The sequence below is a fragment of the Uranotaenia lowii genome, chromosome 2, assembly GCF_029784155.1.
Source record: "Uranotaenia lowii strain MFRU-FL chromosome 2, ASM2978415v1, whole genome shotgun sequence".
Classification (NCBI taxonomy): domain Eukaryota; kingdom Metazoa; phylum Arthropoda; class Insecta; order Diptera; family Culicidae; genus Uranotaenia; species Uranotaenia lowii.
In genome coordinates, this window is record NC_073692.1 from 305949627 (window position 1) to 306093805 (window position 144179).

Genomic DNA, 144179 nt, shown 5'->3' on the forward strand with positions numbered 1-144179 from the left:
GGTGCAGTGCACCACTGCAGTGGCTTTACATAATTTTTGGCCAGGAAGCTGCCCAAAATCCATCTTCGCGTACGTTTCGTCATCCATGAGGATGCATCCGTCGTACTTCGTTGGAATCTTGTTGTATAACTTCCGGGCACGTCCTTTGGCTACTAAATTCTGCTTCAATGACCGGTTTGGTTGCTTACTGGCCCGATAGGATCGTATTCCTTCGTGGAGACTAATCCTTCTGACGGTGCACTGGTCGGCGTTGAATTTCTTGGCAATGTCATAGTCCGACTACCCTGTGTTTTCCTTGATCGTTCTCAACACCTTCAAATGCAGTTTCTGATTCTTTGGTCCACTATAATGCTTGGTATGAACCTGCCGATCGATAGTATGCATCTCACGGAAACGTTTGAGAACGCTGCACACGGTTGATTTGAGCATTTTTAACGATTTCGCGATTTTTCAACCCGACCGGTTTTTAACGTGAGTGTCCAAAATTTATTTTCGTCTCGCGGCTTCCATCACGTGTAACTTTTTTGAAACGAAACGAATCGTAATGAAATTTTCAGCACTGATAGAGGAAATATTTCCGAACAAAGTACTGTCAAAACATTCCAGATCTAACAACTAGTAGCGCAATGGTAGAATAAACAGTGCGTCCGGATTCATGGTGATCCATGCTTTAAGGCTATGATCATTTAGTATCCGGGCACTTTATTTCGGTGATAGCTACGTTATTGCCAGATTTTTAAGTTAATAGGTGGTATGAATAAAAAAATAGCAATTGCTTCGATAGCTTTTACTCTGCTCGAACTTTTGAATGGCAACATTTGAAAGCATTTGCTCAGCTAGATATGAAAAAGCTGAGTAAAACATTTACTTTCAACCTGCTCCGGATTAAAAATATGCATGCCATTCTAAGATATTGACTAACAAAACTGCTCGAAAATAGCAAAAGCAATTACTAGAGCTTTATTCATATCAGCCAATGTGTGTTTGAGATATTTACGATGCAAAAAGACATGGTTAAAATAATTTTGCACAAATTTGCGCATTTCGCGCCTCGAAAATTCTTCATTGTCGACTTGAAAACTCATAAACTGATGATTTTTTTCTGATTTTTTTTTGAACCGAATGGTTAAGAAGTTAAAGGAGCCACTCTAGAATCCACACGAAGCTCAAATCAAGCATCAGAATGGAACCCTTGATCTTAAATATGGTAAAAAGTCTATGGTAATTTGGGATAACTGAATGCAGACCCCTTAAATAAAGCAATTAATCCATTTTCGTCAGTCAAAAAGTGTTGTCTGACTAGTAGACACCAAGTAAATAACTAAAAGTGAATACCTAGTTCCCTAGATTGCAATTAGTGGTATGAATAAGGTTTAGCAATTGCTTCGGTAGCTTTTACTTAGCTCGAAATCAATCAAAGCAAAAGTCCAAAGCATTTGCTTAGTTTGGTATGAATGCGGATGTGTTCTAAAGTCTTAGAACATAGCTTTTGCTTCGAAAATTAGAGCTATCCAACCAGCAGAATCTGAAGTTTTCTAAAGTAAAATGAAAGAAGACGATCAGAAAATTGAAAAGTACGGCAAAAGTAGCCTTGAAGTCGACGAAGCGGGTGGTGGGTGTAAGAACGACCGGATTTTTTTGTTAATGCGTGCTAGTATGTTGATGTTTAAAGAAAAATGAATACATATTCGAATATTGACAAACAAAAAATGGCCTAATTTTAAAATTTATCATATGCTCTCCCACATGTATTCGGATCGGGATAATCCGATGTATAAAAAAAATAGGCAAAAGGCGCGCATTTTAATTTAGATCTTAAGATTATAAAAAATTATATAAAAATGAGAGATCTGTATAATGTTTTAAATTATTACAATTTATTTCTTACTTTGAGCCAATTGGGACTTCTTCCACTATAGCCGGATTTTTTTTTAATTTGAAATATTTACTAATTGATTTGTTTATTGTCATCTTAGATGAATGACGAAAGACGAAGACGAATTTGTACAACGACAGGAATATGAAAAAAGTTGGGTTATCACTTCGACTTTTCTTTATCCATGTTGAAAATACCTTTTTGAATTGTTTTGAAGTGAAATATTGCTAATTTGATAAGTTCATGACGTTATTAAAGAATTTTTTATTGGAAAAGTCTGCTACCGAGCATGCTTAGAAAATAGAGCAATTGCTATGAGATTTGTCGAGCAATTGCTTCAGATTTGAGCTTTATTCATACCATACTAGCTTGTTCTAAAAGTAAAAGCTCCTGACTGAGAAAACAGCTGTCAAAAAAACTTTATTCATAACAACCGAAGCAATTGCTTTAAGCGACTGCTCGACTGCTCGATTCAGTTTAGCAAAAGCAATTACTAAGTTTTTTTCATACCACCCAATATGTGCAACCGATTTTTACGCAATGTGACAGATGTGTCCTGATGGACGAAGAAATTTATGTTAAAACCGGATTTAAGAGATCAAATTTTTCGAGATGCCTATTCCGACGTAGCAAGGGATCAGTAGCCCACAGCGCCGGTTCCGATTTTGCGAGGGTGAGTACACCGACTTATTTATTGTTAGTAACTAATTTTTCTAAATATGAATAATTTTATTTCAGGCGCAGGTAGACGGGTGTCTCGCAGGCCTGCCTTCTTAGGCAAAATCGATGAAACGTTGCTGACTGGAAGGCAGCGGTCAAAGGCGTCTCTAAAATCATGGAGCAGACAAAAAAATGGAGCTGGAGGACAAAACCTGGCAGAAGCACTCGGCTGCTCCAAACCTGAAATTTCGGTTGTGAAAGTTATATGTGTCAGTTACAGTGAGGGGCAAAATAAAGTGTCCAAATTTTTTTTTCTATTTCTTTTATTTTTCTGGTTGAAATTCAACGAAAACACATCGTAATCATTTTTTAAATATTGTTTATTATGTTCTTTTCAATTTTTTTTAATGTTGCGCCGGTAAAAAAAAAGTTTTTCTGATAGAAAAAAAACAGTTAATATTCCAAAAAAAAACAGGGGCAAAATAAAGTGTCCAGATCGGTACAGCTTCAAATTTATTCAAACTGAAGGCAAACAAGAACGATTTAATAATGGGTATGACCTCCTTCGGCCTTCAACACTTCCTGCAAGTGCTTTGGTATACTTTCAACAAGGTTGTGCAAGTGTTGTGGGTCGAGTTCCTCCCACGGATGCTCCATGGTATCAAAATAAGTATTTTTAATTTGTCACACCATTCTTATCAATCAGAGCATCGAGGATAGCCCACAGATTTTCGATGGGGTTCAGATCAGGACTTTGTGGGGCCATTCAAGGGGTTTGATGCGGCAGGAACGGGAAAATGACTTCATCAGTTTGGCCGTATGCTTCGGATCGTTTTTCTGCTGTAAAACGAAGCGCTCTTCGAGGCCCGTCTTGATGAGGCATACCTCGAGGTTTTCCCGCAGGATATTGCAATATGACTCAGCTGTCATGATTCCGTCAATATTTACCAAATTGCCCACCCCACCCCAAGAAAAGCACCACCACACCATCACGTTACCTCCTCCGTGCTTGACTGTTCCTTGGATATGGCGATCTTGGAGCTTCTCACCCGACTTGCGCCACATATGATCCCGCTTCTTCCGGTTGAATAGCTCGAATTTGGATTCGTCGGCCCACAACAATGTTTTCCAGTACTCGAGCCATATATCGACGTGTTCCTTGACGAACTTGAGCCGCCTAGCCTTGTTCACTTGGCTGATGAAAAGCCTTCTAACTGCGATCTTTCTATGGTACTCCTTTGCATGGATGCGGCGACGGACAGTTCAACGCAATACCGAAAATTGCAGCTCTTCCTGTATCTGCCGGATCGTTATTATTGCGTTTTTCTTCACTTCAAGAATGATTTTCCTGTCCGTTCTGGCATCTGTCTTGGGCTTCAGTCCTCTTCCTGGGCGATCCATCTCCGATCCGAACATTTTCATCTTCTTCATGATTTTTGATACCGCTCTCTTGCTGATTTCGTAGTGCTTGGCCACTTCCCGGTGCCTTGACCGTTATTCACATCACGAACAACCAGTTTCCGGATGGTCAACGGAATGGAACCAGAAATTTATGCGTTCTCCATATTTTACAACTTATTCGGCTGTAGACACCTGTTTGAATACTCCAGAGGCAAGCCAGTTGTTTATGAAACGTCAAAATACACAAAACAAACAAATTCGAGGGGCCTCGCGATGGAAACTTATCGAAATTATATTGATTTTTGAGTTGGACACTTTATTTTGCCCATTTTTTTTTTGGAATATTGATTGTTTTTTTTTTCTATCAGAAAAACTTTCTTTTTTTACCAGCGCAACACTAACAAAAATTGAAAAGAACATAATAAACAATATTTTAAAAATGATTACGATGTGTTTTCGGTGAATTTTAATCAGAAAAATAAAAGAAATGATAAAAAAATAATTTGGACACTTTATTTTGCCCCTCACTGTATATGTGAACAACAAAATTGTGTGAAAAATGTTTAATAAACAGTTGTGAAAAAATCCTGATGTTTTGAATTTATTCGGAATATTAATAATCGAAGATAGAAGGTACCTTTTATAATTTTGAATTGTTAAAAGATCTTTAGAGGATCAGCTGTAGCGTCAGCAAAACGTGAAATTGAAGATTAAATAACGATAACATCTATCGTTTAGTTACAATTTTGATAAAGAAAAAAGCAAAAAAAATGAATGGTTACTCTACTTAACGACCCGTTCGCTGTATCGTAAAGTGCGCCCAAACGATTCCATCTCATGGAAAAAAGACTACCTTAATCGTACATTAATAATCCAAAACTATAAAGCTAATCTTTCGTGTGTCTTAGGAAGAAGATAATGGCAATCGTTATTTTATAATACTGATTTATGCGGGCGGGTACTCATGAAAAGGTTCCAACCAGATTCCAATTGCCTTTTCCAGATGAGTTTGTGTAAAATGTCATGATTTTGCAAAGGTTTTACTTCAGTGGTAAAAATATTAGATCAATACATGACTGACACAAGTGTGCAAAGATAAAAAAGAGATTTTATGAAAAAGTAAGATTATTTCTTGAAATCATTGATAAATAATTTTTTTTATATTTTTATATTAAATGTCATATTAACACCTTCATTTCCTCCATGGAAAGTTTTTCAATCAAATGTATAGTTTTTAAAATACAATCGGTTGTAACTGCCCGGATACTAAATGATCATAGCCTTAGAGCAGGGCTGCCTTGGCACAAGTTTCTTTAAATATTTCTTGTGTTCGACGCCGTTTTTCAATCCAAGATGACGGCTTCCGCTTTAATTTAAAATCGGTGAATATTTGTATTGGATAAAGGAGTACAATAAGAAGTAGAAGTCAAAAATTGTAAAACAATATAAAAACGAATACAACCAGACAAAACAATTCTGAACAAGATAAAAAAAGATTCAAAAAGACAAAACAAGATAAAACCAAATAATACATGATAGAAACAAAAAAATGTATTGCAGTGAAAAACTAGTTAATACTAAATCAAGCACCATATAACAAAGAAAAACTATAGAAAAAGATCAAATGAGACAAGACTAGAAATAAATAAACAACATTATTAAAACAATATAAATCATTATAAAACAACAGAACACACGACAAAACAAGAAAACAAACCTCGATAAAAGGAATTTAACTCATTTTACATTGATTTGACATTATTTTATTCTGTTTTTTTTTTTTGTATTATTTCATTTTATATTTTATTCTATTCAGTCTTGCCTTGTTTTAACTCGTTTTATCGTGTATTATTTTGTGTCTTTCTCAAAAATTTTATAACATTACACCGATATAGTCGATAAAATAACTCATAAAATAAATGCTCGGTGATTCGCTGTCGTTTCGCTAGAATAAATGATGTTTTAATCCCTTACAAACTGGAGCGTCGACCCCTTGAAGTCAACAATATGAGCTGAAACATGGCATGGGACCAAAAACGATTTCAGCCGCCAAGATTTTGATTCCGGAACATACCCCTTTTTGGAAAATCCTTGAAAATATTCAGCTCTTAGCAAAATAAACTGAAATTTCCAAACTGTTCGAATAAAATGAAACAAGAATTTATTGTTTCCTTACCTTTTGTCATCATCTGACGCAGATCTTTGGAAAGAACTTAGCTTGTAGGAACATAGAAGCCCGAAATATGTAAGGTAACCCGGTAGTTTGCTTTTCGCTTCGAAGCCACCATGCCCATAATCGTGAAGAAGTTCACCTGTTCGATAAATTAGAAAAAGATCGAATAACCGATTTACGTATCTAAGAAGGTGAATGAAAGGATGCCAAACTGTGAATTTATCAAGGTAGTCCCTCTGTGGGAAATAAAAACTGTTCCGTAGTACGTTGTATGCGAACGAACTCGACTGTAAATACATTTATTATTAAATGGTGATAATGTAAACAATCTTTTATGAACTTACAAATAAGTTTCGCCGTTTACCCTAAGCTCTAGCTCTGGCAACCCTAAACCGTCGGATATCACCGGCTATTTGAAGCTAATGGACGAAAATCATATTTATCTTCGGGTAAATAAAAAGTACACTTGCGTACTTACGCTTTTTCTTTCCTACCGCTCTAATTGAGCTCAACCCGGTACACCTAACCGGAACAACCGAACGGTCACTCAAACTATCAAAGGAAATACAATATTTTAGTGGCAAATTGCGCAGTAAGGAATTTCTATCACCTAACCTCTTCCGACTCACTAAACCGCGAGCACAAAAATCACGCGCAACTGGCCAAATAGCTTCCACCTACTATAAAAAATACATTAAAAGATGATCAAATAACTAATGATCAAATACATACTGTTTTCGCTAAAAACAATTCACTACAAACTAACTAACTGCCAGGTCAAGAAAAAACGTGTCGCAGTTTCGATCAATTTTCTAACAATGACAATTCTTTTTCGGTCATTTCGTCTCGTATCGCTCATAGTGAACAGTCGCGTTTCGAGATTTCGTCCAATATATCCGGGTGTTTCGTTCCGTTCGGGCGTTTAATACGGTGTTTTGTACCGCGCTATACGTTTTTCTGCCAAAGGCAGACCCCAGCTCGCCAAAGTGGTGCTATTATAGTGTTGGTCGACAAAAAAAAGGTTTTTTTTTTCTGGCTAGCTGACTGCCCTCAACTGGTCACCACGAGGGCCGCCGCCATTGTTTGACTCATCATCATCATCAATCTGGTCGTTCTTGCTCGAGCCGAGACTTGACGTGGCAGCCATCTTCGAAGAAGGACCACGTGGTTGGGATCACCACTGAAGGAGCCAATCAAAACAAAAATCAAGTTTGTTATACTTTTCTTACTTTTCTCTATTTCTAATTCTATTTTTTCTCTATTATATATTTCGATCAAATTGAGCTTCGCTTTTATTTTCATGAAATATGAGCGAAGGCGGGGGGTCGGACCCGCCAGAGGTGGATGGTGAGCAAATCATCTATGAGGATGAGGAGCATCTGGAGGATTCAGCTGTAGCTGGTTCTTCGAATGCTCATCCTTCTCCGCCAGTTGATACTGCTACTCCATCTGCAGCTGCGGGAAAAACAACCCGACTCCGAGTTTATCCTGATAATTCATCCTCTTCTGGGCCGGGGGTGGTTTTCATCCGGCCCAAAACTAACGGAAAACCATTAAATTTAGTGCAGATCACGAAAGATCTGGCTAGGTGGCCCTCCGTTACCAGTGTTTCCAAAGTACGTCCGAACAAATTGCGCGTTGTTGTGGCCGACCGGAAGGCCGCAAACGGAATTCTTGCCAGTAATTTTTTTAATTTAGAGTATCAGCTCTATATTCCATCTCGAGACGTAGAGATCGAGGGTGTGATCACCGAATCGAGTTTGGAGGCTGAATACGTTAAGTCTCACGGCGTAGGTAAGTTCAAGAGCCTTGATTCGACTTCGGTCGGAATCTTGGATTGTCGCCAACTCATGACTGCCTCCGTCGTTGATGGCGTTACCAAGTATTCGCCTTCAGCCTCGATTCGGGTTACATTTGCAGGAACAGCCCTCCCTCATTACGTCTTGATTGACGGAATTTTAAGGCTTCCAGTACGCCTTTATGTGCCTCGCCCAATGCAATGCAAGAATTGCATCAAGTTGGGGCATACTGCTTCGCATTGCTGCAACAAGAAGCGATGCTTGCATTGTGGGGAGAATCATGGGGAAGGAGCATGCTCAGCAGTTGAGCAAAAATGCGTCTATTGCGGGGGCTCACCCCATGATATCTCCTCCTGCGAGGCATTTCAGGCAAGCTGGGATAAACAGAGGCGCTCTTTAAAAGAACGCTCCAAGCGTTCTTATGCCGCCATATTAAAGAGCGCCTCTCCACCGGTCCAACCTCAGACCAGTAACATTTTTTCTGTGCTGTCAGTTGACAATGAAGACACAGATACGGCTGATGAAGTTCAGCCAGTCTTCGTTGCAGGAGGCTCTCGGAAGCGAACAAAGGCGCCTTCTCCGAAAATACCAGCTAAAATAGCTACGGTTGTCTCTTCCAATAGAAACGAGAAAAAGTCGACTGCTGCTGAAAAGGAAAAACAAGTTCCTCCAGGTTTCCGCGGAAATGCACCACTGCAGAATAAACCAACAGCTGCGGGAGCTTCGCAAACCCAAACCCCAAACGTGATGCCAGAATCAACGACTCAGTCTGGGCTCTTTAAGTTGACTGACATTTTGAACGGATTTTTTTCGTGTTTTAATGTATCAGAACCCGTGAAAGACATTGTATTTGCAATGCTTCCTGTATTAAAGACATTTTTAAAGCAATTGATGCAAACTTGGCCCCTCCTTTCAGTGTTTGTATCTCTCGATGGCTAATTTACGCCGAGAGGTCGGAGATATCACTGTACTACAGTGGAATTGTCGTAGTCTTATTCCAAAATTGGATTCATTGAATTATTTACTTCATAAAACAAACTGTGATATCTTTGCATTGTCCGAAACTTGGCTATCTTCTCAATCTAACATCTCATTCCACAATTTTAATATTATCCGTCTGGATCGTGACGATTCTTATGGAGGGGTGCTTTTGGGGATCAATAAGTGCCACTCTTTTTATAGAATTCACCTTCCTTTATCAGGCGGAATTGAAGCTGTTGCATGTCATACAACAATAAGAGGTAAGGACTTATGTGTTGTCAGTTTGTACTGGCCTCAGAGAGTTGCAGTGGATCGAAATCACCTAGAGGACCTGTGCTCAGTGCTCCCTGAGCCAAGGTTGATCCTGGGTGACTTCAATTCACATGGAACTGTCTGGGGAGAACAAATTGACGATAGTCGTTCTACTCTTATCTATGACATTTGCGACAGTTTCAATTTAACAGTATTGAACATGGGTGAAAAAACACGGGTACCTAAACCTCCTGCAAGACAAAGTGCAATTGACCTCTCACTCTGCTCAAATTCACTATCATTTGATTGCCAGTGGAAGGTAGTCCATGATCCGAATGGTAGTGATCACTTACCTATCGAAATTACTATCACCAATGGGGTCAGCTCTTCGAACATAATAAATATGACATATGACCTTACAAGACACATCGACTGGAAAAAGTACTCGGACACAATTAAAACCGCCATCGACTCTATGCACGTTTTACCTCCTTTGGAGGAGTACCACTTTCTTTCTTGTCTGATACACGATAGTGCAGTTGACGCTCAAACAAAACCCATCCCAGAATCATCTATTCATCGAAGGCCTCCTAATCCATGGTGGGACCCTCAGTGTTCTAAGCTTTATAAGGACAAATCAACAGCATTTAAAGAATTTCGAAAACATGGAACTCTTGTCCATTTTGAAGCTTACGTTTCCCTTGAAAATCAGTTTAAAAAATTAACCAAGGGGAAGAAAAAGGCGTATTGGAGGAATTTTGTTAGTGGGTTATCGCGTGAAACATCCTTAAGTACTTTGTGGAAAGTGGCACGAAGCATGCGTAATCGATCATCTACAAATGAAAGTGAGGAATATTCACATAGGTGGATATTTAAATTCGCACGGAAAGTCTGTCCAGATTCTACACCTGTGCAAAAAATAATCCGGAACGTGCCTCCTGATAGGTCTGATAGTGGTCTAGACTCAAGCTTTTCGATGGTCGAATTCTCACTTGCCCTCCTCTCTTGCAACAATTCAGCTCCGGGAATCGATGAAATCAAATTTAACTTGTTGAAAAACCTTCCGGATGCTGCAAAATTTCGCTTGTTAAATTTATTTAACCAATTCTTGGAGCATAACATTGTTCCCCAAGATTGGAGACAAGTGAGAGTCATTGCTATCCAAAAGCCCGGAAAACCAGCGTCTGATCCCAACTCTTACCGTCCAATAGCGATGTTGTCTTGTATACGCAAATTGATGGAGAAAATGATATTGTTTCGTTTGGACAAATGGGTAGAAACAAATGGTCTCCTTTCAGATACTCAATTTGGGTTTCGAAGGGGCAAAGGGACAAACGATTGCCTTGCTTTGCTGTCTTCAGAGATACAAATGGCGTACGCAAAACGTGAGCAAATGGCTTCAGTGTTTCTAGACATAAAGGGAGCTTTTGATGCAGTCTCAATAGAGGTTTTGTCAGACAAGTTGCACTCCCGGGGTCTGCCTCCTCTATTGAACAACATCTTATACAGCTTACTTTGTGAGAAACATTTGAACTTTGCTCACGGAGATTTTGCAGTTAGAAGAACATCTTACATGGGCCTCCCACAGGGTTCATGTTTGAGTCCACTTTTGTACAACTTTTATGTGAGTGACATCGACAGCTGTCTCTCTGAAGGCTGCACTCTAAGACAACTTGCAGATGACGGAGTAGTGTCTGTCACAGGATCTACTGAGTCTCATCTGCACAGGCCTTTACAAGATACTTTAGACAGATTGTCTTCCTGGGCTTTGGGGCTTGGGATTGAGTTTTCCCCTCAGAAAACGGAAATGGTTGTTTTCTCTAAGAAACGTAGACCTGCTCAACCTAAGCTTCAACTCCTAGGCAGAACGATCACTCAATCGAGGAGTTTCAAGTATCTTGGGGTTTGGTTTGATTCCAAGTGTACCTGGAGAGCCCACATTGAGTATCTGAAAGGAAAATGCCAACAAAGAATCAATTTTCTCCGATCAATTACTGGCACCTGGTGGGGAGCCCATCCAGAAGATCTTATCAAATTGTATCGAACAACTATTCTATCCGTTATGGAATATGGTAGCTTCTGTTTCCAGTCAGCTGCCAAAACTCACCTCATCAAACTAGAGCGTATCCAATACCGTTGTCTCCGTATCGCTTTGGGCTGTATGCCCTCAACACACAACATGAGTCTTGAAGTTTTGGCAGGAATACTCCCTTTGAAAGATCGATTCAATTTACTATCACTTCGGTTCCTCATCAGGTGTGAGGTCATGAACCCATTGGTGATTGTAAATTTCGAAAGGTTACTTGAGCAAAATGTTCAAACCAGATTTATGTCTATATACCATATCCTCATGTCAATGCAGGTAAACCCTTCTTCGTATTCTCCAACTCGTGTTTGTAGCCCAGACTACGATCATTCTTCTGTCCAGTTTGATTTGTCTATGCAGCAGGAAATTCGTGGAATCCCGGATCCGCATCGTCCTCTTCTGATTCCAAGAATTTTCGAAGCTAAATATAGACACGTCGATGCTGATAAAATGTACTTTACCGATGGATCACTTATAGAGGAAACAACAGGATTTGGAGTGTTCAACGAAATATCCAGCGCATCTCACAGTCTCCAGTCACCATGCTCTGTATATGTTGCAGAGTTAGCAGCTATTCACTGGGCTTTGAATAGTATCGCCACACGACCTATTGAACACTACTATATTATAACTGATAGTCTCAGCTCTGTTGAAGCAATCCGCTCTATAAAACCAGGAAAATTCACGCCGTACTTCCTCGAAATGATACGAGATATATTGACCACTTTATCAAGACGTTGCTTTTCTATCACCTTTATCTGGGTCCCCTCACATTGCTCAATAGCAGGCAATGAGAGGGCAGATTCCCTTGCAAAAGTGGGTGCGATGGAAGGCAACATTTACCAGCGTGAAATCGTATTCAACGAATTTTACTTCTTGGCTCGAAGAAACTCTCTTGTCAACTGGCAGCGTAGATGGGACGAGGATGAGTTGGGTCGGTGGTTCCACTCGATTATCCCAAAGGTAAGCCTTAAACCCTGGTTTAATAGATTGAACCTGACTCGGGATTTTATTCGTATATTTTCCCGTCTCATGTCCAATCATTATTCCATGAATGCGGTACTCTATCGTTTAAATATTGCTGGCAGCAATTTATGCGGATGTGGTCTAGGTTACCATGACATCGAGCATATTGTTTGGTCGTGTGAGGACCACCTATTCGCCAGAGCGAACTTTATAGATTCCCTTCGGGCCCGAGGAAAACCACCCGACGTTCCAGTGAGGGATGTATTAGGTATGATGGACTTGGACTATATGTTCGAGATATACCTTTTCCTAAAAGCTATCGATCTTCGACTATAATTCTCTTTATTTTCATATTTCCCTTTCTATCTTTCTTTTTCTTCAAAAAAAAAAAAAAAAGTGAACTAGATCTAAGTACACAATTGTAATCAAACAAAACGAATTTGGCTCCTTAAAGCCTAAAGGTATGAGCCGTTTCAAATAAATAATTTACAAAAAAAAAAAAAAAAAAATTCTTTTTCGGCGCCAACGCGTTGACGTTTGTCCGATCCCGTACCAAGGTTGCCAGTTCTACTAACACCCCAACCCGTAACGTCGTAGTCAATCGACTTTACTATCCTCCTGCACGTCCAACAGAGCAACCTTTACCGCTGGTCTTTGAAGAGTAGATCCGTCGCAAGTCTCCACGTCGACCTTGTGAACTTGTCCGTCTCGTCCTGGATAAGTCTTCACCACTTTACCTCGAAGCCATCCGTTGCGCACGGACTCGTCTACGATGACCACTAGATCGCCGAGCTTCAGCGGCCGCGTTTCCGCGAACCATTTCGTCCTGCAGGCTATAGTAGGTAGATAAGCTTGCACCCAGCGCTTCCAAGACTGGTTTGTTAAGTGTTGAATAACCTTCCAGTTTGGTCGAAGAGGTGTAGCATCGTCGATTGGTACCCTTGGTGGTTTGCTGTCCTCGCCGGAACTTAGCCAAAGGAAATGATTTGGAGTCAGCACTTCTTTCTTGGGATCCTCCAGCGGCACGAACGTCAGCAGATGGGAGTTGATTATCAATTCTGCTTCCGAGAGCAATGTTCGCAGTCCTTCATCGTCTAGCCTTTGATGGTGCGAGAGAGTCTTGAATGCCTTCTCCGAACTGGCTCTCATCCGGGGAATGTAGTAACGTAGCTTGATCTCGTTCAGTACCGTCTGGGAAGTGGCATGACCGTACCTTTGGTAAAATCGCAGCATCAAAGAAGTGGTTACATCATGATTTTTTGGTACTATCTCAGGATTTCGAACTTCGAACGAATAATGAGCCGCTAGGTGGTCGATTCTGCTCGCCTTCCGGAGAACACCGGACTCATCGATCATCGATGATAGCTTCGCTAGGACACTTCCCTTGCCGATACGCTTCCACCGCTTCGGTGAAGACTCAGAACTGCTTCTAAACGCTTGAATTTCTCCTGCAAACACCTGTCGCTGTACAGCCCGCCAAATGGCTGTTTCCGCCGACACACAATCATCACGATTCAGACCACCACAGGACTCACTAGATTCCACAGGATCCCGTTCGAAGCGCTTAAAGCGGTGCACAAGATGATGCAGGTTAGCAATTCTGTTGGGTAGACCACCACACCGCGAGCAATTTTCCATGTTGACTACAAAATTATCTCCAGTAGTCACCCCAACCCGTTTCAGAACGTGTTTGGAGTGCGACTGCCAACGAGGTATCTCAAAACCAGCTGATCGGTTGACCAGACTCAGTTCCAAAGCCAGTTTCGTTGCCTCTTCAATGGCACAGCTCGCAAAGAAAACGTCAACATTTGTGTTGTCAACAATTGTTTCAGCAGCTTCCGGATAACGATCTTTATGTTCCTGGGCGTTTCCATTCTTAGCAAACTGTGCTGAACACGGGGAGCACGTTGCCCCGAACGTTGCGACGTCCATGTACACGTCGAGCGCAGCTTCTGAATTCTCCTGATACAAATATCGTTGTGCGTTTCTATCTGCCGAACGAATAATCAACTGGAACAAAAGCTGGGAGCTCAGAAAGATTCCTCCATACGTAGCCGCAGCATCCCAGAATACACGCACCTTTGTTAACTTGCTCGGATGTCGCACTGCGCTGATTGGCAGGTGCCAAATCTTTCCGTCGTCACTGTTGCGGAGCTCGTCTGACGTTGCTTTGTGAACGTACCCCTTGTGTAGATAATCGTTGATTTGTTTGTCAATATTAGTTTTCAGTTCGGGATCTTTCAGCAAGCGCCTTTCAAAACAACCGTGTCGACGTACTGCCTTGGTAAAGTTGTTCGGAAAAACCGGCTCATCGCTTTTCCAAAACAATCCATTTTGGAACTTTCCGGATGGTATACGAACTGTCGTCTTTTCGAGTAATCTTCTGGCCCGTCGATCTTCGTCGGATTCGGGTGGATTCAATCCGGATATCGCCAGGTTTTCGAATTCAAGATACTGCTGGACCGGTTCATGGAGCTCGCGGTTATTGGATCTCTCGCAGACATGAACGAAAGCACTACCTATCGTCTCAGGTGCTCGTCTTCCACCGAATATTGCCCATCCGAGGCGAAATTTAGCAGCAATAGGTTCTCCTCCGGATCTTTCTCTCTTCTTCAAAGCTAAGTTGAGCTGGGCATTGTCGACACCGATAAGAATTCGTGGCACGGCCGTCCGGTAGCTGCTGATGGGGAGTCTACTCAGATGAGGGAACTGCTTCGAGAGACTCTCATAATCCAGGCTCTGCTTCGGTAATTCCAAGCTCTCAACGGTTCTTACGTTCGCCAGCTGATGGATGCGATTGTTCGATGCACCTGAGATACCTATCTCGACCTTACGAGAGTTACTCTCACTTCTCGTGACGTTACTAGTCCACTGCAAGCAAAGCGGAATTCTTTCGCCCACCAAGCCCAGTTCGTCGATAAGTTCGTCTTCGACCAGCGTCAGGTCGGATCCGTCATCCAGAAAAGCAAATGTGGACACCGACTTCCCGTTCGCGTGAAGAGTCACGGGAAGTATTTTGAAGAAAGTGGTGCCTTGCTGGTGTTGATGATGGGCAGTTACCGATACCGAAGATTCCGATCCTTGACTCTTGAGAGTCGAACAACTTCCTGGATGTAGCAGTTTATGGTGGGGCTCAGGGCATCCATTGATCCCGCAAGGCTGCTTGTTTCGGCAAGGCCACCTTCCATGCGGCGCCAGGCAACGCCTACACATTCCAATTTCACTGATGAAACTCAGCTTCTCTTCGAGCGGCAACGTTTCGAACTGCTTACAAGTTCGGACTCTGTGCGTTGTACTTTTGCACATCAGGCACGGCTTTTGCTCCGGATTAACTTTCGAAGCTGGTGGTCCAGGCGCTGAGGACACGGAGGCGGAATGTGCGTTCAAATAAACTGGCTTCTCCTTTCTCACAACACCTTTTGTGGCTTTATCATTCAGACAAACATCCGACGTCAATTTCACCTTGCATGCCGCTGTTCGATAAGCCGACACAAACGCACAGAAATCACCAAGCAATGGTTCTGGAAGAGCTGCTAAATTCATACCCCATTGTAGCTGCAAGTCGGGTGGAAGCTTAGCGACCAGCTCTGCCAGCAAGAGTGGATTGTCCAAATGGGTGTTGAGTTTAGCTGACTGCATGTACGTCACCATGTTGCGTACCTCCCTGCCGAACGCCACAAGCGTCTCCAATTTCGCCACAGACGGCTGAACGGTTTTCCGGATCTTGGATAGCAGACAATATACAATTTGATCTGGCCTTCCACACTCGGCTCGTAGGATGTCAATAATTTCCGGAATTGCATCCGGCAGCATTAAAATATTCTGGACCTTTTCGCGAGCGCTACCAACAAGACTTTTCTGTAGCCTAGCAAGGTTCTCGTCTGGTTGTATGCCACACATGGCCGTTGTCGATTCAAATGCACTCAAGAACATGGGCCACTCGAGTGGGTCCCCGGAAAACTTGGGGAGGTCTCTAGAGACAACTTGACGCGCCGCCAGTTGCTGTGGCGTAATCATGCGACCTGTAGCATGAGGAAATCCTTTACCCAAATCTGCTGACACTGTTGGTGGGACTGTAGGCGGGTGCTGCTCGGATGCTTGCCAAGCACACGGCTGTACATTCAAACCAAAGTTCGGATGCCTGACTTGGTTGTTGATAAAGACTCCTCCCTGAGGGTGCGCAAACTGATAATCAGCACCAGATGACGGCATGTCAGGAATATTCGGAAAATACATCGCCCCGTAAGGGTTATTCATCACTGGAAATCCAGGGAACTGCGACGAGCTCGGCGGTGGCAATATTAGCGGATTCACTGGTACAGGTGGAACTGGATTCCGAGCCACTGGCGGAAAACATGGATTCGAATCAAGATAATTGCTCCTTGGGCCCGGTACTATAGCTGGGGGAGGATTTCTCACTGGAATCTCTGCTTGTTTTGGCACAGTGCTTGGTTGAATCTGTTGACCTGATTGAATAACTGCTTGCATTCTTTGCCGCTCCTCTCGCTGTTGGATGACGGGATGTGGGTTCGTACTTGGAGCCACTGTCTCGGGTTTCTGCTGGACTGGGGTAGAAGTATGCACGAATCCGCATTGCTGTTCCACCCAACCGGCGATACTTCGATGACTTTTTCCTCCTACGCTACGATCACATCCTTCATTGAGCTCTTCCAAAGCTATTTCTGCTTCCAGCTGCTGTTTTCTAGCAAGAAACTCGCGATCCCGTTCCGCTTTTTGATCCTCCAAATCCTTTTGCTCTTTCAGGTGCCTCAAACGAAGATGAGCAATAGCATTGACTGAGACGACTGATCCGGCATTCGAATTAGACGAGGATTGAAGTCTTCCGAAATTTCGATCGTCCTGTCTCCCACTAATTGGACCGGTGGTATTATCATCACGTTCAGCGGCGCGAGCTGAAGCAAATGTTGTGTGTGCTTCGGGCGGGTTTACGTTGCCGGTTTGAGTCGAATTAGCTGCGTTGTGACTAGCTACGCATCTGCAGCAGAGCCAGCTGCGATCGGCTATGGTAGCCGTAACACCGGCGCATCCATAATGTTGCCATTGCGAACACTCGTCACAAGCGACCATGCTCTGCGCTGAATCCGGGCGGCGACATGTCACGCAGCTGTACAGCTCTCCGGTAGGGCCTTCCATCATCGGTTCCAGGTTTAGGTTGCTCGTTGCAGCTTTATTTTCGAGATTTGTGGGAAATAAAAACTGTTCCGTAGTACGTTGTATGCGAACGAACTCGACTGTAAATACATTTATTATTAAATGGTGATAATGTAAACAATCTTTTATGAACTTACAAATAAGTTTCGCCGTTTACCCTAAGCTCTAGCTCTGGCAACCCTAAACCGTCGGATATCACCGGCTATTTGAAGCTAATGGACGAAAATCATATTTATCTTCGGGTAAATAAAAAGTACACTTGCGTACTTACGCTTTTTCTTTCCTACCGCTCTAATTGAGCTCAACCCGGTACACCTAACCGGAACAACCGAACGGTCACTCAAACTATCAAAGGAAATACAATATTTTAGTGGCAAATTGCGCAGTAAGGAATTTCTATCACCTAACCTCTTCCGACTCACTAAACCGCGAGCACAAAAATCACGCGCAACTGGCCAAATAGCTTCCACCTACTATAAAAAATACATTAAAAGATGATCAAATAACTAATGATCAAATACATACTGTTTTCGCTAAAAACAATTCACTACAAACTAACTAACTGCCAGGTCAAGAAAAAACGTGTCGCAGTTTCGATCAATTTTCTAACAATGACAATTCTTTTTCGGCGCCAACGCGTTGACGTTTGTCCGATCCCGTACCAAGGTTGCCAGTTCTACTAACACCCTCTTTTCCAAAACCGGAAGTGCTTTGAACAAAAAAACACAAAACATGTTTTTTTTCTTATTGTTTTAACAATGAATTTTTAAGAGGGTGTTCCCAGCGAGCATGATGTTCTTTTAAAGCTGATGTCATCACTGAAATTTCTTTATCGTAATTAAAAGGACGGGTTACTAAATTGAGTAATTTTCTGTTTATTCTCATACGAATAATTCTAGGCTATTTTCAATTAATAATTAAATGATGCTGGATAAAACGTTTTTTTTTGCATAAGTTTGTCTCCCGCGGAAATACAAAACGACAAACCGTTTCGGAAAAGAAAGAACAATTAATATAATATACGACACTGTCTATAGGTGTAGAGGAAAATTTACCAAATAATTTAAACTTGCCCCTGCCTCACAATCTATTTTGCTTGTGCCACGGATGCTGATTGCTGCTGGTGGTCAACCTATTCCTCCTTTTTCTCGTCCCCTTCCTCGTCGCTGCCGTTTTTGTCCTCATCTTCACCGTCCTCGCCTTCCTGGTTGTAGCTTATGCCCTCCTCGTCCTCATCCTCCCCATCGTCTCCGTCGACTTCCGCATTTTCGGCCTCGGCTCGTTCCATTTTCCTGGCCAGTTCAGCTTCATCCGTTGCCGTCACCACCTTAGGAGCCATCTGCACCTTGAATACACCACCGAGATTCTCGATTGTCTCCTGGATTTTTACGATGGCCGATTCCAGTGCCTTCAGCCCATCGGCTTTCTCCGGGGTTGAAGTTGTCATGACTGGAAACGAATAATTTAGTTAGTTCAAATTTTAAAAAGGGAATAATTACCAATTATCATACCATATAGTGGGGGTGCAATAAGATTAATCTTGATGGGCAACTCCTCGGTTGACATATCGAGACCAGCCCGAAGTGCCGTCTTGACCGCGTCGATACCCTCGTACCCGTAGCAAGCGCACTCAATGTCAGCACGGATTTTGACCGCCTGCGAGGTCAGCTTGCGTTTGATGTTGCTCAGCAGCAATTCCTTTACTTCCGGTTCCAGGCCGCATTCGTCCAGCATGGCTGGATCGCTGGAATTAAAGAAAGTTAAACATGATAAAATCTCAATTAATATTACAAATTTATTATAAAAAATTACCTAACGCATTGCTTGAACACATCGTAGGCTGCCGCCTTGGTCTTGAGTTTCTCCTCAAAATGCCAAGCAGTCTTTTCGTATAGTTCCTCCAGCTGTTCGTCGTTGAACTTCATCATATCGGCCACATGGCGCAGGATACTGTTCACGGCTTTGGCCTTGGCGAATCGCTCCGTGCACTTCTCGACATCTTCCGGGGAAACGCGCCGCTTGGACAAATCGATGTAGCCCTTATTTTTATCGACTCGGATCACCACCACTGGTTCGGTTTTGCCAACCCGGATCAGTTTGTTGATGGAACGGATACGCCGACGGGACAATTCCGACAGTAAGATCATGCCCTCGATGTTGTTGTACTCCAGCAGGTGGACGTACGCGCCCATTTCGGCGATAGACAGAACGTTCACCATGACCACATCCTCCACCTCCGGGTACTTCTGCTTGTAGAATCTACACGTTAACACCATCTTGATTGATTATTGATCGCTGAAAACATATTGAAAGGAAACATTGAAACCACTATCATTAAAATTACAAAAAAAAGCGATGGCACCCCCATATCCCCTAAATGGATGCATTCACAAACTTCACGAAGCTGGTGTTAGTTGACAGGGTGCTATATACGAAATTTTAAGATCCTTTTTCATGCACTAAAAATAGATTTCCTGAGCGTAAATTAACGCTTTCTGATAGCTAGCGTTTCCGGCTACATTCTCGAACACAACTTACCCGTTTTGAAACTGATTCAAGCAAGAAAAACGGATTTTTTTAATCTGATGTAATATACATGTGGCAAAATGCCGAGCCGACGATGACAGAAAGAAATTTCGGCGAGGAAAACAACCGAAGATTCGACAGCATTTGGTGGTAGTAGAATAAAGTGACAGCGATTTACCCATGATGGCTCTAGATATGGTGATCTCAGATGCCATATCGCCATTCCGCCATATTGAAAAAAGTTTTGACAGCCGGCTGTAGTGTTTACGAAAAAAGGGGTCAAGGGATGCCAGGTGTTAGTGATAAAAAATCAGATGGGAAAAAAGTGTGTATATGTGCAGAAGCCAATCGTAAAGGAAAGTTAAAAAGATTTAAAACCGTACTGGGGTTTAGTTTATTTTATTATATTTAAATTGAGTTTTCGGAAAAAAGCAATGATATGAGTATATTCAATGAATTAATTTGTATTCTAAACACTTTTTTTCAATGAAATTACAATACAGTTCGGTCTATCCGTATGTCCCGAAAAAGAAAAACTTTTTTTGACCGTTATGATAGAAAGGATCTTAAAGGGTGGAACAAACAACTAAAACCCTAAACCGGATGTTGTTTGCTCCTTATATTCTTTTTACCTTATCCAAAGAGCTATTTTGTTTCCCTTTTATCGAAAAGTGTTGGATGAAAATAAACGTAAATCGGTTCTGCTAAAGGAATGCTCTAAATTCTGCTATTGATCATTTTCATGTAAATGATAAACGATTTTATGATTCGAAATGCTACCCATCAGATCCGGATTACTCGATTGGATCTTCTGGAGCAGCGATGGCAACAGACGGGGGTCCTCCTGAAGCAGCTTTTTCATCTCGATGAAGATCGGATGTTCCTGCAGGAGGGCCAGCCGCTTCTCGGACGATGGAATGTAACGCCTCGCTATGTTACCATCCCGCATGGAGCAGTATTATACAATGACTATTCCCATAATCTTCTTTCCTAGACACTCAAAAGATTACTTCTATAGTTTTGGATTATTAATGTAAGATAAAGCTTATCATTTTTTCATGAAATGGAATCGTTTGGACGCACTTTACGATACAGTGAAAGGGTCGTTAAGTAGAGTAACCATTCATATTTTTTGCTTTTTTCTAGACTTTCTCTGGATTGAAAATCATACATGTAATCTTCAATTAATCATTATTTCGAATCATTTCGACGATACGGTATTTCTTCGAGCTAAGATAATACGATATCAAATCAAACGCAATAGAAGATTCTATGGATAGTTGTTTCATGATATTTAAAATAAAAAACAGGCGTTTCGGTAATAGGTGGCGTTTTATTGATATTTATTTAAAAAAAAATCTCAATTTACCAGAAATCCAATCAATCAAAACCCAACATAAGCAATTTATTTGATGCGCAGGAGGTCATCCGTAATTATGGTCGGTGAGTTCCACATCTTGTCCACTTGTTTTCAGCACCTGACGAATGATATCTGGAAAGAAAACAGAAAGACTGTTTTATTGATATTATCAATCATAATACAATCTCAGGTTAAATTAATCATGAAACTTTTAGTTGTGTAAAGTTTTTAACGTTATTTTAATTACTCCTAAAGTTTCTTATCCTTTTTTATTTGAAACTTAATATCATTCCAAGAAGAATTAAAATGAACGAAGTTACCAATAGAACGAAATTTGTCGTTTCATTCGAAAAACATAAATATTTCAATAAACTTAAATTTCAAGCTTGTCTTCATATAAACAGATCTATACTTCATCAATGAACAGAAAATATTTTGAGGATTCTCAAACAGTAACCACTTTCAATGGTTTTAAGAGAAAATCAGAAAACAGATTGCTCACCTGCGCTTATCAATGACGCTTGCCATGTTTCATAGTGGATGCTGATCTGATTTGGCATAAGGAATCTATAATCATCATAAACCCGAGTCCTTCTCTCTTCTAGCTGATCATATTCGGGAATCCTGATCCAAGACTGGTGAACGAATGAACTCGAAGTCATTTTCTTCCTTGTGTTCCGTTTGAAGTTCAAGTCGTCCAAAATCGGTAACACAAAAATAATGTTTTAGGGATCTGAAAACATATGGTCAAAAATAAAAAATTAATTAGAAAACACGTTATTCTGGAATCGATATGAATCGATAGTAAGAAATTAATATTTTAAATTCGATTGATTCGATCTCAGGTCGATAAATTTAAAATTTCTAACTTAAAATTTTGTTAATAAAATTGAATTATTTTTTACCTTTCTGTGTCTCGAAATATCGATCGAAATCAGTTAGATATTGGCTTCGATAAATTCCGTAGTAGCAAATAATTCTCGGCTAATTCCGGATCAACAAGATTCGTGACTGCTTAATCGTGTTGCGTTGTAAAATTCTTGGGATATGTTCAAAACACCAGTTTAAGCACCAAATTACTGAAGAGGTGAACTGCTCCGTCACGCGAATCTGCCAGGTTGGATTCTTCATATCGATTTGGAGCTTATTTATCGCCAATTGCCAAATCTATTTTTCTCTCCTGCAGATTGAAGGAAGATTCTTTAATTCGTGACAGAATTATTCTTGATCGGATGGTACGACTCAATGTGGTGATCTGGTGATTGGTAAGCGTGGTGTGATGGTATCCGGCCACTGGGAGGGTGTTAAAAGAAACGGGTGATCCTTTACCACCTCTCATGTGCTCAGCTAAAGCATGAGAACAGTCATTCTGTCAATTCCTGCCTAATACAAATTTGTTTTATTCATAGAAATTTGTCATGTAGTACAATCAAAAGATACCCACCTCTATAATGTCACCGATCCTCTCGAATGATTTTATTGTCATGATTAAAATGCCCAGATACATACACCTTAATCAGGTTCCTGACAAATTCGGGCTTCGATGCTTAACTAGAGGCCTGAGTAATGAAAAAAAAACATTTTTATTAGAATAATAATGCTTCAAATTATTGATTGAAACTTACGGCATGTACATTGTTGGTGGAAGCGCCGTTAACTGTCCTAGAAAACTTTGGAGTAGTTTTCCACGTAGTCGTCCTGCCTTCTGGGAAACAGAACATTGCTGCGGGCTATTTACATCGTATTCTCGAAAGCCACCATGGCTACAGTCTCATTTGGTAGTAGCGGGTTTAAGTAATTTCATTCCGCAGTGTTTTCGCTAGTCTTTGGTGACGACGAGTGGCATGCTGATCGTGTTGCGGAAGTAACGAACTAGAAGCAGCTTTCAGTTGTCAAATTTTCTGTTACGGGTTCCGGCGCTGTTCTAAAGAAAAAAAAAATGACGAAATGAGATGGAAAATTATACTAAACACTGGATACTTACTACAGGCGCACCGAGCATCAGGTTTTTTGTTGTTTCTCAAATGCTGTTTCCTTGTTGGGTTCCGGAGCGGAGCGAAATTAGCTTCATAACCTCAAACTTCCTGTTTCCGCCTCAGCTTCGGCTGTTGGAGCTTTGGTCAACATAATGTTGAACGTACTGGCCTGCACCCTTCCCTGGCCCTGGGGAGAAATGGCCCTAGTTTCACTTCCGGTAGATCTTGCAGAAGCGAAATAAACCAAACAAATGACGATTACTGAGTTTCCCGTCGTTTCGTTAGCTTGCGGTGCACCTATGAGATATTGCAGATGTATTAGCACAGGAAAATAAATTGAATTATAAAAAAGCTAATATATAAAAAAATTACTTAAAACTTACGTTTAATTTAATAATTTAGAAGAAAACGGGAATTTTCGCACACTTTAAATTCTTTTTGTTTGTGTTCTTTCTCGTTTGCTTTGTTTGTTGACAGTGAAGACACATAACACACTCAGGTGCATCCTGAGTTTTATTTCAAGGATTATTACTGGTATCTTTCTAAAATATTTTTTTATCGTTTCAAGCGAAGACACATAAAAATGAAAAAGTTTGTCAAAAATAAGAAGATTTCAGAACGATTATTCTAATAGTCACTATTCATGTAATCAGAACAGAATAGTATTGATGATAAGGTGTATGATATAAGACTATGCGGGATCCGATTCGATGACTTTCTGCTGCTTCTAGATAGCTCTTGAAAGAAAAAAGTGTTGAATAAGCATAAATTTATCATAAGTAATGCAAAATTAATGTTACTAACCGCTACCGACAAAGCTGGCACCGTCGTTTATAGGTCCAACTTCTTCCAGCTTTGCTTACCAGCCCGGAGCTCAGCCGGAAGATTTTGTTTCGATTCTATGAATTATATTTGCAAAAATCAAGGCGAAATCTTTGTCTAAGCAATATCTTGATGATTGGCAAAACTTCGTGTTTTACAAAAAATCAGAGCACCTGGCATCCCAGCCAGCCAGCAGCCAGCCGAACAGCCAGCTGTCAAATTTCGGCTCCTCCTCCGCCTCCAACCCTCGTCTACTTTTTGCCAAAGAGAGACCACCATATCTAGAGCCATCATGGATTTACCTACGAAGCAGGGCTGCCAGGTGTTTAGATTCAAAAAAATTGAAGCATTAAGTACTAAAACAAATATTATGGAGAGCAGTGCTCAAAAACATATCCCGAATAGAAAAACATTGTGAAAAAACCATGAATTTCATTTTCACATTACCATGGATTTTATGATTGACACTATAAATATCATGGTACAAGAAACGATGAATGCACTGTCAAATTCATCGTTTCTGACAGTGAAATTGATTGTTTAGACCAAAATTACCATGAAAAAAGGGGGTTGTTAAGCAACTTAACCATGAAAAAATCAACTTTTTTCCATACATTTAAAAACTCAAAACTATCAAGTTCATGGTTATTACAGCTTCCAGTTTTCCTCAAGGAAACTGTGAAATTCATTGTTTTTCAATGAATTTTCATGGTTTCAAGGAAGATTAAATTCAATGTTATTTTGTGATCTTATAATAAAATTATCGTGTTTAATTCTCGTTTATATAATATTTATTTTTGTATTAAACATATTTATATTTTTTAATAATATAATTACACTTTATAACACCTCGAAAATGCTGGTCGTCTTTCCGTTAACCACCGGCTGGAATGTTCGGAAACTCGCATTACGGGATAGCTTGATGATTTCTTTCCACTTCTTCACAGTCCGGGGGAAGGGATTATATCGCTGAAATTGATAGTAAAATAGATTTTAAAATTATATTGTTTTTCCAAGCGTCGATAAAACTAACCATTTTGATCACACCCAAACACTTGACGGTTATTTTTGCCGAAAAACCATCGAGTAATGTTGATAGATACCGACCGAATTTTTTCAAGCAAAACAAAATCGCCGCAGCTGTCAAAACCCTACACGAAAAATCAGAGATGTGTAAATTTTTGTACTAAAGGCTAGGATGTACATTTTACCATGAAATACATCATCACCTTCGAATTCATTAGAAAATAAATGTGATACCATGGTTCCTGCTATTCGGGATATGTTTAAATGATGAAATTGGCCTTCTCTCACTATATCTGATTGTCTTTCAAACAGAAGCAAGACGATGAACTAAAGTTTGGCATGTGATAGAAAGTTTCTAAACCTCAAGAACAATCTTCGTGTTTGAATCCGTTGAATTCTAAAAATTTAGTCAGCCATACAACATGAATAAAATTTATAATACATATTTATTTGCATTCACTCTCGAGAAATATTAAGTTGGGTAAACCTTTTGCTCGATTTAAATATCTCTGACATAATTTGCAAAATTTGTTTATTTAAGGAAAGTCAGATTCTGTCTGCACATGTCAAAGCCAATAGAGCATTGATCAATCCCCTGGTGAATCCGCGAAGAGTCCCAAGTTTTGTTAATAAATGAAGCATCATTTATCAATGTAACGAAGATAATATTGCTTTTAGAATAATAATTATTGAACAAAATGAATATATTATAAACCGTATTAACCGCGGTTCCAGAATTTATAACAAGCATTCAAAAATGGACAACTGGCATCCCATCCTTTGGAAGGCCGGATGATTTACACTGAAAAAAGTGCTGTACATCAATTTGATACATCTTTCAGGCAATTTTTGCAACGGTCATCTTATGTATATTCATATGGATAAGAATGTGATAAAAACTTTAAACAAAATTAATGTTCAATTAGAGCTATAAACTACTTTAACAGCCAAGACCATTAAGACTGCATATTTGTTTGATCTGATCGTTTACGGCCGGCGCAGTCGTTGATTTCATGACAGCCAAGTCATTGTGAATTTTTGTTTATATTATAATGACGTTACGCGAACTTTGAAATAACCGTTGAAGAACTTTTTTTTTACTTTGTAACATAAATTAGACTCATAGTTTTTAATTGAAACGATTTTGATTTAAACAAACATTAACTTTTGCACGCTTTATATGAATTCGGCTATTTTTCTGATTCCATCGGGGTCTCTTTTTTTAATTTCTGGGACTTCTATTTTTTTCATAAAGTTTACGTTAATCCCGTAGACGTGAAATATGTGGCAGTCCTAAAGAATGCGTGAAAGGTTTTCCATGGTATAACAGGTGTCGCATTTATCGTCTAGGTTCCATTTTTTTTAATCTGTCTTTGGTCGCTGCATGACACACAGAACAGCAGTATTTTTTTTCAATTCTAAGCTCACCACAAAGCGGAGAAAAAGAAGGAACTGAAAGTTTTGAAAAGTTTCCACGATACTACAAAGCTAATTGATTTGAATATTTCTCGCAAACCGATAATTTCGTGAACCGTTTTTGACAGCCTCTCTCTCATGTATAGGAAATATGAAATATTGCAATGAAACATTGCATAAACACATTCAACAATCCGAAACAACCGTAAAATCGTAAAAGGTTGATAAAAACCCTCCTTTAACGTTTGAAATAAACAGTTTCGTTCAAAATGTTTAATTGGGCATCAATTTATCAGTTTAATGCCATGTTTTATCCTATTTTTATTTAATGATTCATCTCAGTGCTTTCTTATCTTGAAAAAAGTACGCCGACAATCATTTTCTTTCTGTACTAAAACCCTACAAATGCTGTTAGTAAACATCAGCGCCGATCAATTTGCGTTGGTGTGCGTGCAAACTAAACAGCAACTGATGTCATTCGTACAGCAGGAAAAAAGCTGATTATTTTCCTCCACACAGTCGCGATCGTCCATCAGCCACCAGCAAAAGTGAAACGTCTCGGGTTCCGTAGGCCAAATCCGTGTTCCCAAAAAGTGGCCCCAAACGGGTACCGAAATGTAGCTGCCACTAGTGAAAACGGTTCTTCGCGTGACCGGCTCGCGTTTGGTGATATTTTGGTGCGGTTTGCGTTCCGATTTGGCCCCGAAATCGACCAGTGAAAAATCGAGAAAATTTCAGATCTCAACAATGGCGGCCGCTGCTGGTAGCGCTTCTTGTTCTTTTTCGGACTGCCGTCGTCGTCGTCGTGGTTGTTGTTGTTGGTTTCGATCCGATGATGGTGCTTGGTGGTGTTACTCGATGGACAACGATAATTACAGTGCTAGTGCCCGGATTTCACGACAGTGCCCACAGGCGGAACACGATCCGGTGATAGTTCTGTTTGCCGGAGGGTCGCTTCCGGTGCAAGAGAAGCTGTGAGCCGAGCAAAGCGATGATGGCCAGATTGTGCTCGAGTGATTTTTTTTTTACTTTCGATTGCGTGAGTAGTGTTTACAAATTATAGCCAAGAAGAGAGGAAAGTTATTATTTTCCCGATTGCATTCTTGGTGGGGTGTTTCCGGAAGTGAATGGAAAGGGACCGATAAGCTTCCGTGATAGTGATAAGAGAGCAAAGTTTGGTAAGAAATAGTAAAACAAGGAAAAAGTAAAACAATTTTGTTGTGAATCCGTACAAAGCTGCTGCTTGTTAAGATTATTTTTTGTCACGAATTGTGCCGAAAGAAGGATAGCAGAAAAACTGATTGAACAAACTAAATCGAAGTAGTAAAAGGAATTATGGATCCGGAACAAATAATACTGGACGACGATTTTGATGATGGTTCCACGGAAGGCGCGGATTATGATTTTCTGCAGGAATCGGAACATGACGTCCTATCGGTTAACAATCCGCTAGGTAAGTTCGAAACACAGCTCATTATTCTATAAAAAGTATCGTAGAATTTTGATTAGTAGATTATTGAAAATGGTTTTTTTAACCGAGCTGGGATTAGCATTAATCTGTTAAAAGGCTTACAGCTAATATTTCTCTAATATTGGTCGCCAAATAAAAATAAGTAGAAAAAATCTAGAATTTATGAGCACGTCAGGTTCAAGGTCGGCTAATTTATGCTCTATTCGTTTGGTGTTGGTCGAATACTTTGGTCGTTTTTTTCCTCCCTCTCTCCACGTTTTATTACTCTATGCTCTAGCTTCTGCTGATCACAAACTAACAGCCGGGGATGGCGTGAATGGGTAACGTACCAAGTAGGTTCAATTCACTTCTCCTGAGGGAATGGCAGATTTGGTGGTCGGGTGGCCTCGTATCTGGCCTTTAGTGACCTTGTTGAGAACCTTGGAGGGTTCCTGTACGGATTCGATTTATCAATGGGACGGTAATTAACACTAGAAAGACCGCACCAGTCAAAATGACTGGTTGAACACTTTGTTTGTTGAATATCTTTTAAATATTTCGCTTTAAAAATTCGCAAAAATATGCGATTTTTCATAAATTTTGAATCTCTACAAAACTCTGTATTTTTTATATCATTAGCTCTTTTAATAAGCGAGAAAAATTTTGCCATGGACACTCGGACCGTGACCAGTCAAAATGACTGGTAATTCGGTAAAAAAAAATTCGCTTGCTTTTGGTTTCCTTTGCAATCTATATTCAAGACAGTGAGCCCTAGTTGATTAATGGTGGGCTGAAGTGTGTCATTCATTATGAAATTATTGATTTTCGCTGCGAAGTCATGAAGATTTGTAAAAAAAGTTCTCGGATTGACCGCTCTGTGGCGCTTCAAGCACTTGACTCCCAATTTTTTTGGTCTGTTTTATAGCTCAACTTTAATCAAACTTTCTGTTAAGTTCGAGGAAGGTTCGGTCACCAATTCTAGACAGCAGACGCAAAATTTAAGGATCAGCTTCAAACTGCAAATTATGCACATATTTGTCAGTTCAGAACAGGGTAATTCAATTTAAAAATGCTTACAATTTTTGGTGCGAACTTTAAGTTGAATGGAAGTGAGTCGGCTAATGTCTACCACGCGTTTTCCTTTGCAATGTATATCCCGAATGGGTGAATAAACGGTAAGGAATATATGCAAAGTTTTGATGTACTGCCGTAGCCGATATAGGTACAATTTTTTGAGAATAAAGACACAATCGAAAATCTACGTCTTACGTAGGAATGATTTTACACTATTTCCCCCTGACGTTTCTTTACTGGAGACAGTTCTTCCTGCCGTCTGTCAATTTCATCAGTCAGTGCAGCGTCGCGTTGAGCAGTGTTGCGGCGACGAGGGACCCCGTCATCACATTCCCCCGCCCGTGAACCTTGGTGCAAGTCTGGAACCATTGCGTCAGGTTCACACCTTTCGACGACGTCCAAAACAGCCAATTTCGATGCAGCCTTCCTGAGGGTACCTGAAGTCGTTCGAACAATGACCTCTCTAACTCTGCCGTCACGTCCAGGAAATACTTGCTGCACTCTACCTCGAGTCCACCGGTTCCTTACCGCCCCGTCGGGAATCATGACCAGATCACCGACTTCCAGATCTTTAGTTTCTTCAAACCATTTTGTTCTACGAGATATCATGGGCAAATATTCCTTAAGCCATCTCGTCCAGAATTGGTCTGTTATGTATTCGCTAGTTTCCAGCTGCTGCGGAGTGTTGTTCGGTAGTCTATAGGTTCCGTCGGTAGAATCTTCGCTCCAGTTGAACTGCCCAATATAAAGTGGTTTGGGGTCAACGCCTCTTGGTGGGCCGACTCCAACGGAATAGGTGAGCGGTCGACTGTTGATCATTGCTTCGACTTCGTACAGAATGGTTTCGAACGTTTCGTCGTCCGGTTTACGAGATGTTTCCAAGATAGCACCGCTCGCCACCTTGACTGAGCGGACCAACCTTTCCCACGCCCCGTCCATGTGCGGAGTGGCAGGTGGGATAAACTTCCAGCTAGTTTCGGCGCTGGTAAACGTGAGAGCAAGGGCGTTCGTCTTAGCGGCAATTTCCCCTTTCAATATATTGCTGGCACCTTGGAAGCAAGTAGCGTTGTCCGTCCAGAACTCCTACGGCGGACCACGACGCGCAACGAAACGGCGAACTGCCATTATACAGGATTCCGTGCTTAGCGAATGAACTACCTCTAAATGTACAGCACGGATGGTCAGGCACGTGAAAAGGGCCACCCAGCGTTTTTCATTGCGTCTGCCCACCTTCACGAGAACTGGCCCAAAATAGTCTAAGCCTACCGATGTGAAAGGGCGCACGAATGCTGTCAGCCGAAATTTTGGAAGTGGTGCCATGGCCGGTGGTCTTGGCCTGACCTTCATCATCTGACACCAGGAACACTTCTGCGCCACCTTGTAGACGAGGGACCTCAGCTTGGGAATTTCGAAACGTTGCCGGATCTCGTTGACGATGGTTTCCCGATTTGCGTGTCGGAAACGACGATGATACCTGTCGACGATCAAAAATGTAATATAGTTCTTTCTGGGGAGAATCGTGGGAAACTTAGCTTCTGTCTGTGCGAATGGTGCAGCACCGATACGGCCGCGCATTCGCAAAACACCATCCTCGCCCAGGAACGGCCAATACTTGTAGATTGTGCTGAACTTCTTGACGACACTGTGACGACTTTCAGGGGGACCTTGTGTTTCAGAAAGAAACGCAATCTCCTCGGGATATGATTCTGCTTGAGCGATCCTCCAAAGCAGGCGTTCAGCACGTTCGAGTTCTTTCTGGGTGAGCAATCCAATAGTTCGCCGACTAGGTCCCGTTTGAAGTTGTCAATATAACGAAACGTGAAGGTCGTGGTTCGAAGCAGTGTTCTGAATATCACTCATTTTCAATGAATGTTTCTGATTGCCCTTCGCACCTGAACGTACAGCGGTCGGGTTTCGTTATTGATTGCTACTCGACCTACCCGATCATCGATCGTTCAATTCATCGCTAAAATACAGATCACCTCGCACGATGCTTGCTGTCAAAACAGTGCAGCACCATCATCAAATTGGAATCTCACCAATGCGCAATGCATATGGCGAATCTTGTTGGTCTTCGATCAGGAGTGAATGGATCAGGCAGTGAGTGAGTGATACATGAAGCCGATCAGTAGCGTATTTTGTTTGATTTGATATACAGCAAATTAATAAATTTATCTGTTGTTATAACGTTTTTTAACATCAGTATGATTAAAATCAAATTGTAGTTGTGTTTGTGAGGGAAAGATGTTCAATTTCGCCGTGTTTTTCAATTTTTACAAGTTCTTTTATTAAACTGGCGTCCGTCACGTTAAAATTACTGAGAATTCATGGTGTTCCTCACAATTGTTTGATTTTTCTCGTCCTGCAAAAAATAATTTTGATTTTCATATAATTCAGGCAGATACTGAGTGAGCTACATTCAGAATGGATCAGTTTGTATCTCAATCATCTCCGATATGCGATGTTTGCTAAACCGATTATTCTGAATGATGCGACTCGGTTTGCATAGCTGATAGGAGCGCTGATCGAGATTGCATACCAGCCAGGCGAAGCAGTTGCGAGAGGCGCTATCCCATTATACAATCAGAATGTTTCCAACAGGAAACGCATCCTGAGTGTTTGTTTTGATTGATATTCAGAACACTGGTTCGAAGCAATTTAGTCCAGCAATCGAAGCGAGTTGTGTCGATGATTACAGGATTTGGAGAGAAGTGCCCAAGGTTTAAATGTACTGTTCGAAGGTCTTCACATGTCGTCTGGACAGTGCGCTCTTTCGGCCATCGTTTCTCGGGTTCGTAGAGGAATTGTGGTGCCCGGAACCACGGATTCTGCATCGATAGTTGTGGTTCTTCTTTCCACTTGGTTGCTTGATCGGCCACATTCATTATTGACGGAACCCATCTCCAATCTCTGGGATCGGTTGACATTAGAATTTCACCGACCCGTACTGAAACAAATTGGTGGTATTTTCGGTGATCCTTGGAACGAATCCACGCTAGGCAGACTCCTGCGTCGCGTCGCTCCACATGTATCGGTGGCCTATGCGAAAGGTGTGTTGGCTTGATATTGTATTCGGGAAACGTGTTCCTAGCACGGCTGAATTCAGTTCGAGTCGAGGAATTGAGACCGTCTTGAGCGGAGCCACCTTAGTTTTGGATCCGATGAAAGCAACTTGAACCAATCCATCCATCTTCAAGCGAAAATAGGCCACGCTGGAGGAAGCGGCCTCACTCGCGTCTACGAAGACATGTATATGCAGGTTCTCGAGATTCTTTGGGAATGGAGATGGGAAGTAACATCGAGGTATTCGTACTTGTTCTAAGTCTGGGAACAGATTCGTCCATTCTCGCCATCGCACGTAGAGATCTTGCGGAATATTTTCGTCCCACTGCGTTCCTCGGGCCCAGATATCCTGCATGAGGATTTTCCCATGCACTAAAAAGAACGAGATGAAACCGAGGGGGTCAAATAAGCTCATTACTACTTTGAGGACCTCGCGTTTAGTAGGAATGTGCTGCTCGTTCAGAATTTGTTTGATGTCATCTCGAAGTGCAAATGAATAGATGAAAACGTCGTCTTTCGGCAGCCACTTGATCCCAGCACCGATTCCGATTTCTCCCCTCTCTCCAGGGTGAGAACCTTGTCTTTGACCTCAGCGAATTCTGCGATCCCTCGCAAAACTTCTGCTTCGTTGGACAAGAAGCGTCGTAGCGTGAAACCGCCCTTGGAATGCACCAGCTTTATCTCATTTACGACTTCCACCGCTTCGTCAATCGACATGAAACTGCCCAAGTAGTCATCTACGTAGGTGTTGTTTGCAATGGCTACTGCTGCGCGAGGATACTCTGAAGCGAGCTCTTGGGCGTTGAGATTTTTGATGAATTGGGCTGAAGACGGGGAACAGGTAGACCCAAATGTGGCCACATCCATGATGTAGACCTTTGGCTCCGCCGTTGGATGTTCACGGAAGAGGAACCGTTGAGATTGGCAGTCGGGAAATCGAATCTTGATTTGATGGAACATTTCCATCAGATCGCCGCACACTGCTACTGGGAACTGGCGGAACTGGTAGAGAACTTGTAGAAGTGGGGTTAAGAGGTCTGGCCCCTTTAGAAGGTTCGAGTTAAAAGATGTTCCACCAACCTTGGCTGCCGCATCCCAGATTAATCTGATCTTTCCTGGCTTCTTGGCATTGGTCACGACGCCCAGAGGGAGATACCACACACGTTCCGGTGGAACAGACGTCAGCTCTTCTAATGTGGCTTGATGCGCATATCCTTTACGCACGTAGTCGGCTATCTGCTCACGAACCTTTGCCTCCAGTTGTGGGTCCCGTGCAAATCTTCTTTCCAAGCACTATTCCCTACGAGAAGCCATGGGGTAGCTGTCAGGAAAGTTCAGGTCGTCAGTTTTCCAAAGAAGCCCAGTCTCGAATCCGATACCTGATTCCAATCGTTGTGTCGTTTCTTGCAGTTGCCTCGCCCGTTTGTCATCTTCGCTGTCAAGAATACTGTTCGGAATCTTCACACCCGAACTCTCCAGTTCGAAGTAATCACGCAGTTGTTCGTTCATCTCCCTATCTGGATCGGATATCGCCCCGAGGTGTAGATTTATGACGGCTGGCGTGGTCGGATTTCCAGAAACACATCCGTAGATACTCCAACCCAATCTGCATTTTGCCCCGATCGGATCCTTTGGGCCGCCTTCCCGTAGCTTCAATGGTACACTAAGTCGTAGATTGTCCAGACCTATCAGCAATTGTGGCTGAACGAGTTCAAAATCTTCTACCGGAAGACCACGTAGGTGAGGGAAGCGGCGTGACAGCTCACGATATTTTAAAGTTTGCGAGGGGATCATTAGGCGACGAACAGTGTGAACATGGTTCAGTTGGTACTGGTGAGTAGATTTTTTTGCGGAAATATTCAGTTCCACTAGCTGCGACTGCTGTTCCTCTCGTGTTACATTTCCAGTCCACTGCAGAGTGAGCGGCTGCGTAGGGCCATCCACGTCGAGTTGATTGGCGACGGATTCTTCTAGAAGGGTGTAAGACGAGCCCTCATCGATGAAGGCGAAATTCAGTTGAGAGCGATTCTTTCCGTAGAGGACAACCGGAACCACTCTGAAAAGTGTCCAAGTCAAATCTTCCGAGGACACGTGACTGGCGGAAAAACTGACATTCTGGTTGTTGTTGGCTGATGGATGAAGAAGTGTGTGGTGTTTATGGAGACAGCCTTCAACTCCGCATCCTGTCCAGGACCGGCAAGGCCACTTTCCGTGACTATTCAGGCAAGTTCTGCATAGTTTCTTCAGCTGGACCAATTTATAACGATCGTCCACACTGGCTGCTCTAAATTGTGGGCACTCAGCTACTCGGTGTCCCTCTCGTCCGCAACAGAAGCAAGGCTTACTTGGTTGATGGCGAACTTGCAAGCATCATCTGTCACATTCGGTGGATCCGATTCGGGTGCGTGGGTGTACAATAATCCCGTTTCTCTCGGCTTCCGCTTATTCGAGTCCGATCGAGTAATGTTTCCAAAGTGCGGACTTTTGAAAGAGACTCTACTGGCCATGGTCATCAACACGGACATGAATTCGCCAAACGTTTCCAACGTAACGGACTGGTGTTGAATTTCGAAAGCCTCCCACTCCATTTGCCATGGGCCAGGAAGCTTTTCGACTAGCTCCTGCACGAGAATCGGGTCTGCCAGATACTCTCTCTGTTCACCAGCAATCAGCGAGCCGACGAAATTTTGCACTGCCAGTGCGAAATGCATCAAAGTGTCTAGGCGGTCCAGTTTTGGCGGTGGTACCTGATGTATTTTATTCAGCAGCGATTTGATGACAAGAACAGGTCAACCGAAAAATGTTCGTACGGTCGATTTCACGAGCGGTACGTCTGAAGGAAGATAAAAACGGCTTCTCACGGCCTCATACGCTGGACCACGCAAACATTTTTGTAACCGAAGCATGTTCTCCGTATCAGTAAAGCCGCAATCAGATGTCGACTGCTCAAAATGGCTGATAAAAATTGGCCACTCTTCCGGATTCCCGTCGAAGATGAGATGTTCTTTTCCTAAAACTTGACGCGCGGCTATTTGCTCTTTAGTGAGTCTGGTGCGCCGAGCTGCCGGCCGATTAAGCGCAACTGGAGTTTGGGATTTCGAGTTGAGTACATGGGACCTGCCGATCTCTAAATTTTGTGGGCAGTACCCACGTGCTCTCCAACGAATTGAAGAGCCGCAAATTCGACATCGTAGCGCTGCAGGAGGTATGCTGGAAGGGCTCCACGGTACGAACGTATCCAGATGGTCGTGCCATCTACCAGAGCTGCGGCAACACACACGAGCTTGGAACAGCTTTTATAGTGATGGGAAAGATGCAAAAGCGCGTGATCGGGTGGTGGCCGATCAACTCACGAATGTGCCGGTTGAGAATCAAGGGCCGGTTCTTCAACATCAGCATCATCAACGTGCACAGCCCTCACCTCGGAAGTACCGGTGACGACAAAGACGAATTCTACGCGCAGCTGGAGCGTGAATACGACCGTTGCCCAAAACATGATATCAAGATCGTCATCGGGGATTTCAATGCTCAGGTCGGCCAGGAGGAGGAATTTAAACCGACAATTGGAAGGTTCAGCGCGCACCAGCTGACCAACGAAAACGGCCTCAGACTTATTGATTTCGCCGCCTCCAAACGAATGGCCGTACGTAGTACCTTTTTTCAGCACCGCCTCCCACACAAGTACACCTGGAGATCACCGTACCAAACGCAATCACAGATCGACCACGTTTTGATCGACAGCCGGCACTTTTCGGACATCATCGACGTCAGATCCTGTCGGGGCGCCAACATCGAGTCGGACCATTATCTGGTGATGGTGAAGATGCGCCCAAAACTCTCCGTAGTGAACAACAAGCGAAACCGGCGCCCGCCTCGGTTAAACATCGCGCGACTGAAGCAACCTGAGGTCGCGGCAGACTACGCGCAATCGGTCGAAGCAGCGCTGCCGGCAGAGGGCGAGCTTGACGAAGCCCCTCTCGAGGACTGTTGGGATACCATCAAAACAGCCATCAACAGTGCGGCGGAGAACGTCATCGGTTATGTGGAGCGATCTCGACGGAACGACTGGTTCGACGAGGAGTGTAGGAGGGTGATAGACGAAGAGAATGCCGCGCGGGCGGCAGTAGTGCAAAGAGGCACCCGTCGAAATGTGGAAAATCACCGACAGCGGAAGAGGCAGCGAGTCCGACTTTTCCAGGAGAAAAAGCGCCGCCTGGAGGAGGAGGAGCTCCAGGAGCTGGAGCAGCTGCATCGTTCCCAAGAAACACGAAAGTTCTATCAGAAACTCAACGCATCCCGCAAAGGCTTCGTGCCGCAAGCCGAAATGTGCCGGGATAAGGACGGGGGTATCCTGACGGACAATCGTGAGGTGATCAAAAGGTGGAAGCAGCACTTCGATGAACACCTAAACGGCGCACATGCAGGAGATCAAGACGGTGGGGGAAGGTACATCGCCGGCGTAGCCAACGACGAAGAGGAGCCACTCCCAACGATGAGTGAAGTTAAGGAAGCCATTCGCCAGCTGAATAGAAACAAGTCGGCTGGGAAGGATGGCATCGCAGCTGAACTCATCAAAATGGGCCCGGACAGGTTGGCCGATTGCCTACATCGGTTGATAATCCGGATCTGGGACATAGAACAGCTACCGGAGGAGTGGAAGGAGGGGGTAATATGCCCCATCTACAAGAAGGGCGACAAATTGGACTGTGAGAACTACCGAGCGATCACTGTCCTCAATGCCGCCTACAAAGTGTTGTCCCGAATCCTACTCCGCCGCCTAACGCCACAAGCAAACAGATTCGTGGGAAGTCATCAGGCCGGCTTCATGGAGGGACGGTCTACGACGGACCAGATATTCACATTGCGGCAAATCCTCCAAAAATGCCGTGAACACCAAGTCCCTACGCATCATCTATTCATCGACTTCAAAGCCGCATACGACACGATCGACCGTAACGAGCTATGGAAAATCATGGACGAGAACGGCTTTTCCGGGAAGCTGATCAGACTGATCAAGGCGACGATGGATGGAACGCAGTGCTGTGTGCGGATTTCGGGTGAATTGTCGAGTTCATTCGAATCGCGCAGGGGGCTTCGACAAGGTGATGGTCTATCCTGCATGATGTTCAACGTGGCGCTAGAAGGTGTTATTCGACGAGCGGTGGGCGAAATGCGGGGCACGATTTTCAACAGATCCAGTCAACTTATCTGCTTTGCCGATGACATTGATATAGTCGGCAGATCATCTGCGGCGGTGGAGGAGATCTACCGCAAACTGAAACGCGAAGCAGGAAGGATTGGGTTGATGATTAATACGTCCAAGACGAAGTACATGCTGGCCTGCGGTTCCGAGACCGACCGAACCCGCTTGTCCAGTAATAACAAGGTCACGATCGACGGCAACGAGCTGGAGATAGTCGAAGACTTTGTCTATCTCGGCTCACTGGTGACCGCAGACAATGACACCAGCCGTGAGATCCGGAGGCGAATTATCAGCGGAAGTCGTGCCTACTATGGACTCCACAAGCAACTGCGGTCGAGAAGACTTAGCCCTCGCACGAAGTGTAACCTGTATATGACGCTCATTAGACCGGTTGTTCTCTACGGGCACGAGACATGGATATTGCTCGAGGAGGACCTGCGTACACTCGGAGTATTCGAGCGACGAGTGTTAAGAACCATCTTTGGCGGCGTACAGGAGAACGGAGTGTGGAGGCGAAGGATGAACCACGAGCTCGCGCGCCTCTACGGCGAACCCAGTATCCAGAAGGTGGTGAAGGCTGGCCGGATACGCTGGGCGGGACATGTTGCGAGAATACCGGACGACTGTCCTGCAAAACAGGTGTTCGCTACGAATCCGGTAGGAACAAGACGAGCGGGGGCGCAACGAGCGAGGTGGTTAGACCAAGTGGAGCGTGATCTGGCGAACGTGGGGTGCCCGAGAAATTGGAGAACGGTTGCTATGAACCGAGCGAATTTTAGAAATTATGTTCGTCAAGTTATGTCGTGAGACGGAATACTATGTAAATAAAATAAAATACATGGGACCTTACGAAGAAATGGTTCGTTGGAACCGGAATTTTGGAGCAGTTCGATATTGCTGAACGATGGGCTACGGATATGGGGGAAACCTGGAGGCCCATATCCGTGGGAAATTCTTCTTCTTTTCCGGATTCTGATTTGTTCAACCAACTCTGGACTTTCGAACGTGAATCGCGACTCGAACTAGCAACCGATCCCAAGATTGAGCCACCATGGCTGCTGGCAGCGAGCGCCTTGACGATCTGGTTCCGTTTGTCAAGCGATTCTCTTCTCAGTCTCTGCTCCAATGTTTTCATCTCCGCTTCTTCCTGCAGCTGCTTGACCCGAAGAGCCTTCTCTTCTTCCACTAGCTTCTTTTTTTCTTGCAACTGGCGCTCGGATTCCTCCCGCTCACGCCTTATTTGCTCCTTTTTTCCGCTAATTCCTGTGCCTGAAGTTATTGTTCCTCCTCGACCATTTTTAGTTGCTGTGCCATTATTGCCGCACGAGTACTGGACGAAACGCTTTCTGCAATGTCCGGTAGTGGTTTCTTTCGACGGGATCCAAGAGCACACTTACCGGACTTCGATTTGGACTTATTTTTCCCAGCGGGTTTGTCGGAAGTGTTCTGGCTAGCCGCGCACCCCTTGCACACATACTTCACATTCGAATCCTTAACCCTCACACAATTTGCATATGCAACATTCAACCATTTCATCTTCGGCCGAGTAGAGTCGTTCACACGACTGGCAGTCGTGGGATGTGGTATTAGTACGATCGTTCATTCCACATTCCACAAAAATTCTTGAAGATTTGTTAAGTTCGAGGAAGGTTCGGTTACCAATTCTAGACAGCAGACGCAATATTTAAGGATCAGCTTCAAGCTGCAAATTATGTATTTGTCAGTTCAGAACAGGGTAATTTAATTGAAAAATGCTTACAATTTTTGGTGCGAACTTTAAGTTGAATGGAAGTGAATCGGCTAATGTCTACCACGCGTTTTCCTTTGCAATGTATATCCCGAATGGGTGAATAAACGGTAAGGAATATAAGCAAAGTTTTGATGTACTGCCGTAGCCGATATAGATAGAAATTTTTCTATGATGCTTTGAGACCCCTTTTCCTTCCACTGGGGAGATAAATATCAAATTCTTCTATTATCTCGAGCAAATAATTTTGGATAAAAAATAAACCGGCTTTTCGATGTTTTGAAATATTGATAGCATGCAATTTTATGGCATGCAATCATTTATTAAATTCATTTCTTTTTTTTTTTTTCAAACGAACACAAACGTACTGAAAAGGGGAGTCTAATTTAGAATGGGAGTATTTTTGAACAGGAGAAATATTTTGCTCAGACCACTCCTACTTTCCAATGGATAAATTTAAAACTAATCATACAAATTGAACCAAATTGTGATACATTGAACCAGATTTAGATACAAGAAATATTTCTATGGTGATTTGGTTCCACTGGAGGTATAGAAAGGGGGAAGGAGGTTCCCATAATTTTTTTTACCGCATAACTAGAGATAATGGATATGAATGGAACCAAAATTTACAAGGGAAAGTTTTTGGTTACGAGAAATGATTCTATTGACATTTGAGCTACCCTCGTTTCGTCAACTAAGGCACTTCCTAAAGTTCGGGAATGCAAAATTTTTGCAGCGCAGATTTTTAAGTTAACGTGGGTTTAAGATATTGAACAGAAATAAACACATAAGTCCTTAATCAGTCATAATTTTTCGATTTTGAAATCGAAAATTTCGTAAGGACAAGCGGGAAAAATGTGTGGAATTAAAAGTTGAAATTCAGAGGCCACCCTGAAATTATCTATTTTGATCCGTTTCGCTCATGAAACATATAGAAAACCTCAACAAATATGTCCCTGAAAATAACCATCGTAAAAAATCAATGTCTTTTTTAATACCAACCCGATTTCACTTTCCGTACGTCGTGTTGTTCCTCCATCAAAATTATTCATGTGACCTATCCAGAGCAGAGGGGACACTCGAAACTTCATTTCATATGCACTCGCCCTCCCGATTAACTATGCAGCTGGGTTCAGTTTGGGACTTCTACTGTCAATATTCCGTAGTGTTGCGTAGCCGAAAAGCTCAGTATAGTATGTACTCATATGCTAATCCCAGCGGTTCTTACTAATGGTTTTGATTTAGGTGCGGGTATATTATTTATATATTATTTCCTTCATTTTCTTGCGTTGCTTTTAATAATTTTGCACTTGCTTCTTTGCTATGATTTTACAGAATTTGAATCAGAAAGGGTTTCTTCAGTTTCTACAGCCGATCGCTAATTCTTCTAAAGCAACCAACCAACAACTTTACCGACAAAAATTTCTAGATCTTTGTAAGCACACCTTTTATTTTGTTTTGCTTTGCGTTTTACGCGTTTTGGCGCATCGGGTTTTTCTAATCGTGTTTTCCCCCGTGGTTAGATACACTTATAGATCCCATCACAGGGCCAGTTGACGATTCATTGGAGTCTAAAACTGGTTCCGTGACGCAGCGTCCTTCCGGAGGACCACCCACAGTTCGACCGGTAACGATACGTTTCGGTGTTGGTGGTGGAAAACCGTCTGCTGCCGCCCTTCGTCGAGGGCCAGGTCGTCCGAAAAAGGATTTCCTACAGCAGGGAAAAATGTCGTCGGGATCGAGTGGAACGCCTCCTACCGGTGCTGGGCCCACGCTGAAATTCAGTGGTGGAGTCCTCACCGGAACTGGTCTCGTTCCATCGGCGAGTGTCAGCAGTTTGGAACCCAAAATAATCAAAAGGTAAATGTTCCCCCCTTGTTCGTTAAGTTTTCCCCTTTAATTAGTGCCACCCCCGAATTCTTCTAGATTTAAGAATACTAATGTAGTTCGTGGTAGTATTCCTAAAAGGAAAACGGATAATTTATCCGGAATAACCAGCTTGGGCAGCAACAGTGAACTGAGCGGTAGTTTGACTTCACTTGTGTTGCCATCTCCAAGCGATGAGACACCTGGCAGTTCGGTGGCTTCGACGCCTACGGCCGAAATGGAAACAGATCCGGCCCTGCTGATGCCGGCACCGGAAGAGTTTCCCTACTTCCCGGAAAAGTATCAGGGTAAATTTTGCGCTCTTTGCAATCTGGGCGAACGCAGCCAGCTAGGTCAAGGAGAAATGCTCAGGATAGAGATCAAAGATGACGCTCAGAAGGCCGTTGCAGCCGCCCTACAATCTTCGTCCCAGGATGAGAAAGGTCCCGCGGATGCGCTCGGAGATAAAAGTCCTAGAACTGCGGCAGCTGCGGCGGTTGTTGCTCTCGGAATACCACCCGTTTCTAGCAGCAACAAAAGACAAAAAGGATTAAACAAATGCAAGTAAGTATTGGAGGGATAATGGTAAACTTTTCACCAAATTCCTCATATGAAAATAATTTACAGAAATCCAGTCGTTACGGCGGAGTACGTCGATGAGCTGGAAAAAATTGGCCATGCGGATCCGATCGAGTTTACCTCGATAATCGATGGAGGATTTTTCTACATTCACCGATCGTGTGCTATCTGGTCCTTCGGAGTTGGACGAGACACCGTCAGTGGAGTGCTGAGCAATTTGGAGGTGGTGGTTGCTCAGGCGTTGAGTAAAAAGTGTTACTTCTGTTCCCGTCACGGAGCCAGCTTGTCCTGCAAGGTAGTATTTCGTTTTGCTGCAGGCGTTACATTTTATTTCGACCCATAAAATCACTTATGAAAAAAATATTTGATTTTAACATACCAACCTTTTTTACATCGTCATTCCAACAACGAAAAGATTATTTGGTGGTAATTTTCTAAAACAATTAACAGGAGAGTTTTGAAATTACCAATTTTTCCTGAGATTGCAATTACCAAATCACGTCAAAAAAAATAATGAAGATAAAATCTGAAGGCTTACAACATCCACCTTATCTATTTTAATTAATTTAATATGTTCATTGACACGTGCGTGACAATGAACATATTAAATTATGACATTATCTATTTTAAGCATTACTTCTATAACATTTTGATACCCATGTCTGTCACTTTGATTTTTTTTTTATCAAACTAGCTGACCCGGTAAACTTCGTTTTACCTTTAAATAAATAAATCGTAATAAATGTTTTGATTCATCCACACGTCCTTAACTTCATCGTGCTCGCGAATCGAATTTTTTGAAAATCGTACTAAATTGTATGGCTTTCCCATTTAAAGTTGATTTAGTATGGGGACCCCCCTTCAATAAAAAGTGAGATTCTTGAAACTATTATACAAACCATCTCTGACCCAAAAAACCCGCGGATACCAAATTTTACTTCATTCCGACCAACCGTTTATACGTGATGTTATTACAAAGAAAACGCTTCCATTTTTATATATAAGAGAGATTTGACAGAAACTCATGATGTCCCCTGGATTCAAAGAAAGCTGTAATGAAAATCTCAGCATTATCAAAACTAGTCCCTCATGTAGGACTGAGAATAAGAGCAAAATGATCAATAAAACGTGCACGCAGAAAGATCTGTTGCTACGTACCTACGCGTCTATTCAGCAATAAATACAGTTGTCTAAAGCTTAGTTGATTTAGAAATGGGACACTTTGTTTTGGTAATAGCTAAGTTTCTAGTGATCGGACATGCAAATTTTTTTAAAACCCTTGGATAACTGGAAAAGAACTATTCTGTCTATTTTTTCTAAAAGATTTTGCATAGTTTTCCGTCTCACGGCATAACTTGATGCACATAATTCCTCAAATTCATTTGGTCCATCAGAACCGTTCTACAATTTCTCGGACATTTCACATTTACCAGATTACACTCCATTTGGTCTAACCACCTCGCTTGTTGCGCCCCTGCATTAACGAGGTATTTAAGATGCAAGAGATGAAGACAACAATAATTGTGCACAGTTTTCTTCAAAATCCATCATTATGAAATCGAAAGCTGTCAAAATCGGTGTTTATAACGCAAATATTATGCCTGAGTGGTGAAAAATTATAAGAGCACTGTCAAAAATGTCCACATAGTTCAAACCAAGTGTTGGAGTGAAACACATGATTGGAAACAAAGAGAAATCAAGGCCTCTACCAGCATTTTAAATTATGAATTAGCGGAAAACTAAATGTAGACTCAAGCCATTATATCATATTTTGCTTCCATGCCTTGAAAGTAAAATTTGGTATCATTTTGTCCGAATAAAGCTGGTACAAGGTCAAAATTTGGGTCTCAAGCGAATACCAGAGGTATGCCAACTGTAGATTTCACGGAAAGCTTAATGATATCTCGTTTAGCAAGCGATTTAAAATGAGTTTTGAGGTCCAAAACACAATCTAAATTAGGCATCGTCGAGCATTCAATAATTCCTATAATTACCTATAGGTAAGGGCTGTTGAACGAGGACTTTTAATACCTCCATAATTTGGCATAACTGAGCTATCCGTATCAGAAGATTGACAGTAAATTTTATTTATTGTACTATCTTTTTCGGGTATAATAATACCAGAATTGGTGAAGATTTAGCTAAATTTGTGTTATCTTTTATTAAAGGTTTTCTCAGGAAGGAAAATTTTGCCTCGAAAACACTTTATTGTGCTTCCAGACTTAATTCAACATTAATCAGAGAAACATTCCAGCATGTTATTAGAACCTAGTTTTTTTTTATATAACCAACGCGGCTCGCGGGCCGCATGTGGCCCGCGAGACCCTTTTGTGCGGCCCGCGAAGCTTTTTCCTAATTTTTATACCTTAAATTTTTTGTCTACTATGGATTGTTAAGAAAATTTATATGACTTGATCAAAATATGCACTTATCTGCATTTGCCCCACAATCATTGACATTGTTAACTTTCCTGGCTTTTTAAGCATTTATTATGTTCTGTTCAAGGCATAAATTCAATATTGTTTATTGGCATAACTTCAGGGTGGCCACAGAACCGGGAAAACCGGGAATTGAAAATCGAACCGGGAAAATTGACAAAAGGAAACCGAAATTCACTTTGGGTTCCCAGATCAAGGGTTCAACCCAAAATTCAGAATTATAATTTAAATTTCCAAGACAGAATTGAACAGTTCAAAAAATGTGTAAGAGGAATATCATAAGTTTTTAAATTTATTAACTACTCTAATTTCTCTTCAATTACCCCCCTAAAAAAAACAACCGAAACCCACAGTTTAAAACTGCCTCGAAGAACGATTTTTTTTTCACATGTCGCACACCATGAACACCATGAAAACTTTCAACCATTTAAGGGACCGTTCACTAATTACGTAAGCACGATTTTGGAAATTTTTAACCCTCCCTCCCCCCCTGGTAAGATAAAGTAAGATTTTTCAAAACCCTCCCTCCCCCCCTAGTAAGATCTTACGTTTTTTATTCTTGGAGAAATTTACATATTTTTTTAATTGCCTGAGAATATTAAAAATGTGACACTAATGCTTCTGAGCAGAGCACCTTTTAAGTAAAACTTGCATTTGAAAAGCACAATTTATACAAAACAACAGATGAAATGTCATAAAAGATTATTTAAGACATAGGTAGCAGCATGTTCGTGGTAACAATAACCTTCAACAAATTTCCACAATCAAATAGGCAATATAAAATCTAAATTCCGATTAAAAAAAGAGTAAAAGATCAGATTAGCACAAGGTGCCTTTAAAAATGTTAAGTTTTTGACCTGAAAATCACAAAAAAAAGAAAATCATAAATCATTTAATACTACTAGAATTGGTGCAAAAACTGTATACCATAATTACGATGTCAACTAGCCTTAAAACTCAGACTCATTTCAGCGATAAAGCTTTAGGATTTTTGGTTGGTTTGAATTGATTCTATATAAATTTTATAGAACCAGCATATCAAAAGATTAATTAAATAACATCAAAAGTAACCAACAAAAAGGTAGTGAGAAAAATATTAAACCTGAGAAATATGGATTCGTATGGCTATGACGAATTATCAATGAAACATTTCTTACGTAAGATTTTTGGAAACCCCCCCTACCCCCCTAGTAAGCGATCGTAAGCAAATGTGAAACCCCCCCACCCCCCCCTATGTGCTTACGTAATTAGTGAACGGCCCCTAAAAACAAACTAATCAAAGTATAATTTTTGTTTCAAATTTTAAAATTTTTAAAAGATGCTAATATTCTAATTTACAATCATCTTTACGCACGGCACGGTGTTTTTTGTAGCTTAGTAATAATAAATTTGATATTACTGAGTTATAAAGGAAACCATCTCCTATCAAAGTTACTGTTTGAAAAAAATGCCATCAATTTTTTTAAGTTGTACTTTCCAAATTAACATTTTTCCATAATTGGTCATAATTTATCCAAAAAATTTGAAATAAAAAATTGTCATATGAAATCTTAGGCTGATGTCATGCTGAGGCAACTAGCAACGCAACACAACGCAACGTTCCAATAAGAAAGCGTTGCAACGCATTGGTATGTCATGCTGGCGCGACCTGTCGCTTTGAAATTCCCTACAAATCATCACTTCTCTACATCTGATAATGCTTTGAATCGTCTCCTTTCTTTCGGGAGCCATCAAAAACTCATCAAATCACGACCCGGATTGCAAGAATGCCGAAATTTGAACCGACAAAATTGCCGGAACTAAGAATTCATGAAAATTTTCTTGCCGATTAAGATATTTTTTTAGTTTATTATCACAAGTTCGGACAGATCTTCGTACTATTGTGCTTAAAACCCGGAATCACTGCTTTAAATCGAGAAAAAAACAATATTCCCATTGGATTTCCTACTAGTCGCGCTACAAAACACACTGGCATCAGATTTGTCGCGCTTTACAAAGCGACCAGTATGACAGGTCTGCGCTTTTTCCATGGAGATCAAATGAGAGCTGGTTTGTCGTGTGAACGTTGCGTTGAAGGTCGCGTTGCTAGTTGCTTCAGCATGACATCAGCCTTAGTAACACTGCTCAAAATTTTTACGATCTTTTTTATGAGGGTGTGTTTATGTCGGTAGAAGACAATTCTTTAAAAATGTTAAAATGATTCAACATTGTATGGTACTTCAATTAAAATATACATATTTGTGTTTCGAGTAAAGCTTTTAAACAAAATAACAAAATATTGCGATAAAATTGATTATTTTTACTTTTTTCTTTTCGGTTATACAAGGCAACTAAATTTATGTTTTTCCGTTTGATGAGGGTTTAAGAGATTCTGACTGATTTGAGGGCGACATATCCAAATATACAGTTTGGTTTTTTTTTCTGCTAGCTCTAGTTTTTGAAAATCAAGAGTTGATTTTTTAAATTTTTATCAACATTTTAGAACTTTTGTAAAATACTTAAATCGAAAGTTTCGAATTAATGATCAACTTTTTCGAAGACCGCGAGTAGTTTAAACTTCTGAGAAAACTGAGGCATCCAGTTTATTCATCACAGTATGGTGAAATATGAGAATTGAAAGATATTTTGGATTTTTTTTAAAGTAAAATAAATCAAATATTTTTTCTAAAGCATAAGTCGAAAAATTTGCAGTCTCCAACAAAGTTGGAAATTTAAATCTTTGATACCAAATGCTCATATTCTTCAATGATGTCAAATATAGTTATATTTTTGTCTATTGTATTTTTAACACTTAAGGATTTTTTTTCAAGTATTGTTTCTTTGAAACTAGAAAAGCTAGATAATATATTAATCCTCTATCAAATGAAGGATAATATATAAATTTCAAATCAATTTTTGTTTTTTAAAGAGGGTTGTCGATATATTAGATATCAATGATTGATTTAGTTCAAAACTTAGTCAAACCCAGTATTAGTAGATTTGATGGAATCTGACAAATGATTCGAATTCAAGACGGCAAAATCAATTTTTAAAACAATGGTTTGTCATTTTATAACTAAGCTTATAGTAAAAAAAAATATGTACACTGTTCAGTCTTTTTGATTTTAAAAACTTTATCCTTACACTTTTCAAATTGGTTTTTGCATAAATCCTTTTTGCATGTGTTTGCAAAAACTTATAGGATTTTTCTCTCTGATACTGAGGTTGTTTCCAATTAAACACTACAACATATGTTATGACTCAAAATAAAAATATAAGTTGAACAATTAACTGTAACTTTTTTCACTGTAATCAAATCCACATTTTTCTGCATAACAAAGCTAACCATCAACTGAATGAACTATAAAAACGTTGAGAATTTTTTTTCTATGAAAAAGTATTTTATTTTGCAAATAAATAGATCCGTGTTAATTATGTATAAAATCACTTTTTTTTTTATTTTAAATATATGCAGTAGAGGATTTAAATTTTTTTTCTTTAAAACATTTATGGCTGCTACAAAATAACATTTCTCCTTTGTAAATTTCCTTTCGAAATTTGCAATTTCAATTTTAAATCAAAATTTTATCTTCAACTCAAAACTCGTGGGTTCTAAAGTTCCTATTTTATAGTATAGCTAGTTTAATTCAAGTTTTAATCAATTTAAACTGCAATATTATAAATTACAATTTTACGACGCTATGAAAATCAAAAATAAATGTTTATAATTCTTATTCATTTACGATAATAAATTTAGATATCATAATTTTGAACTCTCTATGCATTTTGTTTAAATATTCATTTCAAATTTGAAATTCCTTAATTTGAAATAAAAAAAATACAATGGGTAAATCTGAATTGAATGAATGTTTCTAATTTTTCTTCATCTCAAACTTTGATCATTGTTAAATGAAGACGATGCAACTCGTTGTCCATTTTTTTAACTAATAAAGTCAGAATCTCTTGTTCTGCATTCAGAACTTAGAAGCGATTAAAAAACAATGTTTGATGAATGGTTTCTTATTAGTTATTTATTACAACAAGTTGCAAAACTTGATTTCTTTAGCACGAGTTGTAAATTTATCCAATGGGGCTTGCCGAGTTGGATAATTACGTCGAGTGCTGAAAAAGTCGAATCTTTTCACGAGTGCCATACACAATTTATGCAAATTCGGGAAATTCATTTGAAAATCAATTGATTGACGTACAAGAATTGCATCTTTACACAAATAACTACATATTAACGACTATGCAAACAGTAGGTATCGATAATTGTCGTTTTTTGATACAGTTTTCAGAGTCCGAAAGTTAACTATGCTAAAACTCAATTGAATAAAAACAATTATAACAACGATTGAAAAAAAAAATTTAATTATTGGCCTTTTCATTTACTAAGAAAATATTTTTAAAACTTGACTGAACTGAGGTTATTATGAACAAAGATGATTCTTTTTTGGTCTTATTTGTTTATAGTTACCCAGATGAATTTGGGGTAATAATGAACGCTGTTAAGTTCTTGTTACGTAACAATTTTTAGTGTTGGCAACATTTCTAGATAATTAAAAGCATACAGTGATTTTGGCTCCTTAAAACCGAGCGGTACGAGCCGTTTCAAATAAATGAGATTTAACAAAAAAAAAAACACATTTCTAGATAAATCCAAACACTACGTTTAAATAGGATTAATGATTTTTCAAAATTTAATTAGTCATGGGTAATTTCTAGGTTCACAAAGGAACAGGAAATCATGTCCTACAATCTCATATTTACAGAAAATGATAAAATTATTTGTAACGGTTTATTTTGAAGATCTTGATGATTATTGGTACATATTTAAACATTAAAGATAAGTTTAGAAAATCAAACAATGCCTAAAAACAAGTGTTCATAATTACCCCGTATTTTGAAAAATCAAAAAAAAAATGGGGAAATTATAAACAACCCTCTCTGAATCAGTGAGATAAATTTTTAGTAAAAACTTATATTACACTTGAAGATGCTTTTATTACTGAATGTAATACCTCTGTAAACAAGATTTTAACTGAATATGCGGTGACGAGAGACCCATAACGATTTTGTTTAGGAAATTTTTTTTAATTTATCATTTTTAGAAAATGTGATGAAAACCTTAAAATAGAATCGAGTTTTGCTAAGTGTTCAACGATTTTAGTGTTATGAAACAACCAAATCAATGAAATATGTTGAAAATTTTCCTATATTCCGACAAAAATGGAGAATAAAAGTCTGGAAAACCTTGAATTTTTGACCGGGAAAACCTGGAAAAAACCGGGAATTTCTAAATGAAAATGTTGTGACCACCCTGGGCATAACGTAATATTGGATACATTTTTCCTGATTATTTGACTCCTACCACTTTGAAAAGCAAAATCCATCACATTGAGGGAGAGTAGCTAAAATTCGGAAGCTACACGTGATCAAAGAAATTTCGAAGTCCGTTAGTGAAGTCTTTATTTTCGTTTGAAGCAAAAATAAACTTGTATGATAATAAATATGCTCAGCACATATTTTTCTATCTTATTCGGTAAAAAGGCTTGTTCTGTTAAGCCTAGTCCACACTAGGCAACATAAACTGCGATATTTGTTATGAGACGAACTTTGTTGTCTTTTGTTGTTGTTGGAAACCTGAGACGGTCTCAGTGTCTCCCGAAGAAAATGGGAGACGCTGAGACCGTCTCGAGACGAACCGTCTCCTAGTGTGGACTAGGCTTTAGCATTCAAATACTGGCAAAAAAAAAACTCAAACCAAACCTTGTATAATATTATTTATTTCTGAATATTTTCAAAAAATACGAAATTTTAATAATAAAACCTGGGTGAACGATTTTAGATTTTTTATTAAAATGAATAAGCCGGCATTAAAGTTACCGAAAAAAAAATTAGTTCTTGATAAAAGCAATAGATATCTCAAATTCTGTGATTCGACCCAAAAGTTATTTGACGGTTATCTGTGATGCTTTTTTCAGAAATTTGATAGAAAATTTATAACAAACATCTATAAATTGAGTTGTTTCGCTTATATTTTGAAATCCTATCCCAATGATATCTAAATAAGATTAAATTTTATGAAAATCTGGATAAAAATTCAAAAATCAAGCATGTAGTTTTGAACATAGTTGCTTAGAAATTGAACATTTTTGTGTGATTTCGGGAATCTTGCTTAGCATCTCAATGCAATGATCCAATACAGAACATCAATTTTTAAAACGAGGCTCTTACAGTTTCATGGAAAAAATCTAGGCTTTCTTTAAGGTCAAGTTTTAATTATGGAAAAAAAAAATTACAGAAAGTCAATTAGCAATTCAACGTCAAACGCTAAGAAGACGGTGATTGACTATTAAAAAATTGAGAGAATGTAAAAATGACAATGATTTAGTGATGTACCTTTTCAATAGTCGTGTTGAATTACTGTTTTTAAACACGTGAAATCGGTTTATCTTTCCATTTTCAGATTTGTTTTCATTTTTGTGTAGTTATAAAAATGACATGAAGCTCTGCTTACTATAAAAAAAAAGTTATTTTGAGTGGCCCGCCGACAAGATTTCAAATTTAAAAAGGTTGCTCATCCCTGATTTATTGGACTGATTCTTCCGTTTATCTCTGATTATTTAAATCAAGGTAACTAAAAGAATTGCTTACACTTCACAGATTTCATTGAATTTGGCGCTTTAACTCTAAATGTTTTTGTTTAATTTTTTCATTCTTAGCTATAAATACAAAGACATTTGGAATTTCTCACAATTATTTTTTAAAAAGATTTTTGTTCTAAAGTTTAGACAGTGGGATTGATATACATAGCTTGCCTGCCTGTTCATCAACTCTCAATTGAGGCGCTTAGATTCAAAGGGATGTAAGAGACAGAAGTCCGATTTGAGAAAACGGACCTCAAATTTTTTCTCGTATTTCAACATTACCAAACCAAACTTAGAAGAAAATTTGTATGATCTCTTTCTAGAGATGGCATTGCCATCTGGCGATGACATTGTCTACCAATTAAAGCCAATTCTTCAAAATAATCCAGGATGCTTATGAGATTGTGATGCCACTAAAAGTGTAGGTAAATAAACAAATATTCATTTTCACTGTGCTTTTCGCTTCAATTCAAAACTCATTTTAGATAACTAAGTGCAAAACAATAATTGAAAATATTTGGCTGTAGTAAAAGAAATCTCGTGGAGAATATTTTTCACGTCAGCAAACCTTAAAAAAATCTACAATTCCGCCAGTCGGAAAAACCGGAAATTCTGAAATACCAATGAAAAGTTTATAACTCGGTTTCCTTAGTTCATCTCTAGATGCATTTTTATTTTACAGAGGCAGATAGTTTACGTGGCGCCCGCTGATCTAACATATCAAATATATCTAGAGCACTCATAAGGATTTATAGCAGCCAAACATTTCGTTTGGCGGAGTTTCAGTAGACGATTAACTTTGGGACATTTACTTTGTCATGATTTCCGATTATGGTCAATTCTCGATAATCCAGTTTACGCATTTTTTTCAAATAATTATCTGTCCCAAAGAAAATCTTTGTTAGTTCGTAAAGTTAAAGAGAATGTTAAATTAAAGTCATTTTAGGAAAAACCATTTTTTTTAAATTACATCATACTTTATTATAATTCATAGGAAAAATAGTCTGCATTCCATTCTCGGAAACTTTTGCGCATAATTGCGATTCCTAGTTTTTGCGAGGGGTTCCATGTGAGTCCACAGTATGGTCAAGTTATATCGCCGGATTTTACACTAGAACAGGAATGGTATGTTGATGGATATCCATGCATTGATTATGTCCAGTTCCAACATATACCAGTGCTTAGGTTTGAATAGTTACAGAATCCGACAGTTGGAAAAGATTGGTTCAAAGCTGAAACTGCAAAGCACGGGAGTATTAAATCTTAGTATCATTCCTTGATTTGGGTTTTTTCCCAATAAGCATCAAACTGTGTTGAAAGAAATGAAATGTAAGTCTACTTACGTGGATGAAAAATTTAACATTTTTTAAAGGTGAAGTGGCGCAATCTGGCGGTAACATTGCCTAGCTTTCTGGCTTAGCTTTGTTGTTTTGCGAAGAATGAAAAGAGAGTGTCCTGTCTATGCTTAAATCTTCGATTAGCAGTGCAAAGCAGATACTCTCCACTTTTTTAACGATTAATAACGGCGCCGGCCACGTCCTAGTAGTCAATGGGAGAAAAGGAAGGAATGTTAGTATGATACTCTTTAAATTCAACTAGCAACCTCTTGCTCCTGCATACTCTAAAAATAATTTTGAAATAGTCAGAACCCGATATAAGTTAGTATCATCAACTATGGAAACTGTCTGTACGTCTGCGAATCTATATTCGAGTATCCAAGGAAGGGGTTGTGTTGGTTAGAGAAAGGTAAAGATCAGATTCCATTTTGGTAAATGGTGCGATCATGTTTTCCTGCACCTTCTATGCTCCTAGACATTTCCTAAGGAAACTCCTATTTCTATGAGGCATTCGATAAACGTTAAATAAATATATATTTATTAAACGATTAAAGAAGAATTGATATCATCCACATTTCATCCTTGACAAACTAGCTTTTTTCCCTAACAGTGATCCCTGTTTAATCAAAGAATTTGCCAAAGGCTTTTATGGTTGAAGAGGGATAATATTTTTAATTGAAAGTATTTTTTAAATAATATGCAGACACAAATTTCTCGAACTATTGTTCATGATTATTACCATTTTGAAAATTCTTTAATTCTTTTTTCGTTGCCTCTCGATTTTCATTGCATAAAAAAGTACAAAGTTATGTGTAAATATCTGCTACTTTTAAATAGATGGCTACGTATCCGAATTCACCAATTCGAGTAACTACTAATCAATCAGAATATTAATTTATTTATAAATGCTGGATATTTTCTGTTGGTAGAATTTGGATTTATCCGAAAAACTGGAAATATTTTATATAGTTCAATAGCGTTTTTTTTTCAAGTAACAAATAAAAAACTCTACAAAATAGCCTCATTCTTCAAATGTTGTATAGAAGACCTTCCAAGGTCTAAGGCTCCACGGTTTGCAAACAATTCATATTTTTTTTCTTCTGGTTAAGCTGAAACGAAAACGCTTTGGAATTGACCTTATAATATTCCATCCACATGTCGAAATGAAATGTAACGCAATAGTCAGCGATTCTCTTAAAAATCGTTCATCAATACTTCAACCCCCGCATTGCTTCCGCAGATGTCCTGCCCGAAATCATTCCACTTCCCCTGCATAGCCGCTGCCGGGGGCTTCCAGGTGATCCAATCGTACAACTGCTTCTGCAAGGAGCACCTGGGTCAAGTGCCTTTAGTGTGTACGGACGACATCAACTGTCGGCAGTGCTGTGCCCTCGGGGACGTCGGGAATCTGACGATGTGCTCGATCTGCGGGGATCACTACCATGGGACCTGTGTCGGGTTGGCTCAGCTGCCGGGGGTACGTGCCGGATGGCAGTGCAGTTCCTGTAAAAAGTGTCAGATATGTCGTGTGCCTGATTCGTCCGAAGGTCGTACGGTGGCGTGTGAGCAGTGCGATAAAATCTACCACGCCAGCTGCTTGCGGCCGGTGATGACTTCCATTCCGAAGTATGGCTGGAAGTGTCGGTGTTGTAGGGTTTGTTCCGATTGTGGTTCGAGGACTCCAGGAGCTGGTGCTTCCTCCCGGTGGCATGCCCACTATACGGTTTGCGATTCGTGTTATCAACAGCGGAACAAGGGATTTTCTTGTCCCATTTGTCATCGAGCTTATCGGGCTGCTGCCCACAGGGAAATGGTCAAGTGTAGTGGCTGCAACAAATTCGTGCATAGCACATGTGATCCGGATGCAGATTTATCGGTGTATCATACGAAGAAAGAGAACAATCCGGACTATGAGTATTTATGCAGCCCCTGTAAAACGGTTATGCATAGTGGACGTATCGCTGCATTGCGGCGGAATAGTAGCATAGATGACGATAGTATGTCTGCATCGCAGGAAAGTCTTAACGATGATGCGATGGATGTAGACTTTGATCCAAGAGACAAGTTCGCTATAGGAGATATTGGTCTGGGGAAAGGTAAGCCTTACGTTGCTAGTAAAATAGCGAAAAAGCGTCTCGGTCTATCGATGGGCGGAAACAGTCGTCCCAAAGGAACTGGCAAAGGATTTCAGAAGCGTACTAGATTGGCAGATTTCACTAGGAAACGAGGGCCAAAGGCTAAGATGAGGGGAATATTTGGTGTGCCTGGACTGGGATTACAGCGCCCTACTGCTGATTCGAGTGCCACAAAATCTACTGAAGATGAACCGGGAGTTGACAATCGATTAGTACTGTGCTCGGCGAAGGATAAATTTGTACTCACGCAGGATATCTGTGTTATGTGCGGAGCTATTGGTACCGATCAGGAGGGCTGTCTGATAGCGTGTACCCAGTGTGGTCAATGTTATCATCCCTATTGTGCAAATGTCAAAGTAACAAAAGTCATTCTACAGAAGGGTTGGAGATGCTTGGATTGTACTATTTGTGAGGGCTGCGGTCAAAAGAACGACGAAGGAAGGTTGATTCTGTGTGACGATTGTGATATTTCATATCATACATATTGTATGGATCCACCTCTGGAGCAGGTACCTCAAGGAAACTGGAAGTGTAAATGGTGTGCCATTTGCTTAAAATGTGGTACGAATGAGCCGGGTTACAACTGCAGCTGGTTGAGTAACTACTCGGAATGTGGCCCGTGCGCAAGTCAAGTGCATTGTCCCTGTTGTTTCGAGGGCTACTCCGACGGTGAGCTGATAATACAATGTAACCAATGTGAAAGATGGCTTCATTGTGCCTGTGATCAGATCAGGAATGAAAATGATGCTGAAAGATGTGCCGAAGACGGTTACAACTGTGTTCTTTGTCGGCCGTACGATCAGCTTCCTCCTCATCTAGTACCGAAGAAAAAACCAGCACCACTTCCAGTAGCCCCGGTACCCAAAGCTGTCTTAAAATTGGAAGAAAAAATTGCGCCATTGGCTTTGGAAGGTAATCATTTTTTGGATGGTGTGTATTTAAGCGAACATGGTTTGCATCAGATCAAAGCTCTCCAAGCCGAATTTGGAAGGCGCGGTAAACGCAAGCCAAAACTTCAAATGCAACCTCCTCCGGTAGATAAAGATGATGGAATTTTGGCAGCGATCGAATCCGTCATTGCTGGTAGTAGTTTGGATAATTCGTTCGACGATGTCAAACTTGAGCCTCTGGACCCTAGGGAAGAAGCTGAAATTTACAAAGACGGAATGGTCTGGAATGAACCTGTTCCTCCAGAAGGGTTTGCTCTTTGTAGAAACGAGCAAGGAATCATCGTACTGAGGAAAAAGCGTCAAAGAAACCTGCAGAAGCTTGGAATAGGAGGATTCTTTGTACGAAATCGTGCTGTTCGAAGTAAAGACGGTAAGGATGACGAAGAAGGGGGCGAAGGTACTGGTTTAAACGAGGAAGGAGTGCCAGAAGTGAAGCCAAAGAAAAAACCCATTCGACGAAAGCAGAAGAACAAACTGATTGAAATTTACCCAACCATATTACAAGACGCATTTTTTGGGCGACCTTTGTTGAACTGCAACGCCCCTACCAAGTTTGAAACCGTAGAAAGTGACGACGATGTAAAGAGCGATGTGTCGGATGACAAAACAATCAAACTGAGTGCAGAAGAGCTTAAATATATGCAAGAAATGAAAATAAAACAAGAAGAAAAGGTAGTTCAGGAGCAGAAAGCACTACAGCAAACTTTGGAATCCCAGGCTCAAGTGACAAAAACCGAACAGTCCGGAAGTATTATGGACGACGCAACAGGTGCAATAAAACCCGAGGAGGATGATAATAGTGACACTGACTTAAAGGATGTGTTGGGGCTGCCTAATGACCTGATAGAGGAAGACTTTGTTAATCGAATTATGAACGACGATCTGGTCGACACCGCAGATGGAGAACTAGATGACGGTCTGGGAAAGTCTTCCAAAAACGAGCTGGCCGATATTCTTAGTCCCGATTTCAATCTAGACAATTTGGGAAACATGGACAGTAAGGAAGTGGAGGAAATCTTCAAGAACGTTATGACCGACGAATCACAGGTTAGTTGCTTTTATCTCTTTTCCAATGGGTTTACCTAATGAATTACGTATATTTTCAGGAATCCCAGGAATCGATGTTCGCAAATTCGATGACCCCGTATACTTCAAGTACCTCGACTCCATCACACAGCATCGATGTTTCTAAGAAACCTGTCCAACAGAGATACGCTAATCCGGCAACCATGGGTATGCAGGCTCTACCACATCAGATCCAACAGTCCCCGCAACCTTCTACACCTACCGGACAACCGATGATGGTTGATCCAACGATGCAACAAAACATGGGAATGCAATCGCCACAAACTCCGATGATGAACCCGATGAGCATTCCTTCTCCTCACATTCAACAATCACCTCAACATCAATCGATGGGACCAAACATGATGATCCAGCAACCATCGCCTTTGCAACAGCCGGGAACTCCCGGAACTCCGATACAATCCATTCCAACTCCGACAACGCCTCAACCGCACTTATCGATTATGTCTCCTCAGCATATGCAACAACAGCAGCAACCCCAGATGCAACTACAACAACCGATGCAGCAGATGATAATGAACCCTCAACAGCAACCGCAACAGGGCCAGCAACAGATTAACCGAGGGTATTACTCTAACAATTATTTCTCTCCAAGGTAGGAATGGAGTGTGTTACAAACAGTCTTCAGTGCAGCAAGAAATGTCGACTGTATCAATTTTCGTTTGTTCTATAATCACTTTTCTTTTTATCTAGATTAATACCGCAATAATGCATAGTGTCCAACTAATAGCACTTTTTCATGTCTATACGCTTTGAACCATTTCCTCGACAGTTATACCAAACAGCAGACCATAATAAAAGCACTTATTGGAGTTTGTTTATGTTCTCACTTTTTAAAACATTGGGTGTAGCATTTTTCGCACAACTTCTTGTTCGCCTGTGATTATCTTCTGTTGAAAACCAATAATAAAGATAGCAACAAGTAGCTGTGCGACATCAGTAAAAATTAAGACTTCAAATGCATAGGTTTGATTATAATTTCGCTGATTAGGAAAAAAGAGAGAACATAAACTTCCCTATTGAATCCAGCACCTCCACTTTAGGTCTGCCTTCTTCCATATCTAACCTTAGTATTTTGGACAACATGTAATCAATCAGCTATCACCTGAATCAAGAGATCATGCTACATTCACCTCCATTCCTGCCCTCTACACCCGGAATGAAATGCTAGTTTTTATTAGAAATATTTTCGGTTTGCAAGTTTTTCTTTCATTAGCTGTTGAACTTCACTAATAATTCTTGATATCAAAATAGGAATCAGTTCGGATTAGGTGATCCGATGCTTCAACAACAGCCACAACAGCAAATTATAACCCAACAAGTGATCCCTGGAGGACTTCCTCCGCAGCAACAACCTCAAATGCAGCCCGGTCAGCAAGCTCAGTGGGTACCATCCCCAGTGATGGGTCAGTCCATGCAGCCCAATGCTGGAATGCAAATGGTACAATCTGTTCCGCAAGGGGGTCCCATAACTCCTACCGGATCTACAGTTGGCACAGCTGACATGGGTGGCAATTTGGGTGTTGCCGGCGAAGATAACGCAGCTGGAGGAGCAGGAGCTTCAGCAGCTCAGAAAATGTCCGAGCGAATGCGCCTGGATGAACGTGAGTCCATAGCGTTTACCACTTATTTGATATTGCTTCTTTCAGCTTTCACTAAAATTTTAATCAATTTACATTTACAGCCCTCGGTGAACTGGCGACCATCTCCTCGGTGCTGTACTGTAACACTCAGCATCCGGAGTTGAAAACCGAATATCCCAACTGGCCCGATCGCTGCAAGCAGATTTTCAAACGCTGGCGGTTACTTTCAACCGAACAGAAGCAACCCTATCTGCAGCAGGCCCGGGACAACCGGTCAGCCGTTCGAATGAAGAAATCTCAACAGGTAGGCAGGCGTTTTTATTTCTTTCCATGTTTTTGCTACAATTATTATATTTTTTCTGGAGGCTGCATTCTTGTAAATATTCGTGTAAATGCATCTTTCGGACTTTTTTAATTGACAAAATTTGTTGGCCTCATTTATGAGAATGCAGCTTGAGAATTCATTTTGAAAACTGCGTTCGTGATCCCACTTGACTGGTCATACATTCTGTAAAGGTTAATGTCCAACCATTAGGTATCTGAAGCTAATCAAAGCCGCCTAAAGGCAATTTTTCCGAATAATAAACACGCTAGTCAGTTAACGAGTTGAAGAAAACCCAAAACTCATTTAATATTGTCAGATTAATACAAATACTGTATCATTCATGTGCCATTTTGTCGGTTTCATCGTGTTATGAGTTTTTAATTTTCCTTTTTCCAAATTTGTTACTCATCCATCGTATTAGTTTGAAACTATTCTTCCTTTTTTTCCAAAATCATATGTTGTGACTAACACGCGTCTCCGTCATTTATCACCATGTATTTCTTGTACGTTTTTTTCCACGTCTGTAAAAATAACCAACAAAAATCATCCCGAGTTATGTCTTTCGTACATGCTGAATTTTTTTTTTCATTTACTACCCATTTAGTTGAACAGGCATTGAAAAATATAAAGGTTTGGAAAACGATCGAAACAGTCTAGATTTTTCGTTTTTGTTATCTTTTTGGTTGTGTTTTTTTTTTCTTTACGATTTTATTTGCTCATAAAATTTCCACCGTTTTTTCTATAATCATTGTGTTCGGGGTTTTCAGGAATACAACATTGTGATTGTAACTATATTGAAAGTAATTGTGGGTTGATTGGTTTAAACTTGCATAAAATCATGGATATATGGAGCTGCATTTGACATACTGCTACATTTGTAATCTGTTAGGATCATTTGAAATGTGTACTCCCTTATTAATGGATGTTAGATCCAAACTCTGCGCATTTTTATATGAAAACGGAAATATTTCTAGATTTGGTTAATGAAATATTCATAAAACAAGCAGAATCACTTCAGTTATTGTGTTTTCAAATAAAAACAATGATTTACCATTTGTTTACTTATGTTTCTAATACGTATAGTGTAAGCTAAAATAACATTTTTAGTAAATATCAAGGGCATAACAACTCCAACATTTTCATTGTATGTATAAAAACACAGAAATTCAGAGAATAATTCACCGATATCGATAATAAGCTACATCGGATCAACTTTTTTCAGCTTATTCAGTTTTACAATTATCCAGCTTTTTATTCTTCTAAGAATGTCTGAGCAGCATTGTCTTTACACAATGTTTTATAAGAAAAAGCTCCCTTTTAATTTGCCTGTACTGCCGTTCCAAGCAAAATTGTCCCATGTGAAAACACGTGCAAACGAGAAAAATGCGTTTGAAGTTTCAGCTATATTTCCTATTTTTCGCTCAAACTTAAAATTCACCAATAGTTTTTTCGTAGTCAACAGTTCAAGTTAACAAGGTGGCCAGCGAACCGGGAAAACCGGGAAAAAAAACGGGAATTGAAAATGGGACCGGGAAAACCGGGAATTTCAAATCAAAACCGGGAAAATTCTATATGGACCATTTTTCCCCTATATAAACCAATTGAATTCTAAAATTAATTCATTTTATAATTTTGTTTCTCAAAGGCGAAATAAAATTGAGATCTTAATTTCATGGAGAAAATGTGGACAAAAGTCGATAATTTCTTGAAAAATCGAGATTTTCTAGCTCAGCACATACCTTTTAGTGCTCTCAAGTGTTCGAGTTTCAAAATATATTGAGATTTTCTTTTGTCAATTTACTAATTTTTGACATTTACAATTTTACAAATTTTCTATAAGCGTCAAAAGCGCGAATAATTTATCTTTCATATGTTCAAAAAAAATTTTTTTCACACATTAATTCAATGTTTTACCTTTTAGAGCCGGGAATTCTGCGGTGAAAAATGCGAGAAAACAGAAAAATTCAAATTAAATTGCCAGCATATTACATGGTTCATTCATAAAATGCCCAAAAGGTAGAACGAGATGCTTGTGTGATTCTATTTAACATTTTTCGATTTTACTGGTAATCGCATTCTATATTGATTAAAAATTTGAATTAAACAGAACGTTTAAATGTAAGCATTACATTAAGCTATTATCACAATAAAAAGGCTTATTTGAAAAGCAAATTCAAGCCTTAGAATAATTTTCGAAATTTGTGTTAGAACTTCAAATTTAAAATTTGAATTACGATATTCAAATTTTCTGGTTGGATTGCAAATTCAGACTCAGAGTTTAGATTAACATACCAAGTTCAAAGTCAAGCTCTTAGAACTCAGGCTCAGGCTCTCTCAGTATTCAAGACGAGAATCAAATCAAAATTTTCAAATAATAGGAGGAATTGAACTAAGTGGATTCTGTTCTCAAAATTACGTAAAAAAATAAGTTAAAAATAAATTAATCAGTTGAAATTCGAATCATGAATCCAAACTTAACTTGGGTTTTGATTCATAGATCCGTAATTCACCCAAAATTCATCGTTTCAAATTTCATAATTCAGAAATCAGAGCTCAATAATCAAATTCTGTGTGCGATAAAGTAATTTTAAATTGGAACATTATCGTTTGAATCGAAAAAGTGTTGACAAAATTATCAAAAAATCAAAGTTTGGCAATTGATTGGTATATGTACTTAACCCAAAGTTGGTAATTTTGGCACCTCAACCTCTGATTCTGAGGGCCTCAATAATTTTTTTCATCCTTTGTTTAAACAATTTTCTGCAGAAATCCAACAAACATCATCGTTATCAGAATATTCTTACGTTTGACATTGAAAAAAAATGGCATATTTTGGTTTTAAAAAACCCTGCTTATCACATTCATGTATTTCAAAACTGGGAACATCACGAAATCTCGATCGAAAAACCGGGAAAAAACCGGGAATTTGAAAATGGAAACTCGCTGGCCATCCTGAGTTAATCATTTTACAATGTTTTCTTCCAAAAAAAATCACATTTCCTACAACAAACGGAAAATTAGAGCCAAAAATGCTTCATGTGACACTTTTGCGTAGAATGAGAACGCCTATATCTGCTAGTTCTACGGAAAACTGTCACACGGCTACACTTTTACTATCTTTTAAAAAGCTCGTATAGTTTCTATTTAACCCAGAATATCAAGTTGAACCGTAATTTGATAAATACGTTCCTCTTCATTTATAAAAATGTATAGTAGAGTATCAATCTTGTAATTACTGCTTTCCGAAAAGTGTTGGTGAAAATTTTCCTAAGGAAATCATTAAGGCTATTCGCTGCTCCTCAACTATTTTAGTATTCTTTTTGGTGAATAACATTATATTCGACAGTTTAAACTCATCTTAAGAGACTTTTTAATAAAATTTTCTCTAGTAGAAATATAAACATAGAGACAACCACCTTGATGAAAATTTAAGTTTCGTTTCGTTATGAGTAACAAAGTATACCTGTTTGTGTGTTTATTCGGAAGTTAACACTCAAAGAGACCGTTTCCAGCAAAAATGTGAAAATGAGCCAAAAGTCACGTGGGACAGTTTTGCTTAGAACGGCAGTTTAATAATCATGAATCCTTGAACTTATCATTTATCATGGAGCAACCGGTGTTCAGTTGGGTATCAGTGCCTAGTCCGTCTGGTATTGCAGAGTTTCGTCTTACTCTTGCTCAGTTCAATCGTCTGACATCTCACAAGGGTTGTGTCATCTTATATCTTATACACTTCTCGTTAACTAAACGTAAAACATTTTATTTCGTCAATAACTAAACAACGCGACTAAACTAGATTTTGTAACATGGTGGAATCAATAGGAAACGGTTGAAAGATGAAAATCAATCTAGTCTTGTTGGTACCTCTTAGAACTGTGTTTATTCTGATTCCACCGCCATGATAAAAATTCCGCGGTGAAAATCGAGGGAATCGGACAGTTATAGAAGGTTTTGAACAACGAGCACAGTTGGATTTCCATCTTTCTACAATTCCCCATTGATTCCACCATGTTACAAACACTTGATGTGACGCATTTTTGAGTTATTGACAAAATAAGATTTATTCACTTTATTTTTTGGCGGGGAGTGTAAACCAGGATTCATATGCTATCACATAAAAAAGATTTACCTAAACAGTTTTTATAGCTAGAAAGCATATCTTGTAAAGAACGTTATGTAAGTTCTCTTCGAATGGGCCGTTGAATTGCTATCATGGTTGAGATCCAATTTATAGTATTGTCTGAAATTTGATTTCTAAGACCACTTTAAAGCAATATGGAATCCTTCAAAATTCCTCAAAATTAGTAACTTGGAAAACCTTGATGAAGAATAATAATTCTTAAGAATACAGAATTGATAAAAAAATTAAAAAGTTAAGTGCTAGATTTTCATATCGTTAAGTCTGCACAAACAGCAGCAATGAGTATCATTTTTGCAATTTTGACTCTTCACTACCAACAGGGTTAACAGCATTACCCCAAAAGCCGTGGAAGCTCATTCTTATACAGACATTGCGTACTCTTGAAAGCCCTCAATAACCAGAATCGAGTTTCTCTAAGTCTACAGAATTCCAGAAAGAACAATTTCTTTTTCTGTGCGACCGAGACGCAAAAACTTCAACGTAGTGAAAACAAAATAATGATCTTTAGTGCCATTTGAGGTTCATACATCCGTTTTAAATGTTGGTTGAAATTCGTGTAAAATGTTCTAACTTGTCAATCACCCATCCAGTTACTTTCAACATAGTCAATCATTATTGTTAAAATATCTCCATACACGTGTTTGAATGACCATGTAGATTTTAGCTCCATAATATGATACCCGACACCATTCAACGATTGTTTTAAATTGAATTGCGGTTATGGTTCATTTATTGCCACACTTCCCGTCCCTCCAAACGATTCAGGTACCGCAAATGTCACCTAAAGACGGCAATAGTAATAGTTCAGGTCAAGTGAATGTTGTCCCATCACCTTCCTCATCATCATCCGCATCACAACTATCATCTACCGGTGCTGTTTTGGCGTCGCAGGGCGGCCTTGCGGGCACAGATCCATCGATGTTGATCGGCTCCGGCGGCAGTGTTGGCATTGATCCGATCGCCTCACCGCTGATGATGACGAACCAGCCGAATCAGATCCAACTCCAGCAGCAACAACAACAGCCGCAACAAGTCCTGAAGGCCCACCAGCAACAGCTTCATCAACAACAGCAGCTAACCGAGGTGCCAGGAAATTCTATGGACGATGGAACAACCGATAGTCTAGACGAACTAACCGCAGCATCTAGTTCTAACGCTATTAGTACCCTTCTCGATAGTAACACCTCACCTTCCTCCCCTAACGATACTAACACCAATGCATCCTTAGACTCTGTCAATGGTGATGGTAGCAAACTCAGTTCTACTTGCACAACTACCACTAGCAGCACAAGCACACCTGCTGCCACTATTAATACAATAACGCCCAACACGATGAATGATAATGCAACGTCAAACGTACTGTCTGCTAGTGCCACGGAGGGCCAACCTTCAGGTTCAGTTAGTAACAAAGCTAACCTGATTGTAGCCGCCAATATAGCCAATACGTTCTTGAACCTTTCCAATATGACTCCCTCTAATAGTGGTGGACAGTGTGAATCGAGCACCGTAGGTTCAAACCTGCCAACACAACCACAGCCAGAATTACCGAATAGTTCTAATTCAGTCCCTGTGAGTCAACCGGTAGCTACACACGTCATGAAAACATTCACTATTGGTACAAATAGGGGCAGCATATTTGTACCAAATGTTATCGCTACCAACATTGCCCCTCATTTTACCGTACACCATCATCATCAATACGGTCTCCGAAACGGCCCAGCACCCAACGTTACCGTCAATCCGAACGGGAATTTCAATACCAACTCTAGTGCTGTTATACGACCTGGTTTCACACACCTTAGACCTTTCATACCTCAAAACTCCAATTTGAATTTCAATATAATTGGTAATAACTCGTCCATTCAGTCGCCAATTTTGGCGGCCTCTCTGCAGACGATCAATAAAATTGCTGCTCAGCAGCATACCCATCCACCCAGGCTTCAACAACATCAACAACCAGGTAGAACGAATCTTAACAAGATCATCAATGTTGGTCCCGATGGCTCCCAGAAAATTCTACTAACCACTGGGTCATTGCATTCGCACGTCATGTTGCCTGTCGAGCGACAGCAAGCTCAAACCATGCCAGGATGCAGCTACGGGTCTCAAAGACCCCAGGGTCCATCAGCTTCGCGACTCATAACGCCACATCTGCAAGCAGCAAACATGGTCAGCAATGATCAACAGATACGGGTGCTAACTCCGTTGGAAATAATGCGCACTCTGCCTTCCCTGGATACTGCCTCGTACGACGGTTCTTCGCTGAATGATTCCATCGGACACGCACCACCACATACTCAAACACAAAATCACACTGCAACCATGAACACATCAAACACTAACAACACAACCAGCGTTACTCATCATCCGATCAGCATCAAAGATCCGACTACTCCAGTTCGTACCGGCAGTGCTAGTAGTAACGGAAGTCTGAGCGGCCAACCTCTGCTCGCTTCTCCAGTCAGCAGTAACAGCAGTAGCGACGGCAAACGTCACATCATTGATCATCATGACCATCTATCGGAAAGGGTCACCGGTAGCAGCAATACAGCGCCTTCAATGCTTACTAACAATAATAATAATAATAACAACAACAATAGCAACAGCAACAATCAGATCAGTAGCAGTGAGTTCGGGTGCGCTCGAAACTCGATCCCCGCCACTACCATTGCCATCTCCGACACCACCTGTTTGCTAGGTGCTAGTACTAGCGCAAGCTCCACCATTAGTTGTTATTCTACTACTAGTGCTACCACCACCACTACTACTACTACTAGCGTTATTACCACTACCACTACTGTTACTACTACTACTGTTGTTACTACTACCACTTCTACTACCGCACCAGAAACGGTGAGAACCATGAAAGCTAGCAATCGTTCCAGAACGATTCAAATTGTTATGGCTTTTTTATTTCTCACGCCTTGCCGTATTTTGAGTTGATTATTGATTATGACTGTATTTTTACTAGTTTCCTTTTAGTAATGGAATATTGTTTTTTTTTCCTCTGTGTGTTTATAACACCAGTTCAGGCATGGAAAATTGTGCTCTCGTCCCTATGAGAGCAGCGAACCTTCGAAATAATTTTGGGGAATGTGTTTCTTATGTCATCACTTCTTATTGAAAATATGCCGAAACAGTCGTAATGAGACTGAAGTAGTGTTGATGAAATTGTGCTACTAAATGTGAGCGTAATCGCCTCATAACTAGTACAACATGCCAGCTTACATCGTATATTGATCATATAAGTAGGTTGTACGAGTAGCATCTCAAGCCATGGTCAATACCATGCCAACTATACGATCAATAATCAAGTAGAATGTTGTTCAGATGTTATCTCAAAGAAAAATAGGTTAATGTTCAGGACCTCCGCTTATCATGATGCAATCAACTAAATCAGTTCTAAGTTAATGATACATGTGGAAATGGACTGACCCATAACAAAAAAAATCCTTATATTCCACGCGGCACCCCCTGGGTTGATACTTTTAGGTGAAAAAATGACTTTCTGAAGGTTTCAGGTCATTTGGCAGAAGCACGAGCTAGCACAAAGGACTTGAAATTTGTATGGAGATTTTCTGCAAAATGCATGAAAAATCGACATACTTTCACTCTTTGTGTTCTAAAATATGTTTCAAGAATGCTAGAAAGTTCAGGATTTCAAGAATTGTAGTTCAAACAATGACAAACAAGTTTGTAGAAGATTGTGACGCGATACGAGTCGACTGTGATGAGTTATTGGCAATTGAATGTGTGATTTTTTCGCATTTCTTTGATATATCGCGTATGGTGTATGGACTAATAATCGCACTAACTTGATCGCATCGTTACATAATGAGAATAACAAATAGAAAGTTTGTGTCCTCGGCAAAGTTGCGAAAAAAGCCCTGACTAACATTATTGTGGGGCATTTAGACCTTCTTGCATTCATTATTATTGAGTGGTTACTGTTATGCTGATTGTGTGGCAATGCGATCAAGTTAGTACCAATAATCCACCTTACATCGTTCACGATATAAGGATGAAATGCGAAAAAAAATCACGCATTCAATTGCAAATAATTCATCACAGTCAACTAGTATCGCGTCATAACCTTCTACGAACGTGTTTGTACTACAATTTCTGAAATTCTGAGCTTTCTAGCATACTGGAAACATATTTTAGAACACAAAGAGTGAAAGTATGACGATTTGTCATACATTTTGCCGGAAATCTCCATACAAATTTCAAGTCCTTTGCGCCAGCTCGTGCTTCTGCTAAATGACCTGAACAGGAAAGACAGAAAAGACAAAAAATAGACAGAAAAGACAGAAAAGACAGAAAAGACAGAAAAGACAGAAAAGACAGAAAAGACAGAAAATACAGAAAAGACAGAAAAGACAGAAGGACAGAAAAGACAGAAAAAACAGAAAATACAGAAAAGACAAAAAATAGACAGAAAAGACCGTAAAGACAGAAAAGACAGACAAGACAGAAAAGACAGAAAAGACAGAAAAGACAAAAAATAGACAGAAAAGACAAAAAATAGACAGAAAAGACAGAAAAGACAAAAAAGATAGAAAAAACAGAAAAGACAGAAATACAGAAAGACAGAAAAGACAAAAAAAAGAAAAGACAGAAAAGACAGAATGACAGAAAAGACAGAAAAGAAAGAAAAGACCGTAAAGACAGAAAAGACCGACAAAACAGAAAAGACAGAAAAGACGAAAAAGACAGAATAGACAGAAAAGACAAAAAATAGACAGAAAAGACAAAAAGACAAAAAATAGACAGAAAAGACCGTAAAGACAGAAAAGACAGACAAGACAAAAAAGACAGAAAAAAACAGAAAAAACAGAAAAGACAAAAAAGAGACCGAAAAGACAGAAAAGACAGAAAATACAGACAAGACAGAAAAGACAGAAAAGACAGAAGTTTTATTTCTTTATTTCTTTCCAAAAAAAAAATCAAATTATCTTGTCCTGAATCCTGATAACAAATATGAGCAAAAAATTAAAAATGAAGTTGAAATTCTTTCATTTCAATCACTTTATTGAATGACAACCAACCACAACCTTTAGAAAGTCATTTTTCACCTAAATGCACCAATCTAGGGGGTGCCGCATTGAAATAAATGTTGTAAATATCATCCCATACAAATTTGGGCCAGTCTAATGTGGGAATCAACAAAATTCATCATGATGAACTGCGGTCTCAGTTTGAGAAGACAATTATCCTGTTTTATATTATATTCCAATAAACATTCTAAACGTATTTTTTTCGTTAAGTTAGTATGACTAAAAGTGTACATACGTGGTAATTTCATGAAAAAGTGTATATCTCATTAGACTGAGTCGATTTGGGGTTTAATCCTGGGGTCTAAAAAGCTTCGTTTTGGTTCAAACCTCATCCATGATTTTTTGCAGAATTTTGTAAGCAACGTTCACATGAGTAAATTCGAACCTTTTAGGTTAGTATGGGAAATGTATCTTCCACGGAACCCAGCCTACTAATGGTTGTTGTGCAAATTTATAAATTCTCTAAAGGAAATTTTCTGTTGAACAACTTGGTTGAAGACCTTTGTAACTTCGTATCTTATTAGGCAAAAAAGTGATCAGCTGCTTAACAGGGGTATATCTTTTTGCTTTGAAAAACAATAAATTCAATTGACATCACTGCTGGTGCCTTGCAAAATATTGCATGAAAAGTAGTCATGCAATACCTCGCATAGGCACCCAGAAGTGATGTCAATTGAATTTATTGTTTTTCAATGCCAAAAGACATACCCACATGCAACATATAATAACTTATTTGTATAATAAGATACGAATTTACGGCCTTCGACAAAGTTGTTCAGTGGAAAATTGCCTTTAGAGAATGTATACATTGGCACAAAAGACATTAGCAGACTCGGTTCAACAGAAGAAACAAAAATGATAAAGATTTTTCAGTACAAAATATTAAATTTTCCCATACAATCCTGAAAGTTCCGATTTACTCATGAAAACTTTCCCTAAAAATTCTGCAAAAAATCATGGATGAGCTTTGTACTAAAATGAAGCTTTTTAAACCCCAGGGTTTGAGAAATTCAAAAATGACCCCAGATCGACTCAGTCTAATATCACCTACATTGATTTGTTCACGAAAAGAACAAGAAATTTAATGCGGGAAATTGAAGCTAGGTTTTCCACAAGCCGCAATATGAAATTACTTACAAAAAACTGCTAGAGAGCTTATAAACGCTGTTTGCCCAAAGATGGACTCAGTGATGGTAAGAAGGTCATATGAACTCCCCTTTTTTGTTTCATAACTAAGATATTTGTTAACAACAATCAGCCAAAATAGTTATAAATTTCGAAAAAAAAACTGATTTTCTGTAAACATATCAATTTTGTTTGAGGATTTTTTTTTCAACGAAACCACCAAAGATGTTGAATGATTGTTGTAAACAGGTGTCGTACTGATAAAAAAAAAACAGGCCAACATAAGACTATCATATATCTGCAACCATTAATGAACATACAGCAAATTTAAGCGTGTGGCCATGATACTTTAAAAAGTTTTCAAACGAATAAAGAACTGCATTCCCCAAAGCGTTCTACTGTTTGCATGCATACAGACCCACACATTTCGATATCGGTTTTCCATGTCTGCTCGGAGAATATATTTGGTGGGATTCTAGTGTATCCATTGCTGTTTGCAGTACTATTTTTCCTTCCAAATTATCCAATAAATTTAACTTAGCATTTACTTTTGATGCTATTTGTTAAGCTTCGGATGTGCATAAAATTAATTATTTTTTCTTTTCTAAACCTTAAAAAATGAATTAAATTGTTTATGCTGCATGACAAAAGCCTTTCATAGAAAATTGTTCTTCAGTGTTTACGGAAACTTTATTTTTGTTTTTTTTTTGCTTCGATTCGAAGAGAAATTGAACGTTCCACATTCATTACGTTATTGGTTCCTTTCTTTTTTCTTCTTCTGAAATTGCATGTATCATTCCATCGAACAGCGCACGTTTTTGTAGTAGTTTTCTCCATCTTTTTCATAAATTTGTGTACATTTTGTTTTGTTCGGTTGTAGTTTTCCATACATTTCTCGCATGGTAACATCCTATTATTTGTTGTTATTTACATCTGACAGTTTTCTGTTGTACATGTTTTTCCACACTTAGTTTAAAAGTACCATGTTTCTCTCTATTATACAAGTTGAATTGAATCAATTATCCCAAACTTAGTTTTCTCCTACAACATTGAACCTTTAATTGGTCGCAATGTGTTACAATCCAAACCGCTATATTTTTAAAGAAATTTTCATTTTCCCCCGTGTATCTTGATCCATGGATCCCATAGAATAGTGCCACATTTCTTGTAAACATGAGTCAGTAATGATTTTTTGTTTCTATATAAATGAACCAACCTAAGAACATGTGAAATAGTTTTACAGTAGAGATAATGCATTATAAAATTGCACTTTAGAGCGTCACTTATTAACATTAAACTTCCTTCCCGATTATCGCATATTATTTTCGTTCACTGAAATCGCAATATCAGCTATCGGTAAATCGAAACGGTTCTTACATCGACTCGAGTAGAAAACTTTCGAAAAATTTAACCCAACTTGCGGCACGGCTCCAACTAACTGTTAACTCAAGACATTTTAATGAAAATTTCTTTAAACTTCTAATCAATTGTTACATTGCAATATTTTATCTAGGCGAATGATGAAGTTGTGCTTCCATTAACGGTAGACTATATACTTGTTTTTAACTATAACGAAAATATGCCATGGTACAACACTGTGTATTTACATTTTGCGTATTTTTATTATCATTTCTCTACTATAACATGGTTTTCGGTACTAAAATATTCCCACAATGTCGATCCTACTAACGGTTTTCTCGTTTGGTTTCGTTTATTCCCGCTTTCGATTGGCGCGATTGGTTTTTCTCGCTTGCGCGTCCACAAATTACAGGATCAGGATAAAATCAGTGCCCAGCAGAAGAGCATGCGCGAAGCTGAACAGGAACGCCAGTGGAAGCAACTGCAGCAGCAGCGCGCCCGAGAACAGCAAACCCAGCAGCATCTGGTGATGCAAGATCAGAGGATTCAAGGTACTTTGTTTGTGGGTGGTATATTTAAAAATTATTTAAGGGGATCTGCGATGTTTTCCGTTGAAGTCATCGCTATATGCAATATCATTATTATACTGTCGATTTTTGAATTTGAAGATTTCCAGAAAAATTATCTTATGTAGGGGCAGGATAAGGGAGATAAGGGCAATAAGAGATAACGAGCTAAAACTTGAAAAAGTAGATAAAAACGTTTACAAATGCATTTCAAACAATTTGGCCAAAAGCTGAAAATTAGTCACTGTGGGGGCATAATCAGAACCCCCTCTGGGGCAGTATGAGCATCATTAATCGGGACACGAAGAGCAGGTTCTGTCGTAGAATCTAGCAGCGAATTCAACTCGATGATGTCAGCTCAATTATAGAGCTACAGCTTGAATAGTTTCATCTGACGATTTGGTCTATTGGTTAGATGCCGGAGCGACAATCAGGGGTCTCGAGTTCGATTCCTAATCGAGGTGATTTTTTTTAAATTACCATTCATGATCGATGCATTTTTGCACTAAACGGTGAGTAGTAGATCCATAAAAAAAAAACAAAATAATGTACAGTGTCGGACAATAGAATAGGACCACAGCTCAACACAAAACAGAAAGTGACAAAACTTTGATTAAAAAATTTCCATTTAAGTGCATCAAATCTTTTACAAAATTGTAAATTCTATCTTCGAAGAAATTAAAATCATCCGTAGTTAATACAATTGTCCTTTATTTAAAAATGCGTTTTAAGCATACTTACTGACTAAAATAACGCGACATAAAATAGGACCGCTTTAGAATTCATGGTAAAAAAAAGGAAATTCATACCGTGATCGATTTGCAGGGTTAGTACATGGTGGTATAACCCTTATTACGCATCACTTCTCGCACCCGGTTCGGCATCGACTCCACCAGCTTTTGGCACGTTCTCACCGGGATAGCGTACCACATCGCCTGGATTCTCTCCCACAGCTGCTGCTTTTTTTTTTCGGTTTCACCTTACGTTTAACTATTTCCCATAGGTTCTCTATGGGATTGAGATCAGGGGAGTGTGCTGGCCACTTTATAACGTCTACCTTATTATCCTGGAACCACTTTTTAACCGTTTTAAGGGCATCTCCCACTCGGCGTGTGGCAGCATTACTTCCCGAAGTATCTGGGCGTAGAGATGCTTGTCCATAATCCGGTCGATCCAGTACAAGGGACCTACCTCGTACCAAGAAAAGCACCCCCACACCATGATGCTACCTCCTCCATGTTTGAATGTTTTATTTGTATACTGGGGCATATACGCAAAGCCGAGTGGGCGATGGACCCAACTCTTTCCGTCCGAGCCGATGAGGTTCACTTTGGTCTCATCCGACCACAGCACATTTCTCCACAGTTTCTCCTTTTCCGGACCGATCCAATCGAAGTGGTCCTTCGCAAACTTCAACCGCGCCTTCAAGTGCTTCGGCGTCAGCACCGGCACCTTCCGGGGACTTTTTCCTCATAGTCCCTTCTCCGCCAACCCTCGCTGAACCGTCCGGGAACTCACAGATAAGTTCAGCTCGTCTCTGATCTGCTTGGACGCTTTGAAAGGGTCCTTTTGCGAGCCCCCCTTGATTGCCGAATCGTCCTTCGGCGCCGTTTTTCGGGGGCGGCCGGTCAGTTCCCGTTTGTCGGTGCTGTGAAGCGCGTTGAAAACGAAAGTTTTCGACCTTCCTAAGTAGTCGGCAATCTCGCGTTGGCTTTTGCCAGCCTTGTACAGATTCCGGATGATCGCTCGCTGAACCTCCGTGCAGTACTGTGCCCGACCCATCGCTTTTTCGCTGAAAACAGAGTAGGAGGAAGGAAATCTTTATTTTTTGTTTGTTTTCATGATTTACATGATTAATTTTATGGGAAATACTTACCAGGACACGAAAATGGACAAACAACACCGAAAACAAGACCTTTTCTTCAAATCTCGAGCGCTGAGAATGCCGGAACAGCCGAACCGATGAGCTGGTCTTATTTTATGACGCGACTTTTTCCACCCTCTGACAGCTTTCTGGTCGAGTAGAACAAACGGGTTGCTTTGATTGCAACAAAGGGGCCGTCCATAAATGATGTCACGCAAAATTTGGAAAAAATAGACCCCCTCTCCCCCCCTTGTCACATATTGTCACAACTTCCGTTACCCCCCTTTTTGTATTACGTCACGTTTTCATAAACCCCCCTCCCTCCCGGGATAGATTTTTGAACTCCTTAGAAATTTGATTAAAAATGTATCTTTATTTTAAATTCATCAGTTTTATTCAAAGAATTGGAAAAAAGGTTACCAACTTTTAACAAGCCTTCAACCATTGCTTGAAACACATTTCAATCATTAGTTCAAAGATTATGTTGATGACTTTCCATATAAATGACCGGGAAAGTCGAGACAGTAGCTGCAGCATCAGCGACGATGTCTGAGAAACTATTCAAATCTAGTTCCTCAATCAATTCGCAATCGAAATCTTCTGAACAGGTTAAAATAGCCAAGCATTCCAGTTCACGCTTTGCCACAATTTAAGTGGGCGCTATTACCTGAGTGTTGCAGTGAAAGTGTTGTTGTGAACTTTCTTATGCTCATAAAGTGTACGTAGGATGATTTTATTGAATTTAAGATAAAATTATTTGTTATTGTTTTGCTTTTTTTGTAACAATATGTGATGTCACGTTCAAGCTGACCCCCCTCCCCCCATGTCACAAATTGTCACAAAAATCGAAACCCCCTCTCCCCCCCCTAACGCGTGACATCATTTATGGACGGCCCCAAACGTGCAGTATACAAAGTTGGCATACTACAATAAGTGCTTGCCGCTAGGTGTCGCATATTATTATATTTGAATTGGCAGTTTAAAGTTGATTTGAATTTTTTGCATTAGAGTGGTCTTATTCTATTGTCCGACACTGTATGTCTGTTTGTGGAATACAAATAATTCTCATATATTATGTTTCTGATGCTTTGTTAGGCGGATGATGCTACTAGCCGTATAATGCAACAGTCAAAATAATCGATCATGAATGGCAATGTTCCGAAAATCACTCGGAAGAAACGTCCATGAAAAAATTCAAAGCCGAATGCTGCTGCCTGTAGTTCCCTAAAGAGTCGGCAGAGCGACAATGCGAGATTAATGTAAATGTATGTATGTATCATGGGTGGACAGATTAACCGCAGTTTCGCCAACGTATGCGCTGAATTGCATTCTCTAGATCATGAGTTCGGCTAATCTTCCATGCAAACCACCACATACCCGACACCATGGCTTCGTGTGAACTGTCATGTAATGAATGTGATTTGTGTTTGTGTGAGTCTTATTTGGAGAATGAGACAATCAGTTTCGCAACCGTACAAGATTCTTCACATTTTCAGTGTTTTGAATCTACGACAGGTATTTCGCAGTCGTGTATATAGGTACCTGGTCAGCTGGCAAGCAAACTGATTGAACATTCTTATTATATAGTCAGTTATAAGAGAAAACTAGTGAACCTTCATATAAAAGAAGCGATCCCTCTTAAAATGAAATATGTGGCAACATCGCCGAAAACTTGGACAAAAAAATTTCCAGCACTGTTTTCTGGCTCAATGTTCAAGCTCTAAAGTGAACACTCCTTCAATCCAACAAAATAACATTGAACTCGATGACCGAAGGATCGCGATAAACGGTATGAATGACTTAGATTTCGTTAATAATCAGTTAGCATTTGGCGAATGACCAAGTTGGTTAAAACCCTCTATAAATAAATAAATAATCAGTTAGCATTCTAACTAGAAACATGATTCACCAAAGCATTAAAAGAAATTGCACCTAATCATAAATTCATATGACCAGCTAAAAAATTATCTGTTTGAACTATAATAACAAACGCAATACCTTCCTTGGTTGAGTTTTCAATAAGAAAGGTAAAAGCTCTGCGACAAAATGCTCGGATCGATTGGAATCGATTTTGACAGTTCTTTTGCTCGATTGGAATTTTGTGTTTCAGATGTCACTTCTCTTATATACAGGTTCACTAGAGAAAACACATCTTACCTGTCGGCAACTTATAGGATTCGAACCCAGTACGAAACCGGGAATCGAACCCAGTACGCCTGGCATACTAAAACCAGACTTGCGCCAGCCTATCCGCTAGACAACATCGGCGCTGACAATGCGAGATCAATGTAAACAAGATTAAAAAGCGAAAGTTGATTCGCATCAAAGTCGAGCACTCGAGCTCACTACCTGGTGTATCAGTGAGTGAGATACTTACTGATACATGATCCAATTCGAAAAGCCACTCACCCATTCAAATTCAATCAATGCAGCCTTGCATCGGTTTATACTGCCTGCGTATTTTCTAGCATACCGGCAATCACATACATACAAACATGTAGACTATGTGCTTGAATGGCTATTATACTAAAAAAAAATAACAACAACAACAAAGCAAAATAAATCAGGCAGACAGCACTCGATTATCGATCAATCAGTAATCGAGTGAGTGAGTGAGTGAGTGAGTGAGTGAGTGAGTGAGTGAGTGAGCAAGAAAAGTGATTAAGTGAAACAAGAAACTGAAAATCGGGTACCTCCTCACTCAGTCGAAAATTCCAGCTGAAGGAGCCTCTCTTTCAAATCGTATTTCTTTGATTCTCGAAGCAGTGCTTTCGAACATAATCTTTGCCCCGTTGGGAGAGAAACCAACCGAAAATTTCGATTTTTCTCTCGCTGTTGAAAACGTTTCAGTGTCACTCATGAAAATTGAGTGATTTTCGGAACATTGATGAATGGTAAATGAAAAAAGAATCACCTCGACCAGGAATCGAACTCGAGTCTTCTGATTACCTCTCCGACACCTCACCAAATAGGCTAAATCGTCAGATGTTAACCCACTCGAGACGGATTGCACACCGTGTGTGCAATGACTTTCCGAGGCTATAAGACCGATTGCACACCGTGTGTGCAATGGAAGTTGTTTTAACTTTTTCATGATTTTGATGAAACTAGTGGACCAATTTTAATGGTTCTCGAACCAATAGAATCTGTAAAGCATACGTAAACATAATTTGACAATGGTTTCACTGTGAATGAAAATGTTTTCAAAATATCTGGGGATGAAAATGACATAAAATTAGGCAGCGCAGACAGATTATCGTTTCGTACAGAATATTGTCGATACAGACAATAAGGCATTTGCAGGCTATTTGTGATGTTGTTGTGGAAGTTTGCGTTGTTGATTGTTTAGGTTATGGTGTGGAGAGAATAACTGAAATTGATATGCATCTAGGACCTGGTATTTAGCGTTTGTGTGAATTCCGTATTGTAAAGTCTTATTTTTAAATTCTCAAGATTTAGAGTGTGCTATTGGGTTATTTAGCCCTTGGCGGGGAGTTTTAGTAGATTCTACTTTCACAAAGGCGTCATGAAATTTCTATCTTATAGTTGAAAATATTACTTACGGTAGCAAGTAGCTATCGAATGAACAAATAAAATTTAAATTATTGGTTATTTTTTACAATTTATTTAAAAAAAACCCGAATGGAATAAACTTTAGCTCTGTATGTGTTTGCTTATAATATCACCATCATTGAATTTAATTTTTCTTTCATGAAATTTATTTAAACGATCAATTAATGAATTTCTAGGAAATTCGAGTTTTATATTGTATTCAATTTTTTTAAATTTGAACGCTCCGTTCGATGTGCCTTCATGAAATGTTGGACAAATCACCCTTATTCCAAGGGGCTATTCAGAAAAATGTACGGAAGATTATGTGATGAACACTAAACTTTTCATTGCATATTTTTTATGAAAAGTTCTAAATTATTACAAGAATAAGTTAACCGGAGCTTAATAGTTAGCCTACTTAAATAGTTCTCGGATAGAAAAAAATCCACAGGAGAAAAAATTGGGTAGAAACCGACAAAGTTGAAACCATCGTCATAAATCACAAGAGTTAACAAATTTTTATTGGAAAAAGTTTTAAAAACACTTATTGTTGGTTCAAACCACATTACATAATATTCTTTGCATTATATTTTTTTCTTTTATAACCAAGCAAAAATTGAAACGAAGGTTGATCATATTTTAAATGGTGTATTTTCATTTTTCTGCCCATTGCACACCGTGTGTGCAATGCGGCTCCTCGAAATAATTTTATTTCGAGGAGCGGACTGCACACACGATGTGCAATGGACATTTTTCGTAAATTTACGATTAAATTTTGAAAATTTCATTGTATTCATGTTTTTCAGATAAAAATTGATCGAATCAAAGAATAAAAATTTTTGGCTCCTGGGGAACGCGTTCGAAAAAAGTCGCCGTCTCGAATGGGTTAACAAGTCAAGTTGTAGCTCTATAATTCAGTTGACTTCATCGACTTGAATTTGCTGCTAGATTCTGCGGCAGAAAATGCTCATCGTGCCCCGATCAATGGTGCTCTAAACGCCCTTAGTCAACAAGTTAAAGTAAAAAAGGCGTTTAAAATTTATTATGGTAAAAAGGTAAAAATAAAAGATGGTGAAAATTGGGGAATATGTGTACATCATGTTGGAGTGCATACTTTATAAATCAAGATGATTGAACGATCATAACAGCTTATTTTCCGGTGCTCAAAAATTATAATATTTTCGTTACTTGGGAACCCAGCTGGTTTTTTTAAATATTTCTGTGAAGATGATTAGGAGATTTCTGTTTTGCTGAAAAATAAACACTATAGGAACTACGAAACTGTTCCTCATGAAAATTTATTTGAGAAAATAGGTTCTTTCGTAGAAAAGAGGAGTGCTTACTATGCCCCGCCGGGTGCTCATTATGCCCTTATCTTCCCTATATGAACAACATTGGTTTTTGAACTCGGATTTTTATAGATGGCGCCAGAGAGGTTATGAAAATCTTGTGAATTCGTCATATTTTTCAAGGAGTTCGAAGTCTGTTAGACCATACTCTTTGCCTTCGAAGATTTTTAATAGCCGTCATAATTATTGATTATAATATTTATTTTAATGATATTGCGGCGAGATTAATTCTAAGGTAAAAATTTTAAGACTTTGTGAAATAATGGGACTTCCTTATCAAAAATGTCTTGCACGCTTGGTAGATTAGATGCGAATAAACAAAGCAGCAACCATTTTACATCTTCTACCAAGCGCACACTCATAATTTATTCAACATTCATCGCACCGCCATGCTATAACATTTTGAGAACCACTCAACTTGAGGAAAGCCTTCAATTTTTTTGTATTTTTTTTCTAATGTACTAGATCCTAACATGCAACTGCAAGTTACAACAGATGGTGCAGGGATGGGACCCATGGCATGTCCATCGCCGAATTCTAGGGCTCAGTTTGTCTCACCGGTCAACAAAAACCGTATGGTACCTATGGGTAAAAATCCTCCATCCAGTCCGGTGTCAAACTTCCCTCATCCCGGTATGGCCACTGGCCGTCCGATGCAGGTACAGATGATACAACAAAGATCCCTTCCAGACCCGAATCGATCTAATCAGAATCCATTTTCGCCACAATCGCAGCCCGCTCAATCGCCTCTTGAGATGATGCCCGAATCTCCGGCTAGTCAGTCGGGAATGGATCAGTTTGCTCGGCCACCTTCCGAAGGTTTACCGGATAGCTATATTCATCATTCACCCCAGACGCCACGATCTGTCGGTCACCAGAGCCCCATCCAGACGCCCAACCGGAGTCCCGCATATTCAGGACAACCGATGGCATCCCCTGCTGGGGCAATGCGGATAAATCTGGATACACCGTATGCCCAAGCACCCGGCACACCCAGGCCTCAGTTTTCGGGAAATCAGGTCCGACCTCCTACAGTTTATGCTCGTCCTGGAGAACTTTTTGGATCTGTACAGACTTCACCGTTTACCTCTCCTCGTTCTGATGGATTCAATCCTCCTGTTCAGGAAGGAAACCGGCAACTACGAGACCTTTTGCAGCGACAGCAACTGCCGGCACCGGGATCTAGCCCGGTTGGTATCCAAAATCAACAATCCAATCAGCAATCTCCTCAACCTATGCAACCACAGTCACCATTCATGGACGACGGCCAATCAGTGGTTCAGATGCAAGGAATTCCTCAACAGCCCCAGCAACAAAATCAATTGCCTCAAATGCAGATGGGTCCTACCGATAGTGGAACATTCCGACAACCACTGCCGCCCAACATGATGACAAGACCACGATTACAAATCCCTGGTGGCGCCATTCGAGGTCCCGGTGGACAAATAATTTCAGTACCGGGTCCTAACGGCAACCCAGTCATGGTGAAACAGCAAATTGTTCGTCCCGGTGGAGTAAACCAGATGATGATAAGTCAACAAAATCTTCTTCAACAGCAACAACTCATGCGTCAACGGATGCCAGTAGGCGTGATTCGACCTGATGGATCCTTCATAGGGCAAATGGGAGGACAGATTTTGCCACCTCAGCATACCATTTCCCAACAAAACATGATGAACTCTGAAACAGACCAACAGAACATTGCCTTGATAGCTCAACGTTTGGCCGGAGAAAGTGAAGCCCACGTGCCTGTTTCTTCGGCTGGACAGCAAAATGCGGTTGTGGGACAGGAAGGTGTCGCTCAGAACCCTAACGCTCCCTCACAGGGTGGTAGCGATCCGACATCGGAGATTCCCGACAGCATTTCCGCAGAGTTGGAGAAGCTCGAACAGGAAGATAATGCCGGAATTGGTGAAGTGGAAGGTGTTGGTGATATATTGGGTGGCCTTGGTGACGATGACGACGAGTTGTTGGATTCACTGACAGCCGATATGGGTGATGATTTCAACATTCTGGAATACGCCGATCCGGAACTGGATACCGACGACGGAGGTGAAAAAAGTAATATACTGGATGGTCTTGAGCTGGAGGAACCAGAAGGCGATAAGTCGGATGACAAAGCGAAGTCCGATAAAACAAGTGGTAATGAGAAATCGGACGAGCAGAAAGCTTTACCTTCAATTGTTCCCAGCCAGGCACAGACCTCCGTTATTAACACTCAAACGATGGCAACTCAACAGCAGCAGCAGCAGCAACAACAATTGCCAGGAATGGTGATGCAAGGTCCAAACGTGATGATGCATCAGCAGCAGTTGCAACCAAATCAACAAATGCAAGAAATGCAACAGCAACAACAACTACAAATGCCACAGCAGCAACAAATTCTAGGGCAGCAACAACCGGGTCAGTTGCAGCAGATGATTGATGGATCCCAACTTGTGACCCAGCAGCAGCAACAGCAACCACAACAACAATTGCAGCAGCAACTTATCGCAGGTCAAATGAAAACTATCCGACAGAATATACTGACCCCGGCTCATCTACAGCAAATTCAGCAACAAATGCAGCAACAGGTAAAGATATTTCGGTAAAAAAACTTCGATGTTTACATTTCGATTTTCACAGGTACAGCAAGCGGCAGCCATGGGAAAACCGATGGCAGTTGGAACCCAGCTGCTGTCGAAGGAAGGAGCTGTCGGGGTGGTCACTGCTAACAATACAGTCTCTGTTAGCGTTAGAACTAGGTATATTTTTGTTGTATTTTTCTCTATAAGAAAACAACATTAAATTATTATTTTTTTCAATAGTTTGTTGAACCAACAAAGGATGCAGCAGTTGAAGTTGGGTCATCCAGGTGGAATGATTCAACAGCAGAACATTATCGGAGGGCAGCAACAGGGTCGCATTGTACAACAGATTCAAGGCAACCGAATCGTCCAAACGGTTAACAATCCAAATCAGCCTGTACAGCAACAGCTTGGCCCTGGACAATCGGTTCTTCACCAACAACTACAACAACAACCGACCCAAGCGGGTGCAGTGGCAGGACAGGTTCCTGGACAACCACCGCCACCACCCTACCCGGAACCCCCGCCTCCTTATCCAGGTAGTCAACAGGGAGTTCTACAGAACCCGAACGTTGTGAATCAGGTTAGTAATAAAAGGAATTGTACTCCTTGATTGCAAGTTTATTGTTTTTGAATGATTGGTGTGATCTCTGTTTCAAATTCCAAATACATAAATTTCAAATCCGTTGTATATACAAACGGATTATTTTTCCAACTCTGCTAAATGAAACTTTAAATGTTTTGGTTTTTGCATGGTTGTACATACGATACTGAAAATTCAATGCAAAATATTGTAATCATCACATACCTAAACGTTTTTCTTGAATGATATTGTTGCTATATACCCTTGAACTAACCGCAAAACATAAATAAAACAAATCTTGCGAAGCATTACCAAATAAACTCCCCACCATCACTGCCGCCGCCACCAACACCGCAACCACTTCCCTCTCTCCCCCAACTGGGGTATTCCACTCAATATGGACATCATTCCGGGACCATATTTCATCAGCATCATGCTCGAGAGTTCGCATCTTCGGCCGAGAACTTTCCAACACCCAATGATGGTGGCTCAACCAGACGGTCATTGCTTCTGAAGGTGAGCTGCATTTAGAACCGAAAGGCAACAAAAAAAAAACACCCACTGGTCTTGTCCACCCGAGCTCAATAAGGCCTCTAGCACGGAACCGTAAACATATAGTGAACTAGTCAGCAGTCAGCAATGTATCGCAACTGAAAGCAACCCAACATGTAATTTAAAATATTAGAGATTTGCCATCTGCACAGTGTTCTGAAACATTGGTTAATCGACCATTATCTTAGACTTTCTTGCTTTATATTTTCTTATGTTGCATTTTATCTGAGCACATTCCGAAATTACAACCGTCAATAGCTGCAGGCATCCCAAGACAAGACTAGACATTTGACGATTGGTTCATTCATTGGTTCATTTTTTTTATTAGACCATTTAAAAACGTGTAAAAGGAGAGTTAGATTGAAAGTGTAACTAATACGAATGTAACTAAAGATTTTTGTTTTCTTTGTAATGAGTCTTTTAAAAATATGAATCAGCTACCTATCATTTCAGCAACACTTCAAAACACAATTTCTTTCTTCAACGTTAAACGAAAATTTTTCCCTTTTGCATTTGGGCTAGCTTCTATTTTAGTAAAACTAATAACACCCATAACTGCTTTAAGCACTGTGTCTTGCTATGCATCGCCAGGAATTAGTTTGCAATTTTAGAAGTAGTTTTGTGTGTGCGTTTGCATTGCGTGTGGCTCCCAGGTTGCTGGTGTAGCTAAGGTTCGTTGTAGTCTCCAGCACCAGAGCTCAGCAGAGGAACAAAAAAATACTCAAAGCATCTATCGAGCAATGAGCAAACGCCTTCCGATAATCATTACAGGAGCAAAGATTGCTGCTAGAGGACTTACTGGAGCAGGAAAAACGTGAACAGGCGGCTGGACAGCTAGGGGATGTCCCCGCTGGAACACCAGGATTATCTGGTTCCAACACCAATCTTCAACAGCAACAGGGTGGTGGGATGATGTGTGAACAGGTAAGCATGGCGCGCGTGCTGAGTGTGGTTTGTTTTTTCGCCGAAAAAGAACTGCAGAGACTTTAATTTTGTTAGACTGAAATCTATACTAAACATTTAATCATGTACTATGGTTTTATTATAGTTGTTCTCTCTTATTGTTGTATAGGATAAGCTAAACGGCTTTAACATGTAATAGGAAATAATATAATTTTATGCGTATTTTTTCATTATTTCCGTGCTACATTCAATTTCATAAAATGTAAAGATTTCTATTAAATATCTTTCAATTTTATTTCCTTCAGGACTTTGAGAATTTGCTAAACAACCAACAACAACAGCAGCAGGGAATCCGGGTCGTTCAGCAAAACATTGTACCGGGTCAAATGCCACCACAAATGCAAATTCAACAACAACAGCAACAGCTTCTACCACCTCAGCGACAGCAGCAACAACCTGGACAAATGCAATCACCAGTTGGTGGACAATACATCCTGCAGCAACAGCCTGTCAATCAACAATGGCGACCGCAGGCTCCAATTCCTCCTGGTGGAGCAGTTGCGAATCTGTTAAACCCATTGCACAAAGCTGCCGGCGTTCCCAGTCCTAGTACGAGTTCGGCGACAGTAACTGCTCAAACAGTGGAATCAACTCACAAACCGATTCCACTGTTTCAAGGCAGTTTGCAGCCCGCTCCTCCAGTGCCTCCGGAAAACATTACCAATGATCAGGAGAGACAAACTCAAATCAATTACGAAAATTGGATGAATCAACAAAACATAACACTGACAAATCAACTGAAGCATTACGAAACTGAAATAGGCAAACTTCGGAAGGTAAAAAAGCAACTGAATACTAAACAACGACAGTTGAAGAAAAATGGCGGGGAACTTACCGAGCCAGATATGAAAGAACTAACACAGGTCATTTCGGATCACGCTATAATTCAACGGCATTTAGATAATGCCCGAAAACAGCAGCGACAACATACGGTTCTCATACAGGAGTACAAAACAAAACAACAAGCAAAACTGCAAACTAATGCAGCAGCACTTCCTGGCAGCTCCCCTGCACAAATTGCCCCTCCATCACCATTGATGTCCCCATCCCCAAGTTCTCAGCCTAACATGATTCATCAGCCACCGGCACAATCACCACTGAACAATGTCATTATGCAGCCTAGCCAAAGTCCGCTGCACTCCCCTGGACCTTTAATGTCACAAAGTCCGGGTCCATCGAGTGTAAACTCTATCATGCAGAGTCCAGGACATCATACTAATTCGAACAGTGCGATGTCCCCTTTCAACACGATGCAACAGTCACCAAGAATCGGTACCCCACATTCGCAAGTGGCAGACGAAAATCCGTTCAGCCCAGGACCATCGCCTTCACCTTCGATTCCCGGAAGACTAACGTCTCCTGCTCCGCGCATGACGTCACCTCAACATCGCGTATCAGGTCAGCCACCAATGCCACCCGGCAGAATGGTCACCAGTCCTGGTGGGCAATACGTTCAGCAAAATATCATAGTACAAAACCAAATGATGGGACAGCAGCAGACACGCTTCGTCAGACCTCAAATCATTTCAAATGATCCCAACATTCGAATGCGTGTTGCAAATTCCATTCAACAACAGCAGCAACAGCAAATGATGCAACAAAATGCCAACATTCGTCAAATGCAGCCAGGCTACACCTCACCTCTCGGAAGTCCTCAACCTAATATGTCGCCGGGAACGCCACAGCAACAACAGCAACAGCAGCAACAAAACATGCAAATGATGCAGCAGCAACGGGTTCAGCAAATGCAACAACAGAGACAACAGATTCTGATGCAACAGCAACAGCAACAGCAAATGAATCAAATGCAACAACAGCAAATAATGCAGCAGCAACAACAACAAATGAATCCACAGCAACAACAACAAATGAATTCCCAACAACTACAACAAATGCAACAATCAATGCAGCAACAGCAACAGCAACAACTATCGCAGATGCAAGCTCAACAACAACAGCATCAACAACAGCATCAACAACAGCATCAGCAGCAGCAACAGCAACAACACATACAGCATCAGCTAAATCAGATGCAACAACAAAATCAGCAACAAATGAACTACGCTAAACAAAGCCCTGTCCATCAGCAACCTCCGTCACCTCTTCTTAATCAAGTTGGGGGACCGACAACTCCCACTTCCTCTTCTATGCCTCCCAGTCCGATGTTATACTACCAACAACAGCAACAACAGCCGCAGCAACAGATAATACAAAGACCTCCGAGCACCGGTGGAACAGCACAGCAGCAATTTCTACAACAGCAGCAAAGTCCAGTAATGGAAGGTAACGTTCCAAATGCCGGAAGTAGTGGGAGTGGTGGTGGCGGTGGCCTCAACAATCCGTCCAATCCAATTCCTTTCCCTCCGGGATTCGATGTGTACCGGTCTATAAAGCTAGGTCTACGCGGTGGTGCCCCAATGTGGAATAATTCACGCGGTGGCAAAGTACCCAACCCGGCGGCAATAGCCCATATGCAACAACAGCAAAAGCAAGCAGCTGCTGCCGCAATGGCAAACAAAGCAACCGTGAACAATTCCGGACAAATAACTACAACAATGCTATCGGGTAGCAGCGGCTCACAGCAGCCGATTATTCGTAATCGAATTATTGTACAGAAGGCCACAGGTATGCCGGATGTATTGATTGAAGGTGGATTCGAGGAAGATGGTGAAAAACGATTAGTTGGAACCGAGATTTCTCTGAATTCCATTGCACGGACAGCTACGGAAGGGGACGATATGATGGAAAGTTATAGCCATTCCGGATTTGAGATGGGAGCTACTGCTCTGGGTAACCAAATTGTTAGTGGTGAATACAATCTGTTCACGGGTGATGTTGTTGATAGCGTCGGCAAGGAAGCTGAAAAAAGTACCATCAAAACGATTATACGCAAAGAAGGCGAACATTCTACAATAATTGGGAATGAAAACATAAAGTTGGTTCAAAATAATGAAAGGAACATTGCAACTACCGAAGATTTCGAAGCGATGATCGATAGTAGACCTAAAGATTTCGACGGGAAACCGGATGAAGAATTAAAAGAAACGGATGAAGCTGGCAAAAGTGGCATGAAGACACCAACCAAAGATTCAACGGTTATGCCTGCAGGTTTACAGCAAAGTCCCAAACCGATTACTTACCCGGGGAGAATTGCAATACAGCAAACATTGTTACAGAATCGACCTCCAATTGTCACAACTGTTTCAGCGGCTCATAAAAAGCTGGTTAAAGATGCTACTGAAACTACTGCCAAGTTATCAATAGGGAATACTACTATATCCGTTCCAATACTGAAAAGCTTTCCCTTGAATGCAACTCCACCTAAAACGCCGACTGAAGGTCCCCCGAACCCGCAGAAATCCAATATGCCACCCCAAACTAAAAAAATCATCAATACAAACGCGATATCTCTGGCAAATATTTCAAAAAGTACTTCCGGAGGGACGGTGATAACCATGGCTGGACAAAAAATCAACACCACAAGCATTGTTACCTTGTCATCACTCAATCTAACCCAATCGCCAACGTTCATTACGAAAACGATAACCAAGGCAGGGCCAAATGCGCATCACGGTACTCAGCCACATAATTCCGGTCATCTACCACAGCAGTTGAAAATTCAACAAATTTCTCAAGCACCATCCCAGCAGCAAGCTCCCAATCAAATGGAGAGTATGACAATGAAACCTAAGCCAAAGGCTCCTTCACCGGGTCTCGGTTATGCAAAGTTATCGTCTCTCACGGTCACCCAGGATACTTCATTACCGACGAAAATTTTCGAAGACGATTCTATCTCACCGGATAGCTCTATCGGCCAAGAAGATACCGAACAGCTAAGTGCCGTAGAGTCCACCTTAGACGATACAACACGGGCTGACCCCTCTGGTGCGAACGAAAACGAGAATCTCGGAATTGTGGTAGCCCACGAAAGTTCTAACGACTCTCATTCGGGAGAACTTAAAAAACAAGGAGTTATCCCGGTTCACGTGATTTCTAAATCGAGAGAAAATTCCAAAAGTCCAATTCTTGGACCTGCCGGACAAAGGATATCTGCAATGCCTCAACTCTCACCGCTCTCTCAGCCAAACGAACTTACCATGAACGCTATGAACGTGTCCCAGCAGGTTCGTTCTATTATGTCGTCGATCAATGCCAGTACTGCCTCATCTGTCAGTCAAATGAAAGCTGAAGGAAGTGGAACTGTCATAACAACGACTCCAGCTAGCGCCTCTGGTACTATTTCCACAATCACTTTTGATACGGTTATTCCGAAAGGAGACAACATGAGCAAACCGGAAACAATAGCCAGCATTCTCAAAACCGTTTCGGGCAAAACGATTCTTCCCGCAGCGGCCGTAGCTAATGCTTCTAATGCGAACAAGTCAGAACAATCAAGTAGCTCAATGACCACTACCATCTCTTCAATGCCTGGAACAAAACTGTTGAATCAACAGCTTCAAATTGGTCGAATATCACCTGCTGTTTCTTCCGGAGGCAACAATATTCTGGTAGTAAAACAAGTTAGAGCACCATTACAGAAACAAATCAGTCAAACTCAAGCGCAAAAACAACTGGTAGTTCTGGCTCAACAACAGCAACAAATAAGAATGCAACAGCAGCAGCAACAACATCAGCAGCAGCAACAGCAGCAGCAACAACAACAACAACTACTACAACAACAGCAGCAACAACAATTTCAAATGCATCAACAACAACAACAGCAGCATCAACAACAACAACAGCAGCAGCATCAACAACAGCAACAACATTCAACTGGTAGTGTAATCATTCAGGGACAAACTCGTATCCAACCCGCCGATGTTTCAAAAAGTACAGTTGACAGTAGCAGTACAAGTAGCATTGCGAGTATTTTGAGCAGTACACTGCAGCAACCTCAAACGAGAATCATAAACTATGGGGAAATTCCTGGCCAGTCGACCAGCTTGGTTGTGACTACACGACCAGGAGTTATTTCCACGGCTAGTATGCAATCCGTTAGCTCGGCACCTACATCCGTTACACCCTCGACAAGCATTCTTAGCGCAACGTTGTCGCAACCTTTGAAAACAAATACACCGACCATTACAACGCTATTACAACATCAACTGCAGGGAGCCTCATTTCGTCGATCAAAATCAACGGACGAAGTTCCAATAGGTATGTCACGCGATGCTTCCGGTCAACCAATTAGCAAACGATTAAGTTTGGAGGCTTCCAACATGGTGAAAAGTGAACCAGTTGATAATACCGATGAAAATAACGTTTCATCAACTTCGTCCGTTAGTTCTACTACCGGTCAGGGAAGTGGTTGCAAATTTTCTGTAATGTCTACACCGTCTAATGCTAAACCCGAATCGGATAGCCAGAACGTACTTCTGAAACAATTATTACAAAATACTGGTTCGAGTTCTACGCCTTCGCCAACTCCTCCACCGATTCCCAGACCGGTTCCTAGCTTGATCACAAATCAACGTGCACCGAGTTTAGGGGTTGTAAGTTCTCTAGAAGCACAGTTGGCACGGCCAGTCATACCACCTTCTGCAAATCCACAGGCCATCCAGATCATCAGCACACAATCTGTAACGGTACCAACGTCCAGTGTGATGGTCACTTCCGAACCTCCAAAAATGACCGCTACCAAGATTGTTTCGCGGGAGACATCGTTTGTTTCGAAACCAACATCCGTATCGATATCCGCTAGCCACCCAACACCAAACCTCGTAGCTAATATGCTAGCCGCTAGCATGAAAAAAGAAGAAATGATGCAAGCTGCTGCGGCATCGGCTGCAGCCGCAGCCTCCACTGCTAGTCAACCTATCACCATCCAGAGCATGGTTAAAACCGAATCCGGACAAATGACAGTAACACAAATTACTCAACCGGCTCCAACCCAACCAATCCAAGTGGCACCAGTACAAACGCCTCCAGTGCAATCCGAATCAGCGAACATGGTAACGGTCGTAAAGCGGGAGCCAACTCCCGTACACATGCAAGGACCGGTGTTCAAACTTCCGGAACATTCCCCACAACCGTCTCCGCAAATGCCGAAAACCAGCACTCCAGTCGATATCAAAAAGGAAAATCTAGATGAACAATCCTCTGGACCTTCGCCTATGCTAGTTTCACCTGCACAAACGCCTGTTCCGACAGAACCTATTAAGCAAGAACCTAATCTTCTTAAAGAAGAACCTATCGGTGGGAATGAAACAGCAACGTTGCCCCCGGATCCGGCTACAATGGCCAAGACGGCTGCTGAAATTGCGCATGAGCTGAAGAAGAAAAAACGCCGTGAGTACCAAAAAAACCGCCGACAGCAGCAGATTCTCTCCAACAAGGAACAGCAGCATCAGGCCAAGAAGAAACCACGAAAGTCTGCGAAACTCGAGGAAGATTACGATACCTACATCGATAACTTAATGCTTCAATTGCGGCAACTTCCGCCTATGCAGATCCTGGAACCGATGTTACCGAGAAACTACGGCGTTTGTCAGCTATTCGGAACCGGCGACCTTAGCAAATTTACCACTACAGCTGATTACACTATTGCACGGGGAGATTTGAGCGGCGCTTACGGTATGTCGCAATATATCCATGTTTCAATTACTTTCTTACTTAATTTTGTAATTTTTTCAATTGCAGGCAACGCACAAATACCAAATGTAGCCGATTTCTATAACACGAAACCTTTTGGAATCAAAGAACCTCCTCCGGAACCTGTGCCAGTGTCCACGCAGCGCGAATTCTACGATCAAGAGTTCCCACCGATCAAATTCGAAACAGAAGAGCGCATTCGGTACGAGTTTTCGAAAGATCGCGATTTGGATTCGCCCGATACTATCATAAGTACCTCCAGTCCGGAGTGTGTCCGATGGGAATCGCCGATACACTTCCCCGGCCTTCGGGTCATCAAAGAGGAGAGTTCCGAGGACGAACAGATGATGGTATACAAAAGAATGTCCCCGGTGGTTCCGATTGTTGCTCCAGTACCGATTCGGTTGAAAAAAGGCATCACATTATCGACAGATCGAAGTCTTGCTCTGGTTGATAACAACAAAGAAAATGAAGGCATTTGTTCGGAACTGTTGGGTGTTAAATCACGATTTGGACCTCCAACTCCGCTTAAAGACTCTAGTAATGTTACGGTTACGCTTACCTTGACTTCTTCGGCTGCTGAAGACATCATCGGAGTGTTACGCGATTTGGCTAACATCCTAGAGATTCCACCACCAATGACGTATCAGATAGTGGAACGAACAACTACCCCAACTAGTCAGAAATTAGGATTGTACAGGACCAAGGGACGCGATGGCAAGGAAGGTGCTCCGATTGACATCCAAACCATACTGAATGGAGCAGCTAAATTTTGTCGTCACTGCGATGTTGTTATTCTGAATACACTCATTACAGCCAAACCATCGGAATTCCCACTGTTGAGTAATGAAATTGAGCAGGAGCTTGAGTCGGAAGAGCTCTACTTTTGTAGCAAGGTTTGCTACCGGCAGTTCCAATGGCGTCCAACCAACATCTTGGAGGACAAGCTATTAGGTGGGGATTCTAAAACGAGGGACACTTTGCTGTCCAAGTATGACTTCGATTTGGAGGACAGTCTAAGTGGAAGCAACACGGATATCGTGAAACAGGAGTTGAACGACGATGCCGACGTTAGCATGACAAGCATACGGTCTTCTGACAGTCGTGAGTCGAATTCAAATGATCGGAAGAAAAAAATGGACGAACCAGAGAAGGAAACTGGCCCACCTAACAAACAGCTGAAGGGTTTGAAATACAAGGTATTTGGACCGAATTGCTTCGCTAGTAGTCGGTTCAAAAAGCCCACTGAAAAAGAAATTACGGAAACGTTATTCCGCATGAACATCACCGTAACACCAACACCAAAGATGCCCGATGATTCTCGAAGATGTATCTTCTGCCATACGATCGGTGACGGAGTAGCAGATGGTCCGTCCCGACTGTTGAACTATGATGTCGACAAATGGGTGCACCTTAATTGTGCTCTCTGGTCTGATGGAGTCTATGAAACCGTAAATGGAGCTCTGATGAATCTGGAAAACGTGCTACAGTCCAGTCTCAGCTCCGTCTGTACATTCTGTAACAACATGGGAGCAACTGTAAAGTGTTTCAAGACCCGATGCGCCAACGTTTATCACTTGAGTTGCGCTATGAAGGACAACTGCGTGTTCTACAAGAACAAAAGCACTATGTGTCAATCGCATGCGTCAAAAACGGAGAAGGATTCCGAACTGACTACCCTAAGCGTTCAACGGAGAGTGTACGTGGATCGCGACGAAAGCCGCCAAGTCGCCTCCGTGATGCACCATTCCGAATCTAGCAATTTGCTGCGAGTAGGCAGTTTGATCTTCCTTAGCGTTGGACAACTGTTGCCGCATCAGCTTCAAAGCTTCCACACTCCGAACTACATCTACCCTATCGGATACAAAATAGTAAGTTTATAAGCTTTTAACTAAACCTTTTTTTAAAGTCGAGAATAATAAATAATTTAATTTCATTAATTTACTAGATGCGCTTCTATTGGTCCATGCGAAGGCCAAATAAACGGTGTCGTTACGTGTGTTCGATAGCTGACGTTGGTGGTCGGCCGGAGTTCCGAGTACTGATCCAAGAACCAGGTGAAGAGGACGTGGAATTACGCGATAGCTCACCGAAAAGCGTATGGCAACGAATTCTCGACCCGATGGTAAACTTGCGCCGGGAAAATAAAATCGTGCAGCTGTTCCCGAAATACATTACCGGAGAGGACCTCTTTGGTTTGACTGAGCCTGCTGTAGTTCGCATCCTTGAAAGTCTACCGGGGATTGAAACGCTAACGGATTATAGGTTCAAATATGGTCGCAACCCTCTTTTGGAACTACCTTTGGCAATCAATCCATCAGGAGCAGCGCGAACTGAGCCAAAACTGAAGCAATCGTTAGTGTGGAAAAAACCACACACCCAGAGAACGGGTTCGGTGAGCCAGAGACCAACGTTTGTCCCCACCAGTTCACCAGCAGGGGAAGTTGCGTGTCCGTATAGCAAACAATTCGTTCACTCGAAGAGTTCGCAGTATAAGAAAATGAAACTGGAATGGCGGAACAACGTATTCTTGGCACGATCGAAAATTCAGGGTCTTGGTTTGTACGCTGCACGGGATCTCGAGAAGCACACGATGGTGATAGAATATATCGGAGAGGTCATCAGGACCGAGGTTTCGGAACTGAGGGAAAAACAGTACGAAGCAAGGGTAAGTATAATTTTGAATTTGAGTTTGATTTTGCAATATTCAAACCTAAAACTTTTCTTATCACTATGGTTAATGGTTATTTCATTCTCTTATTTTTTATCTACCCTTTTAGAATCGTGGCATCTACATGTTCAGGCTCGACGAGGAACGGGTTGTGGACGCTACACTATCCGGTGGCTTGGCACGATACATCAATCACTCGTGCAATCCGAACTGTGTCACGGAAACGGTTGAAGTAGAGCGGGATCTACGAATCATAATCTTCGCCAAACGACGCATCAACCGAGGAGAGGAGTTATCGTACGATTACAAGTTCGATATTGAGGACGATGCGCACAAGATATCGTGCATGTGCGGCGCTCCAAATTGTAAAAAGTGGATGAACTAATCTAATGTGGACAGAGACCAATGTGGGCGAAATGTAATTGTATTATTTGTTATATTTTAAATCATGCTGTATATTTAACAGGAACATCATTCGATTATGTAACAGATTTATTTAGTTGTAAAGTGTTAAAAATTATTTTCTAGATTTATTAGGGTTAGAAGAATACTGTTCAAAGTCAGTTTTTCAACGGTAAGAAAATATTATGACAGGCATAAAAGTATATTGCAAACATAGAAAAGCGAACTAGTCTTAAGTTGAAAGTCGGTAGAAAGCAGGACATAATCGTGTGTATATGAGAATTAGGCAGAAAAGCTGTTTTATGAGCTTAAGTAAGTAGATATTATTTGTAGTAGAACATAGGTTAACATATTATGTTCAGTTTTGTTCATTCTCCTTGTACTGTAGAAGAGACTGCATTAGTAGAATATTTAGGATCTTATCTTGCCAGGAACACGCTTTAGCTTCAAGCACTAAAACAGAAATAAAAACATGTCAGTAGCGGTCCGGCAAAAGAATAAAATCATCAAGAACCCATCCAAATGCTTAATTCGAAGGATTGGATTTCAAAAATCAATCATGTTTTACTAGAGCAAATGCTTCACGAAAAGAGGCACCAAACGGATAGAATATTTCGAATCCATTAAATGATGAGTCAACGTAATAATATCGTGTACGCGAAGAGAACCAACAACGGATCAAATCTGGTTTATCGAGGTTACATCAACACATAGAGAATGCTATTTTAATTGCATACTTAGTAGGTATATATTAGATACATACACAGATACACACAAGTACTTGAAACAATAAGCAAAACACAGTAAAACGGGACATTAATTCACGTGAAATTACGGATGCGAATATATCTATATATTTTCGGAAAATACTTTGCAATATATATATTTTGTATACATACTACAATTCTGGAACATAGATGATTATTGACGGTTCGCCAGGAGGCGGAATCTCGATCTACGAGAGGTGTTACATGTTAAGATGTAATAACTATTGATTGTTATCTTGAAGGGAAGTATAAAGTAGGGAACCGTGCGTGGGGTTGGAGAATCTGACCTATTTTAGTAGATATGCAAAAATAAATCACTGCTAGTAGGATTCTAGAATACCTGTAAAATATATGCTTAGGGGCAAATATAGAATACAAGAATAATAAATAAAACATTGTTTTTTGTGTTATCTCCGAATAAATATCACCTCTCTTGAATTTCCAAAATACATACGCAATAAATAAATTTCAAGCTCTTATTCACCCACCGTTGTTCTATTGATAATTACCTATTGCTATCAAAACAATTTATTTTTCTTCATACATTTCAGCGAAGTTTTTTTTTATTTACGAGTTTATCAAAGGCTTTTTATTTTTACAAAGTTAATATGTGCCAAGTGTTAGTATTCATTTCACTAGATTGGTATGGAAGGGGCCGTAATAGTCGCGGCGATTCAACTGTTAGAAATCTTAAACAACCTTAAACAAGGGAAAATGAAGGGGTGTATAAACTGAAAAGTGTTGCAATGCATTTGTAAACCTCAGTATTTCCGTGCGTAAATTGTGCGCAATTTTCAGTATCACACAACATTGCGTGAAAATCCTATACACCCTTCATTCGAACAAGTTATCCAAACTTGCGTGCAAAGTTTAGTGATACACGATCAAAATTCCTGTTTCATTCTTGTAGAGAAACATTCAGGCGTTTAAAGGTGCATGCAGGGTTGTCAGATGGTTTTATAAAAAATCTGTATCGGCTTCATGAAAAAATCTGTATTTATCTGTATTTGAACTCAAACCACCAAAAACTTCTTTTATTGTTTTCTATGTTGGCATATTGCTTAAAATGCAATTTGAAAATCAGTTTTAATGGTTTTAAAGTATTCAATATTCAAAAATTGATTTATTTATTGATTTATTTCATTAATTGAGCTTAATCTAGAGTGATAAAATGTTAATTGTAAGTTTTTTGGCTAGATATGAAAATTATTACGAAAGGCTAATAAACTCACTCCAGATGAAAAAATACAATTTTGTTGGCCGCAACCTAACAACCTTAGGACAAATTTTTAATGTTTATCATATTTGAGCAGCTTATTGTTGAGCATCCTTTCAATTTAATACATACAACTATTAAACTATTTTTGTAATTGTCTAAATCGGAAAGCGAAATGCGTGAGACTTAGCTCAATGATTTTAAGTTAGAATTCTAAATAATAAATGTTTACTATGAATGTTATCCAGAATTCAGAATTTCATTTCTGTTTATTGAATTTTCTCAAACTTATTTATAAAATCGTAAAATTCTAATCCCTGAGAAAAAAAACGTAAAATTCTAAAATGTATATTTAAGTACACAAATTAAATTCAAGTTATGAATGAAAGTTAATAACACAATTATTATTGAAAAATTTGAATCTAATTCAATAACCTAGTTTTTTTATTCTAGTATAATATAGTTAAACCCTGATCTGGATATAAAATGTTATCGGTAATAAAAACGAAACTTGAATTTCGAATACACATTACACAAGGGGAAGTCATTTTTGGTTCCAATGTTTTAATACTTAATTGTTTTTGAAAGATTTTGGGTTCCTAATTTCAAATCAATCAGATTTCAAATAGAAAATTTATTATTTTCTTTTTATACCCAATTATAAACCCACATGAATACGTACAACAGATTTTTAACTTTTCTGTTATCTTTCATTTCATTAATCATTCATATATCTTGCTTAGATTTTTTAGTTTCAGAAACACAACTTATTAAAAAATTAAATAAAATCTATTCCTGACATCATTAAAAAAAAGTCTTTCTAAATTTGATATTGAAGATTTTAACTTATTCCTCAACCTTGCCGAAGTCTGTAAAACGTTTTAACTCATTCCTCAAGAAATATGGAACATTGTATTTTGTTCATTAAATTTAGGTCAAAATTTCCAGTTTTTGTTGCATTGGAATAAAATGACGAAACGCACACTTTCATCACTTTTTCCTCCGAAGACAAAATTACTCGCTGTCCTCGGGAAAGTCGATGACTGAATTGAAACTTTTTTTTTATATCTTTGTCATGTAGTTTTGCCAGTGTTTAAATTTATTGAATGCATTTTTTACCCTATTTTAGTAAATAAGAGCTTATATTGGAGCTTATTCTGCGACCCGTGTGACGTGATTCACGTAATGTCATATCGGTTAAATAGGATCTCTAGCCTCGAAATTTTCGTTCATATGAGCTGTTATTGGTCTTCAGAACTCATCGATACACACATTAATTTTCTTTAGCATTTTCTGGAGTCAGGACAAAGAAGTGAAATTTCGTGAGTCACGTAACTCGATCCGCAGAATAAGCCCCATTGCTTGAAATTTTCTGCCATTTGTTATCGATAAAAATTTCAAATCTAATTTTCAAATCCTTACCACATTTTTAGGACTTTCTACGAAAAATTTCATCTTATCAACATCACGCCTAATGTTACACTTTAAAAACTAACTCAAATACTATAAATACCTATACTTTTTTTACATTTTCCTGCAGTATAAAACTCGACACATTAAGATAAAAATTTAAAACGTAATATAAACTTCAGTGATTGCCGAGATGTAACACGTTTAATTTCAAGTTCTGTTAATAAAATTTTATTAATGAGTCAGTGCATGGACCATAAAGACAAATCTTTTTTGTTATCATAATGAAATATCGAAATTAAATTTCAAAAATGTTTTCCTGTATTTACGAACTAAATCTTGTTTCAATAAGTGGGCTGGCTTAAATAAAATTTAACTGCATATCGTATGAGAAATGAATTTCTTTTAAAATTTTAAAGTGTTCTCCTACTTTCATCTTCAGTTAAAAAGTTTTGAATTAAAACACCATCAAGGGAATCTAATTGAATCTGAAATTAGGATTTTGTACATGATTCTCAATCTATATTCTTTTTAAAACTCTCTTAAAGTGATAATCTTAAATAGCACCCTACTTTATAGATATCAATCTTAAGGAGAATAGATTTTATACTTATTTTTTAATCGAAATCTGTGTACTCTGTTTGGGGGGCTATCATTCGCCGTTAAAAAAAATTAAGTTATGCTGTTCAGAAAAAGAAACTATTGAAGCTCCTACTAACCTAGAATAAATGATAGGTACATGGTTATAGTCATCACAAAATCTTACTTGTAGAAGTTAAAGGTCTGGATAAATTATTTGTGCTGTTGTAAGCGCGGTATACTGAAGTTGAAAAGATAATGGTTTAAACAGATTTAACTTAGTTAGTCCATGGAAACCGGTTCATCAACAATTGATTTTGATTTTTTTCTCTAAAAAAATCTGTATAAATCTGTATCAATATTTAAAAATCTGTATAAAAATCTGTATCTGTATCTTATCTGTATTGACGATGAAAAATCTGTATAATACAGAAAAATCTGTATATATGACACCGCTGGGTGCATGCACTGAACCAAATCTGGAAATAAAATCTACTGGGTCATTCCAATAATTTTTAAAGTAAATCGCTCAGATACAAAGTAATGATTTATTCTTTAGAAGTTATTGGAAAACTCAATAAATTCTGCAAGTATATTTTATTGATGAGAAATATACTAAAAAGTATAGGAAAATCTAATGAATACCATGAGCCTAATAATCCTAATCAAATGTATTAGAAAATCCATTAATTTTCAAATGTTTATTTTTATATAAAATTGATATTTTGCATTTCTAATGAACTTACTAACAAATCGCACCGACTCGATTTGATTTGTGAATTTGGTAAGAAAAATCGAAGAATAGTCAAAAAAACTGAAAACTGTACGCACCGAGGCCGAAAACATCGCTAGCGATAAAGGTAAGTTGAAAAACTGTTTTGTTTAGTGATAATTTTAATTTTTTCTGCCCCCCGTACAGCTCCCAGTAGATGCGAAAAAAAAACTCCACCATCCGACCGGACAAACTACCGGAACAGTTCCAGCGCCGAACGAGGTGAAAACTGGGCAGAAACAACCATACATTCACATCATCAACAGCAGGAGCAGTACTTTGGCAAAAAAAACATCACTAGTGCAGTGCCTCAATCATGATTCCGACCACACAACCAGTCACAACATCCCGACCGAATGCTGGAGGAAGAGACCAACACCACAGCAGCAGCCACCAGGAGTCAGTTTTTTTTCACCCACGGTGGAAGCGCACCATTTGGCCAGATAAACTACAATGAATGGCCATAACAGTATCGCAAAATAAGCGTATCAAGGCCGACAACAACGCGAGAGGTGATGGTAAATGAAAAAAGTGTTTTGTTTAACGAAAATTTGATTTTTTTTTTCAACCCTCCGTACAGCTCGACAAAATACAAAAGATGCAAGGCAAGGACAAACGCCATTACCCCGCCGGGCAAATATCGGAGAAGTTCCAGCGCCAAATATGGTTAACAATGGGTCGCGTGGAAGCGGCGTTGGTCCCCCCACATCAACAGCAGCAGCAGTGGACTCTGGCGTAAGAAAACATCCAACAGCCGTCACTGATCGTATCACCAACACCACCCCCAGCCCGAGCACCGAGGCTGACAATAACTTACCCGGTGAAGGTAAGTATAAAACGGTTTTATTCAGCGAAAATTTGCATCTTTTTTGTACCCTCCATACAGCCCCGTACAAACACAAGAGCATTTCCGGCGCCAAACAAGGTGAACACTGGGCCGGAACAATCAGCACCACTTCATCAACAGCAGCAGAAGTAAACACTACTCTGACGGAAGAAATATCGTCCACGATTGCGACCAAGTCACCAGTCGCTTCCGTTCAGCAGAAGCACCACCAAATCCAACACCATATATTCACCGGAAGCTTTCCTCTCATCCCTACCCGCGTATCGCTGGAAGAGCCTAACTACAAGTACTTGATTTTTCTTCTCCCATGGCAATCGTCCCCATGGCCCGGTCAAGATCCGTTTGTCGGAGGTCAGAAACGGAAGAATCCATTTTTCAGGTGAGTGAACGAAGGGTCAAATTAAAGTAAAGTTTTAATTTGAACATTTTTTTCAATTCGGTGATTTACCTACTTAAAAAATAAAAACTAGAAAACAGAAGTAAAATTCTGTTAAACTTTGATTTTAATTCAATTAAGGAAAATATTATTATTTGACCAAATTGACAACTAATCATTTTTCTGCCAATAGTGATTTTGACAACTGAAATAAACTTTTTTTTTACAGAAATTACGATCCTGCTCAGTAAGACCACTTCCAAAGAAGTGATGGCCATTGATTCTACAATTGCGAACGAACTTTTTGAGCCAAGTTCAACTACCACCGAAGCCCAGTATAAATTTTACCATCGAAAGAAAGTTTGACGTCTTAATTCCGTTTCATCGGAATCAAGAATTCGTCGGCTAGTCTAACGTTTCCCTTGGTGCGAGATTCTATCAAAGTACATTAAACTACAATACAAAGATTCTACAAAAGGAACTTGACGGATACGCAAATTTGAGGTAAAGATATGTTTCCATAATATTTTTATTTAAAAAAATTTAAAATTTGTTTTATTTTTTACAGGTAGAGTAAACTGGACTGATGATGATTGAGATTTTAGTCCAATTTTGCGATCCTGGTCTTATGCTAAAGTCGGTGGAATATCTGAGGATGGCATCGTCAACAACGTTGGATAAAATAGGAGAGGAAACTTGGAATGAATTTTGAGCACTTAAGTGGTCAATAAAATATTATTATTCTTCAAGCCCAGATGTTTCATTTTTCATCACAAATCAATTTAAAATCGAAAAAACAATTAAATACATTCATTATATTGTCTAGAATAATCTTTTTCGTCAAATTACGATTAAATTACTTTCACTGGAAATTCCTATAAAATTTATCGTAACGCTAAACTATATGCGCAAAATTTTGCGCTCACTTATAAAAAGTATTGGATTTTCTAGTAGTGCAAAAATACTAAAATTCCTAATACTGTTTATAGCCCGATTTTGCTCAGTGTGCGTCTTATAAGGGAGAGGTGGGCTAAATGCGCATACTAAGGAGAATGTTCATTTTCTTCCATATTCCAATAGATAGGAGTTTTTAAACTAAATGCACATTAGCGGACATCTGTTTTATATATGTTAGAGCAACTTGTCTGTTAAAATATCTAACAGTTTTTGATTTTCCAGTTTCCAAACCGGTGAGTAAAATGCGAATATTTTAGTTTTAAGCTGTATTTCAGTTTCACTTGCAATATTTTCGAAAAATTTAACTAAAGATGGTAGAAACTGACGTTAAGGCTGATATTTTGACGAAATTTTAGAAATTGTTAGTTTTACGGCATAAAACACAGATAGGGATGCCAAATTGCCATATTTCATGGTAATACTTTGTTAATATCATATTTTAATCAGATCTTCTATTTTCACTGTGAGATTGAAGTTGAAACCCCGCTTGACTGGTGACTTAATGATATCTGAAAACTCAGAGTGATTTTGTTCAAAGTATGACCGTCTTTTATTTATTTATTTATTTTTCTCAAGGGATTTTAAGCTTCAGTGGCTTATTCATCCCGAAAAAAAATGACCGTCTTTTAGAAAAATGCACCAATAACTGATAATAAACAGCGTTATATGAGCACTACTGACTGCTACTATTCACAACTCAATTCTCAGTTCTGCAAACTACATTTCAAATCCTATTTTTCAAATCAGAGACATCAACTGGCAATTATCTCTTCTGATATTCCCAAACCATTGGAATTCTAGGAGTATCTACTTTGTACAAAGAAAATCTTCCGCGGAATGAGTAACTGATTAAACAGTAATTACTCGTGTTGGTAGACTAGCTATGGACCCTAGACACGTTGCTGCGAAGGTCGATGGTCGAAAACCCACGAAGCAGAAGGTCTTGAGGAAGCGTTTAATGACGAGTGCAACAGCTGATCTTCAAACCTTAGGGCTGTCCCAACGGTAGATGCAAAACACGGTTTTCGACCACGCTAAAACATTTCGGCTGGCACCGGTGTTGTAAATTGCTGTTTTAGCACAGTTATCGATTTCAAAATTCCCAACAGTTATACGCCTTTGTTCCAAATTCATGCAAATTTGGAACAGGATTTCAAAATATACGACAGACCGATTTAGTTCACGGTGAGAAAATTTTGGCCAACAATGATTTCTTTCACACATGTTTGGGTAACATTGGGTGTGATAATAATTTCTTTTTGAGATATTATTTGAATTTTTTTCGCTTCAACCACCCTATACGTAACATAAATTGAGAATAGATGTTAATAAAAACCATATCAAGTAGAAATAATAGATGGCAGATTATTCTCGATTTAATATCATTAAATAAAAAGCTTTTCATTTGGGCTCAACGAATTAGTGAATCCAGTCAGCGTTCTAAAATTTGAAAAAAATAAACGAAAAGAAAATTTTAATACTTTTTCGATGAGGTAAAATAAATGTTTATTGTTTGTTCTATAATTTTTGTTTTATTTGAGATATTGAGAGATTTTTAGTTTCATATGGATTGCTCGGAGTTTTCGTCAATATTTTTATTTATTTATTTTTCTGTATCCATACATAAATTTACAAATAGTGAAGCAAGTTTTTGTCAAACAAAAATGTCGACAAATCAAAGGGAAATTTCCTTTGACTTTGGGATAAACATTTCTCGTTTCCTTTATCAATGTCAGCAATAACTTGAAAAAAAAATTGCTTTTTCATTTCATTTTAACAAAACTTTATTCCATTGATTCAAAGCAATTTGATTGAATTAATTGAAGAATTGTTTCAATTGACCTTTTTTCCTCGTTGTGTAGTCATTTTAAATTAGTGAAATCCTGATAGAATAGTTGAAATAATTATTCTGTCGAAAAGAATATTCGTAGAATTAATTTTAAGACAATCAACCGTGAAACTCAAAACTTATGCAATTTTTCCAATAAAATGGGTTTTTTCTTCTCAATTATTGAGTGTCTGCAATGGAAGTGTTTCCGTTTTAAATTTGCTCCTACACCGGTGGGGAGTGGGTGTTTTAGCCGATTCTAAAATTTTAAATTGTGCTAAAACTGGTATACTTAAAACCAATATTTACACCTGAACCGTTGCAGGTGCTCTTAGTTCGAGAAGAGAAACATAAAAATGAAGAAAAACCCGCTTGAAGGTTCACCATTTTAAATTATTATTATATCCAGTATCAGTAGTCTTAAGAGCGATTTGGCACAGGTCATATGAGACCCCGTTAAAAATTGAATAATTTGCCTAAATATATGTTTAATGTAGTTTCGTAGTTAATAAATTCGTTTCAAAGTAGTGTGTTTTTTAAGCCAGAATAAATGTGTAGTTTTTGTAAATAAATTGTGTGCCTTACTTCAACGATCGGAGTTTTTACTTACCGTCACCGGAGAGATTGCTATCATCACAAGGGACAACCCAACACCCCCCACGGAAGACTCAACCCAACCAGGAGCCCAAGGTTTGCCCCACGGAAATTCCCTCCATACAGTCCACTGCAAGGTCCAAGCAGGGTTTGGACCGCACCCCAACATTTGGTCCAATCGAACCGGATTATCAGCACCGTTTAAGCAATCTCTGCAGCACACCGCCATTGGAAAAAAACACACATCATATTCATCGCACAACCGCAAAACTCATCAAAATCACCGTCGCTCACTACCCGCAGCTCACAGATTAGTAGGAACTTCTTCGTGCTCACCATTAGACACCATTAGAACCTTAGCTATCGCCAATTAATGATTAATTGTTGCGTTTAGCACGGCACTTCTAAAAACCCCGAACCGTTTAGTGGATGTGGATCAACACTAAACAGCCAATCAACGGTCGAATACATTTCGGATCTTCAAAAGAATCGTCATCACAGCAGCAACTGAAGACATAGAGCTATTTCTTCGCGGATTATCCTGTTTGTCCAGATCCTGAGCTGTATTGCTACGCCAACCCCAACCAACTGAACGCACACTACGAGCAACGAAACTACACCAAAACGATCGCGCTAGATCTCCACCGTCATCACCACCACTACTTTTGATTGGAATTGGTCACAAATCACAACCACCGAAGCCATCCGTGACGTCATCGATCTTTTCGGAAGGCATTCAGCTGGCGTTTTTTGGTGACGTCATCAATCCAGAGCACGAAAAACAACACTTTGGCCAATAAATTACCATCAACCAGAGTGGTGATTATTGGATTTTCATTACCTTTGCACCGATTTCTTCACTGGTTATCAATAGTTCCCCCCGGTGGCCTTATAGGAACGATTGAATTGCATCGATCGTAAATCTGCCGGCAACCATTTGCAACACTTACCCAAGGCCAAGGTCATCAGCTTCCATGGTCATCAGCTGATTATCACCGCTTTTGAAGCATCTCCGAAGCAACTGGCAACATACGACTGGTTGCCACCGATTGAACCGCGCGAAACTAACCTGACGAGACGTTTTTCCGGAGCACCACACCTTTTTCGGTCAGGTTAGTGAAACTTTTCGGACTACCGTTTAGTATATGACCGGCCGTTGCTGGACTTAGCAAATACTGATCTCTGCCAATCTTACCTCACAAACACAACTGTATGATGCAACATATTCCTATTCGAACGAGTTGGATGTTTGAATGTGCATAATTGTGCATTTGCCTATTTGTTTGTACTGCATTGGATCCGCAAGTACACCGTTCAGCAGAATTTTTGGATTTTCTGCTATTTGGATTTTATGCTGCGCAATAGTTTTTTCGGTTAGGTTAGTAGAACCGTTAGTATACGTCCTGCCGAAGCTATATTAAAATACAAATACTACATCCAATCATTATCCTTGCCATAACACCCTGCTAAACTGATCAATCCGAGTCAACCGAAATATTTTGGAATAAACCGAGGCGCACCAATTTTATTTGCGTAGTTCGAGGAGCAGCTGTACTCCCACGCATTTCGAGCTTCATTTTCTGGATTTTGGATACCTATACCTGTAGAGAGGCGCAACTGAATTTTCTTGAAAGTAAGTTAAGCTCTACAGAGTATATGTTCTAGTCGAAGCTTTAAGAATTTGGAAACTACAACATTATTATTTTGCCCACAACACCACTTGTCTGATCGATACCGAGGTTAATCATCAATCTTCACGCGTAAACGAGGGCTTTTGGAAGCGTTACTCCAGGCGCTAAATTCACATCGCGCACTGCCATTCAAGTTTTGGATTGGGAGGAGCCTACCTGTAGAGGAGTGTAGTACTAAGTTTTTTAAAGTAAGTTAAGCTCTACAGTGTATGTTCCTTGCCGAAGCTAGAGTCAGAATTGAATCCTAACACCGTGCATTTTCTCCTGTGAATTTTGTGTGAGTGAACTACAACCATGGCTACGACATCCGCTTCCAGTTTGTCATCGAAAAATCCACCGCTGCGCAATCTACAAACAAAGGTGAAGGCGTTGATGGAGATGTTTAAATCAATAACCATTTTTGCAAGCACTCTGGGGGAAGTTACTTCAGCTCAACAAATCCAGGTTAGACTGGAGAAACTGGACGATTTATGGGATCGGATCAACGACGCGCTGATCGAGGTTGAGATGCACGAAGAGTACTCGTCGAAAGAAGCAACATGTTCCAATATACGGCAGGATTTCACCACGAAGTACTACAACGCCAAGGCATCTATGTTGGAACGCATCAAGGAACTGGAAGGAGGTGCCAGTGTTCTACATTCCACCCGTATGATGGACTCGTCAATTCAACCAACCATCGAGCATGTCAGGCTACCGCAAATTAAGTTGCAAACGTTCGACGGTGACATCGACCAGTGGCTGAGCTTCCGGGACCTGTACTTATCCCTGATCCATACCAAGACAGACTTACCGGAGGTTGAGAAGTTCCACTACCTGAAGGGCTGTCTCACCGGCGAGGCGCGGGCTCTCATCGATCCGTTGGCGCTTACGAGGGCGAACTATTCAGTAGCTTGGGACATCCTAATGGCCAGGTACAACGACAGCAAGGTGTTGAAGCGCAGGCAGGTTGGAAACCTATTTAAACTTCCCAAGGTGGCTAAGGAGTCGGCCGTCGATATTCAGGCACTACTGGAAGGATTCGAGCGCGTCGTACAAACCCTGGACCAATTGGTGAAACCGGAAGAATATAAGGACCTGTTGTTGCTGGAAATGTTGTGCTCCAGACTGGATCCAATAACACGTCGTGCATGGGAAGAGCACAGTGCTCATCAGGACCAGGACAAGGTGGTAGATTTAACCCAATTTCTCCAAACCCGCGTGAAAATCTTGGCATCGCTTCCACCTAAGGCTCACGATAACAAGCAGGAAGGTTTTCAATGGCAGAAGAAACCCAACGTCGCCAGAACAAGTCACAGCGCAGCACAGATGATGGCCGGAAGTTGCATCGCTTGTCCGGAATCCCATTTGTTGTACACCTGTCCTACGTTCCTGAAGTTGAGTGCATCCGCTCGAGACAAGCTGCTGCGACAAAATTCTCTCTGCAGAAACTGTTTTCGGCGTGGTCATCAAGCTTCGGACTGCAGATCGAACCAGGTTTGTCGCAAATGCAAAGGAAAACACCATACGCTAGTCTGCTTTCGCGTCGACAGTGCAGGAAACAACTATACACGTCCATCGCAACCTTTCGCATCTTCTGCCAATAGTAATCAATCCGCTTCAGCAACCACCTCAGCCGCCAACTCAGGATCCGTTTCATCGAACATGGCAAGGAATCATTCCTCAACCGTTCTGTTAGCTACAGCTGTCGTCTTAGTGGAAGACGATGCAGGCAAGGTGTTCCAGGCAAGGGCTTTATTGGACTCAGGCTCCGAATGCAACTTCATGACAGAAGGGCTCTGTCAACTTATGAAGGTGTCTCGAAAACGGTCGAACATTTCTGTTCTTGGAATCGGTCAATCAAATACCACGGTCAAGCATCAGGTGTCAGCGGTCGTACGGTCAAGAACATCGGACTTTTCTCGGCCGATGGATTTCTTGTTATTACCCAAGGTTACCGCGGATCTACCGACAACAAACGTGACGGTTTCTACGTGGAAATTCCCGCAGGGCGTGGAACTAGCAGATCCAGCGTTTTTCAAATCAACATCATTGGATATGGTGCTAGGAATACAGCACTTCTTTTCATTTTTCCCGAGTCAGACCAAGATTCCGTTGGGCGAAGGTTTACCCATGCTGATTGAGTCAGTGTTTGGCTGGTTGGTGACAGGTTCGGTAGAAAGTCAAGCTTCTTCGTCGCGCATCATCTGTAATACGGCCTCCAAGGTGGATCTGGATGAACTTCTTACTCGTTTTTGGTCTTGTGAGGAGATAGGGTCTCCGAACAATTATTCCCCGGAAGAGCAACGCTGCGAGGCGCAGTTTGCTCTAACCAAGTACAGAAGTTCTACTGGGCGATACACCGTAGCACTACCGAAGGACGAAAAGATATTGGCAACCATTGGCGAGTCGCGGGAGATGGCTTTCCGTCGGCTTCAATCCCTGGAACGTAGACTGGAAAAGGAACCAGAGCTACGTCAACACTACCACGGTTTTATGGCAGAATACCTGGAGCTAGGGCACATGCGCAGGGCGAATGTGGGTCCCGAGAAACGTGTGTATCTTCCTCATCACCCGGTCATAAAGCAGGCAAGCACAACAACCAAGGTGCGCGTTGTGTTTGATGCTTCATCCAAGAGCAGTAGCGGTATATCCTTGAACGATGCCTTATTGGTTGGACCCGTAATCCAGGACGAGCTTCGAGCTCTGATAATGCGTTGTCGGATGAAACGAGTCATGATTATAGCGGACATAGAGAAGATGTTTCGACAGATCGGTATATGCGAAGCTGATATGCCCCTGCAAAGCATCCTTTGGAGAACGGATACGAAGAAGGAGGTTGAAACTTACGAGTTGGCAACCGTGACGTATGGCACGAAACCGGCGCCATTTCTAGCGACCAGAACGTTGAAACAGCTGGCGAACGATGAGAGCAATCGATTCCCAAGCGCATCTAAGGCGTTGGTTGATGACGTCTACATGGACGATGTTATCACAGGCACCGATACAGAGAGCGATGCAATCAAATTGTGCGCAGAACTTATCAAATTGGCAGACAGTGGTGGTTTCCGTCTTAGGAAGTTCGCATCCAACTCAGCAGCAGCTTTAAGAGAGGTTAAAATCGAGGATCTTGCCCTCCCGCAAACCAACGAGATCAATTTGGATCCTGATCCATCGGTGAAAACATTAGGACTGGTCTGGCAGCCACATAAGGACTATTTTCGCTTCAACTTCACCATTGAACAAATTGCGGTAAGGGAAAGGTTGTCTAAACGAAAAATCCTATCAGCTATCGCTATGCTATTCGACCCGCTCGGTCTCGTAGGAGCAGTTACAACGAGCGCAAAAATCTTCATGCAGCGTTTATGGCGACTGCAGAAGGACGGGAAAACCCTCGGTTGGGATCATCCAGTTCCGATTGATGTAGAAGAAGAATGGCGAAGTTTCCATGGGCAGTTATCAATCCTGAATAACCTGAAAATCCAGCGATGTGCAGTTTTACCAGACGCAGTCAATGTGGAGCTGCATTTCTTCTCGGATGCGTCCGAGCGTGCGTATGGAGCATGCGCTTACGTCAAGAGTATCGACACACATGGAAGGTCTCTCGTATGTTTGCTAGCAGCGAAATCGAAGGTAGCACCGTTAAAGTCCCAATCCATTCCGAGGCTAGAGCTGTGTGGAGCGCTTTTGTCGGCGGAATTATCAGTTAAGGTACGCGAAGCGTTGAAATTGGAGGTCGACATGCATTTCTGGACAGATTCTACGTGTGTTCTTCAATGGTTGAAGGCAATTCCTGCGACGTGGTCCACTTTCGTAGCTAACCGTGTTGCGAAAATCCAAACGATTACGGAAAACTGTACTTGGAGACATGTTCCTGGCTTGCAAAATCCAGCAGACCTTATCTCACGGGGTATGGACCCAAATCAGATAGAGGGATGCAGTCTTTGGTGGAAGGGCCCTGAATGGTTAGGGCAAAATCATTATCCGGAGCAACCAGGCACCTTGGAGTCTCAAATAGCAGAAGAGGAAATTCGTCGTACCGCACATCCAACCACCAGTCGAGTATCAGACTTCAGTGAAGACTATGTTCGAAGGTTTTCGTCATTTACCAAACTAATACGCAGTACCGCTTATTGGATGCGGCTCATGCGTATTCTTAAGAAATCTGAGGAAAACTGCAAAAACTTACTAACCGTCGAAGAATTGGAACAAGCAGAATTTTCTATCATCCGCTGCATCCAGCAAGAATCATTTCCTGCTGAGTGGAAGGCGTTAATGAAAAACGAAAACGTACATCGAAGTTCACCACTTAAATGGTTTACCCCACGAATATCATCAGAAGGACTAATTCGCGTGGGAGGCAGATTAGGAAGATCCATGGAATCGGAAAATACGAAGCACCCCATTGTGCTACCAGCTAAACACCCGTTTACTAAGATGTTATTCGAGTACTATCACATCAAGCTACTTCATGCTGGTTCTCAACTACTGCTAAGCACAGTGAGACTAAAGTATTGGCCACTTGGTGGCAGGAATGTTCCACGACAGGTTGTGCATAATTGCATGAAATGCTTTCGAGCGAAACCCAGCCCTATTGAGCAGTTTATGGGAGAACTACCTCAAGCACGTGTCACCGTAGCTCGAGCATTTCTAAGGACAGGCGTCGACTATTTTGGCCCAGTATACATTCGGCCAGCTCCAAGAAAACCAGCGGTTAAGGCATACGTATCAGTCTTTATTTGCCTGTGTACGAAGGCTGTACACCTAGAACTCGTGTCCGATTTATCCACAGAACGTTTTCTCCAAGCTTTACGACGATTCATCGGTAGAAGAGGATACTGTTCGGACATCTATTCGGACAATGGGACGAACTTTGTTGGAGCACGGAATTACCTGCGTGAAATCCTCAAATTGCTGCGCAACGATCACCACAAGGAAGCAGTTTCGAAGGAGTGTGCGAACAACAATATCCAATGGCACTTTATACCCCCAGGAGCACCTCACTTCGGAGGACTCTGGGAAGCAGCAGTCAGATCAGCCAAAAAACATCTTTTGAAGGTGCTAGGAGAGAACGCGGTTTCATTTGAGGACATGACTACGCTTCTGGTGCAAGTAGAGAACTGCCTCAACTCCAGACCAATTACAGCGTTAACGGATGATCCTGATAATCTCGAGCCTCTAACACCGGGGCATTTTCTTATTGGGGAACCCCTACAACAAATACCTGAGAGAGATGTTCGCGAGGTACCCTTGAATAGGTTGAACAACAATCAAACGTTGCAGAAAAGAATCCAGCACTTTTGGGATCGTTGGCGAGTTGAATATCTGACTCAACTTCAAGGGTGGTTCAAAAGATGGAAGACACCAATTGAAATCAAGATCGGGCAGCTAGTTGTCATCAAGGATGATAACTTACCACCAAGTCGTTGGAAGATGGGACGAGTAGATCGAGTTTTTCCAGGACCTGATGGAGTCGTAAGGGTCGTTACTTTGAAGACTGCAGCAGGACTATCCACGCGTCCAGTCGAAAAGCTTTGTGTTTTACCAGCGTCGTCTCAACCAGATTACAAGCAGCCTAGCTTCTCGGAGAAAGATCAGTAGCACCCACCCGTTGTGTTCGCGAGGTTTCTTTCTTTCTTTTCAGAAATACGAGCGATTTCAGGATGGGCCGGGATGTTGGTAGACTAGCTATGGACCCTAGACACGTTGCTGCGAAGGTCGATGGTCGAAAACCCACGAAGCAGAAGGTCTTGAGGAAGCGTTTAATGACGAGTGCAACAGCTGATCTTCAAACCTTAGTTCGAGAAGAGAAACATAAAAATGAAGAAAAACCCGCTTGAAGGTTCACCATTTTAAATTATTATTATATCCAGTATCAGTAGTCTTAAGAGCGATTTGGCACAGGTCATATGAGACCCCGTTAAAAATTGAATAATTTGCCTAAATATATGTTTAATGTAGTTTCGTAGTTAATAAATTCGTTTCAAAGTAGTGTGTTTTTTAAGCCAGAATAAATGTGTAGCTTTTGTAAATAAATTGTGTGCCTTACTTCAACGATCGGAGTTTTTACTTACCGTCACCGGAGAGATTGCTATCATCACAAGGGACAACCCAACACCCCCCACGGAAGACTCAACCCAACCAGGAGCCCAAGGTTTGTCCCACGGAAATTCCCTCCATACAGTCCACTGCAAGGTCCAAGCAGGGTTTGGACCGCACCCCAACAACTCGCTTTCAATTTCAGTTAGAGATCCTCTGACACAATATGATTTGGTAAATGTACAAACAGCTTATCACGGATATCAATCCAAAGCTCTGGGAAAGTGCTGCTGGTGTTAAAATATCTTCTAATTGTGCAGCGAGAAGCAGTTTCATCTGGCAAAGGCAACATTACCCAGATGTTTCTATTTTTCTCGTCCATGCTTAGCGAGTCTGTGTATTGTAGTAGGTACAGTTACCAGCTGCCGAAGCTGGTTTCGGAGCATGAATAATTCATCTCCGTTAAACTCGCCTGAATAATGAATGAATTACAAAATTATATGTTGTAAGCAATCTGTTTGTATCTTGGAGTGTTTTTCGCTTGTTTAGGTTTTGGAAATGTGCTGGGCTGATGGGAAATTTTCCTCTCGCTTATAATCGCGAGAAAAAAAAAACCCATTCGAAGAAAATTTTCACGCCGTTTCGTGATGAGAAGGTCGGCTGACAGGTTTCTACGTAATGCCACCGGGATTGAGGTAGATTAGCCTAATGGGATATTCCTTGATGTAGGTTATCGGTCTGTCTGTACCACAATTTGTGAGGCTCCGAAGAAGGAGCTATAGTAAATAATTCGATTTATAATTTGCATCGTTTTTACCACTTATTACGTACGTTACCTAAATTACCTCATCTAAACGAGAGTCTACTAAATTAAAGAAAAGGAAGCTGAGCCAGAAGTATCATCTTGAAAAGGTTGGAATTCCAATTAGGTCCTGCCGCAGCTTTTCCTCCCGAATGAGTGAGTATAGCAAATTTCATTGAGTATTGTGATTATTTTTGACATCGCAGAATTGCAGACAGGTGCTCAAGATGGGATCAAGTCAAGCACTGGTTCTTTAAATAAAAAAATGTCACTCCTGAACTTCATCGTGAGCTGAGGAGATTTTCACAGATTTAGCAAATTAATCAGTTGATATTATGATTTGTTATCTGCTATCGAATATTGATTTTAAACTGTGATTGCAAATTCTAAATGGATTCTGATTTTGATTTTCAAAACTAATTTCTGAATACCAATTCATAATTCTGCTATTAAAATTTAATTCTGAAATCTGAATCTAATCTTGAATTATGATTCTGAAGTCGAAATCTGAATTTTAAATTTTGATTCAGAACTCTGATTGATTTTTTTGCATACCTTCAAACAACAGCAGCATAATGTAATAAAGTTATCATTTGTTGATTACAAAATGATATTGACATAGTTTCTCACATCAGTGCGGGGAGAAACATGAGGAAGCTTCGTGTACAATACAAGCAGCAAGCAGGTGTTTGTATTGCACTGGTGAAGCATCTCATGCTCTCTCAGCGTGTCCAAAGTACATATCGCGCCGGGAAAAAATCAAGGCTTCTTTGAAAACTCGCTCTCAAAAATCATACAGAGACATGCTGATGAAGTCTTTGCCAATCGTCTCAGAAAACCAGTTTGGCCTTCTAAATGACTATGAGTCCGAAGGGGAGGATCCTTGTGAAGGAACATCAACTGGGCCATTTGTTAAAAATAATGTTTCACAGGCTACAAAAAGGAAACGTACAACTAACAAACAACCCCTATTAGCTGCCAGCAAAATTAAAACTAAAAGAAATCCTCAAAGTGGAAATAGTAATTCTCCCCCTCCTATTCAGAATCCTCCGGGTTTTAATCCGTCCCCGAAGGACTTCCCTCCACTTTCTGGGAAATCAAAACCCCAGGCTTCCCTTCAGAATTCAGGCCCATCAGTAGTTAACAGGAATGCAACAATTCCCAGAGAAACTGCATCTGAGCCATCGTCGAATGTGTAGAGAATAACAGTACGTGTAGAGGATGATAGACGGAATAATTTATAAATCAGTTATATCCATAACTTGATAATGTTTTATTGATATTTTCTCAGTGTCTGTGGTACATATTTGGATCTTTGAGTTTGAAAAAGGAGCGTGTATGAAAAGAAAGAGAAGGTTGTATTGAATTTCAAGAAGAAAGAGAAACAAGTAGATGGGATCAGTCTATTAACTAATCTTTACACGAACGGACCGTTTTGTAGTTGCTGCGTAATATATTTGAGTGAAATAGTGATTAAAAGAAAAGATCTAGAAAGGATCACGACAGAATGGTTTTCCCAGCTTTTCGGCTGATGGTAAGATGAAATTTTCGGAAATTGTTGCGTTCATCCTGGACTTTTTCAGCGTACCTGCAGGATGGAGGACTATGATCAATATTTTTGTACCCCTTTTGAGAGAAATTTTAAAAAAGAAAGCTCTCACCATGACCCTCATTTCAGAAACAATTTCTCTTGATGGCTAATTCATTCAATGAGGGAAGAGAAATAGTTTCTGTATTACAATGGAACTGCAGAAGTATTCTACCAAAATTATACTCTTTTCAAGCTTTGGTACACAATTTGAATTGTGATGTGTTCGCCTTATGCGAAACTTGGCTTTCTCCTAACGTAGATTTCAACTTCCACAGCCACAACATAATTCGCCTGGACCGTGATGGTCAAAGAGGGGGTGGTGTTCTTTTGGGGATCAAGAAATGCCACTCTTTCTATCGTATTCCACTACAACCATCTCCAGGTATTGAAGTCGTTAGTTGCCAAGCTAGAATAAAAGGTCAAGACCTTTGTCTAGCCTCGGTTTATATTCCGCCAAATTCAAGCGTGAGCCGGAACCAATTGGCGAATATCATTTCACTTCTCCCAGAACCCCGGCTTGTTCTGGGAGATTTTAACTCCCATGGCGTGGGCTGGGGTAGCTCACGTGATGATGATCGTGCTAACATTATTTATGAGCTGTGCGACGACTTCAACATGACTGTCTTAAACAATGGGGAAGTGACTCGAATTAATGGATCCCAATCACAGCATAGTATTTTAGACCTTTCTTTAGCTTCTTCCTCTCTGAGTTTGGATTGTACGTGGAAGGTAATCCAAGACCCTCAGGGAAGCGATCATTTGCCTATCAATATTTCTATCATCAGTGGTCGTAGTCCACCCGAAGAAATCAATATTCCTTATGACCTCACAAGGAATATAGATTGGAAAAAGTATGCATCGGGTGTCATTGAAGCCATCGACTCAACGGACGAACTGCCTCCGGAGGCAGAGTACAGTTTCATTTCCGGGACAATTGTGGACTGCGCAATCGGGGCACAGGTCAGACGAAATATGAATTCGACGATACAAAAACGGCCTCCCACTCCGTGGTGGGATGGAGACTGCTCACGTGCGCGAGGAGAAAAGTGCAAGGCGTTTGTCGAGTTTCGCAGAACCGGATTGCCAGAGAAGTTCCAACGTTACTTGGCCTTGGAACGCAAGTTCAAGAACTTGATCAGGGGCAAGAAACGTGGGTACTGGCGGCGATTCGTGGATGGGTTATCTCGAGAAACGTCTCTGCACACGCTTTGGAGAACAGCACGAAACATGCGAAATCACACACCTTCGAACGAAAGTGAGGTGCCCGGACGCAGCACCAGCTCAGAAAAACTATCGGGATACAGAGAATAGTTCCGAAACGGAGGATAAATTCTCGATGGTCGAACTTTCACTTGCGCTCTGGTCTTGCAACAATTAAGCTCCCGGACTGGATAGAATCAAATTCAACTTGTTGAAGAATCTGCCAGATACCGCTAAAAAACGCTTGTTGAATTTATTCAATAAGTGTTTGGAACTGAACATTGTTCCGCATGACTGGAGACAAGTGAAAGTCATCGCCATCCAAAAACCGGGAAAACCAGCTTCTGAGTACAATTCGTATAGGCCGATTGCTATGCTCTCGTGTCTCCGGAAATTGCTCGAAAAAATGATTCTCTTTCGGCTGGACAAATGGGTTGAATCAAACAACCTGTTGTCCAGTACACAATTTGGATTCCGTAGAGGCAAGGGTACGAACGACTGTCTAGCATTACTTTCATCAGACATTCAATTGGCGTTTGCCCAAAAAGAGCAGATGGGGGCAGTATTTCTGGACATCAAAGGGGCATTCGATTCGGTGTCCATAGAAGTGCTATCAAGTAATCTTAACTCTTGCGGACTTTCACCAATATTGAACAATTTTCTATACAACCTGTTGTCTGAAAAAATCATGCATTTTAGTCATGGAGAAACCAACGTTGAACGTGCTTGTATCGCACAAAATTGCACGCTACGACAGCTTGCGGATGACTGTGTTGTTCACATCACAGGTAAAACAGACACTCAAATAAAACCTCCTTTGCAAGAAACTCTAAATAACTTATCACATTGGGCCAGGAATCTAGGTATCGAGTTTTCACCTAGTAAAACCGAGTTAGTAGTTTTTTCAAGGAAGCATTCCCCTCCTCAAATAGAGCTCCTTATGATGGGTAGAACTCTAACTCAATCTCTTAGTTTTAAATATTTGGGTGTCTGGTTCGACTCTAAATGCCTCTGGGGAAAACATATTAGGTACTTGACTCAAAAATGCCAAAAGAGAATCAATTTTCTTCGAACGATTACTGGAACCTGGTGGGGTGCTCATCCACAGGACCTCATCAGGTTATACCAAACAACGATACTGTCGGTCATAGAATACGGAAGCTTTTGCTTTGGGTCCGCCGCGGATACCCACTTGATTAAACTAGAACGAATACAGTATCGTTGTTTGCGTATTGCCATGGGTTGTATGCAGTCGACACATACGATGTGTCTCGAAGTACTGGCGGGAGTAATGCCGTTGAAAAATCGATTCTTCGATTTATCGCTACGTTTCCTAATTCGAAGTGAAACTATGAATCCTTTGGTGATAGAAAATTTGAAAAGGCTTATGAATATTAATTCGCAAGTAAAATATGTAAATAATTATAAAACTTTTAGTCAATTAGAAATAAATCCTTCTTTATTAAATTCGGACACGAGTCACTTTTACCCGAGTAGCAGTTCCTTGATAAGATTCGATCTGTCCATGACCGCTGACATCCGTGGAATACCAGATCACGTCCGACCCAACATTATTCCTTCAATCTTTGCTTCAAAAGTACGTGAAATTGATCCTTTAAAAATGTTCTTTACTGATGGTTCTAGAATCGACAACGCGACTGGCTTCGCAGTGTATAATGAGGGCTTTGAAGCTTCGTTCAAGCTTCGAGAGCCATGCTCCGTTTACACTGCTGAGCTAGCCGCTATTTACTGCACCTTGGAACACATTCGCACTCTGCCCGTAGACCACTATTTCATCTATTCGGATAGTCTCAGCTCCGTTGAGGCGATTCGATCGATGAAACTGATGAAGCGCTCTTCCCATTTTTTGCTGGAAATTTCAGGGATATTGGGCGCTTTGATCGAAAATTCGTACAGGATTACCTTAGCTTGGATCCCGTCTCATTGTCTTATTCAAGGCAATGAGAATGCGGACTCATTGGCTAAGGTGGGCGCGTTACAAGGTGAAATCTTTGAGAGGATAATAACTTACAATGAATATTTTTCAATACCTCGCACTTTAGCGATTAACGCTTGGCAGTCTAGCTGGGACAATGGCACAAAGGGACGTTGGCTCCATACGATTATCCCTAAGGTTCCGACGAAGGCATGGTTTAAGCATTTTAACATGAGTCGCGATTTCATTCGCGTGGTTTCTCGGCTCATGTCAAATCACTGCCGGCTTGACGCGCATTTGTTTCGTATACAACTAGTTACAAGCAATGTTTGTGTTTGGCAGTGATGGCTACCACGACATTGATCATGTTGTGTGGACGTTGTAGTATATATAGTTGAAAAACAAATTTAATAAATATAAAAAAAGGATTGAAAATAAAAATTAAAAGAGTTAATATTTATCTCAGTAACTGCTTATTCAAAAAGTACACAATTAAAACGCGATTGATTATTTGCCTTTTAGTATGTGGAAGCGAACAGATGAATTCGGCAACACAATTCGATCGTGCTGTTCTGACAACTGAACGAGAACGCATATGGTCGAATCCGTTAATTGTTTAACCGTTAAACGTCTTCTTTCCCTACGGTTTTAAAGATAGGCTTAAACAAACGAGTGAAAGAAAGGCACGATCCGTCTCTCTCTCTCACTCAAGTACGAATGACACAACGCGGCTTGCTTGGTGACTTTAGATCAGTTTGTTGGATTATTTTGCGGAGTATAGGCGGGTTTATGGAACTCGCATTTTGTGCCATTTTTGGCGAGCACAAAATGAAAAAAAAAAATTAAATCACTACAATGGCGCAGTCGGTAGCTATCAATACGCTACAAATAGGTAAGAGTGGATTAAAGAATGTAACCGTTCGTTACTTCAAATAATTAAATGTTTCTTCGACCCATTTTTAAATTCAACTACATCCCTGGTGAGATACTCGCCAAAACAAATCGTCGCTCACGGGTTCCGTCCATTTTACCTCCCAACCATAATCCCGCACGCGGAGACTTCTCTCCCGAGAGATGCCCAGGGGCGTCGGATGAACACTTTTTTGTTACTGCGAGGAAGTGTTATCGACCAATCAACGTCGTACACGTCCAATAAAGTTGATGACGTAATGGTTGGTGCGACGGTTGGATGAATTTTGTAAAACTTGCTAACATGTTGGCCTAGCAAGTGCAGGTCTTTCCGTTCGTGAACGTCCCAGAGCCAAGTAGTGCGCGTCGTGTGTTAGAGTTTAGAGTAAATTTAAAAGTTGAATTTGTTAAAGTGGTGTGATGAAAACTAAATTAAATTACTAAATTACAGGTTAAAAAAGCTAAACAAAACGAGACGTTCACAAATAAAAATCTATTAGTCGATACAAACGGAAAATTAAAAAGTGTCTAACATGCATAAAAGAGGTGTTAGCGAAAATAGTACGTTACATGCGGTAGTTGTGTTAAAATTAAAACTAAAATTAAGTCTTTCTATACTAGGCAGCTACAACTAAAGCTTAAAAATTATAACAAGCAACAAGTTAAAAGACATTAAACCGTTTTATTTGTAAAAGGTAACAGTAAAAAGTTAAACTTGGAAAATGTGAAAAAACATGTGTTCTATAAAACAATCTTTATTATATTACACAGCTAAAAATCCTAAAAACGGTACAACAAGAAACTGTGAAACACATTAAAACAAAGCTACATAGAAAAAGGTAAAATTTGTAAAAAGCATACATGTATATTGCAAATTGTGAAAATAATAATTGTAACAAAACACGTGGTAAAAAAGTATGACGTCACAGGTTTGTAATCACTCTGTGTAGGTCCAGAGGGACATAAAAATCCAACGTCCTACCGACGACCTAACCTCACTCAAGGTCACGCAACAACCGAGGCATCAACCCGAGTGGTATCAACAACATTTTGACTCCGTTTCGGGACGCCGAAACGGGTTCGAATTTGCCGAAGAAGCTGCCTGCGGAGCAAATAATCTGCATAGACCGGAGCCTTGAAAAGTGTTGCAAAACTGCACTTACATCAAACGAAGAAAACCGCAAGTATAAAAAATAGTGACGTCTCATATTTAGGGCCCATGCTATCAATAAACCACAGCATTGTAATTTGTAAAATTAGCCCGCCTGTGTTAGTATTTATTTGGTGGGATTTACAGCCACTTTTTGCTTGATCGTTAAAATTCCCGTTGTCCCATGCCTCCCTCTGAGATGTTCCACTGAAAGTTCTGCATTTTGGTCTCTGACAATTGTCAAACAATTATTTTCGTATCGTCCGACACCGGTTGGTAACATGCGAGGTACCACTCGTATTTGTAGCATTGATTTGTTCCCCGCTTTATGGACATCCCTCTTTGAGTTTTAATTGGAGCTCAAGAGGAAGCAGCCCGTTGTGTATCCCACTGCATACGACCCTGAGTCTCAAGAGATCCCACAAAAACCACCCCTATTTTGAATCACCCACCCGCTGAGCAACCGCGAGTTACAAGAATAATGGGGAAACGGAAAAAGTGAAGAAATTTATGAACGGAAAAGTGAAAAAAAACCTTAAAGCTGGAAGATGAAACATCATTGGAAAATATGATTTTGACCTAAAATATTCACAATTCAAATAAAATCATGCCAGAAAATGGAAGAAAAAGTTAGTGAAAAAAATATGCAGAAAAAAAGTGGAGATAACAGATTGTTAAAATGATGACAAAAGAATAAAAGGAATTAAATGATGCAAAAAAAAAGAATGCTAAAAAAAAAAATAGAAAACGTTAAAAAAAATGAAGATGAAAAAAAAGAGGATGCAAAAAAAAAGAGACTGCAAAAAAAAGAGGATACAAAGAAAAGAGGATGCAAAAAAAAGAAGGTGCAAGAAGAAAGGATGGATGAACGAAAAATGATGCAAAAAAAAAGATGATGCAAGAAAAAGAAAGAAGAACAGAGATGCAAAAAAAAAAATGTTGCAATAAATTCACAATTAAACAAGTTATGCAAAAAAAAGATGATGCAAAAAAAAAGATGATGCAAAAAAAACACGATGCAAAAAAAAAAGATGTTGCAAAAAAATAGAGAAAGCAAAGAAAAGTTATGCAAAAAAAATTGAAGTTCAACAAAGGACGCAAGGATAATTATGCAAATATAAAAAAAAATGAAGTAAAAAAAAAACAAGAAAGGGAAAAAAAAGAAAGATGAACCGATAATGGAAATAGAAAATGTATAAAGAACAGAAAATCATAGAAAATGGATACAAGGAAGAACATGAAATACAACAGATAGTGCTAAAAAAAAGATCAAAAGCAAAGGTAAAAAAAATTAATAAAAAGCAGGATGGGTGAATAGTGAAATAAATTGGAAAAGAAACCTTACCCGATTGCCATTTTCACATGGGAAAAAAAAATAAAACAATTGATACACAAATGAGAAAGAAAGCAACGAAATGAAATCTTGTGAAAAAATTTTGTAAAAACGGACGAAAAAAATCAAATTCTGAAATATATCATGGAACCATTTAATCAGAAAATATTGAAATTAAGTGAGACCGAAGTGAGATCTTTATAAAGTGAAAGTTTAAGTAATAAAAAAAAATAATACATGACGGAAAAAGAGTCCGGGATGAAAACAAAACAATATCAATACATCACGGGTTAAAAAAAAGGATAAAGATAGACGCACATCCAGAACAGTTTGCAAAACAGTTCTCACTTTTTGAATTATTTGACTTGACTTTGACTGAAAAAAAATAACCATCTTTAAAAAAAATGTTTAAGGAACGTACAAGTTCGAGAAAAAAAGTTTAAAAAAAATTGACAAGCAAAAGTGGCAAACAGTTAAATTACGGTGAAATTTAAACTTAACTAAAAAGACATCGGGAAAATCTAAAGAAATTCAGAATTTACTAAAAAAAAAGAGGCAGAAACGGTAACTAAGATCAAAGGAAATGAAATACACACACACAAAGAAAAAGAAAAATGTGCTTGTTTAAAGGATGTCTGAATAAAGAAAAGAGAAAGCGATAGAATAAATCAAAATGTTGTAGGACAAAAATAAAAAGCAGTTAAAAAAAAGAAGAGAAAAAAAATATTTTCAAAACATATATAAAATAAAAGAAAAAAAATAAATTAGGAATTTGGAAAATATATATTTGCATTATACAAATAAGTATTTCTTTTAAAGTAGATTTATGAAAAATGCAACCAAATACAAATTTCAAAAACCAAGATAAAACAATTTAGTCTGACAATATTACATTACAAAAAAAACGAAATTGAAAAGTGAGATTAAAAAAAAAAAAAAAAAGTTTTAATACAGAAGAGAAAGTAGAAAAACAGAAATAAGGAATGAAAAACAAAATTGTACACGTAACTTAAAAAAATGGATAATAGAATAATATGCGTTAAAGAACCATTGAATAAGCGGAAATTATGAACTATAAAAAAAGAATTTCAATTAAATTCTTACTTTTTTTAATGATTTGGCAAGTTTAAGATAGCAACGAATGTAAACAAAAAGTATATAATTTACATATTAACATGAAATGATTCACTGAAAAAAAAAAGGAAATTTATATGTAAATAAATCCAAGTGTTTTATGTGAAGTGTGGAAAATTGAAACAAAATAGCTTGAGAAAACGAAAATAAATTACAAAAAGTAATATTTAAAGAAAATATTGAACATGGTGCGGAAAGATTTTTTTTTGTAATTTGTCAACAAAAAAAAACCGCAATGACGGGGTGAATAAAACTAAAAAAAAATATATATAAACAAAAAAAAAAAATAAGGAAAAGGAGACGATAAAATTGAAATTGAAGAGGGGATTAAAGAATAAACTAAGATGAAAAATTATATAAGGGCGATACTAAAAGATGGTTAAAATAAACGGTTATGGAATATATTTGTATAAGTAAGTCATAAACATATTTAAAAAAAGATCAATAGTTGTATATTTAAAAAGTTACTTTGAAGAATGAGCAATCGAGAAAATTATAAAATAAAATAAAAATGAGGTAAAACAAAAACTCAAAACAAAAAGCAATTAAATATTATTAAATATAAAAGGCTTAGAGAATATGGAAAACAGAAGGAAAAAAATCATCTAATTACCCGGAAATGGAAAGCAAAAAAAGGCTTAAATCAGATTAAGTACTTGAACAACTATAAAAAAAAACTTTACTTAACAGTAGTTAATAAAGGAAAACTAATACTAAAATACAATCCGTCTTCTTTTGTCATTATTAACCTTTCCAAGCTGTCCGTCAATTTGACACGAAGTGCATATTCCAATCATCATAATAATCATTCCAATATACGACTGAAAAACTGAGATGTGTCAGAAACTAAGCATGTTCTATGATTCACATCAAAACACTTCAATAGATAACAACAAAAAAACTTAAATTTGAGTCTTGAAAATCGGTTATTTGAAAAACGAAATACAGCGAAGCAAAGCAAAAGTTGAATTTTTTTAAATAAGATTTTTCCTACGGAAAGATCCGCGGTGGCGAATAATGAAGCTGAAAAAAAGTTAACAGTTTTTTAACCAATTTTTCCTTTTTGGCTTAACTACCAGATGTCTCCAAATACACCAAAGATAACTGTGAAAATTTGATTTGTAACTTTTGAACGGTGCAATAGATGGCACTGTTTTAAGTCAAGTTTCAACATATTTTTTGGGTGTCAGCATTTGAAATTTTACACACATTTTTAAAGATTTTTTGTTCGAGCTTGTACGTCTGTTCTCTGTGGTATAACGAAACTGTAAAAGTTAAAAAAAATTTTTTTAAATAAAATTGGTTTTTGGACCATTTCTCCCTTTTCTTTGAAATACTAAGAAACTTTATTAAATTACTTACACTATGAATCTAATATAAAAAAAAAGGGCCAACATTTGCGGCCAAGGCAACTCCAACAAACTACAGGTAAAATTTACCTGAAACGAATATTTTACGAAAAGCTTTTGAAGGTTAAGGTATTTACTTAGAAAACATACAAAACGGGATGGGAAAACCCCTCACACTAACTAACGTTTTGTGAATTTAAAAATTGTAAAACAATGTAGTTAAAAATAAAACGAATTATCAGATATGGCGAAAGAAAAATCAAGCACAAATTAAAGCGAAAAAAAAAAAATTTAAAAAAATATATAAACATTAAACTTTAAGGTAGGTGTTAAAATAACTAGATAGATACATGAGTAAAAAAAAGTCAACTGATATGCTTAATAAAAAAAAAATCTCAGTTCTATTTAATTCAACTGACTATTTTGTTCATTCTTTTATACCTATTTTCAATTTAGAAAAAAATGTTTAGACAAATCTCAATAAAAGTGGTGGAATTGGGTTGTGCATACAAAATTTAACAAAATTGATACTCAACACAATTATATAACCAAATAAGAAAAAAATAGCGAATAGGTATAGAAACAATTACTGCTTGATGTACATGGTAAAAAAAGAGCTTTGTTAAGCAAAAAAAAAAGGAAACCAATTTTGCAGATGCTCTATGGAAACTCGAAGTTTGTATAGATATTAACAAAAAAATTGAACATACGAAGTAAAGAAATATGAGAGCAAAAATCAATCGAGGATAGAGTAGATATATGTACCTATACATAAAACAAATCATAAGTTAAAGTAGCATTATAAAAAAAGTTAACAACTAAAAATGGAAATAAATGCACATAAAAAAAATACAAAAAAAGAGGCAGCAATCCGAAAAAAAACTGAATTACAGCATTAAAATAAAAATCGATTTTGAAGCATTTGAACTTGTTACAATTACTACAAAACACAAACCAAAATAATTTAAACATATGAGGAAATACGATACTTGTGAACTTAAATTAAAATAACAATATATTTAGATTTAAAAAAAAAAGTTAATTAAAGAAAAAAAATTAAAATAAATCACTGTTTATTGAAAACAAAATACATGATACAGTTGCAGAAACGTATCATCATCATTTTCACTTGAGGAACTCAAAAATTCCGATAATATTCGGTTCAGGGTATCAGAAATATGGCATATCAAATTTAGAATTTAAGTTGCTCACATTTGTTTGCGTTCAAAATCAAATTCAAGCTATTTAAACAAAACAGCAGGTAGAATCGTTCTATTCATAGAAAGCCGATTAGGATTCGGGTTTTGCGGAAAAGGAAACTATTCGATAGTAAGGATTTGATTTCACAATATCAACTGTTATTAAATATGCATACCAAAGATTCTAATGAAAGTTTGAGATTAAAATAGTTAGGTTCGAGGTAAATTATGTAGAACCGTGATCTAACTTACATGTTTAAGAGACTTATTCCTGATTCAAGAAACATAAGGCGAACGAAATAAATTTTAAGATAAAGATTTTTTTAGGAGTTTGAACAAGATTAAAGATGCAAATGATTTTTCAATCGGATAAAAGTACTGATATATGATTTCTAAGCATGATTTGAATTAGGTTCGACTTCAAAATTACAATTCTCATTTAAAAGAGGGGTTAGTTTTTCACAAAATTACTTGTTCATGGTCTAGATTGTAGATTCGTGAGACGGAATACTATGAAAATAAATAAATATAAGATTCAGAATAGGAATGAAGAATTTAGATCCAACATACGATTCCATGACACATATTAGATTCAAGGTTTAACTCCAAAATTCCAGATTTCGTAAGATTATTTATGCTTGTAAATTCTCATAAAATAAAGGAATTGAAGATTCGAATGTAAAATCGAGATTTATTATCCTGGTTGGATATATTTGATGAATCGGGTACAAAATATAAAATATAGATTTGAATTTTGTGTTTCGAAATCAGATTGAGACACAAAACAAAGGATCCGGACCCTTATTCAAGATACCCTATCAAGGATTACGAATTTGAAGTTGAAATCAGTTTTATTAATTGTTCTGAATTAGCACGCAATGTGTTTACATTACGTATGTAAATGAGCGATATCCTAGAATCGAGTTAAAGTTTAATGCGTATTTTGAACACTTTATTATATCTTTCTCCAAAATAGAATAAAATAAGAACCTTCAATTATTAATTAAATGGAAAACAGATTAATTTGGGCAGATGAACATACACCCCATGTATAATGTCGCGAAAAAGAACAAAATAATTCAATACATAAAAATGAGTTATAATTCAAATTTGAGTAATAATCAGTGAACGACTAGAGAAGGGGGGCAATGTAGTACATATAGTTGAAAAACAAATTTAATAAATATAAAAAAAGAATTGAAAATAAAAATTAAAAGAGTTAATATTTATCTCAGTAACTGCTTATTCAAAAAGTACACAATTAAAACGCGATTGATTATTTGCCTTTTATTGTCGCTGAATCCCCAAACCGGAGTTATCGTCAATGAGCGCAGGCGACATTTACTGGCGACACTCACTGGCGACAAGTTATTATCAGGACGTGTACAACTTCGGGTGTGTTCTTATACCAAAGATTTTTTATTTCAAAGGCAAGTGCCGCAAAAACAAAGGATTTTTTCCTTTGGTTTTGGTATAAATAAAAAATCCTTTGGTTCAAATGCATTTTCCTCTGTTTCAAAGATTTTTTCTTTTGAAAAATCTTAGATTCAAAATATTAATGCTTTGATACAAAAACCAGTTCGAGAGACTTGAAAATCTATCCGTCGGCCGTGGTCCTGTAACTATACAAGCGTTTTAGAAAATCTTGAATTCACTTAAATATTCAGTATTTATTAACTTACACAAACCATTTTGCATCCTGAATCCTCCTTATTTATAGCTTACTCCGATTCACTGGTTTGATTTTTAAAACGAGCGGCCGAACTTTATTCGATTTTTCGGTTTTCTGTTCTTCTTGCAAGTCAATGCAAAATATCTTCTAAGTTTGAAGTTTTTGTTTCAAAAAATTATTCTTTTCAGTTTAAAACATTTTTCTTCGGTTGAAAGAAAATTTACTTTGTTTTTAAAGAAATATGCAATTGAACAAATTTCTTTTGAATTAAAGAATTTGTTTGAAATCAAAGTCCAAAGTTATTCAATTCAAAAAATTTATTCTTTCTTTCAAAAATTATTCTTTTCAATCAAAACTATAATTCATTGATTCAAAGAAAACAGAAGCTGGATTCAAAAAAATGAATGTTTTGAATCAAAGTCAGATTTAATTCGTTCCAAAATTCAAGTTTACTCTGCGTGAATACACGGAATCGTCCATCTTGTGACAGGCAATCGTAATCATAGGCATGGTAGGCGAACAATTCGCTGTCAAAAAGCGCTCCGTCTCCACCCCCCACCAATGAGAAACTTTTGGTACTCCTTGCCTACTGTTGCTCAATATGCAACCACCCGTAGCTGTATAGGCACGCTGGTTATAACTTTACAAAAGCGTTGCCAGTAATGATATTTCACAACGTCGCTAGTTGGCAAGGTTGCCGATCACCAGCGCGAAAACTTCGGATTTCAACTTCAATGACAATTGGCGATGGGCGCGCTCGCAATCCCGGTATACGATTTCTCGTGTGTTAAACAGAGAGAGCAATAGCCTTCACTCCAATTTCACTCCGATTAGCTGTCATTCTTATGGAAATCTGTGTAAGAGTAAAGAGCAGGCTTTATTCTTTTTAGCAGGCCCAAGCCCAATAGTATGTGGAAGCGAACAGATGAATTCGGCAACACAATTCGATCGTGCTGTTCTGACAACTGAACGAGAACGCATATGGTCGAATCCGTTAATTGTTTAACCGTTAAACGTCTTCTTTCCCTACGGTTTTAAAGATAGGCTTAAACAAACGAGTGAAAGAAAGGCACGATCCGTCTCTCTCTCTCACTCAAGTACGAATGACACAACGCGGCTTGCTTGGTGACTTTAGATCAGTTTGTTGGATTATTTTGCGGAGTATAGGCGGGTTTATGGAACTCGCATTTTGTGCCATTTTTGGCGAGCACAAAATGAAAAAAAATTAAATCACTACAGACGTGTGAACGGTTTGATCGATCGAGGGCTTGGCTACTGGATACCCTTAGGGCCCGAAGTAAACTACCTGGTGTTCCAATTCGAGACATCTTGGCAAACTTAGATCTTGAATATTTGTACCCTATACACAAATATCTTAAAATGTCTGACTTGGTCGTTTAGTCCTCCTCCCCTCTGTCTTTACTCTATCTAATGCTCTTTTCGTCTATTCATTAGAACAACCTCTCGTCCGACCGGTTCGATAACACCGGGAAGAAGGCTGGCCAGGAAGACAATACCTGCGGTAGCATACGTATTCACGCTACAGGAAGCCACCACCGACCAAAGACGGAAACCTGTTCTCGAGAGCGACCCTACACAATCCTTTTCCCTTTCCTCAAGTCAAACAAACTCTAACAGTTGAGTCGCCGCGACGATTACGGCTCCCCTTCTTACTAATACAACACAAGTGAAGTGAATACTTTATGAGTTAAATGCCTTAATAAAACTATTTGTATAAAAATATATATATATATATATATATATATATATATATATATATATATATATATAAGCATTACCTTTATGCTTTTTCTTAAAAAACATTTTTGACAGAAAGAGTGTAAAATTTAATAAAAAAAAACAAAAAAACTGCAATTGGTGCTTTATCACAATATATCAGAAACTATGAATTTTCACAAGTTTTTAATTGATTTTTCACTAAAAACAAATTTTGTTGCAACTCACCCCATTTTCTATTTAGGAAGGGTGAAAATCGCATGGTTTTGATACCAATAATTTTTCTGACTCTGTCAATTTGATGTCCCATCAATCTTAAAACTTTTGATGTACAAGCGGTATGATGATCTGTGGATATTAAGTATAAAGAAGCCATTGAAGTTGAAAAGTGTTTTTTTTTAATATGTCTTCATTCGTGCCAATTCACCATTACATTTATATTACACTAGCTGACCCGGTGTGCTTTGCTACACCTTTCAAAATCAAATGATATTTTCAGATATTATTCTAATTTTTATTGTTTTGTTGGCATAATTTTAAATCAAATTATAACATCATTCATAAGCAATCGCTATAAATGAGAGCTGCAGCTGGAGTTTCGAATTGCAACACAATGATAACTTAAAATTATATTCTGAATCTTGATCTATAAATTTGTGTTAAAGATCTGATAATTTTAATCTGCTCTAAAAAAGGAAGGTCTCAAATTAATTGTATGCAATGAATCTTGCATACAATCATTGCAACTTATAAAATATGGTTGATTTTGCTTGATATGTTGTAGATTTATGCAAAAAAAACTGATAAGAGAGCCCTCCTGTCCTTCCTTTCATTCCCTGCTGAATGGAGGTCGTGATCTTTAATAATCATACCCATTTTTTTTATCGTTCTCAAAAATCCTCTTATATCAAATATACTTCCATTTTTTGATAAGTGTTTAAGCTTTACAACAAATTTAATATGAAGCCCCCTCCTTTCTTCCCCTTTCTACACTGTAAAGCATAAGGGTCTATAACAATCATAGAAATATATCTCGTAACCAAATACCATTCCAAGCCATATTTGTTTCCATTTGTTGGCTTCGTTAGCATAAATTGAGAACTTATGCTAACAAAATTGTATTGGGCTCACCTCCCTCCTCCTATGTACCTACTCACAGAAAGAAGGATGGTGTGTCAGACAATCATAGAATCATACCAAAATGATTTTCCATGTTAATTTTTGTCCTTTTCTCGGATTTTGTAAGAAAAAGTTAAATGTAAGCTTTCCTCTTACCTTCCTATATTTTCAATTCTCTCAACCTACTGCAAGAAAGGAATTGTTTCACATAGAAAAATTTCCCGTATTGATATACCATCCCATACCAAATTTGGTTTTATTTGCGTTGTAAATTCTTGAGTTATGCATATACATGAAAAGAAGAACCATCCCTTCTTCCGTTCTCCCCATTGAATGGAGGGGAGAGCTTAACATTCATGAAGTATTTTTCGTACTAATATACTTTTTGATGCCAGATTTATCTTTCCGCTGAAAAAAAGTGGGGCTTCAATTTATAATAGAAACTATTGGCTAGATCAGCTCTCCAGCTATTCTGAAAATTGTGAAGGAGAACTCGCTTCCCCTTTCCATCCACCTCTTTGAAGGAGTGAGGGATACCAAATATTCATAAACGCATTTCTCGTACCCAAATATCGTTCCATGCCAAATTTGGTTCCATTTGCTGATATAGTTCTTGAGTTATGCAGTAAAAATTGTATGAAACTCCTCCCTCCCCTCTTCCCTCTTCCCGCTGGAAGATGGAAGGGGTCTTAGACAATCATAGAACATGTCATGTTCCCAAATACCCACCCATGCCAAATTTGGTTCCATTTGCTTAATTAGTTTCTGAGTTATGTAAAAAATTATAAAAGAGGCCCCTCCCCCCTTTACATCTCCCTACAGAAAAGAGGGAGGACTCTTAAATAATCATAGAAATATTTTTCGTATCCAAATACCCTCCCAGCCAAATTTTGTTCCATTTGCTTTATTAGTTTTTAATTTATGTAAAAAAATATAAAAGAGGCCCCCTCCCCCTTTCTATTGGAAAGAGGGAGGGGCCTCAAAGATCATTGAAATATTATTCGTATCCAAATACCTTCCCATGCCAAATTTGGTTCCAATATCTTGATTAGTTTTCGAGATATATGAAAAATTGTAAGGTAGACCCCCCCCCCCTTCCTATCACCCCACTGAGAGGAGGGAGGGGTACCTAATATTCGTAAAAACATTCCTCGTACCCAAATACCACCACATGTCAAATTTGATACCATTTACTTGATTGATTCTCGAGTTATGCAAAAAATTGTCTTTTGTTTGGGAGGCCCCTCCCCCCCTTCAAGAGAGAGGGAGGGGTCTCAAACCATAATAGGAACCTTTCCCGGCCTCCAATACCCCCACCTGCCAAGTTTCACGCAAATCGGTTCAGTAGTTTCCGAGTCTATAGGGAACAGACAGACAGACAGACAGACAGACAGACAGACAGACAGACAGACAGACAGAAATTCATTTTTATATATATAGATTATTACATTAAATTAGGTGTTCAGTTCGATAATAAACTGTTCAGAACCCCATAGTTTACAAATCACTAAAATTTATTGATTCGACTTAAATTTGCTGAGCGCAATCAAGTATTTTTATGTAGGAGAACATCCTGTAATGTCAAAAATATTTTAAACTTACAGCCAAAAACTAAAACTATCCTAAAATTAAACTAATTATAAAGTGCTCGCGCAGCAGCTCGACGAAATCGGAACTGCATACATTATCGCTGGTCGGAAAACCTGTTTGTAGATGAGCAACTTATTCCCCAGGCAGAGTCTGGATTTCCTGTTGATGAGAGAATAAAAAGATTTTGTGTATTTACGTTTAGATTGAATATCTTTAATGTGATTTTTAAAAGTTAGATTCCAATCAAGTGTGAGTCCCAAGTACTTCACGTGATCAGACCATTCTAGTGAAACCCTATTAAAAGTTATGGAATGATTTTCATTAGGTTTTAAAAATTCAGCTCTTGGCTTATGGAGAAATAAAATAAGTTGGTTTTGGAAGCGTTAGGAGAAATTTTCCCCATTTTCAAGTAATTCAAAAAGGAATTCAAATGTTGTTTCCATCTACTGCGTACCACCCGTAAATTCTGACCTTTGGCTGAAAGCAAAGTATCATCAGCAAATAATCTTCTGCCTTTTCCTTCTGGTACATCAGGAAGATCAGAAGTAAAAATATTGTATAAAATTGGCCCGAGTATACTGCCCTGAGGGACACCAGCTCTAATGGGTGTCCTTTCAGAGCATGAATTTTGATAGCTTACTTGTAAGGTTCGGCTAGTCAAATAATTTTGTGTAATTTTGGTTAGCTATACAGGAAATCAAATCGAGCTAATTTAGCTACTAAACCTTTGTGCCAAACACTGTCAAAAGCTTTTTCAATATCTAGAAGGGCAACACCAGTTAAATAACCTTCAGATTTGCTAGCGTTAATCATATTAGTTACACTCAAAAGTTGATGTGTAGTAGAATGTTCATGACGAAAACCAAATTGTTCATCAGGGAAAATAGAATTCTGATTAATGTGAATCATCATTCTATTCAAAATAACTCTCTCAAATAGTTTACTTAAAGAAAAAAGCAAACTAATTGGTCGATAACTTGAAGGCTCTGAAGCACTTTTTCCAGGTTTCAAAATTGGAGTTACTTTGGCATTTTTCCATTTATTGGGAAAATAAGCCAAGTGAAAACATTTATTAAAGATTTTAACTAAAAAATTTAAAGTGCTTTCAGGCAACTTTTTAATAAGAATATAGAAAATCCCATCTATCCTCGGGGCTTTCATATTTTTAAACTTTTTGAAAATCAATTTAAGTTCATCAATATTTGTCTCACAGGAACTTTCAAACACATTTTGCTTTGAAAGAATATCATCAAATTCTAGGGAAATTTCAGCATCAATTGGACTTACAACGTTTAAATTTAAATCATGAGCAGACTCAAATTGTTGGGTTAATTTTTTAGCTTTTTCTGCATTAGTTAAAAGAAGTTTATCCCCATCTTTCAAAGTAGGAATTGGCTTCTGGGGCTTTTTCAGAATTTCAATTAACTTCCAAAATGGCTTTGAGTAGGGTTTTATGTCCTCTACTGCTTTAGCAAAATTTTCATTCGAATAAAATTTAAACGACGTTTGATCTCTTTTTGAAGGTCGCAGTATGTAAATAAATTTCAAATAAGGATCCCTAGTACGTTGATATTGGCGTCGACGAATGTTTTTCAGTCGTATCAAAAACTGAAGATCATCATCAATTAAAGGTTGATTAAATTTGTGTTTAACTTTAGGTATTGAAGCGGCTTTAGCCTTGACTATTGAAGTTGTCAAATTCGCTACAGCCAAATCAATATCTTCTATTGAATTCAGTGGAACGTTTACATCTAAATTACGTTCAATAAAATTCCTATACCGCTCCCAGTCAGCTTTTTGAAAGTTAATAGTTGATTTTAAGGGTTTTTCAATGGGACTTTGGAATAAAAAGAAAGTTTCTGGAAGGTGGTCTGAATCGAGGTCCGCATGAGTAACTAATTGACTACTGTAACAATGCTCGCCTAAATCCGTTAGAACCAAATCAATTGTGGAAGGATTTCTAATCGAAGAGAAACAAGTATGCCCATTAGGATATTCAACAGTATAATCTTATCAGTGGTATAATATCCAGCAGAGCAGTCATTAAATAAAATAATCCCATTAGAATTTGATGAAATATTATTCCAAGATCAGTGTTTTGCATTAAAGTCAACAATAATAAAAAATTTAGATTTGTTTCTGGTGAGTTTTTGTAAATCTCCCTTCAAAAAATTTTTCTGTTCACCGCTACACTGGAAAGGCAAATATGCGGCAATAATAATAATTTTCCCCATAGACGTTTCTAATTCAATTCCAATTGTTTCTAAGACTTTTGTATTGAAAGAAGAAAGAAGTCTGAATTTGAGACGACTATAGATAACAATAGCTACACCCCCATTTTGTCGATCAAGTCAATCATTTCGTAAAATTTTAAAGAAAGCATTGCCTTTCAAGTTATTGTCTGGATTAAAAAAAGTTTCAGTGATGGCAGCAATATGCATGTTTTGAGTTTTCAAAAACAATAAGAATTCATCTTGGTTAGCCAGCAAAGATCTAGCGTTCTAATTAATAATATTTAAACATCTATTTGGATCCATGAGGGAATCATAAAGTCATAATAATTTCGTTAGCATGATTAAAAGAAGTTTGGAAAGCTTCAAACATTGAATTTGCTTTCAACATAAGTTGCATCAAGCTCGAGAAAGAAGTTTTCTAACAATGCAATTTATTTTGAACAAAATTGAAAAAAATCTGTTTTCCAGTTAAGGGATTCTTGGAATGGGTCAATAATAGACTGCCCCAAATAACCCTACTTTTAAAAAAGTTATACGCTGCAGGCTAAAATTGATCCTGGGCCTAGTACAAGATCTCATGCCAAATTTGGGTCAGATCGGACCACGGGAAGGGGTCGCTCAACGAGCCTGAAGTTTGTGTGGGATTTTGAGACATTTTGTTCGAGAGGAACATGAAAAACCAGTATTTAGTCAATATCTTTTGTCACCTTCGACCGATTTCTTTCAAAAACGGGTTTTCTTAAAGCCTAAATTATGACAAATATTTCATTCCAAATGTGCATTTCAATTTAAGTTAAGATAAAAAAGTTATTAAGCTTCAAAAATTGGATAACTTTTTTAAGGGTGATATTCATCACTGTTTTAATGAGGCGACTAAATGTCCGACCAGAACACTCAATGTGAAATGCATGCCGTTTCGTCGAATAATTACTGAATTCAACCATTGTTGTTGCGCTCGATTGCAATTTTTTAATGTTTTTCAAATATTTGAGTTTAGATGAAATTCACTTGATAGTTCGGAACGAAGTAAGGGCGGAAAAATACTTGACAATTTAAAAATAAATTGCATAACCACAGGGGCTTTGGAACATGACTGAACAATTTGTGATGCCAATAAAAAAAACAGTTTTCATCAATAACTTTGGTTCCCGTCGGCCGATTTCTTCCAAATTGGTTTTTCTCAAAGCCTAAGTTATGAAAAATGTTTCATCCGAAAACTGTATTTCGATAAGAGTTAAGATAAAAAAGTTATAAGGCTTTAAAAATGGGTTTTTTACGGTGGTACCTATTCATTACTGTTAATGAGGCGTCAATATGTTCGACCGCCCGAATCATTACCAGTGATGAATACGATCCTCTACTCTCTATGATTAACAAAAAGATTTTGAAATATTATATGTTTTTTAGTTTAAAACCTACTAGGAAACAACTTCACGTGTCAACCTCATTATTTTTTGTAATAAAAAACAATCTAAACAAAATGATGTACTTTGTTTTAACTACAGCTAAAATTAAAGAAAAACGTGAAAAGACTGTATATTGACCTATTTTTCGAAAATCTATTTTTTTATTTGCATCACCAATTGTTCAGTCATGTTCCAAAGCCCTTGTGGTTATGCAATTTATTTTTAAATTCTCAAGCATTTTTCCGCCCTTACTTCGTTCCGAACTATCAAGTGAATTTCATCTAAACTCAAATCTTTGAAAAACATTAAAAAATTGCAATCGAGCGCAACAACAATGGTTGAAATCAGTCATTATTCGACGAAACGGCATGCATTTCACATTGAGTGTTCTGGTCGGACATTTAGTCGCCTCATTAAAACAGTGATGAATATCACCCTTAAAAAAGTTATCCAATTTTTGAAGCTTAATAACTTTTTTATCTTAACTTAAATTGAAATGCACATTTGGAATGAAATATTTGTCATAATTTAGGCTTTAAGAAAACCCGTTTTTAAAAGAAATCGGTCAAAGGTGACAAAAGTTATTGACTAAATACTGGTTTTTCATGTTCCTCTCGAACAAAATGTCTCAAAATCCCATACAAACTTCAGGCTCGTTGAGCGACCCCTTCCCGTGGTCCGATCTGACCCAAATTTGGCATGAGATCTTGTACTAGGCCCAGGATCAATTTTAGCCTGCAGCGTATAACATTTCACAGGTTCTAAATTTCCCATACAAATTTGGGGCAGCCTAATGAGCACCCATGCCAAATTTCAGCTCTCTAGCTCTTAAGGCAGCTGAGCCTATTGAAGACAAACATACAAACGAACAAACGGAAATTACTTTTTATATGTATAGATATAGTATTCCATATTCAGCAAAAAACAATCCTTATAATCTTGACAGATATATCTATAAAATAATCAACTAGGTTCTCAAGCGATCAAATTATTGAGTGCTCATTAGGACCAGGAATGATGAAAAATGTTTCTAGATTTTCGGATGACCCCTTTTGAAGGCGGTCGTCCATACAACAACGGTTTTATTCCCCCGAACCGAAAGTCATGGCACCCATTTTGTGAACCGACTATCGTTTCCATTCGTTTCGTTGGCGGGATTATTTTCACCATCACCATGGGCAGGCTATTAGAAACGACCATCCAGAGTTCACATGTACTGGATAGCAAATCGAAGCTGGCTGAGCATTAAAAATTTGAAAGTGAAAATTTTGGCGGGTGTTTTTTGTACCGTCTACTGTTCTAAGCACATGCTACCGGTACAAGATATTTTGATAGAATTGTAAGCCTTCATTTTGATTGAAAAATACAACTAGCCTGTTAGGAATATATTGACTAGAATAGTAGTGGCTTTCAAAGTGCTCTTTACTGCTGGGGGGCTTTGAATGTCAACCATTTTTAAATTTTTGGAATTCCTCATATAGAAAGAAAATATTTTAGATTCAGAGTTTATAAGTTCAAGGCTGCGATTGTAATGCTTCAATTGGAATTTTGATGGGGGATTAGAAAATTGATAAGATAATAAAATTTAAGGTTTTGGGTTTTATCCAATTCGATTTCACTGACCAATTTCTAACTTTTGAGTTATCATTGATGACCAATGTGGTCGATTCTACCATCTATCAATGGGATGTTTGTGCCCATGAAAAAAAAACAGAACTAAAAAAAAAACCTTTTTCATAATATAGAAATGGTGTTTTCGAAATGATTTGTTTTCGATAACTTCAAAAAGCTATTAGTAGAACTTCCAACATTTAAGGTAAACTAAATTAAACAGTGCGAAATTGAAAAGCAAAAAAAATACACACATGCAGTTGAAAACATGCAAAGTGAGTTTTCAACATGCTCAACAAAATCATCCATATTGAAAAGTGGGATAATCTTCAACAGATATTTTCATTAGATAAGAGATGGAAAAGATAAAAAAGCAGTTTAATCTTTTGAAGATAAAACTATTAGGCCAAATCTATTCAAGCTTCCTAAGAAATGATGTTTGTCTATATTAAGTTTTCAATATCTTAGTTATCTTGCTGTTTTTATACATCGGATTGGGTTGAAAATTGGCACATAGGGGTTATTTGGGACAAACAATTGAATTCACTTATCCAAATTAAAGTCGGCCTAAGGGGTCGTCCATATTAACTATTCACTGTTTTTTGCGATGTTGTCGTTATTATACACAGAGCATACAAAATTCACCGTCATCAGTCATAAAACTGTGACTGTGAAAAAGTAAAAGCAGTCGCATTCATAACAGACGCCTTCAAATGAGTAACCAAGCAAACAATCTCGCCTCAACCTTCAGTCAAATGAAGCGTCGGAATAATCATAGTCGCCTTCAGCCCGTCGTCGTCTTTTTGACTGTGACGGAATAATGTTTAGATAAAAAAAAAACATCTTAAGACGACGCCGAAAAACACAAGTTTCGTTATGATCGTGGCTTAAAAAAAATCTGAAAACAACAATCATCGTTTCCGTTTTTGGAGATCAGTCCGGGATAGTTCGGGACCGGGACATTTTCGAACGTAACATCAACTGTCACGACCGATGAGAATTTGCTAGGGACTAGAAGGACAATATCGACTATGCGCAAAAAAATTGTCTTTCATAATTATCTACAGTAGTTTCTCGATTTTATCACTATTCGATTTTATCAATACTCGCCAAATTCACGCTCGATTTTATCACGGTTATTGTTTCGATTTTATCACGATTTTTAAGAAATCATTCAGAAACCATTACCAGGTCCTTAATTTTCATTCAAAAGCATAGAGCGTCTTTGTTTATGATATTTTTTATGGTTTATGTTATAGTATATAGGTATCCAATGATATGAAAATGCCAAATTTAACTTTTTTGGTTATGCGAATCATATAAAAATGTGGGTAAATTTAAGCGTTTTTGAAAAGAGATAAGTGTTTCTGATTTCTTTGTTGAACTTGTTTATTTTAAAGGGTGGCGTGCGTAATCCTTATTGGATAGCCTTTAGTATTGTCTGAATGGATAATTTTGGAAGAATAAAATGAAATTCTGCTAGCTTTGTCTGAAAATATGACTAAGATTTCTGTTTTTCTACATATAAAGACAAAAGATTATCTGCCCATAGAGCAAATTTCGAGAAACACACTGAAAAAGTCTAAGTTGAGCAAATTTGAAAATATTTTTTGAATAAATATACTATTTAGTTCATCAAAGGTGTTAAGATTAAAATATTGAAATTTAAAATAAGCAGAAACAAATTTTTTGATGCTAATTTTTTTGAAGTTTTTTTTAAAATCGAAATAAGAGATAACGACTGTTAAATTTCCATCAAAACAAAATAATTCACTTTAATAAGATGTAGACTATCAAATGGATATACAACATGGTTTTATTTCAAGAAAAAGCCTAAAAATTAGCTTTAGAGAAGAATAATTTGAACTGAAAACGATCCTTTTTGTTTAGTAATCTTTGATAATTACGCTTAATGATCGAAATTTATTGATACAAAACGTTTCCACTACTGAAAATATTATAAATTATTGATTAAAGACAGTAAAAATACTTTTTTCTACTTCAATTTTAAGTTTCGCCAAATTCACGGTTTCGCCATATTCACGGTGAATTTTTTTTTGACCGTGATAAAATCGAAAAACTACTGTATATAAAAATTCCTTTACAATATTGTAATCCGCTATTGGTAGTATTTTTGAATCAGAATTTTATTTGTTTTTGACACTGGCAAATCGCCCAATAAGCAATCCAAATACACCAAATTTTTCGAATCATACATAAAATGCTTTGAACCGACGCCGTCAACTTGCTTGACGACAGTCGTTTGAAAAATAACATCCGTCACGTGAACAGAAATCCATGACGATAGTCAAGCTTTTCCAGTCCCTTGAAGCTTGACTAGTAGTCAAATGAGATTTAAAACGTGACGATGAAGGAAAATCAGCAACCATGTCAACTATGATGCTTGAAAAATGTCTGCTCTGTATACATCTATTTAAAGGAAATTGGTACACGAGAGTTTTGAGGGACGATCAATCGATTTCAGGTATTGAATTCAGCCTAAGGGGCCGGCAATAGGGTCGTCCATATTATCCTTACAATATTTTTAAAATATCGTTGTTATTATACATCGGATTGGGATGAAAATTTGCACACGGTAGTTTTCAGAGACGGACAATCGACTTCAGATATCAAAGATTGTATAAGAGGCCACCTAAAGGAGTTTCACTTTTTGGCAATAATTGCGTTGTTATGCGACGATCGACTCGAAATTTTTACACGGGTTTTTTTTGGCACGGGCAATCAATTCCTGATTTCAAATGAAGTAGCAGACGACAGAAGAGGTGTTCGTTCAATATTTTTGCAATTATAACTTTACAATTAATTCGGAAATGCATCAGAAAAATATTTGGCTATTGACTTTCATACAAACTGTTCATAACATATTCCAAGTTGAAAGCGAAACGGAGTTCGTATGGGAACAGCTAGTGAATTATAAAACAGTTGCTCGTGAAAATTTATTTAAGAAAATACGTATTTCCTAAGAAAAGAGGGGTGCTTCGCCCCAGGTGCCCGTTATGCCCTCATCTCTCTTACATTAAATACAGCCGTATACGAGCTATTGACTAAAAGTTCTTGATGGATTCTAGCATTGATACGATCGTCAAATCAGTCATTTGTCTTTTCGTGGCATCGCATAATCTGCTGGTTGACTTGATTGAAATTACGAGTCTGAGCCAGAGCTGCAGTTGCTCCCAGACAATGAAAGAAAATTGACGAAATCGACACAGCAACCTTTATCGGCTTTCAGCATGCTTGTTGATACCATACATTCAGAACGAAAGCTATGATGATTTAAAAGATCTGACCGACCACGTTTATAAAGATACTCTAACATTTGTCTAGGTCACGAAAATGTGCTTTCCCGAAGATGTTGAAGCAGTAACCATCGCTTTCCATTTGTCGTACTACTGGGACGGGGAGTATGAATTTCAGTCAGACTACATTTTTGTGAATGATGGCTTTAAAAATATCAGTCAATGTCATGTGTCCTGACATTTTTTTCCACATGAAGCCTATTTACAGTTCGTCTTTTTAGTCAAAAATTCATCATCGCTACATGACTAGGTTTGTTAGCATGAAAGATTAATGATGAAAGATTCATCTACAACCGATCTCAGTGTTTGAAGCCTTTGGAACTGTTTGGTTTCAATTTTCACGCCATAACTTCCGCGAGGAAAATCGGGGGAACTCGAAAAAAAAAGGAAAACTAAGCAAAGACATTTTTTTCTCTTCAATATTTGGGCTAACTTTAATTCAAACTTGAACGGTTGGATTGTCGTAAAAGAAATTTCTTTCCAGATGACCATATAGTGTTTGATTATGATATTTTTGCTAAATATGTGTGTATGAGAGATGTTTCTTTTTTATTGGTTTTCGATTTTATTTTTGAAACTTGACTCTAAGCTTTATAAATTAGAATTTTTCCAAACATTCGAAACGTGAAAAAAAATTGAAAAAAATTATTATTGCCTTGTAATTAATGATGTGTGAATAAGCAGTTTATTGTGTTCAGTACTGTTTTTTTTATCCTCACGGATTGGCGTTTATTGTTGCTGAGGCCAAGAAGTACAAAAGAAAAACAATGAACAAACATTCTTGGTTGATTAGATCTAGCTTGACTTTAGACCTATTGCGTCCTGGGCATCAAAAGCTGGAACAAGAACTTAAAGAAATACCATACTTTGACGCACCAAAGACCGTCGGTCTCCATTAAATTCTGTCTTCGATGGACGAACAAAAATTTTGCTTCCGTCAACGATCACTTCCCAAAAGAAATGAAATTGAGGAGAGTTTGTTTTTTCCATCAGCAGTAGTCACCTTAGTAACTGATGGTTCGAGTTTCATTCATCATATTTTTGGTACACGACTTTACCACATTGTTATTTTCAACAGAAAAAATAGTCATGACAATTTCGTTTGTCGAAATATCAGTGATCATAGGGACTGTGATATTTTCATTTCAACAGCTATCATTGACCGAAACAACACGTGGATAGGGAGTGCGATAAAGCTACCAAGATAATTTAGAAAAAATCCACTTTGAATTTTCTCCCGAATAATCGCAGCTCTGAGTCTGAGCTAAACAACCATATTTCTGGTCTAGGAGACGAGTAATATAACTGATAAATCTATAGATTTTATTAAAATTATGTAAAATGTCATTCGGCTCACTTGGAAAGTTACACAAAAGCTCTCTAACATAGCCTGGCGTATGGCATTCTTTGAAAATGGCACTTAAAAGCAGACATATTTGTTCATAATCCTATTATAATGTGCCATAATAGGATAAACCAACACACAACCTTTAAACAATTTCATTAGACTGCAATTTTCAGTTGCTGGGTGTTTACGGCACACATAAACGACGACCTTTTGAACGATTCAAAGTGACAGCTTTGTATGAACGAACACAACAATTCTATTCTGTCAGCCGGTGTATATTTCAGCTGTAGGTAGAGTAGAGCCCGATTCCACCCAGTTTGTACAAAGGCAATCAACCGACATGGTTGAGAACTTTGTGCACTTGCCGCTCGATGAGCATAAGCAATTTAGCCCGGAAATTGACTGTCAGGTGCAAATATTGTAGAAGCCGAGCAGCAGCAAGCCTAGCAACATACAATGGCACATCTTTGCTTGCCTTATCTCTCGCAATCTTATCTTATCATTTCGGTTTGTATCTCGGTAGGTACTTGTATCTCATTTGAGCTCTGGGGAGAATGGCTGTACGCCCTATAAATCTCGCTTGGCAACCTGAAGGATGTGGAATTACTTTGAATTAAACAACGATCCTAGTCTAACAGCACTCGTATTTACCTAACCTCTCCAAGCGTCGAGTCATGGCGGCAAGGTAGCTTGTTACATTCTACTTGTAGCTGACGAGGCGCGTACAAACCGGAAATGACTGAGAAGTGAAGAATCCCGACGGAGTTCTGGGACCCAATCGCGAATGACAACCACAAACACATGTTTATCTGGAGATGTTGTCTACTACCTAAGATTCGTCGTATCTAGGGGGTAATCTTGTTTAGTTTCAACGCCTTACTCTCTTTGTCGAAAAGGATCAGAACCGGAAACGGAAACCACAGCATCAGCATTTAACAACCAAAGTGCTCAGAAATGCTCAACCGGAACAACGCGTTTGATGAGTGATGCAATTTCGTTGCAAGGAAATTGAATGCAGAATGAGCGGTCTAAATGCATCATTACTGCTGCGTGATGTTGTGAAATGTTGGATAGTTTTCAAATAATTTGCTTACCTTGTATAAATTTAATACTTTTTTAACCTTCGAAAGCTGTTCGAGTCGATATGACCTGAAGTGCACATGCAATGCATCATGATCAATCTTGATTCCAATAAACGGAAGGACGGAAATTTTTAAGACACCAAGTATGTTCTTAATTTATTTATTTTATTTTGTACTAGCTGACCTGGTGTGGCTCGCAACATCTTTTAAAATTAATTAAATTTTTGTCAGTACGTCAAATTAAAATTTCAAATTTTTTCTTCAAAATGGAAGCTGCACCATCCACCTCGAACTGCAATACTAAGAAGATCAATTCTAATTTTCTTGATGGTTTTTTTTGTGGATTCAAAACTTTATCTTTAACCCTCTGAAAAAGGGATAGATGACTTGTATGAGTATAAGCAACATTGTATGAGATTCTTTTTTTTCCCTTTCTATTTGCCCTCTCTTAGGTGGAGGGGTCTCAAATCGTCATAGAAATATTTTACTCACCCTAATACCTTCCCATGAAAAATTTACATTGATATGCTTAATAAGGTATAGTTATCCTAATCAAAAAGGATTGGAACATCCCTCCTCTTTTCTCATTTTCCCACTATAAGGGGTCTCAAAAAGTCTTAGAAACATTTCTCGTATCCAATAACTCTCCCATGCAAAATTTCTTTCAAATAGGTAATCCAATTCATCATAGGAGATTTTCTTGTACCCAATTGCCCTCCCATGCCAGATGTTCTTCCATTTGCTTGATCAGCTCTCGAGTTATGTGAAAAGTGGTATGAGAGCCCGCTCTTCTTTATCAATTTAAATAAATATCTATCAGAAATATTTCGATTAGTGTAATGCTTTATGTTGGATGTTGGAAAGAAATTTTAATACTGTAGTTTTTCCACTAAATCAAACCATGTCACAAACTTCATAAAAACACAAACTTGTTTTGGTCAATTACATGTATTTTACATCAATATAATATGAGAGATGAGAGATAATATAATGAATAAAATAGGAAGAGTCTTCAAATACAAAATCTCATTTAATTTCAGTAAAACTTGTTTGCCAAATCAAAAAATCATCTCATGAAGACAAAACGCTTATGTTTATCAATTTTCAATAAAAATATTTTGTTCGAACTTACCATATTTCTACTTATTTTGTTTAGTAGCCCCCCTTTACAAAAACGATAAGATAATACTTCAAATAAGTTAATGACATCAAAAACTTCATTTTGTGCCAAATTTGATCATATTCGTTTGAAATCGTTCGAGTTCTTCAACATTTACAAAACCTGTCAATTAACTTTATGAATTATTTATTTATGCCAAAACATGCTCTTGTAGAAAATATTATGCAAATCACACGTAAATTAATCAGATTGTGCCATTTAATAAGTTATTTATGTATGGGAGCTCCCCCTTTACCCAGTCGGAGGGCTCTGAACCTATTATAGAAACCATCTCCGGTCCCAAATACCCTCAGAAACCATATTCCACGTTGATCCGTTTCGTAGTTTCTGAGTCTATAGGGAACAGACAAAAATACACACCAAATTTTACGTTGATCAGCTCAATAGTTTCCGAAAATTGTTCGAATTGTGTCAAATTTTCGTTAATTTAGTATAGAAACCCTTCTATTTTGGATTCGGAGTGGTTAAGAATTATTATAAAAACCATTCCCGGTCTTGAAAACAGCTAAAAGAATTTCACGTTAATTGGCTCAGTAGTTTCAAAAATTGTTCAAGTTGTGTCATATTTTTATAAATTTTGTATGGGAGCCTCATTTAGTTCTTCGAGAAGAAAACCTACACAGAAAGAATTATTGAGATCCATCTGAGCGATGAATTTCGAAAAAAAAGTCAACAGAAATATTAAATATATCCAGAAAGTTTCATACAACTGTAATTTTGTTTGTTTTTATTATGTTAAAATTTCTTTGAAAATTTCCTTTTTCACGCCTAAAAGTATTCACTATCAAAGCCGTGTGAACGAGTAAGGGGCGGGAGGTTTAGTGGTTTTACTCCCCTCCCCCCAAGGCCGTGCGAACGGGGGGGGGGGGGTTTAGGGGTTTACCCCCCCCCCCATGAAGATTTTTTCCAAGAAAAATTTTCACCGTAGTGACGGAAAATTACTTGATCTCAAATGTATTTTAAATTAAGTATAAACAAGCAAGTCAGAAATTTTTTTAGACTTTAATCACCTTGGGTTTGAGATATTTTGATCTACGACACTATTCGACGTTTACGAATTGAAACTAACTTTGATTCTTAATTACAATTAATCTTTTGTATAGGAACTCAAAACATGACATACAAAAACCCTACCTGCCTACCTCTTTAGAATGGGTTTTTATTAAGTAGTGTTACTGTACAAGAACAGAGTTTGAGGCGAACCATTTTCTTGGTTTAAAAAAAATGGTTTATTTCAATAGAAGGTATGCTGATATGAAATATTATTCAAGAAACCAATTTCAGACTAAATTTTATTTCGTGCTTTTTGTTCCTCTAAATGCTTAACACAACACATAATTTACACGAAGCCACAAACTTACATTTTTCTGATGTGCAATGAATTCAAAAAGTAATTTCAACTAATTTGGGACACTGAATCTAAATATGCAATATTTCTATCAGTTTTGGTTATTGAAATGACTTTTGAAAATAAATAAAAAGTATATGAGAAATTTCTGCTCTTTTTTTACAAAAACATAAATCAAAAACATATAATTTAAAAATAAAAGCTTAAAATGTAAAATAAACTTTCCTAAAGACCTCAAGTAATTTTCTGTTCTGCGGAAAACTTACGGAAGTTGTTTTTTCACCTTTTCTCATTTATCAAACTTTAAAGAAGATTTAAACCAAGCTGAATTTTAGATATTTTCTAAGCATTCATGTAATTTTTTTGCAGGTTACAACAAATATGATAAATGAAAGCAAGTTTTTTTTTACACTTTCTGCAGTAATGTCAAAAATACTTGGAACTCCTTATTTTTCTTACTTTTCAGTTTTCATTAATTATCCACGAAATTACCCATTTTCCAACATTTCCTTGTCAGTATAATTGAACATGAAGATATTATTTCGAACTTCAAATTGCGTTTGATCCTCAAGATGTGAACGATTTTTTTGTGTCTCATCTCAGCACAGTTACTAGTAGGCCTGATAGACTTGAGCAACGAGCAACTCCCAGCTTTGAATTTAGGCAAGTTCATAATTTTGAAGTGGTCAATGCAATATATGATGTCAAATCGCATGCAATAGGTATGGATGGTGTCTCCATACGTTTTATTAAAATCATCGCTCCTCTTATTTTAGAGCACATAACACATCTAATGAATTGTGCCATAAATTCATCAACGTTCCCTACAAGCTGGAAGAATGCAAAAGTTATACCCTTGAAGAAGAATAGCCGCTTAAATACCATAGAAAATCTTCGTCCAATTAGTATATTGTGTGGATTATCAAAGGTATTGGAAAAATTGGTAAAAACTCAAGTTTCTACACACCTTGAGCAATGCCATCTTTTATCTGTTAATCAAGCTGGTTTCCGACGTGGACAAGGAGTAAAGACAGCACTTCTCAGAGTACACAACAACGTCGCCTGTGCCGTGGATCGTAAGGATAATGCTGTGTTAGTACTCCTGGATTTTTCGAAAGCATTCGATACTATATCACACTCTTGGCTGCTACACAAGCTACAAAGGTTGTATGGATTCACAGATGCAGCTCTAAAGTTTATCAATTCATACCTATCAGAAAGATGGCAGTGGGTCTCTTGTGGTGATCAAATTTCTCAACCGGCTTTTATCTCATCGGGAGTACCCCAAGGTTCTGTTCTGGGACCTCTGCTATTTTCGATGTACATTAATGATCTCCCTGATGTTCTGCAGTATTCCCAAGTGCAAATGTTCGCCGACGATGTTCAGCTTATTTTTGTCGCTCCTAGGAAATCCTTGGAAGAGCTACTGACATTCGTGAATAATGATTTGGACAAAGTGAATACTTGGGCAGCACAAAACTTTCTTCGAATCAATCACACCAAAACAAAAGTCCTGATTTTTGGAAGGAACCAATTTACAACTGGATTGCCAGACATCTACATTGGAAATCAGATTGTTTTTCCAGTAAACTCAGCAAACAACCTTGGAGTCGTGTTTCAGAACAATCTTAGGTGGGACAAACTGATTTCTTCTCAAGTCGGAAAAATCTATGCTTGCCTTCGTACTTTGAATGGAATAGCCAGAGATTTGCCGCGGAACACCAAATTAAAATTGTTCAAAACGTTGATTTTGCCTCACTTCATTTTTGGTGATGTTTTCCAACTAGGCATGCGCAACGAAGAAAAATCCAAACTTGAAGTCGCACTAAATAGCTGTGTTCGTTACGTGTATGACCTAAATCGCTTTACAACGGTACGTCATCTGCAAAAAGAGCTATTGGGCTGCCCTTTCAGGAATTTCTACGAAATGCGTTGTTGCATTTTTCTCCATAGACTTATTCGACGGCGTGAACCGCAATATCTGCATGCGCATTTAACTCGATTACAAGGACAGCGGACAGGGAACCTAACAGTACCGGTACATGGAACAGCGGCATTCGGCGGTACTTTATTTGTTAAAGGAGTGGTGTTGTGGAACAATCTGCCAAATTCTTTGAAGCATGAAACGTCGGAAGCAATGTTTAAAATAGGTTGCAAAACGCATTTTAATGATAGTTAAAGATTCCATTTGAACAGGACATATTGAATAGTGTATTTTTTGCGAAAATAAGTAAAAGGTTGCTAGAACAGATGAGAATAGATGAAATTTGTAGAGAATTCTGAAAGTGACAATTAAAAAGATGTTATCTTACGTCATGTATAAATAAATAAATACAAATACAATATAATAACAATGAAACCATTTATTTGCACCCATTTTTAGTAAGGGATTTATTTATTTATTTTAAACACATTTTTTTTTACATTCTGACATCGGCTCTTGGGTGGCAGCTTTGTGCCAAAGTGTTGATCATCCACCATCTGTAAAAATAATTTTGATTAGTATCTCTTAGTAAATCATATCTTAGTATAGAGGAAAATATAAAAAATAATTATTTTAATCTAAATAAAATTAGTAAAATAGGGTCTCACCTTGATTCAGCGTACGAAAACAAACAGATTTCAATTTGACAACTCGATTGCTGATTTTCCAGAAAACTATAACAGAAACAGATAAATTTGGAAAAGGGGATTGAAAAGTTTACGTCATTTGGCACATTTTTTCATTTTCAGATTTTTAAAATGTGAAACACAGAACTTTTGGCGAATTTTCAAAAGTACAGTTTCATCACGCTTAAAAATATTCAAATTTGCACTGGATACTGCGTATGTTCACACAAGGTTTTCGTAATTCATGAATATTCATCAGAAGAGAATTTCATACAGATTCTAGTGGTGTTATTACATTACATTTCATAAAATTATTGAAAGCCTTAGCAAGCAAAGACTGCCATTTTGAACACTTTTAAATGGATTCAGATTTTTTTTATTTTGAAATAATTATAACTTTTTCCATGAATTACTTAACTTCTTCTCATGTTTGCAAAAAACGGAGCTTAAGAATAGATAAATCTGATAATTAAAGGCAAACTTTATTTCAAGCCTATTTGAATTTTCTGGATGAATTTATATGCAAAAATTTCTTCTCCCATACAAATTTCCATACAAAATTGAAACGCTTGGCGCTTATTCAGGAATCAACCAATCCATCTCGAATTTTACAATGATGATTGGTGACCCAAAAGGCACCGAAAAAGCATATGGGGAAAAAATTATTGCAACTAATATTTTTCGGCTTAAATAGTTTAATGGCATCATTAATTTGTCTCAAATAATATCATGGCAAAGATTATGCTCAAAATCAGTTCAGTGATCAAAGGTACTCCGAAACATGAAATCGTGTTTTTGGTTAAACGTTGAATTGTAGGTAGACATGACGTTCGAAAATTTTGGTTCAAATTCATACTTATTTTGGTTCAGGTTTTATACTCCTTACCACAGTGATGTTTTTAAAATATTCAGGTGTTACAAAAAAACCCTTCGAGAACGTTTGAAAATGAATGTAAAAAGTGATC

General features: G+C 38.9%; 4 protein-coding genes and 1 long non-coding RNA gene across 14 annotated transcripts; 3 read left to right on the forward strand and 2 right to left on the reverse strand.

Moving 5' to 3' along the window:
- Positions 1–18221: 18221 nt before the first annotated feature.
- Positions 18222–20041, reverse strand: LOC129745923 (eukaryotic translation initiation factor 2 subunit 1). Its single transcript, XM_055739316.1, has 4 exons — positions 19905–20041; positions 19179–19661; positions 18878–19110; positions 18222–18815 (listed from the first exon to the last, which is right to left on the reverse strand). The coding sequence occupies exons 2-4, from the start codon at positions 19640–19642 to the stop codon at positions 18499–18501; spliced, it is 1014 nt and encodes a 337-aa protein (XP_055595291.1). The 5' UTR covers positions 19643–19661; positions 19905–20041; the 3' UTR covers positions 18222–18498.
- Positions 20042–21205: 1164 nt separating this feature from the next.
- Positions 21206–23819, reverse strand: LOC129748401 (uncharacterized). 2 transcript variants are annotated; one of them, XR_008737720.1, is made up of 7 exons: positions 23612–23819; positions 23237–23525; positions 22878–23171; positions 22697–22811; positions 22158–22635; positions 21755–21985; positions 21206–21384 (listed from the first exon to the last, which is right to left on the reverse strand). It is a non-coding gene; the product is annotated as an uncharacterized LOC129748401 (long non-coding RNA). The 2 variants fall into 2 exon arrangements; XR_008737719.1 differs by having other exon boundaries at positions 22878–23176.
- A 3201-nt stretch (positions 23820–27020) lies between these two features.
- LOC129748454 (histone-lysine N-methyltransferase 2C-like) lies at positions 27021–92462 on the forward strand. Of its 9 annotated transcripts, none has more exons than XM_055743092.1 (20): positions 27021–27945; positions 40368–40467; positions 40556–40892; positions 40959–41462; positions 41526–41772; positions 53122–56013; positions 56073–56647; positions 57307–57656; positions 57737–57939; positions 62867–64954; positions 70055–70193; positions 77439–79546; positions 79599–79717; positions 79781–80123; positions 80430–80639; positions 81447–81599; positions 81884–88211; positions 88278–90100; positions 90178–90897; positions 91010–92462. In XM_055743092.1, exons 3-20 carry the CDS (start codon positions 40759–40761, stop codon positions 91283–91285), a joined length of 19212 nt encoding a protein of 6403 aa, XP_055599067.1. In that variant the 5' UTR covers positions 27021–27945; positions 40368–40467; positions 40556–40758; the 3' UTR covers positions 91286–92462. The 9 variants fall into 9 exon arrangements, with proteins under 9 accessions (XP_055599067.1, XP_055599064.1, XP_055599061.1 ...); XM_055743089.1 differs by lacking the exon at positions 40368–40467 and having other exon boundaries at positions 77439–77632; positions 77708–79546; XM_055743086.1 differs by lacking the exon at positions 40368–40467.
- Positions 92463–96017: 3555 nt separating this feature from the next.
- On the forward strand, positions 96018–98033 carry LOC129748920 (uncharacterized). The gene is made up of 6 exons (XM_055743726.1): positions 96018–96134; positions 96194–96564; positions 96627–96872; positions 96933–97272; positions 97499–97773; positions 97838–98033. Exons 2-5 carry the CDS (start codon positions 96504–96506, stop codon positions 97518–97520), a joined length of 669 nt encoding a protein of 222 aa, XP_055599701.1. The 5' UTR covers positions 96018–96134; positions 96194–96503; the 3' UTR covers positions 97521–97773; positions 97838–98033.
- A 4600-nt stretch (positions 98034–102633) lies between these two features.
- LOC129742850 (uncharacterized) lies at positions 102634–107919 on the forward strand. The gene has a single exon (XM_055734787.1). The coding sequence runs from the start codon at positions 102634–102636 to the stop codon at positions 107917–107919; it is 5286 nt and encodes a 1761-aa protein (XP_055590762.1).
- Positions 107920–144179: the final 36260 nt, after the last annotated feature.

What these genes read in the sequence shown, in the direction of transcription:
- LOC129748920 (XM_055743726.1), top strand. Translation starts at nt 96,504, where the DNA reads ATGGCCATAACAGTATCGCAAAATAAGCGTATCAAGGCCGACAACAAC. An exon ending in CAATAACTTACCCGGTGAAG is followed by an intron (nt 96,873 to 96,932) that starts GTAAGTATAAAA and finishes CCCTCCATACAG; the next exon opens with CCCCGTACAAACACAAGAGC. An exon ending in CGGAAGAATCCATTTTTCAG is followed by an intron (nt 97,273 to 97,498) that starts GTGAGTGAACGA and finishes TTTTTTTTACAG; the next exon opens with AAATTACGATCCTGCTCAGT.
- LOC129745923 (XM_055739316.1), bottom strand. Translation starts at nt 19,642, where the DNA reads ATGGTGTTAACGTGTAGATTCTACAAGCAGAAGTACCCGGAGGTGGAG. An exon ending in GTGTTCAAGCAATGCGTTAG is followed by an intron (nt 19,111 to 19,178) that starts GTAATTTTTTAT and finishes CTTTAATTCCAG; the next exon opens with CGATCCAGCCATGCTGGACG. An exon ending in TATTGCACCCCCACTATATG is followed by an intron (nt 18,816 to 18,877) that starts GTATGATAATTG and finishes ATTCGTTTCCAG; the next exon opens with TCATGACAACTTCAACCCCG.
- LOC129748454 (XM_055743086.1), top strand. Translation starts at nt 27,828, where the DNA reads ATGGATCCGGAACAAATAATACTGGACGACGATTTTGATGATGGTTCC. An exon ending in ATCGGTTAACAATCCGCTAG is followed by an intron (nt 27,946 to 40,555) that starts GTAAGTTCGAAA and finishes CCCCGTGGTTAG; the next exon opens with ATACACTTATAGATCCCATC. An exon ending in ACCCGAACGTTGTGAATCAG is followed by an intron (nt 80,124 to 80,429) that starts GTTAGTAATAAA and finishes AATCTTGCGAAG; the next exon opens with CATTACCAAATAAACTCCCC.
- LOC129742850 (XM_055734787.1), top strand. Translation starts at nt 102,634, where the DNA reads ATGGCTACGACATCCGCTTCCAGTTTGTCATCGAAAAATCCACCGCTG.